Source organism: Salmo salar, chromosome ssa02 (genome assembly GCF_905237065.1).
Source record: "Salmo salar chromosome ssa02, Ssal_v3.1, whole genome shotgun sequence".
Taxonomy (NCBI): domain Eukaryota; kingdom Metazoa; phylum Chordata; class Actinopteri; order Salmoniformes; family Salmonidae; genus Salmo; species Salmo salar.
The window spans coordinates 91,838,787-91,982,965 of NC_059443.1; the positions used below are offsets into that span (position 1 = coordinate 91,838,787).

Consider the following 144,179-nt stretch of genomic DNA (forward strand, 5'->3'; position numbering starts at 1 on the left):
TTGCATTAAAAATAATCATTACTAAATGTTACATAAAATATTTGGTTGCATAGTCTACTTTCAACAGCTTTTCAACGACAATGTTTGAAATATGAGGTGATTTGAGTCATGCTTCTTCAGTAGTAGAATAAAGACATTTAGTACTTGAATGTTGTAAATAAATACTGGAGTGATGTAGGATTGTTCATATAATTGATTATTGTACTGCGACTATGTGTATAGGCTGCAAGTACTTTGAAATTAAATTGTTTTCTTTTCAACTTTCACTTTCAACTAAAACCAAACTTATATTGTATGTCGGGCATAGTCTTATTTTCAACGACATTTTGCTAGGTGAGATATCCCCAATGTCACAGTTTAAACGTGTCCAAATCAATAGTCCACTTTTTGTTAACTCACATAAATAGTACTCTTCCATTTCAGAGCCTGGATTTTCCCCCTGAGGCTAATATCCATTTCATGCTGAAATCAATAGAACAGGGGGCAAACGTTTAGGGTTCTACATTGTGACATCATTAAAATACTCCTACTACAATGTTAAAACATTCTACATTGTGACATTAATTAATTGATATCATGAAACAACTCCATGTATTATCTCTGGTGCCAGCTATGAGATTTCTCTCCTGTGTGTGTTCTCTTGTGTCGAGTCAGAATGCTATATGTAATAAAACTCTTCCCACACTGATCACAGCTATAAGATTTCTCTCCTGTGTGTCTTCTCTGGTGTATCTTCAGTTCGCCAGATTGAACAAAACTCTTCCCACATCGAGTACAGCTATAGGGTTTCTCTCCGGTGTGTGTTCTCTGGTGATGAGTCAGATTGCGCAAGCAAGTAAAACTCTTCCCACATTCATCACAGATATACGGTTTCTCTCCTGTGTGTATTCTCTGGTGTGTTATCAGGCTGCTTAGCTGAGTAAAAGTCTTCCTACATTGATCACAGCTATAAGGTTTCTCTCCTGTATGTATTCTCTGGTGTTTGATCAGGTTGCTTAGCTGAGTAAAACTCTTCCCACATTGATCACAGCTATAAGGTTTCTCTCCTGTGTGTGTTCTCTGGTGTAATTTCAAGCTGGTTGAAATAGTAAAACTCTTCCCACATTCATCACAGATATATATAGTTTCTCTCCTGTGTGTGTTCTCTGGTGTGTTATCAGGCTGCTTAGCTGAGTAAAACACTTCCCACATTGATCACAGCTATAAGATTTCTCTCCTGTGTGTGTTCTTTGGTGTACAATAAGATGGCTAGATGTATCAAAACTCTTCCCATATTGAGTACAATTTTACTAGTGTTTAAGAGCAGTTGGAGGCCACGGAAGGAGAGTTGTATGGCAATGAAGCTCGTTTGGAGGTTTGTTAACAGTGTCCAAAGAAGGGCCAGATGTATACAGAATGGTGTCGTCTGCGTAGAGGTGGATCAAGGAATCACCCGCAGCAAGAGCAACATCGTTGGTATATACAGAGAAAAGAGTCGGTCCGAGAATTGAACCCTGTGGTACCCCATAGAGACTGCCAGAGGTCCGGACAACAGGCCCTCCGATTTGACACACTGAACTCTGAGAAGTAGTTGGTGAACCAGGCGAGTCAGTCATTTGAGAAACCAAGGCTGTTGAGTCTGCCGATAAGAATATGGTGATTGACAGAGTCGAAAGCCTTGGCCAGGTCGAAGAAGAGGGCTGCACAGTACTGTCTTTTATCGATGGCGGTTATGATATCGTTTAGTACCTTGAGCGTGGCTGAGGTGCACCCGTGACCAGGTCGGAAACCGGATCAGCGGAGAAGGTACGGTGGGATTCAAAATGGTCAGTGATCTGTTTATTAACTTTTTGGTGACGGGGGCAGTATTCGGAAATTCAGATGAATAACGTGCCCAAATTAAACTGCCTGCTACTCGGGCCCAGAAGGTAGGATATGCATATTATTAGTAGATTTGAATAGAAAACACTCTGACGTTTCTAAACTGTTTGAATGATGTCTGAGTATAACAGAACTCATATGGCAGGCAAAAACCTGAGAAAAAATCCAACCAGGAAGTGGTTTGTAGTTTTTCAAGACTGGGCCTATTTGATATACAGTGTCTATGGGGTCATTTTGCACTTCCTAAGGCTTCCACTAGATGTCAACAGTCTTTAGAATGTTGTTTCATGCTTCTACTGTGAACAGGGAGTGAACACCATTCAAACAGTTTTAGAAACTGTAGGGTGTTTTCTATCCAAAGCAAACAATTATATGCATATTCTAGTTACTGGGCAGGAGTAGTAACCAGATTAAATCGGGTACGTTTTTTATCCGGCCGTGCAAATACTGCCCCCTATCCCCAACAGCTTAAAGCATCAGACAAGTTCAGTACATATAGTTGATTTTATAAAAACACATGGGGCGATTTGTAGAAATAAATACATTTAAAAAATAGAGTTTCATGACAAACCATTTTTTACAAATCCGGCAAGGCACCAATTTTGAGAAGGGTTTAAAACAAAGGTTTCAAACCAATTAATGAATGTAATTGAATCTAGGTATGTATTGCCTTTAATGTAATGGCATGAAAAACAATTGGCTGAATATTATACAATGACTTATCAACAGCTTTAATAATTTGCCTCCACAGGAAATCTACACTGGCAGTTATAGAATATACTATATATCCTAGAAACCTGGTTAAACTATCATTATGACATCATGGATGAATTCTAGAATATACTATATATCCTAGAAACCTGGTTAAACTATCATTATGACATCATGGATGAATAATTTTGAGTGGTTACACTCCTCCTTCCCCCATCCCTCAGCTGTTTACCAAACCAAGCCTCTGGGCAGCCATTTTGTTACTGTTGAAAAAACCCACACAACCCAGCAATCTGCAGTTCATACAATAACAAAGCTGTCATTCCACCACTGTTTTGGTTATAAGATGATTATGGGGTTGGAGAAATGTAACTACTTTCAAATTCATAGACAGACCTATGGATGCAAGGACTGACCATCCATGATATCAACATTATAGTTTTAACTATGTTGAGGCTATACAGTGTTGGTTTACATTGTTTCTAAACATTGGAGTAAAAAAAGCTTATTTGGGGTTCTGATGGGGTACAACAGTTGAACTATAGGCATGTGTTATATTCTTCAAGAATCAATGGCTATAAATTAATAATTTAAAAGTCACAATATGGATGTAGCTATTGCATATTTCCGCTTTAACACCAAACATCAGTTCAACAACTGCAGAGTTTGTGCCTCTGTTTTTAAGACAGTACTTACTAGTGTTAATCAGGGAACGGTTTCTCAAAACCATCTTATGGCTAAGTTCATCGTTAGAACCATTGGACGCCTTAAGATGCGTTTGGGAAACCGGGCCCAGATGTCCAGTTTCCTCCTCTTCTTCCTCCTCCTTTATCGATGTAACAGTCATCTCCCCCTCTTCCTCTTTCACTCCATAAACTGCATCCTCCTCTTCTTTTACTGTAACATCCTCCTCCTCTTTCACTCTGAACGCGTCTTTTTCTTCTTTCACAGTAACGGCCTCACCCTCTACTTCTTGTTTTACTGTGATATTCTCTTCTTTAGTAGGAGAGTAGCTCAGTGACCGCATGGTTGGGAATGTTAGCTAGCTAGGCTAATGCTAACTTAACCAGCCCGCTAGCTGAATAATAACAACAACACAGTAAATATGAAATTAAAACGGATAACTAACTAGACGACAGAAGTGGGTTTAAAACACAGTGGCTAATATACACTAACGCGTCTAAAGCGCTTTATCGGTTCGGCTATTTTGTCTAGCAAGCTACCAAGGTGGCTGACTAACTGTTGCTGCTGTTGAAAGAAGAGTTCCGTCCACTACATTATACGTCACACCAACAGCATTGCGTTAAATTCCCAGACCGCCATCTGCTGACTGGAGTGGGTAACGCAGTAATCACGTATTTCTGTGATTTATATTTTTTCGTCAACCGTTCCATCGCATCTTAAACTCCAGGACCGGGGGAGGCTGCTGCTGCACCAGTGACTGTTAGACTTTCTTCAGAAATACTAGGAGAGAGGGGTACCCCTACACAGAACTGAACTGGATCAAAGATGGCAGACAGAAATACTAGGAGAGAGGGGTACCCCAACACAGAACTGAACTGGATCAAAGATGGCGGACAGAAATACTAGGAGAGAGGGGTACCCCTACACAGAACTGAACTGGATCAAAGATGGCGGACAGAAATACTAGGAGAGAGGGGTACCCCTACACAGAACTGAACTGGACCAAAGATGGTGGACAGAAATACTAGGAGAGAGGGGTACCCCTACACAGAACTGAACTGGATCAAAGATGGCGGACAGAAATACTAGGAGAGAGGGGTATCCCTACACAGAACTGAACAGGATCAAAGATGGCGGACAGAAATACTAGGATGGAAGCAAATGTAAGGGATTAAAGCGTAATTACGAATCATGCAAAAACATGTACAGTTGACAGGAATGTTAGTTAATGTAGAGACAAACGATTATGCTTTTTTTTATCATAAAGTTCATTTACGAAAATCGCGATTTAGCCAGCTAGCTGACTAGCTAACATTAGCCAGCTAGCTGACTAGCTAACATTAGCCAGCTAGCTGACTAGCTAACATTAGCCAGCTAGCTGACTAGCTAACATTAGCCAGCTTGCTGGGCTAGCTTTATGGGTGTTGTGACATGAGTATGAAATTGTCATTCTGGTTGTTTTAGGGACTCCTGAAACAACCAGCAAACCAGGCTGTCGTTTTGTGAAACAGTGAATGTATAGAATCTAGCTAGCTGAAGAATTTACTGCAAATTGAATGTACAATTGTGTAAGCCTGCCTTGCTGATATTTGCCATGCAGATAGATGAAATAACGTAGCTAGCTATGTTCTTGCTTATTGTGCAGTGGATGATTAAAATACCTGTATGCCTATGGATGTGTAGCTAGCTATCTAGCCAATCTGTGTATGGACCCAAACGTTTGGTATACATATCAGTTCAGAACCTATGAACCTCAGCTATCATAGCCAGTTGTATCAACTTCAAAACAGCCTGAATGACATTAATGAAGCCTATGGATTGAGTAGAATATAATATCATGTTGTGCCAAGGATGCAAGTCGTATGTACATGTAGTTATTACCATGCATGAGATCCCCACATTGTAGCCTGTACATTTAATATATTCACTGATCATGTACTCTACCTTGGCAAATAAAGGTGCAGTTTAGGTATGAATGTCTGAGATTATTTTTCAGTCATATCCAATACCAGGAGTATCAAATTCCAGTCTTTGAATGACGCTGTGTCTGCATGTATGTATTACAATTTTACACTTCAACAGTGTTTACCAATCTTGGTCCTGGGACATCAATGGTTACACATTGTAACTAATAGACTAGAAACAGGATTTAACTAGTTAATTAATATATACAGAAATATAATGTTAAAAAACAGAACACTACACTTCCTATGCATCATGTAAATACTCTAACACTGGTTCATCTCAACATCTAATGCCCTTCATCTGCATTGATCTGATAAACACAGGATAGGTGGAGTATTTCATCACATTACACTTCATTTCAACCAGTAGAGAATGTGAAATGCTTTATTGAAAAGCTCATTATCCAAGTGTTATAAATACAAGTTTATTCTGTACTTCAATGCACATCTGTTGTGCATTATAAAAACAGAGGAAGAAAGAGGAGGTGGTGAGAGAGGTGTAAAAGACAGAAAGGGAAAGAGGTAAGCACATAGGAGCAGGGAAGGCAGCACATGATTAATGAATCACAGTGCTACATAAATATTCTCTCAGTTCATCACAATTACATAATAGTGTCTCTCGTCGACCCAAAGGTTCTTAAAAGCAGGTGAGGTGGCGATGATGGGACTGGGGGTTGGCATCCTCTCACATCAAAACATATCTGCAGACGAGAGACAGATGGAGAGAGAGAGAGCATGTTTAAACCTTGTGTTTATATTTTTTATTCTAACATTGTTAGTCATCAATCAGGAGGTGAAATAAAAAACGGACCTTGGATCATTAACTCTGGCACTATTGCATCTCTATCTGTATTTCAATGTAAAGCATCTCTTTAATAATACTTCCTGTATAATATAAACTGACCTTGGATCATTAATTCTGGGACGACTGCATTTCTATCTGTATTTCAATGTAAAGCATCTCTTTAATAATACTTCCTGTATAATATAAACTGACCTTGGATCATTAACTCTGGGACTATTGCATCTCTATCTGTATTTCAATGTAAAGCATCTCTTTAATAATACTTCCTGTTGACCTGACCAAGTGACCTCTCACCTCTGATCATGCTGTGCCCTCTATGTAGCCAGTTCAGATGCAGGAGGGGTTCACCGACACAGCTGATATAACCTAGAGGATTTAGGGAGAAGAGGAGAGAGGGATGAAGTGAAGGAGAGAGACTGTTATTGAGAAAATAAGGTAGTAAAAGCGACAGTGTTCAATATGAATCTCTGTGTGGCCTCACCTGGTGTCCACACCACACTAAGTGGCTGCAGAGTACTTTATGCTGAAAAACATGAACGGACCCACAAGGACAAACAATACAGTGTAGTTATAGAAATAATGAAGTGTCTTACTATTCTCCATGGTTGGCCCTCTTGCCTATTCTTTGAAGGTGGAAGGAGCCACAGTTATACACCTGAACCTGCTTACTGCACAACACAATCCATCGATCAGATTGATACATGAGTGTGTAGGTGTGGGTTATAGGGTGTCTAATTGTTCTACATTTTTTCAATATGGATGATTTAAAGTAGCCTGTTTTGTTTTTTCACAGACATCACACCCTTACCTAAACAGCACCCTCACATGAGAAGTAGAAATCAAAGGGAGAGAAACTGTGAATTCAATAACTACAGTTGACATAGCTCAGTAAATGGAAGAATACTCTTATTGCAATGTGAATGGCTCTTAAAAGAGCCTTTGGTTGTGCATAGTGTAGTCTATGGTGTTGCCAGGGAACAGCACCCTCTTTGATGAAGTAGGAGGTGAAGATCTCCTGCACACGGATTGCCTCACTTGCTGCGTTGTTGGACCCCATCCTTGAAACTTCCTGCAAAGCAGCAGAGTCCTCCTCTGGGACACGGCGGCGAGCTGCAGATCCCCTCCTGGTCCTTGGTCACCCAACCTTGCAGTGCCCTACACGTTAACTGTAGGCAATCGTTTTGAAGGAATCTCCAGTTACAAGGTATCTGTAGGAATATGGAAGACAATGTAATTACTAGACTGTTACATCACCAGGTCATTGTGGATTACTAAAGTATAATATCCCTGATAACAAATCATGATAACATTGGATTGATAAATGCATGGGCTCACATATGTACATGTGTAGCATGTGACAATAACAGGATCATATCAAGGATGGCATCACAAATGAATACATAAATACCACTTGAAGCTTGATAATGAGTTGATCATTTGAATCAGCTGTGCAGTGTGAAGGCAAAAACAAAAATGTGCCCCTCTGAGTCCCCAGGACTGAGAACCACTGCTCTTCATTGGGACCTCTTCATATGTAGACTGGCTTTCATAGAGCTCTTTATCTGAGGACAGAAATCCTCACAAGAAACAGACTTCTTTATAGTCAAATTACACCACACTGAATATTATGTTACTATTATCTCCGTCCTGACTTCTAGGGACAGGAACTACACAAAAGTACCTGCCCTATCCAGAATAGCCTCCTCTCTCACTGACAGTTGGGGCTGCTATCCTTTCACCCTCCTCCATGGCTGTTATCCATTTGGAGTTTGTTTTTTACAGTGATAAATAGATAGCTGGTCAGATGTGAAGGAGGAGGTTGATCATCAGGAGTCTGATGTGAAGGAGGAGGTTGATCATCAGGAGTCAGATGTGAAGGAGGAGGTTGATCATCAGGTGTCAGATGTGAAGGAGGAGGTTGATCATCAGGAGTCAGATGTGAAGGAGGAGGTTGATCATCAGGAGTCAGATGTGAAGGAGGAGGTTGATCATCAGGAGTCAGATGTGAAGGAGGAGGTTGATCATCAGGAGTCAGATGTGAAGGAGGAGGTTGATCATCAGGAGTCAGATGTGAAGGAGGAGGTTGAGCATCAGGAGTCAGATGTGAAGGAGGAGGTTGATCATCAGGAGTCAGATGTGAAGGAGGAGGTTGATCATCAGGAGTCAGATGTGAAGGAGGAGGTTGAGCATCAGGAGTCAGATGTGAAGGAGGAGGTTGATCATCAGTGAACCTCTAGGATTGTGGCTGGGCTGGCGTTTACACTTCCAGCTTGGTCATATATTTTGATACGTTGAATGTTGATATTGTGAACCTATGTTATATATTTGCACCTCCTGTTTCAGGAAGTGATGTCACTAAGTACTGCCCCAATATATACAGTGCTGTCGGAAAGTATTCAGACCCCTTCACTTTTTACACATTTTGTTACATTATTCTAAAATTTATGAGGAAAACATTGATTTAATCCATCTGCACACAATACCCCATAATGACTTCACAATACCCCATAACGACATCACAATAGCCCATAATAACATCACAATACCCCATAATGACAAAGCAAAAACCGTTTTTTAGAAATGTTTGCAAATGTAACAAAAACAACAACTGAAATATCACATTTACATACAGTACCAGTCAAAAGTTTGGACACATCTACTCATTCAATGGTTTTTCTTTATTTTGACTATTTTCTACATTGTAGAATAACATTGAAGACATCAAAACTATGAAATAACACATGGAATCATGTAGTAACCAAAATAGGGTTAAACAAATCAAATATATTTTATATTTGAGATATTTCAAAGCAGTCACTCCTTGCCTTGATGACAGCTTTGCACACTCTTGGCATTCTCTCAACCAGTTTCATGAGGTAGTCACCTTGAATTAATTTCAGTTAACAGGTGTGCCTAGTGAAATGTTAATTTGAGGAATTTCTTTCCTTCTTAATGCGTTTGAGCCAATCAGTTGTGTTGTGACAAGGTATGGGTGGCTCTCATGAGGATTGCCACAGGAAAGGAAGACCCAGAGTTACCTCTGCTGCAGAAGATATGTTCCTTAGAGTTAACTGCACCTCAGATTGCAGCCCAAATATATGCTTCACAGAGTTCAAGTAACAGACACATATCAACATCAACTGTTCAGAGGAGACTGTGTGAATCAGGCCTTCATGGTTGAATTGCTGCATGCAAAAACACTGTTTACAAATAATGTGCTTTTCTTAAAATAAAAAGAAGTGACCCCAAACATTTGAACGGTAGTGGTGTATTGTTACACCATGTAGGAGCAGTATAGACCTAGTCTGTTCATTATATACATCTACATGATGTATTGTTACACCGTGTAGGAGCAGTATAGACCTAGTCTGTTCATTATATACATCTACATGATGTATTGTTACACCGTGTAGGAGCAGTATAGACCTAGTCTGTTCATTATATACATCTACATGATGTATTGTTACACCGTGTAGGAGCAGTATAGACCTAGTCTGTTCATTATATACATCTACATGATGTATTGTTACACCGTGTAGGAGCAGTATAGACCTAGTCTGTTCATTATATACGTCTACATGATGTATTGTTACACCGTGTAGGAGCAGTATAGACCTAGTCTGTTCATTATATACGTCTACATGATGTATTGTTACACCGTGTAGGAGCAGTATAGACCTAGTCTGTTCATTATATACGTCTACATGATGTATTGTTACACCATGTAGGAGCAGTATAGACCTAGTCTGTTCATTATATACGTCTACATGATGTATTGTTACACCATGTAGGAGCAGTATAGACCTAGTCTGTTCATTATATACATCTACATGATGTATTGTTACACCATGTAGGAGCAGTATAGACCTAGTCTGTTCATTATATCCATCTACATGATGTATTGTTACACCATGTAGGAGCAGTATAGACCTAGTCTGTTCATTATCTACATCTACATGATGTATTGTTACACCATGTAGGAGCAGTATAGACCTAGTCTGTTCATTATATACATCTACATGATGTATTGGTACACCATGTAGGAGCAGTATAGACCTAGTCTGTTCATTATATACATCTACATGATGTATTGTTACAACATGTAGGAGCAGTATAGACCTAGTCTGTTCATTATATACATCTACATGATGTATTGTTACACCATGTAGGAGCAGTATAGACCTAGTCTGTTCATTATATCCATCTACATGATGTATTGTTACACCATGTAGGAGCAGTATAAACCTACAGTAGCTGGCTACTTATTTATATGTTGTTTGACTGAATGAAACTGCCTTAAATGTGCTGTAGTAAACATTTTTTATTCTCACTAATCAATCACCACATTCCTGTCTTTGTATGTCTCAATATAATAGTATTATTTAATTAAATCCATGTAAAATAATCTTTGTCTGTAAATAAAATCTGATCCTCAACTGCGTTTCCCTCCAGTCAGCAGACGGCGATGTGCGTCTTTCAGGCGATGCTGCAGCGTGACGTATAATCTAGTGGACGGTTCTTCATAAACAGCTCGTCAACCACCTCGGTAGCTTGCTAGCCAACATAGCCGAAAGATTCAAGCTATTTATACGCTTTCGGTCTATATTAGCTACTGTGTTTTAGACACACTTCTGTCGTATCTACTTGTTAACCTATTTAATTTAATATTACGTTATTGTGTATTAGTCAGCTATAGTAGCTGGCTGGTTAAGTTAGCATTAGCCTAGTCGCTAATGATAGCTAGCTAGCTAACATCCCCGAACATGAGCTCCCTAAACTACTCCCCTCCTGTTAAAGAAGAGGAGGTCTGCTGGACGGAGAAAGAAGCTCTGGGGCTGAACAATGTCGTGGAAGAGGAGGATGTTACAGTTAAACAAGATGTAGAGGGTGAGGCTGTTACAGTGAAAGATGAAGAGAAAGACGTTTCAGTTAAACAAGAGGAAGAAGAGGATGATGCTGTTTTTGGAGTGAAGAAGGAAGGAGAGATTACTGTCACATTGGAAGATGAAGAGGAGGAGACAGGAGATCTGATTAACACCAGTAAGTACCGCCTTCAATTAGTTTTTAACTTTGGATATTCGGAGTTGGCTCTTCAATACCTCTTCAACGGAGGGCCCTGGGATGATGACTGATATGTCTAGAATCAGGAAGTAGAGAACAAGCTACCCCTTGTTTTCTCCGTTCCGTTTCCAAAAAGTGACTTAACATATATATTTGAGGAGGGTCTATCTGCTGACCGCAGACTGGGGGCCACGGTATGTAGTGATGAATATGCATAGCGATCTGGAGACAACTCCAATAGTGTTTTTATCAAAGTTGTCGGTATGTCACATGTCCACATAACAACTTAATCATTACGAAACTTCTGTTGGATCAAGTGAACCTCATGTAGGAAATAAGCCATTCATTTTGTTGTTGACCAAATTCAACACTTTCCACATTGGGTTGATAATTGTTTCCACTTGGATACAACCAACTGTAACCTACTGGCATGACCTAGGGAGTTACAACCTACTGTAACCTACTGGCATGACCTAGAGAGATACAACCTACTGTAACCTACTGGCATGACCTAGAGAGATACAACCTACTGTAGCCTACTGGCATGACCTAGAGAGATACAACCTACTGTAACCTACTGGCATGACCTAGAGAGATACAACCTACTGTAGCCTACTGGCTTGACCTAGAGAGTTACAACCTACTGTAACCTACTGGCATGACCTAGAGAGATACAACCTACTGTAACCTACTGGCATGACCTAGAGAGATACAACCTACTGTAACCTACTGGCATGACCTAGAGAGATACAACCTACTGTAGCCTACTGGCATGACCTAGAGAGATACAACCTACTGTAGCCTACTGGCATGACCTAGAGAGATACAACCTACTGTAACCTACTGGCATGACCTAGAGAGTTACAACCTACTGTAACCTACTGGCATGACCTAGAGAGTTACAACCTACTGTAGCCTACTGGCATGACCTAGAGAGATACAACCTACTGGCATGACCTAGGGAGATACAACCTACTGTAACCTACTGGCATGACCTAGAGAGTTACTACCTACTGTAACCTACTGGCATGACCTAGAGAGTTACAACCTACTGTAACCTACTGGCATGACCTAGAGAGATACAACCTACTGTAACCTACTGGCATGACCTAGAGAGTTACAACCTACTGTAACCTACTGGCATGACCTAGAGAGTTACAACCTACTGTAACCTACTGGCATGACCTAGAGAGTTACAACCTACTGTAACCTACTGGCATGACCTAGAGAGATACAACCTATGTAACCTACTGGCATGACGTGTCGATGAAGGGACCGGGCCAAATGGCGAAAGAGGTATTGTAGTTGTGGTAAATTTGTTTGCAAGCCGGGCGATGCGCCTGGCTCAGGGCTAGCTTTTGGGGCTGTGTCACTCAGTGGCAGCTAGCTAGCTGTGATGATCAGGGGTAAAGGTCCAGGGTTTACGGCAGGATTCCCGCGTTTTAGTGGAGAAAAACTGTCCGAGGCTGGCAGGTATTATCCAGGCTAAAAGCGGCTGGTGCCTGAGCAGAGGGTAAAGGTAGCTAGCAGTGGCTAACAATGACTAAATAGCTAGTAGCTAATAATCTGGTTAGCCTCTAATTAATGTTTTGGCTATATTTAAAAGAAAAATAGCGGATCCGTGTCACATTGAGATTAACATCGGGTTACCGGAAGGTATATTTAATTTAAAAATAGAAAAAGAGATTGAAAGTAAATTGGAATATATACAAAAAAAGACTAAAAAGAAAAAAGAAAATGAGAGGATGACAAACCACGTATGCACTCCTACGCCATCTTGGGGGGAAAAAACTAACTAAACTAAGTGTTTGCCAAATTGGCCCATAACTTCACCTAACAATAACATAGACCTACTGTAGGACCCATAACTTCACCTAACAATAACATAGACCTACTGTAGGACCCATAACTTCACCTAACAATAACATAGACCTACTGTAGGACCCATAACTTCACCTAACAATAACATAGACCTACTGTAGGACCCATAACCTCACCTAACAATAACATAGTAGACCTACTGTAGGACCCATAACTTCACCTAACAACAACACAGACCTACTGTAGGACCCATAACTTCACCTAACAATAACATAGACCTACTGTAGGACCCTGTAGATGTTATGTCCCTGTATTGCTACTGCTGTATCAAAGGAATTATCTAAGTGAGTTTCAGAGATGAACAGTACAGTGCATTCCAAATTCAATAGGCAGGCAAGTAAACAAAAACGTTTTCAAATAAAAACTATTCCAGAAAATGTCAGGGCGTATATAACTCCCATCCAAGAGACTGTCGACCAATCGCGTTCACATTGTCATGCTGTGACACGCAGTTCCTAAACTAATTCTCACGAAATCCCTTTTTAAAGTCAGGGTATGAGTCGAGAAACATTCCTATTTTCCTTGAATGTGTCGCAATTGAGAATCGATTCACATTTAGATGGAATAATTGACTATTTTAGCTGCCAGAGCCAGTCTACCTCTGAAAATAACATACAGTCCTTGGACCTTGAGGAGTAACGGGGGCAGCAATCAGCAGTAGAAACAATAACAAAGCGTACTCCCTGCCCGTTTCGGTAAAAAGCTGAGGGATGGGGCTGGAGAAATGTAACCATCTATGATATCAACATTCTAGTTTTAACCATGTTTTGAGGATATACAGTGGTTGTTTATATTTACTGACAAACATTGGAGTTAAAAAAAGCCTATATTTTGGGTTCTGATGGGGTACGACAGTTGAACTAAGCTCATGAGGCATTTATAAGTGATTTATTCAAGAAACAGATGGGTACATATCATTAATGTATAAGTCCCAAAATGGATGTAACAACTGCTGATTGCCCTTTTAACCTCTATGGGCTAGGTGGGACGCTTGTGTCCCACCTACTCAACAGCCAGTGTAATCCCGTGGCGCGTTATTCAAATCCCTCAAAAATGCAAAAACTTCAATTTTTCAAACATATGACTATTTTACACCATTTTAAAGACAAGACTCTCGTTAATCTAACCACACTGTCCGATTTCAAAAAGGCTTTACAACGAAAGCAAAACATTAGATTATGTCAGCAGAGTACCCAGCCAGAAATAATCAGACACCCATTTTTCAAGCTAGCATATAATGTCACATAAACCCAAACCACAGCTAAATGTAGCATTAACCTTTGATGATCTTCATCAGATGACAACCCTAGGACATTATGTTATACAATACATGCATGTTTTGTTCAATCAAGTTCATATTTATATCAAAAACCAGCTTTTTACATTAGCATGTGACTAGCATGTGACTAGCATTCCCACCGAACACTGCCGGTGAATTTACTAAATTACTCACGATAAACGTTCACAAAAATTTTAAGAATTATAGATACAGAACTCCTCTATGCACTCTATGTCCGATTTTAAAATAGCTTTTCGGTGAAAGCACATTTTGCAATATTCTCAGTAGATAGCCCGGCATCACAGGGCTAGCTATTTAGACACCCAGCAAGTTTAGCACTCACCAAAGTCAGATTTACTATAAGAAAAATGTTATTACCTTTGCTGTCTTTGTCAGAATGCACTCCCAGGACTTCTACTTCAATAACAAATGTTGGTTTGGTTCAAAATAATCCATTGTTATATCCAAACAGCGGCGTTTTGTTCGTGCGTTCAAGACACTATCCGAAAGGGTAAATAAGGGTGACGAGCATGGCACAATTCGTGACAAAAAAATTCTAAATATTCCATTACCGTACTTCGAAGCATGTCAACCGCTGTTTAAAATCAATTTTTATGCCATTTTTCTCATAAAAAAGCGATAATATTCCGACCGGGAATCTGCGTTTAGGTAAACCGACGAAAGAAAATAAAGCATGGGGTCGACTCGAGGAACAAATCTGTTGTTCTGCCCCTGAACAAGGCAGTTAACCCACTGTTCATAGGCCGTCATTGAAAATAAGAATTTGTTCTTAACTGACTTGCCTAGTTAAATAAAGGTTAACATTTTTTGTTGTTGAAAACTCTACACAATCCCAAAGCAGGTTTTTAGACATTTTTACAAATGTACTTAAGTATTCAGACCCTTTGCTATGAGACTCGAAATTGAGTTCAGATGCATCCTGATTCCATTAATCATCCTTGAGATGTTTCTACAACTTGATTGGAGTCCACCTGTGGTAAATTTAAATTGGTTGGACATGATTTAGAAAGGCACACACCTCTCTATATACGGTTCACAGTGCATGTCAGAGCAAAAACCAAGCCATGAGGTCAAAGGAATTGTCCATAGAGCTCTGAGACATTATTGTGTCAAGGCACAGATCTGGGGAAAGGTACCAAAAAATGTCTGCAAGAACACAGTGGCCTCCATCATTCTGAAATGGAAGAAGTTTGGAACCACCAAGACTCTTCCCAGAGCTGGCTGCCTGGCCAAACTGAGCAATCGGGGGAGAAGTGCCTTGGTCAGGGAGGTGACCAAGAACCCGATGGTCACTCTGAGAGAGCTCCAGAGTTCCTCTGTGAGATGGGAGAACCTTCCAGAAGGACCATCATCTCTGCAGCACTCCACCAATCAGGCCTTTATGGTAGAGAGGCCAGACGGAAGCCACTCCTCAGTAAAAGGCATATGACAGCCCACTTGGAGTTTTCCAAAAGGCACCTAAAGGACTCTCAGACCATGAGAAACAAGATTCTCTGGTCTGATTAAACTAAGATTTAACTCTTTGGCCTGAATGCCAAGTGTCACGTCTGGAGGAAAATTTGCACCATCCCTACGGTGAAGCATGGTGGTGGCAGCATCATGCTGTGGGGATGTGTTTCAGCAGCAGTGCAAATTGTCCACTGATATATATATATAGTATTATTTATTACAAACAACACAAGGAAGGGGTAACATTAAAGTATTAGAACATGAAGGACAAACAATACAGCATCAAGACACTATCAAACATGTATCAGTCTGTCCACAACAGAGCTATCCTTATGTGTGAGGGTGCGTGTGCATGATAGTGATATAAAATATATGTCATAGTTTCCTTTTTCATGATCACAATCTAGTGAAACCCGAACCCTCCAAGATCCCCCCCACAGTTCCCCAATAGCTGTCCCTCAAACCTCCAAGATCCCCCCACAGTTCCCCAATAGCTGTCCCTCAACCCTCCAAGTTCCCCCCACAGTTCCCCAATAGCTGTCCCTCAACCCTCCAAGATCCCCCCCCATAGTTCCCCAATAGCTGTTCCTCAACCCTCCAAGATCCCCCCACAGTTCCCCAATAGCTGTTCCTCAACCCTCCAAGATCCCCCCACAGTTCCCCAATAGCTGTCCCTCAACCCTCCAAGAACCCCCCCACAGTTCCCCAATAGCTGTTCCTCAACCCTCCAAGATCCCCCCACAGTTCCCCAATAGCTGTTCCTCAACCCTCCAAGATCCCCCCCACAGTTCCCCAATAGCTGTCCCTCAATTCTCCAAGATCCCCCCACAGTTCCCCAATAGCTGTCCCTCAACCCTCCAAGATCCCCCCCACAGTTCCCCAATAGCTGTCCCTCAACCCTCCAAGAACCCCCCCACAGTTCCCCAATAGCTGTTCCTCAACCCTCCAAGATCCCCCCCACAGTTCCCCAATAGCTGTTCCTCAACCCTCCAAGATCCCCCCACAGTTCCCCAATAGCTGTCCCTCAATTCTCCAAGATCCCCCCACAGTTCCCCAATAGCTGTCCCTCAACCCTCCAAGATCCCCCCACAGTTCCCCAATAGCTTTCTCTCAACCATTCGAGACCCCTCCCACAGTCCCCCCTAATAAAAGACAATTAATTCCATTCCCCACCTTCAAGAACTCCCACAATGCACCAACAACCAAGAGAATGAACTAAAGAGAAAAAAGGGAAAGAGAAGAAAACGGCATACAATGCAAAAAAATTATAAAACTAAATAATACATTTAAAACAAAGGACATCGAGGACAACTAAAATCATAACAGCAATGCCAACTGTTTATGTTTTTGTGCATGTCTGGCACTATTACATGTATGTGTGTGTTCTTGTATGTGTTTGTTTGAATGAGAGTGTGTGAATATGCATGTGTTCCAACACCTGCACGGCATCAGCCTCAGGCAAACCGGCATTAGTTGTAAAAACACTGCCACTTAGTGTCATTCAAATGTACTTTTTATTATGTTTGATTTTGACTTAAAAAAATAAATAAAAAACTTTTGTCTTTTGACCATCTCCTGTCATCTACCATGAGGTAGTCACCTGGAATGCATTTCAATTTACAGGTGTGCCTTGTTAAATGTTAATTTGTGGAATTTCTTTCTTTCTTAATGCATTTGAGCCAATCAGTTGTGTTGTGACAATGTAGGGGTGGTATACAGAAGATATCCCTATTTGTCTATATTATGGCAAGAACAGCTCAAATAAGCAAAAAGAAATGACAGTCCGTCATTACTTTAACCCCTGTGCATGCGGGACGGACATCCAGCGAAAAATCATATTGCCATTACCATAACAAAATGTAATAATTAAAACAAAAAAACAAAAATTCAAATTATATCGTTTTATAGATACACCTCTCCTGAATCGAACCACGTTGTCCGATTTCAAAAAGGCTTCACAGCAAAAGCAAAACATTAGATTATGTTAGAGGAGTATATCGTAAAAGTAGCCACATAGCCATTTTCCGACCAACCACATGCATCACAAATAACCAAAAAAACAGCTAAATGCAGCACTAACCTTTGACAATCTTCATCAGATGACACACCTAGGACATCATGTTACACAATACATGCATTCTTTTGTTCGATAAAGTTCATATTTATATATAAAAACAGCATTTTACATCGGTGCGTAACGTTGACTAACTATTTTCCCTCAAATGCATCCGATGAAACAGAGCTACAATTTACTAAATTACTATTCGAAAACGTTTTTAAAATGTAATATTTGTCATTCTAAGATTTATAGATGAATATCTCTTGAAAGCACCTGTAATGCCAGATTTAAAATTAACTTTACTGGTTAATCATACTTTGCGATGAAAGGGGATGCGATACTCTGAAAAATAGGCTAACGTTACAGTTCAGCGCCATCTTGGAACAATCGCATATCACATCTAGTCTTGTATACTATTGTCAATAATCCCTTACCTTTGGTTGTCTTCATCAGAAAGCACTTCCAGGAATCCCAGGTCCACAACAAATGTATTTTCGTTCGAAAAAAATACTCCTTTATGTTCCAAGAGCTTGTTCTTGTTAGCGCGTCTGAAGGCTGCTCCAAAACTTCCGTCGTCCACGGGACAGCCATTTCGAGAAAATGCATTTTTTTCCCATTTAGGTTCGTTCAAACATGTCAAACGTTGTATAACATAAATCTTCAGGGCGTTTTTCAACAAGAGAGCCAATAAGATTCGAGGGGGACGATTGCATTGTGGTTCAAAACGTTTCGAAAGGGGAGGGTAACCAGGAGCGCCGGCGTCATAATGGTGATGGCCCTCTCCGTGTGACCACGTTCCACAGCGTCTCATTCATTCAATTTTAACAGTAGAAGGCTCAAACCAATTTGTGAAGACTGGGGACATCTAGTGGAAGCAATAGGAAGTGAACCATAGCTCACGGTGTGATTAATAGGCAACGTGATGAAGTTGAGTTCGCAATTCAGAATTCCACTTCCTGTTTCCATCTGTCTCGGGGTTTTGACTGCCATATGAGTTCTGTTATACTCACAGACACCATTCAAACAGTTTTAGAAACTTTACGGTGTTTTCTATCCACAAGTATTAATTATATGCATATCCTAGCTTCTGAGTTTGAGTAGGAGGCTGTTTAAAATGGGCACAAATTTTTCTCAAATCGCTTTAGCGCCCCCTATCCTAGGGGAACGCCAAGAGGTTAACACATGAAGGTCAGTCAATACGGAAACTTTCAAAAACTTTGAATGAATCTTCAAGTGCAGTCACAAAAACCATCCATCGCTATGATGAAGCTGGCTCTCATGAGGATTGCCACAGGAAAGGAAGACCCAGAGTTACTTCTGCTGCAGAAAATAAGTTCATTAGAGTTAACTGTGAAGACAACAACTATGCCTATGAGATGGTTTGGGATGAATCGGACCGCAGAGTGAAGGAAATGCAGCCAACAATTGCTCAGCATATGTGGGAACTCCTTCAAGACTGTTGGAAAAGCATTCCAGGTGAAGCTGGTTGAGAGAATGCAAAGAGTGTGCAAAGCTGTCATCAAGGCAAAGGGTGGCTACTTTGAAGAATTTCAAATATAAAATATATTTTGATTTGTTTAACACTTTTTTTGGTTACTACATGATTCCATATGAGTTACTTCATAGTTGTGTTGTCTTCACTATTATTGTACATTTTTTACATTTTAGTTATTTAGCAGAAGCTCTTATCCAGAGCAACTTACAGTAGTGAATGCATACATTTCATGCATTTTTTTTTTTTGTACTGGCCCCCCGTGGGAATCTAACCCACAACCCTGGCGTTGCACACACCATGCTCTACCAACTGAGCCACAGGGAAGGCCAACTTAGACAACAGTTAAAATAAAGAAAAAACATTGAATTTGTAGGTGTGTCCAAACAATTGGCCGGTACTGAATATGCATTGTGGAGGAGAACTGATCTTAGATCTGTACAAAGGCATAACATCTACAGCAGGAACAACTATCTGTGTTAAAAGGCCCAGCTGGATTGAATTTAGCTATTTAAAATGACATTTGAATGTCAAATGATTTGTTCTGTTTGTCAATACAAGACAGGGTCTGTGGAGGCTTGGCCTATTAGTGTTAGATTTGGGGGAGAATTTGAGTTGGAATAGTGATAGATTTTTGGAGGGACCCTTGTCACTACAGCCAATCAGTGAGCAGCGTCCCTTCCCCCACACCGTAGGCAGTTCTGTTACTCACAACACTTCCCCTGCTTTCCTCAACAATGGAAAAGCCCACTGAACTAAAGCCTTGCCATTTCAGATCTTTTTTAAAAGATTGGGGAATTTTTTACAATTAGGAAATAATATGTCATGTTTTACTCGTACCTCAGCCAGCATTGTGAATGGTTAGGAAATAATATGTCATGTTTTACTCGTACCTCAGCCAGCATTGTGAATGGTTAGGAAATAATATGTCATGTTTTACTCATACCTCAGCCAGCATTGTGAATGGTTAGGAAATAATATGTCATGTTTTACTCGTACCTCAGCCAGCATTGTGAATGGTTAGGAAATAATATGTCATGTTTTACTCGTACCTCAGCCAGCATTGTGAATGGTTTCTGATGCAGTGACATACTAGACCATGGCAGTAAATCTAATACTTAGGTGTTTTTAGTCATGCATGAAAGGTCTGGGGTGGTTCTGTGGTTATAAGTTACTGACCTTGGAATACATTTCTGGCCATGCTGGCAGGGTCTGAATCAAACCCAATGTCCACCTGGTACACTGGCAGGGTCTGAATCAAACCCAATGTCCAACTGGTACACTGGCAGGGTCTGAATCAAACCCAATGTCCACCTGGTACACTGGCAGGGTCTGAATCAACCCAATGTCCACCTGGTACACTGGCAGGCTCTGAATCAAACCCAATGTCCACCTGGTACTCTGACAGGGTCTGAATCCACCCAATGTTAAGGGGAGGGAAGATTGGTCAAGAGGGTGATGATTATTGTTGTTCTACTGCCTGATTGTTATGCAACAACACTGTTTACAAAAGCTTTGTTAAATCAGCACAACAGTTTTCAGCTGTGCTAACATAATTGCAAAAGGGTTTTCTAATGATCAATTAGCCTTTTAAAATGATAAACTTGGATTAGCTAACACAACGTGGCATTGGAACACAGGAGTGATGGTTGCTGATAATGGGCCTCTGTACGCCTATGTAGATATTCCATAAACAATCAGCTGTTTCCAGCTACAATAGTCATTTACAACATTAACAATGTCTACACTGTGTTTCAGATCAATTTGATGTTATTTTAATGGACAAAAAAATGTGTTTTTCTTTCAAAAACAAGAACATTTCTAAGTGACTCCAACCTTTTAAACGGTAGAGTTAATCATTTTAGAGTAAGGCTGTAATGTAACAAAATGTGGAAAAGGTGAAGGGGTCTGAATACTTTCCGAATGCACTGTATTGTTACACCATGTAGGAGCAGTATAAACCTAGTCTGTTCATTATATACATCTACATGATGTATTGTTACACCATGTAGGAGCACTATAGACCTAGTCTGTTCATTATATACATCTACATGATGTATTGTTACACCATGTAGGAGCAGTATAGACATAGTCTGTTCATTGTATACATCTACATGATGTATTGTTACACCATGTAGGAGCAGTATAGACCTAGTCTGTTCATTATATACATCTATATGATGTATTGTTACACCATGTAGGAGCAGTATAGACCTAGTCTGTTCATTATATACATCTGCATGATGTATTGTGTTAATGTTGCGACAGTTCGTTTCTGGTAACAGAACAAAATAGTCAGCACATAGTAACTTCTGATTTAGCTGTACTTTAATTAATGCAAACACGTGCGTGGTATATGTGTGGTTGGTATATATACGGTCTCGCTGTTTTACCTCGCAGGGCAAAACAGAGAAGAGAGCGACACATCCTATTGTTCTCTCTTTTATACTGACAGAGATAGTTCCCGCTCAATGCTGGCCTGTCCGAGGGAGGAGGAGCGTGGTTTAAACTTGCTCCTCCTGTCGTCAGCGTGTAGGCTGATCCCAGCGTCGTGACGCACTTCCTGTTGCCGGTTGTAGTTCTTCTTGTCTTCAGTTGATTTACTCGCAGTTCATATACTTAACATTTACATTTACATTTAAGTCATTTAGCAGACGCTCTTATCCAGAGCGACTTACAAATTGGTGCATTCACCTTATAATATCCAGTGGAACAACCACTTTACAATAGTGCATCTAAATCTTTTAAGGGGGGGGGTTAGAAGGATTACTTTATCCTATCCCAGGTATTCCTTGAAGAGGTGGGGTTTCAGGTGTCTCCGGAAGGTGGTGATTGACTCCGCTCTCCTGGCGTCGTGAGGGAGCTTGTTCCACCATTGGGGTGCCAAAGCAGCGAACAGTTTTGACTGGGCTGAGCGGGAACTGTGCTTCCTCAGAGGTAGGGAGGCGAGCAGGCCAGAGGTGGATGAACGGAGTGCCCTTGTTTGGGTGTAGGGCCTGATCAGAGCCTGAAGGTACGGAGGTGCCGTTCCCCTCACAGCTCCGTAGGCAAGCACCATGGTCTTGTAGCGGATGCGAGCTTCGACTGGAAGCCAGTGGAGAGAGCGGAGGAGCGGGGTGACGTGAGAGAACTTGGGAAGGTTGAACACCAGACGGGCTGCGGCGTTCTGGATGAGTTGTAGGGGTTTAATGGCACAGGCAGGGAGCCCAGCCAACAGCGAGTTGCAATAATCCAGACGGGAGATGACAAGTGCCTGGATTAGGACCTGCGCCGCTTCCTGTGTGAGGCAGGGTCGTACTCTGCGAATGTTGTAGAGCATGAACCTACAGGATCGGGTCACCGCCTTGATGTTGGTGGAGAACGACAGGGTGTTGTCCAGGTTCACGCCAAGGCTCTTAGCACTCTGGGAGGAGGACACAAGGGAGTTGTCAACCGTGATGGCGAGATCATGGAACGGGCAGTCCTTCCCCGGGAGGAAGAGCAGCTCCGTCTTGCCGAGGTTCAGCTTGAGGTGGTGATCCGTCATCCACACTGATATGTCTGCCAGACATGCAGAGATGCGATTCGCCACCTGGTTGTCAGAAGGGGGGAAAGGAGAAGATTAATTGTGTGTCATCTGCATAGCAATGATATGAGAGACCATGTGAGGATATGACAGAGCCAAGTGACTTGGTGTATAGCGAGAATAGGAGTGGGCCAAGAACAGAGCCCTGGGGGACACCAGTGGTGAGAGCACGTGGTGCGGAGACAGATTCTCGCCACGCCACCTGGTAGGAGCGACCTGTCAGGTAGGACGCAATCCAAGCGTGGGCGGCGCCGGAGATGCCCAGCTCGGAGAGGGTGGAGAGGAGGATCTGATGGTTCACGGTATCAAAGGCAGCAGATAGGTCTAGAAGGATGAGAGCAGAGGAGAGAGAGTTAGCTTTAGCAGTGCGGAGAGCCTCCGTGACACAGAGAAGAGCAGTCTCAGTTGAATGCCCAGTCTTGAAACCTGACTGATTAGGATCAAGAAGGTCATTCTGAGAGAGATAGCAAGAGAGCTGGCCAAGGACGGCGCGTTCAAGAGTTTTGGAGAGAAAGGAAAGAAGGGATACTGGTCTGTAGTTGTTGACATCGGAGGGATCGAGTGTAGGTTTTTTTCAGAAGGGGTGCAACTCTCGCTCTCTTGAAGACGGAAGGGACGTAGCCAGCGGTCAAGGATGCGTTGATGAGCGAGGTGAGGTAGGGGAGAAGGTCTCCGGAAATGGTCTGGAGAAGAGAGGAGGGGATAGGGTCAAGTGGGCAGGTTGTTGGGCGGCCGGCCGTCACAAGACGCGAGATTTCATCTGGAGAGAGAGGGGAGAAAGAGGTCAAAGCACAGGGTAGGGCAGTGTGAGCAGGACCAGCAGTGTCGTTTGACTTAGCAAACGAGGATCGGATGTCGTCAACCTTCTTTTCAACATGGTTGACGAAGTCATCCGCAGAGAGGGAGGAGGGGGGGAGGGGGAGGAGGATTCAGGAGGGAGGAGAAGGTAGCAAAGAGCTTCCTAGGGTTAGAGGCAGATGCTTGGAGTTTAGAGTGGTAGAAAGTGGCTTTAGCAGCAGAGACAGAAGAGGAAAATGTAGAGAGGAGGGAGTGAAAGGATGCCAGGTCCGCAGGGAGGCGAGTTTTCCTCCATTTCCGCTCGGCTGCCCGGAGCCCTGTTCTGTGAGCTCGCAGTTAGTCGTCGAGCCACGGAGCAGGAGGGGAGGACCGAGCCGGCCTGGAGGATAGGGGACAGAGGAAATCAAAGGATTCAGAGAGGGAGGAGAGGAGGGTTGAGGAGGCAGAATCAGGAGATAGGTTGGAGAAGGTTTGAGCAGAGGGAAGAGATGATAGGATGGAAGAGGAGAGAGTAGCGGGAGAGAGAGAGCGAAGGTTGGGACGGCGCAATACCATCCGAGTAGGGGGAGAGTGAGAAGTGTTGGATGAGAGCGAGAGGGAAAAGGATACAAGGTAGTGGTCGGAGATTTGGAGGGGAGTTGCAATGAGATTAGTGGAAGAACAGCATCTAGTAAAGATGAGGTCAAGCGTATTGCCTGCCTTGTGAGTAGGGGGGGGAAGGTGAGAGGGTGAGGTCAAAAGAGGAGAGGAGTGGAAAGAAGGAGGCAGAGAGGAATGAGTCAAAGGTAGACGTGGGGAGGTTAAAGTCACCCAGAACTGTGAGAGGTGAGCCATCCTCAGGAAAGGAACTTATCAAGGCGTCAAGCTCATTGATGAACTCTCCAAGGGAACCTGGAGGGCGATAAATGATAAGGATGTTAAGCTTGAAAGGGCTGGTAACTGTGACAGCATGGAATTCAAATGAGGAGATAGACAGATGGGTCAGGGGAGAAAGAGAGAATGTCCACTTGGGAGAGATGAGGATTACAGTGCCACCACCCCGCTGGCTCGATGCTCTAGGGGTATGCGAGAACACGTAGTCAGACGAGGAGAGAGCAGTAGGAGTAGCAGTGTTATCTGTGGTGATCCATGTTTCCGTCAGCGCCAGGAAGTCTAGGGACTGGAGGGTAGCATAGGCTGAGATGAACTCAGCCTTGTTGGCCGCAGACCGGCAGTTCCAGAGGCTGCCGGAGACCTGGAACTCCACGTGGGTCGTGCGCGCTGGGACCACCAGGTTAGAGTGGCAGCGGCCACGCGGTGTGGAGCGTTTGTATGGCCTGTGCAGAGGAGAGAGAACAGGGATAGGCAGACACATAGTAGACAAGCTACAGAAGAGGCTACGCTAATGCAAATGAGATTGGAGTGACAAGTGGACTACACGTCTCGAATGTTCAGGAAGTTAAGCTTACGTTGCAAAAAATGTTATTGACTAAAATGATACAGTACTGCTGGCTGGTGGAGTAGGCTAGCTAGCGGTGGCTGCGTTGTTGACTTTGAACGTGTAGCTGGCTAGGTAACCTCGGTAGTTTCAGTACTACACCTTGTCATGATACAAAGGAACTTTGTAGCTAGCTAGCTAACATAACACTAATCAAGACGTTCCTTGTAGTGTATTTAGTTTCAACAATGCTGCTCGTCGGTAATAGTTGGCTAGGTTAGGAAAAATGGCGTCGCGGGGGACGGAAATAGCTGGCTAGCTAACCTCGATGGCTGGCTAGCTAACAATTATCAATTATCAAGCTATGACAAAGACAACTAGGTAGCTAGCTAGGTAACACTGCACTAGTCAAATCGTTCCGTTGTAAAGTATTAGTAACTACAGCGCTGCTAGTCGGTAACGGTTGGCTAGCTGGCAGTGGGTTAATGATGACTAGGTGTGTTGAGTAAGTCTGGCGCCGCGTCGCGGCTGGCTAGCACACCTCGATAATACTCAAACTCAAACTACACAATTATCTTAGATACAGAGACAGCAAAGACAACTATGTAGCTGGCTAACTAACACTAACACCACACTAATCAAGTCGTTGCGTTGTAATGTAATAGTTTCTGCGGTGCTGCTAGTCGGTAGAAGTTGGCTAGCTAACAGTGATGACTAGCTAGCTAGCAGCTAGCAGTGTTGACTACGTTAGGAGGATGAAGATAGCTAGCCTCGATAATTACTCAGTTACTCTAAACTACACAATTATCTTTGATACAAAGACGGCTATGTAGCTGGCTAAGAAGAATTGCTCAGATCAAACAAATCAAGCCGTTGTAATGTAGCGAAGTGTAATATTACCTATTACCTTAATATTGTAGCACAGCTTCCCCAGTATATTATAAAGGTTATGCATACAAATAGCCAGTTCAACCCTAACAATCCCCCTTTTCACACCCCTTGGGGTGTGAACATACTCCAATAAGAAATTTCAGGGTAATATAAGAGTCCCCCTTTTGACACCCCCTAGGGTGTCACTCAACACAATTTGTATATCTCCATTTTAATGATTAGTTAATTCCTTATAAACCCTCACATCCTTCCGGCTACACCTCACTTGTACTAGGTTGACTATCAGTCATCCAGGAACTTCAAACCTTCACATCAGGAAAGACAAATAGTATACACGACAAATTCATAACATATTATTCAACACGTATAAAAAGAAAACCTTTTTGCGACAGTGGCTACACCTAACATGTGTGGGACAGACTCTTTGTCCCAGAACTTAAAACCTTCTCATCCACCTGCCACTACATTCAATACATATGAATTTATTGTGCAACGCTTTATTCAACCACTTCCTCAACAGTAAAACAAGGATCGTCCTCCGACAGATCCATCTTTGGCCCAGAGCTGGATTTAGTGTTCTCCGGGGTCAGTTCCATCAAAGGCATCATTCCGGTTGCTCTGACAACTTCTGTAAGAGACTTTCTTATGCAAGGGATTATACAGGCAGCACAACATATCAATAATAGGAACACAAGTACTAGGGTCAGAATTCCAGTAGCCACCATAGATGTGTACTTGCCAAAAAAGAAATTCATCTAATTTCCCTCGTCTACCCCTGCTTCACCCTTCATCTCAGCAGATAGCTTGTCAAGTCTCAATGGGGATTAAAATCATATCATTTCCATTACAATCCACCCGTTTTGCTAGATATTTCACATACATTATAACCCCTCTATTTTTATTGGATTCAATAATTTCCCACAAATTCAAACTAATTCATGCATCCCAATAGATGGTCTCATCTAACGTGCTCCTCATATTTGAATGAATCCTCCACCTTGCTCGGCGGTAGGTACTTGTCGTCTCATTGGTCTGAACTTTGACTCGGTCCGTAGCTCACCATCTGCTCCGTTATCCATCTCTCTAGAGTTCTGGTGATTAAACCTCTCGCACACGGGACCAAACAACAACCACACAACCCAAACACACTCATACAGGTGAAAGCAGCCCATAATACAGTTCTTGCAACACTTTTCCATTTCCCAAACATGAGCTGTGTTATCAGAAATGTACGTACAGCAATGAACCTAATCATTCTACCTACACCATCCTCTTTGCCCGTAACCTATCGAGAGTCAGTCTATTTTACCAGGTCATGAGGGAGGTGGCGGATAATTGGTCAGAGAACCTCTTTACTGCATCCCCGGTTTCATTCATGAATCTCTGTTGATTATAAAATATGTCATTAATTCAATCCACATTATTATTTATTGTCAACTACCAAAATAATGTAGTGTTAAAGCCTTCACATATTTGATTCATAACTTTGTATTCATCTGGAACCTCCCTGAGGATGCCAATGGCATCCATCTAGACAAAGCCATTCCCATCCTGATCAAAACTCCTCCTGTGCCTAGTTTAGCCTCCTATAACTGGTCTCTGATCACTAATTCAAACTGGTTGGACCAATAACCCCAGGGCGCAAACTCCTAACCCCCCTTTGTGGTATTTTCTGTCGTATGCGTCCTTTGCTGGTACTAGCCCACCCTTCATCAGTTATAGGTGCTATGAGGTTACACATTTTCTCCTGTGCTTTCAAACCTAAGTCAGTCACATTAACGATTACCTTTCCAGCCATTAAAATCATCTTAATTCTCGGTGCCATTCTTGTATCTATCACACTGGTGCTCATCAGGAATTTAGGTGAACCGAGGTGGGTTGGCTGAGTACTTCAATCTGGCCAACCCCTATTCCTGTACAGTTGTCTGCTTCCCCAGGAAATTGTTTAATGTTTACCTTAAATTCTACATCTTGATCTTCTTTGATTCCTTATTCTGTAAGTCACTCATCAGTGTATTATATAGTTTATCTTTTACTTCTTCTCAATGACAACGGTAACCTATGTTTAGTACCCGTATGTGGTGGATCTGAATATATCAGAAAGATTAGACTATGATGCAGCTCAGAGTTTCTACTCTTCCCAAAAACCGCCAACCCTCTCCTGCCCTTAGTCTCTCTGCTAGGTACCACCCCGTACTCACACCTCTAGGACCACACACAGTGATGAACGGTCGGGATAGGAAATCTTCGTTAAGGAGGTAACCCCCGGACCATATTGGTTCTCGGTTCTTCTCCTAACTCTGTGTGTGATCAGCAGTGCTCATATGTGTACATACCTTCTTGCAGTGAGTAACGTGGACCCAAGTGACTCTCTCAGCTTTTCTAATGGCAAAGGCAATGGTTTAACAGCACCTGGTATGGGCCTTCCCCACGGGACTGCTTCCAGTTTTTTCTCCTCAGGGACTGGATCCACACCCAGTCTCCTAGTTGGATTGAGTGAATCACCTTCTCCTGTAATTCACCTGTTGGACACAAAATCTTGGACATACGGGTTTGGTTAACAAACAGTCTTCTCATGTGCTCTGCTAGTATTTATTCAACTTCTATGTCTACCTGTTCTGGTCTCTCTAACTCTGGCATTCTATAGGCTCTACCTGATTTGCTAAACTGTCATCCATCATTTAAAGAGATGGCTCCTAGTAAACCAACATTAGGGATATCATCTTGACCTCATATTCTAGCTACCATAATCATGTCCACCAAGTAAGTTGGGAACGCTTCTACCCATTTGCTATGCTTATCTGTTATTGTTAAACACCCCTTCTTCCCCTCAATTCGGAATAGTTCAATAAGTCCATTTCCAAATGTTGGAATGGACATTCTACAAAAAATGTTTTTGTTCTAGTAACATCCTATCCTGTTCTATCACCTGCTCTACCATACTCCCCCTTTTTATACATGGCTCAAGCCATGTATCAATTTTGCTGCATTTCTTAACAATGTCTTTGGTAAGGTTAGTAAATTATCCTTATGTCAGCCCTTCTCTTGTAGGATTGCCCCCTTTTACTTTCCACATGTCCAATTCTCCCTGGGGCATTCCTCCTTAGCTACCCTGTGCATTTCTCTATCAAGTGTCTTATCTTCTTTAAGATTTAACAGATTTCAACTAAATTATCATATCTTTTCCTAGCGAATTTTACCAAACATAACTTAAAATCAAAACTAAAATACATGCTCATGGAGCCGATAGTCTCTTCATGAACTAATATCCTAAAGCTAAATGAACCGAACAAAATTATCTTCCTATCTTTTATTCCTATGTCTTTTCTGTCTCTCCCAGTGTTATTTCTGTCCTCACCCGTTTATAATTTAACTATGCTGGTCTCCACTCACTAACCGTTATCTAATTCTTTTGTTTCACATTTATCTTCTCTTCCTTGCTTATGCTCTCCTCCTGTTACTTCCAACCCATCAAGGTCTCAGCAGTGCAGGGGAGTACTAGATGTCTCATTGTCCTATTCCATAGCTACTTAAATTTATCTCGATACACTCAATGATCCTGGATCACCTACAGATGTCATATATTCCTGTCCTGTTGGCTTAGAATATATCCTAATGCTTGACATAAGTCTACCATTTAAAACTTATTTAACAACAAAATATAATATTACTATTATATTAATTCCAGTCTTGTTGTGTTAAATCTCTTCCACTAAATACAACCACAGCTGACTTCCTAAGGGAAAATAAACTTATCTAGATAATGTAAAAAGTACTCTTGCTTATTAATCTGAACTACTCCACTAAAAAATGTATTATACCCTTGTTGTCATTCTGTCTTTTCATTAGTTCAAATGATCACTTGTGTCCAAGAACTTTAACTCCATCATAATTATCAGTTCTCCAAATTTCCTTAGTCAGTATCACAAATGACCTTAAATTCACCATCCAAATGGCTTTTCATTGCGGCTGATCAGACCACAAAAGGAAAAGTCACCAGTGGGGTCAAAAATCATACCACCCTTTCAGAACCGTATTTCTTACTATATTAGACAAATGAAGCTAGTAACTTTATCTACATTTTTATCTCAATTTCCCAGAACATTCCCTATTAAAAGAATTTCACGTGTTTAAATAAAACTCTGAAAACAAAACTTTAAAATGCCATGTGTGTCTACCCCTTTAAGATATCCTGTCCCTAGGAACTTTTCCCAAAGTGCTCCTTTTTCCATAAAATAACCACTTGGTCAGCATTTCCTCATACTACACCGATTCAGAAACCCAAAAGTTAACTACAAACAAAACCTAAAAATGCTTGTACTTCCATTGTACTCCCCCCAATCATTAGTTTTAAACTTAAATGAACATGCGCTACCCTTGGATACAATACTGTACTTCAATCTATGAAACCCCATATTTTAACGTACTATTTAACCAATTTGACCCAAGATACCTTAAAACCCTTTCAGTTTGTCTGCAAACCGGCCCATTCTGTTTGCTAGGAATACCCTGCCATTATACACAACTGTGTTTAATGTGCACCGTCCCTGTTAATATAAAATTAACTCCACCTGTAATTCACTTTAATGACTTGATATATTTCCTTGCAATGTTCAATTCACTGGTGTTACTAAACAATCAATACCACGAATCAATAACCAGAATTTATCACAAAACAAAACGCTTCTTTCCCGCCAAACATAGCCCAGCGATGACCTCTTTTCAAACAGCGTTCTGCCTTTCCTCTATCGCAAGATTAAAACCAATGTTCCAACTGTATCTCTCTTTCGGCTTCACACTTATGAAATGTCTATGACCTTATATGTACCATGTAAATCGCCAAATTTATATAATACTTAATACAATTTATTACTACTCCCTTTAATCCTATCCGCTCATTATAATTCATTAGATTTCGGTAACTTTCTCTTCATTTTAAACTAAACAAGCCATCAAAACGTTCGGTTTATATCTTAACTTCTCTAGGGCCGGCGGGACGAAATCGTCCCACCTACGTAACAGCCAGTGGAATCCTGTGGCGCGTTATTCAAATACCTTAGAAATGCTATTACTTCAATTTCTCAAACATATGACTATTTTACACCATTTTAAAGACAAGCCTCTCGTTAATCTAACCACACTGTCCGATATCAAAAAGGCTTTACAACGAAAGCAAAACATTAGATTATGTCAGCAGAGTACCCAGCCAGAAATAATCAGACACCCATTTTTCAAGCTAGCATATAATGTCACAAAAACCCAGAAGACAGCTAAATGCAGCACTAACCTTTGATCTTCATCAGATGACACACCTAGGACATTATGTTATACAATACATGCATGTTTTGTTCAATCAAGTTCATATTTATATCAAAAACCAGCTTTTTACATTAGCATGTGACGTTCAGAACTAGCATACCCCCTGCAAACTTCCGGTGAATTTACTAAATTACTCACGATAAACGTTCACAAAAAGCATAACAATTATTTTAAGAATTATAGATACAGAACTCCTCTATGCACTTGATATGTCCGATTTTAAAATAGCTTTTCGGTGAAAGCACATTTTGCAATATTCTCAGTAGATCGCCCGGCATCACAGGGCTAGCTATTTAGACACCCAGCAAGTTTAGCACTCACCAAAGTCAGATTTACTATAAGAAAAATGTTATTACCTTTGGTGTTCTTCGTCAGAATGCACTCCCAGGACTTCTACTTCAATAACAAATGTTGGTTTGGTCCCAAATAATCCATAGTTATATCCAAATTGTGCCGTTTTGTTCGTGCGTTCAAAACACTATCCGAAGTGTAAATAAGGGTCATGCGCATGACGCATTTCGTGACAAAAAAAATCTAAATATTCCATTACCGTACTTCGAAGCATGTCAACCGCTGTTTAAAATCAATTTTTATGCCATTTTTCTCATAAAAAAAGCGATAATATTCCGACCGGGAGCGGTGGTTTTCGTTCAAAGATAAAACATGGAGTCCACTCGTGCACGCGCCCGAGTCTCACAGTACTGTTACCGGCCACTATCCAAACGCGCAACTTTTTTTCAGCCAGAGCCTGCAAAGCCACGATTCAGCTTTTTACCACCTTCTGAGAGCCCATGGGAGCCGTAGGAAGTGTCACGTAACAGCAGAGATCCCTGTAATGGATAGAGATAATCAAGAAGGCCAAGAAATTGTCAGACAGGGCACTTCCTGCATGGAATCTTCTCAGGTTTTGGCCTGCCAAATGAGTTCTGTTATACTCACAGACACCATTCAAACAGTTTTAGAAACTTTGGAGTGTTTTCTATCCAAAGCTAATAATTATATGCATATTCTAGTTTCTGGGCAGGAGTAATCAGATTAAATCGGGTACGTTTTTTTTTATCCGGCCGTGAAAATACTGCCCCCTAGCCATAACAGGTTAACCTATTTAATTTAATATTACGTTATTTTTTTATTAGTCAGCTATAGTAGCTGGCTGGTTAAGTTAGCATTAGCCTAGTCGCTAATGATAGCTAGCTAGCTAACATCCCCGAACATGAGCTCCCTAAACTACTCCCCTCCTGTTAAAGAAGAGGAGGTCTGCTGGACGGAGAAAGAAGCTCTGGGGCTGAACATTGTCGTGAAAGAGGAGAAGGAAGAAGAGGATCTTACAGTAAAACAAGAAGTAGAGGGTGAGGCTGTTACAGTGAAAGAAGAAGAGAAAGACGTTTCAGTGAAAGAAGAAGATGTGTTCAGAGTGAAAGAGGAGGAGGATGTTACAGTAAAAGAAGAGGAGGAAGAGGAGGATCTTACAGTAAAACAAGAAGTAGAGGGTGAGGCTGTTACAGTGAAAGATGAAGAGAAAGACGTTTCAGTTAAACAAGAGGAAGAAGAGGATGATGCTGTTTTTGGAGTGAAGAAGGAAGGAGAGATTACTGTCACATTGGAAGATGAAGAGGAGGAGACAGGAGATCTGAGTAACACCAGTAAGAACCGCCTTCAATTAGTTTTTAACTTTGGATATTCGGAGTTGGCTCGTCAATACCTCTTCAACGGAGGGCCCTGGGATGATGACTGATATGTCTAGAATCAGACGGCGTAGAGACAAGCTACCCCTTGTTTTCTCCGTTCCGTTTCCAAAAAGTGACTTAACATATATTTTTGAGAAGGGTCTATCTGCTGACCGCAGACTGGGGGGGCACGGCATGTAGTGATTTTAATGTAGTGATGTTTTACTACACTCCGTTCCCCACAATAGAGCCATGTGAGAGTTGGGTTGGCTACACCAAAGATTATGGATATACTGACAAGATGTCTCTCCGCCCTGACAAGGGGAGTCGTTGTCCACAAAGCAGCATTGTGGGTTGTCTCGCTCCCGCCTATCCTGTCTTTGGATTGGTGGATACATCTTAATATTGTAATCTATTGTTTATATTCTATGAGGGTTGTTGTCGTCAACCGCCTGTATTCAATGGAGAGAGATGCTAAGCTACTAGCATGAATATGCATAGCGATCTGGAGACAACTCTAATAGTGTTTTTATCAAAGTTGTCGGTATGTCACGTGTCCACATAACAACTTAGTCATTACAAAACTTCTGTTAGATCAAGTAAACCTCATGTAGGAAATAAGCCATTAATTTTGTTGTTGACCAAATTCAACACTATCCACATTGGGTTGATAATTGTTTCCACTTGGATACAACCAACTTTAACCTACTGGCATGACCTAGAGAGATACAACCTACTGTAACCTACTGGCATGACCTAGAGAGTTACAACCTACTGTATTCTTTCTACCAATTGATTGGTTGAAATTTTATGACGTGTATTTGTTTCATATAGACACACCCCATGTGTTTAATAAAATCAACTGTATGTGCAGAACTTAAATTGAACTGATGCTTCAAGCGTTTGATTAAATCATTAACACACACAAATTACTTGAGGAAGCCAGAGGTCAATATAACCAAAGAAAATAACCAATTCCCCACCTGCAGCTGGCCTTCGTTAATTCTGACGTTATGCTCCTGAAGTTTCCGGTAAAATAGGCAAACTTTTTCCATTTCCGTTTGAAGTGCCAATTTATCTTACCATTTCTACCGATCTGCGTGCCAGTTATGAACGAGTTACAACACCTGTTTGGCTCCGCCACTTCCTGGGTCGGTGAAGTGAGGTATTAAATTGAAGGATTAAATCATTTAAGGAATATATCCGAGTCTCACGCTCATCACCTGTGGAATGCGGGGCTTCCAGGGAGGTGTGGATTTAATAGTATGTTGTACCTAGTTTCCCTCCTTCAGGGAACAGTAGTTATAGTCATAACGTGTGGATTTAATAGTATGTTGTACCTAGTTCCCCTCCTTCAGGGAACCGTAGTTATAGTCATAACGTTAAGCTTGTCATATGATGAACTTTAACTTATATACTGGATCTTGCTGTCGGACAGTTTTTTGTATTCAGATCTCTGAAATGCTCTCTAACTACGTAACATGTATTGTCTCCTTATGTTACGCTGGGAAAACAGTTTTCATGGGCACAGAAATCCTAAATCATTTCAGTTTACTAAATCCAATGGTTCTAACCGAGAGTCACCTTAACTTTATTGACAACTCCCAAATGGATACTGTCATTAATGCGGTTCTTAAATAATTACGCATAATACTTAATACTGTAGCTGTTTAGTTACAGTCACATATTCAACTATCATCAGCTGATCCAGGAAATCAGTAAAGACAGTTATGCCGTGCTCCACGTTGGATCCATCATCCCAAACAAATCGATATTTATAATGTGTTATTGTCTACTTGATTTACAGTAGGGTCTCGTTAGTCCGTTTGGAAACGGAGATACTTAGCTCATAATGTGTAGAGAACTGTTCCTTGGTGGATAGGCTATTGTACAACACACAGAGCTATTTTCCTTTATTCAGGACATTTAGAATGACAACACATTACAGAGTAGCCTAGTGGGATTATTCACAAAATGATCTGGTGATCAGGTTATGAAATGTCATGACAAAGACATTTTAGTCTCCTTGTTTCACCTGAAATATTAAATGATTTATAGTCCTAGGTCTATGTTGTTGTTAGGTGAAGTTATGGGTCCTACAGTAGGTCTATGTTATTGTTAGGTGAGATTATAGACCATTTTGGCGTGGACAAAATCTCATTGTCAGGCTGATGTCAGGCTGATGGAAAACTAGCCAATGATCATTTTACTGGTTGAAGTCGTTTTTAAATATAAAGTAGTACATTTTCGACAATAACACAAACATTATATTAAATCAGGACATTCAAACGAGCCTTACAATTATAATCCAAAGTAGTGTCAAATGATGATAATAATAATCATAATCAACCTGGAAATGGAGGCTATATTTGCTGTCAGCCTATGAGAACTCCCCTGAGTTTCCCCCACGGTGGTGAAGTAGTGAATAGACACAGAGCTTAATGTGAGTTTCCTTGAGTAGCACTCCTGATCTAGTGCTGTAATATTCAGAATACATTGTGAAAACTAATTTTTGCTCACCATTTTTTAAATATATATATTTTTTTAACCCCTTTTTTCTCCCCAATTGGTACTTACAGTCTTGTCTCATCGCTGCAACTCTCATACGGACTCTGGAGAGGCGAAGGTCGAGAGCCATGCGTCCTCCGAAACACAACCCAACCTCGCCGCGCTGCTTCTTGACACAATGCCCATCCAACCCGGAAGCCAGCAGCACCAATGTGTTGGAGGAAACACCGTACACCTGGCGACCTGGTCAGTGTGCACTGCGCCCGGCCCGCCACAGGAGTCGCTAGTGCTTGATGAGACAAGGATATCCCTGCCGGCCAAACCCTCCCCTAACCCGGACGACGGTGGGCCAATTGTGCGTCGCCCCATGGGCCTCCCGGTCGCGGCCGGCTGCAACAGAGCTTGGACTCGAACCCAGATCTCTAATGGCACAGCTTAGGCCACTTGCTCACCATTTTTGCTCCAGGCAGATATACTACATCCATAACTAGCGGTTTCTGCATTAGCAGGGAGGTGTTTCTGCAATCAAATTGTGTGCGCATCGCCCTTGTCGCAATTTTAGCAAACACAGAAAGGTGCCTATATTTGAGAACAAAAGTCGCCTGGTACACTGCTTAGGAGTTCAACACCTTTTACTTATTTCTAGTTACTACTAATGTGAAAATAAGACTAAATATGACTATTGTTGCTCACTTGACTGTCTTAAGACAATTGTCAAGTAATACTAACATTCATTACAGACGTCAATTGTTGTACAGTATCATGGCTACGCTGTTGGCATCACCTTTTTCAGTGGATTTCTGCTGTTGTGAGCCTTTAACTATCTGTCTGACTTGTTCACACAGGAGAGAGACGTGACTATCATGGATCCTCTGGGGAGCCTCAACATCATGATGCTAACGAGTCAGAGAAGAGTCTGTCCAGATTCTATCACCTCAAGAAACACCAGCAGAGACCCACAGGGAAGACATCTATCTGTTGCTCTGACTGTGGAAAACATTGCAAATCTTCATCAGAACTTAAAATACACCAGCGAACACACACAGGAGAGAAATCTCACCACTGTTTTGATTGTGGGAAGAGTTACTTAAGATTAAAAGCACTAAAAGTACACCTGAGAATTCACACTGGAGAGAAACCTTACAGCTGTGATCAATGTGGGAGGAGTTTTACTACATTTTTCTCTCTGACTCTACACCAGAGAATACACACAGGAGAGAAACGTACAGCTGTACTCAATGTGGAAAGAGTTTTACTCAGTCAAGCAACCTGTTGTCACACCAGAGGATACACACAGGAGAGAAATCTTTTAGTTGTACTCAATGTGTGAAAAGTTTTATTTCATCTAGTTACCTGACTGTACACCAGAGAACACACACAGGAGAGAAACCTTATAGCTGTGATCAATGTGGGAAGACTTATATTTCATCTTGCCATCTGACTAGACACCAGCGAGTACACACAGGAGAGAAACCTTATAGCTGTAAATAATGTGGGAAGAGTTTTACTCGGCCAGACAGCCTGATATCACACCAGAGAACACACACAGGAGAGAAACCTTATAGCTGTGATCAATGTGGGAAGAGTTTTGCTGCATCTGGCTCTCTGACTCTACACCAAAGAACACACACAGGAGAGAAACCTTATAGTTGTGGTCAATGTGGGAAGAGTTTTACTACATCTGGCTCTCTGACTCGACACCAGAGAAGACACACAGGAGAGAAACCTTCTAGCTGTGGTCAATGTGGGAAGAGTTTTACTACATCTGGCTGTCTCTCCAGATCAAAACACCTCAAGAAACACCTGCAGAGATCCACAGGGAAGAGAACTCACTGCTCCTCTGACTGTGGGAAGAAATTAACATCTTCATCAGGCATTAAAATTCATCAGAGAATCCTCACAGGAGAGAAATCTTTTAGCTGTGGTCAATGTGGGAAGAGTTTTACTAGGTCAACCAGCCTCATATCACACCAGAGAATCCACACAGGAGAGAAACCTTTTAGCTGTACTCAATGTGGGAAGAGTTTTACTACATCTGGCTCTCTGACTCGACACCAGAGAACACACACAGGAGAGAAACCTTATAGCTGTGATCAGTGTGACGAGATTCTCCGGTAAAAGACATCTGATCAAACATCAGAAAATACATGAATGAGTTGTTTCATGATATCAATGATATAATGTCACAATGTAGAATGTTTTAACATTGTAGTAGGAGTATTTTAATAGTGTCACAATGTAGAACCCTAAACGTTTGCCCCTGTTCTATTGATTTCAACATGATATGGATATTAGCCTCAGGGGGAAAATCCAGGCTCTGAAATGGAAGAGTACTATTTATGAGATATAATAAAAAGTGACTAACAAAAAAAGAGTTGTGTTACACTTACCATGTTGGTTACGCACTTGAATCAAAATGTATCTGGCTGTTTTCTACAAATTGTCCTCTAACCAGGGATGTACACATTATTCCCATATTCCGTGTGGTTTTTGAGCTGTTAGTTTTAACAGGACGTGCAACCTCATCTCCCTCCTCTCGGCACAATTGATTTCAACATGATATCGATGAGTTATGACAAATAAGTGTTGTGTTCCTTTGTTTAGGGACCCCTACATTTAAATGCATCACTCCAAAATGTAGTTGACTGTCTTCTGTAGGTTGTCCTCTAACCAGTGAGGTAAAAGATATCTCCATTTCCATGTGTTTTTTGTTTTGTTGTGTTAGTTTCAAGAGCAGGTTCAACCTGATTTCCCCCCAAATGGATATAAGATTTGTGTTTTGCGTTTAGCTAGTGCGTTGCTATGGATCTTTATTTATTTTGACTGCACGTTTTTCCGTATTGGAGATGAGTTTTGTTTGGCCTCGTTCCAAGGAGACGAGAGTTCTAGAATCTAGTGAGTTTTAGGAAGACGAGTGTTCTAGAAGCTAGTGGGATTTAGGATTCTATAGAAAGAAAAAGGAGAAACAAATAATGCTATTGTATATTATTATTTAGAAATACGTGTTTTTTTCTTGTTTTTAATTGTTGACAGCCAGTAGACACCATGTTTATATTGGTGAAGGTGAAGCATTGTAGTTGATTATAATGTGAAATGGAAGTTGTTTTCTGTTGGTGGTGAGCAAACTTTTCCAACAAAAATATAGGATATATTTGTTGTCTTAAGGTGTTACAGGCTTTGGTTTTTCCATTTATGTTTTGAGGTTGGACTTTAGCACGTATAGCTCGTTAGCACGTATAGCTCGTTAGCACGTATAGCTCGTTAGCACGTATAGCTCGTTAGCACGTATAGCTCGTTAGCACGTATAGCTCGTTAGCACGTATAGCTCGTTAGCACGTATAGCTCGTTAGCACGTATAGCTCGTTAGCACGTATAGCTCGTTAGCACGTATAGCTCGTTAGCACGTAGGACGCACTGATTGGTGTCACCTCGTTAGTCAGTATGTGTTACACCTGTGCTGGCTTGTCCATCTCGTTAGTGGGAAGGTGTTTCACCTGAGCTGGTCCAGGTTCTATTTAAGAGTGTCTGGCCCAGTGCTCCAGTTGTCTTGATACATGTGGAGAGTCAACACCTTTAGTTGCTCCACCTTTTTGGTTTACTTCCTGTCTTTAAGTTCGATGTGGATATGTCTTTTGTTTTCCTCTTCTTGGGCAGATTTAGTGGGTCTCATGGTGGGTGTCTTTTAGGTCCCAGTTGTTGTTACTAGTCAACTTTCAGTGGACACCCCCATAGTGTCTTTCAGAGCCCCTCCTAAAAACATGCTTATATTTGGGGTTGGATGTTGCATCCAATTAATATTTTAATCAATGGATTTTCCTTAGAATGCTAATTCGTCTTTCAGTTGTTAATCTTATGTTTGTTGTGGTAAATATTTCTGTTTATTTTCATTGTTTTATTTTTTTCCTGTGAAGCATCCATGTCTGAAATGTGCTGTATAAATAAAGCTTGATTTGAACATATTGCAAAATAAATGAACCCAATGACTGACAATCAACAGACTCTTGCAAAACCAATATGTATCTTGGTCCATCTTATTATGAAAACAGTATAAATTCTGTATATCTCCCACTATGTCAAAATAGTGCTGGTATGTACGTTTAGTATCACTTTTCAACCAACCCAGTGCATTTGTTGAAGATAAATGTTTAATTCAACAATACGTCAAAGGATTCAACTACTGCAAACCGAAACAAACAAATGGATCAACCAGATCAATCCCACTTTTCCAGCCTGCTGAAGGCGTGGTGGATTGGTAAACACCACCCCCGGCTCTACCAGGGGCTTGAGGTGGTCTCCCACAGCTCTGATTATGTCATGTTCTGTGGCCTTGCTGTTCCATTTCTTGACTGTCCCTGCAACACAGAAACACATTTAGTCATATTATATATTACACTCAAAGTAATGGATATGGAGCATCTATGGCCTCAGTTACACCTGGCACCTAAATGTGACTTCTGTCATCTGATCACTCCAAGCTGCATTAGGTTCAGATCTACCAGGATGGGCCTATGACAAAGTCTGGATGCAGCCAGGCCACTGAATATGCATCAGCAATGTAAAGAGATGGGGTGAATGAGTGGGGAAAGGTACATTTGACACAAATGACCTTCATAATATCAAAGAACAAATGTGTGTGTCTGAGGGGAAATTAACTTTCATACAGCCAAAAGGGGTGAGAAATTACACCAATATCAGTGGACAGTTTGCACTAATGTAAATGAACATAGATGGAACATATTCCTTTTTGCTGACGTGATGAACCGCTAAGGGGACATAAATATTTACCATCTAAACCATGTGTGACCTCTCACCTCTCTGGCTGTAGAAGTGTTCTTCCTAACCAGTCCCTCAACAGCTCTCTGACTGAGCTCCACCCTCACTGGGTCTTCAGAGGAGAGGAAGGCTGAGGAGGGATGGAAGGATGAATGGATCAGTCAGTCAATAAAGTGTAGAGCTGCTGTCTATGCTGTCTGACAAAATCACTATTTTAGTAGTTTATTAAAGTAAATTAGGCTTTATGACTGCTGAATACCAACTATCAATCATTTAGATCATGTATTTTCAGGTAGAGATACATCCTTGGGACGTCCCTAGCCCGTTGAAGTTGACTTTTAAAATGGTTAAGGTAGGGGTTAAGGTTAGGGTTTAGGGTAGGGATGTCCCAAGGATCCCAGATAGCATTGACCATTGTGCATTCTTCTGTCTCTTTTACAAAGCAGGTGATGGGTTCTGACTTCTGAACTTTTAAACACAAAATATCCTTATTATGTGAATTTGAATTGAAACAATAATGTATGTTGAAGCTAATATGATGTACAATATTCCATGATGTTTCTCTATGATAACAATAGAGTAATATATTTCATATGTCATACACTCTTTTTTTAACAGTTTCACTAATTAACTTAATCATTATGATTCAACATCAGTTCACCGTCTCACCTCATACTGTATTGGAGCAGCAGCAGCTGACTTGATCGTTGATGCTAATCATCATGTTTGAATCTGAGAGTAAATAGAGCCGACTACACTCTAAAAATGAAGGGTTCAACTGGAGTTGTTCTCAGATCCCCTAAGAACCGTAGGGTTCTTGGTCAATGAAAAACAGCCCCAAAAGGTTCTTCAAAGAACTTGTTAGAAGGTGGGTTCATCGAGGGACCTCCATTGTTGCTGGACTTCTTCCGGGAACTTCGCGATTACAACTGACATCGATGGTGACAAGTTTGGATGCGACAACAGTTAAAAAGGTTAAGTTGGGTTGATGTTTGGCTCTGAATATGTCTCAAAATAATGTATTCTAATAATATAACATAGTAATAATGAATAACGAAGACAATTATGTTTTTCTGTGAATATCTTCCATAACGTTACTATAGTTAATGAACGTAAATATTAGAAAGCCGGGTTTGACCGTCGGCGTTGTATGAGCTACAGTACAGTGCCGTTAGCTAGCTAGCTAACGTTATGTCCTAACTAGGCTCAACTAGGTTTGGATTATTTCCTCAACTATATTCTTTCCCATATATTGTATATCGTTTCTATAAAGCCAATATGGCTTTACACTCTCATTAATGTAAGTTTCCAATCTAGAGCAGTTCTCACTTTTGTGATAATGAACTAGCTAACGTTAGCTTCGTTAACTAACTAACTAACTAACTAACTGACGGTGACCTGTCCAGACCAGATGTTACAACGAACTGAAATGTCAATGGAGGTCTTCCTCTTTATATAGCCTGCTACAGCACGCAATACTATTAACTCACAAGGGGGCATAACGTTACATGGACAATACTAACCCATTTTGGAAACGTTACATGTACAATACTATCCCATTTTGGACACGTTACATGTACAATACTATCCCATTTTGGAAACGTTACATGAACAATACTATCCCATTTTGGAAACGTTACATGGACAATACTATCCCATTTTGGACACGTTACATGGACAATACTATCCCATTTTGGAAACGTTACATGGACAATACTATCCCATTTTGGAAACGTTACATGTCCGCCCCCTTGTGGAGGGAAATTAATATCTTAGATGGTAGCTGTAGATGGGATTCAAATGAATAATGGTATTAATACAGTGTCTAGACTACCTCTTTTGTATAAATGCCCTTCAGAATCCCAATACAGTATTGCCATGCAGCAAAATGTTGCATATAATATATAACACTTACTCTTACTCTTGAGTTGCTGACTTGTTGCACCCTTGACAACTACTATGATTATTATTATTTGACCATGCTGGTCATTTATGAACATTTGAATATCTTGGCCATGTTGTGTTATAATCTCCACCCCGGCACAGCCAGAAGAGGACTGGCCACCCCTCATAGCCTGGTTCCTCTCTAGGTTTCTTCCTGGGTTTCGGCCTTTCTAGGGAGTTTTTTCCTAGCCACCGTGCTTCTACACCTGCATTGCTTGCTGTTTGGGGTTTTAGGCTGGGTTTCTGTACAGCACTTTGAGATATCAGCTGATGTAAGAAGGGCTATATAAATACATTTGATTTGATTTGATACAGATCTCTGTGAGGAACTATAGATCTCTGAGAGGAACTATACATTTACATTTAAGTCATTTAGCAGATGCTCTTATCCAGAGCGACTTACAAATTGGTGCATTCACCTTATGATATCCAGTGGAACAACCACTTTACAATAGAACATCTAAATCTTTTTAGGGGGGGGGGGGGGGGGGGGATTAGAAGGATTACTTTATCCTATCCTAGGTATTCCTTAAAGAGGTGGGGTTTCAGGTGTCTCCGGAAGGTGGTGATTGACTCCGCTGTCCTGGCATCGTGAGGGAGCTTGTTCCACCATTGGGGTGCCAGAGCAGCGAACAGTTTTGACTGGGCTGAGCGGGAACTGTGCTTCCGCAGAGGTAGGGGGGCCAGCAGGCCAGAGGTGGATGAACGCAGTGCCCTCGTTTGGGTGTAGGGCCTGATCAGAGCCTGAAGGTACAGAGGTGCCGTTCCCCTCACAGCTCCGTAGGCAAGCACCATGGTCTTGTAGTGGATGCAAGCTTCAACTGGAAGCCAGTGGAGTGAGCGGAGGAGCGGGGTGACGTGAGAGAACTTGGGGAGGTTGAACACCAGACGGGCTACGGCATTCTGGATGAGTTGTAAGGGTTTAATGGCACAGGCAGGGAGCCCAGCCAACAGCGAGTTGCAGTAATCCAGACGGGAGATGACAAGTGCCTGGATTAGGACCTGCGCCGCTTCCTGTGTGAGGCAGGGTCGTACTCTGCGAATGTTGTAGAGCATGAACCTACAGGATCGGGTCACTGCCTTGATGTTAGCGGAGAACGACAGGGTGTTGTCCAGGGTCACGCCAAGGTTCTTAGCACTCTGGGAGGAGGACACAATGGAGTTGTCAACCGTGATGGCGAGATCATGGAACGGGCAGTCCTTCCCCGGGAGGAAAAGCAGCTCCGTCTTGCCGAGGTTCAGCTTGAGGTGGTGATCCGTCATCCACACTGATTTGTCTGCCAGACATGCAGAGATGCGATTCGCCACCTGGTTATCAGAAGGGGAAAGGAGAAGATTAATTGTGTGTCGTCTGCATAGCAATGATAGGAGAGACTATGTGAGGATATGACAGAGACAAGTGACTTGGTGTATAGCGAGAATAGGAGAGGGCCGAGAACTGAGCCCTGGGGGACACCAGTGGTGAGAGCACGTGGTGCAGAGACAGATTCTCACCACGCCACCTGGTAGGAGCGACCTGTCAGGTAGGACGCAAATCCAAGAGTGGTCCACGCCGGAGATGCCCAACTCGGAGAGGGTGGAGAGGAGGATCTGGTGGTTCACAGTATCAAAGGCAGCAGATAGGTCTAAAAGGATGAGAGCAGAGGAGAGAGAGTTAGCTTTAGCAGTGCGGAGAGCCTCCGTGACACAGAGAAGAGCAGTCTCAGTTGAATGCCCAGTCTTGAAACCTGACTGATTAGGATCAGGGTTTTTCTTTTGTTTGCCTCTTCTTGGGCAGATTTAGTGGTTCTCATGGTGGGTGTCTTTTAGGTCCCAGTTGTTGTTACTAGTCAACTTTCAGTGGACATTTTGAGAGCAAAATTGCAAGATTATGTTATTATACTTTTATTGCATCAAATGGTTGTTTTATGCAACAGAATAGAGGGTTCTTATAACTATTGTGTCTGTGTTCTACTGAGGATGGGCCTCTGGGAGAAAACACTGACAGGAGATTTGCTATGTCTTTTGGGTGATAAAACCTAAAGAGACTGCATTCCAGAGCATGAGTTAATGTTTCTGTTCTATATGGTACCAGGGAGAGATGACCCCAGGGCCAGACCCTGGTCTCTACACAAAGAGTACTGTTTTTACAGCAGATACTGTCTGCTGAGAATTATAAGTATTAACCTTGTGACCCGTTCTATACATCTGTTGTTCGTCATGTAGGTTGAAAGGGCTATAAAAGACCTTTGTACTTTTGTCCCGTGGGTCCACCAGCCATCATTATCGTAGGGCACTCAATTGATTCACTTTATATGTGTACGTTGTATTGACCTGCTCCCTTATAAGTTAATAAAGATTTAGTTTAAGAATAACTCTGACTTGTGTGATAAGTTTGTCTCAATTAATATTAAAGAAATTCACCACATTTGGCGATGGGGATGTGAATCTTCACTTGGTGACCGCTCCTGACGACCTGGGTAAATGGTGCACCAGGGATCCCTCTAACTTAGGATCTCAGGGAGACCACACTTCGGGAACAGAACAAATGGACCCACCTTTGATCTGAGAGGCAGCGAGCCGAGTGGATACCACATCTCGAACGTAGTTTAAAAAAAGAGGTGAGTGAAACACGTAAAGTGGAGTTTTTAGAAAAGCCTCGTAGGCTCTGAGTGTGTATTCCTGTGTGGAGGTGTAAACAGGGCCCAGTCAGGAGGCTCTGAGTGTGTATTGCTGTGTGGAGGTGTAAACAGGGCCCAGTCAGTAGGCCCTGAGTGTGTTTTCCTGTGTAGAGGGGGGCACCTTGGAGGTGTAAACAGGGCCCAGTCATCTGATCTGAAAGACACCTATCATTGGTCGGTTGCGGGCGACCTAGAGCCATCCTGACACTGAATTGATCACAGTGGGGATTGGTCTGTAGGGGTGAGGGGCCAGGGTGACTGTGGGTTCTGTGTGAAACACGGTACCTGGTTAAACTCTATTGGAAGAAGAACCTCATTCTGAAAAGTGTCTGTGTGACCCTCAGAAGTGGTGAATTCCAATGATTTTAAATGTGCTGTCAGGTATGCCCTGGGTTCGGTCATTTAGCGTTAAATATCTAGAATCTGTGTGAACGAGATGACAACTAGAATCTGTGTTTACTAGTTAAGACCATTTATGATATAGTACAAGATAGTAAGGTGCACCTGTAATTATTTTAAACCTGTAATTGTTTTAAACCTGTAATTATTTTAAACCTGGACCCCATTTTAGAAGTATTGAAAGATGTAAATGTATGAGTTACATTATCCTAGGAACTAACCATGAGATAAAAATGTGGATATATTCCCGCAGGTTAAAATATTGTTGAAAAACAACTAATTGATTAGGTATGTTTGGGAATTGCATTGTGTGACTGTGATATGAGAGTTGTGTGACTGTGATATGAGAGTTGTGTGACTGTGATATGAGAGTTGTGTGACTGGTATGAGAGTTGTGTGACTGTGGTATGAGAGTTGTGTGACTGAGTCATAATCTGATGTTTGGATAGTAACATAGAGATCTATAGTTCCTCCTAGAGATCTATAGTTCCTCCTAGAGATCTATAGTTCCTCCTAGAGATCTATAGTTCCTCCTAGAGATCTATAGTTCCTCCTAGAGATCTATAGTTCCTCCTAGAGATCTATAGTTCCTCACAGAGATCTATAGTTCCTCACAGAGATCTATAGTTCCTCATAGAGATCTATAGTTCCTCCTAGAGATCTATAGTTCCTTTAGAGATCTGTAGTTCCTCACAGAGATCTATAGTTCCTCATAGAGATCTATAGTTCCTCCTAGAGATCTATAGTTCCTTTAGAGATCTGTAGTTCCTCACAGAGATATATAGTTCCTCATAGAGGTCTATAGTTCCTCATATAGAAATATGCTTAATCAGATGATTGACATGTGGATAATAAGCTTTATTATAACGTTATCTTGGGGTTCCGTTCCTTCACTGCCCATCATAGAATATCGCGGGTTGGTATTGAGAGGGGGATGATAATTTAGAAAGCAGCGGAAGGTCTATAGTTCCTGTGAGGCTTGATTTTGCCGTGGTCTCTGGGAGGTTAGAGAACCGTTGACGATCCGGTCATTGTCCTGGAAACAAACGTATATTTTTTGTTCCGCTGGGAGTATGTTTGGAGAGCTGCTTCGTAGCTATGGAGAGTCCTTGAAAAAGCAAATGGAATGGTTGTCGTGAGTACCTAAGAATGTCTTATGTTTTATATGGATTCTGTGAATATATGAAAATATGATGAATTATATGTGTGTATAATCGATTACTAGAAATTTGATAAAGTAATACTGGGAATATAATTAGATACAATTTAAACAATCCATATGTAGACAAACGTAGGTTTTGAGTTGGTATCTTTAATGGATCATTTGATAAAGATGAGGTTTAAGCATTATTAAAGTGTCTACAAAGTCTGGGCAGTTGTCTCAGAAACTGGAGTGAATCACAGATAAACTAACAACATTGTAGACTTGATGCTAAATACAGATTTTTCAGCTTTAGTGTGTATATCATATTCACTTAGTTATGTTAGGAATTTTGCCATCTTTATGACCGGCCCTGGTAACTTCACCCCAAATTCTCTTATCCCCAGAACACAGTAACTTAACAACATAAGTGTTTTTCTGACATTTTTGGGAAATTTAAGGGAAAATAAAAAATACAGCCGTAGCAGAGCCCCAAGTCCCATGGGGACGTCCTCTAGGGCCTGGATGTTCTCCCCATCAAAGGCCAGCGGGATTTCACTCTCATGGTGAAATGGATTTCCGCCGATGTGCAGTAAAGGAGTGAAGAGCGGTGAAAATCTGTCAACAAAAGTAAGAAAAGATTAATACACAAACAATTAACAAAGAACATAACAAATGTTCAGCTGTAGTTTTATATAAGCATGCACACCTATGTTTATGAAGAAACAGATGATTGGTGCATAGACATACCTTGTCACGGACATAAAGGCCACTCGGGTCCTCATTGAAGAGGTTGGGCAAGAGCAGAATCGCTGCTGTGGTCTCCAGTCCTAGTAAAGTAAAGCAATGATCTTACTACACTTGCTAATTTTACTAGAAAATACATTAGAGAAATGGAAGGAATAAGAGCAAATCCCTCTTCTGTATTGTCCTTCAGGGACTGTCAAAATAGCAGGATGATGTCCTCACCCCTGCCTCGCCTCTCTACCTCTGATAGTCCTTGAATTATATTTTTGTCTATATCCATTCCATGGACTTGATTCATTTCTGAGAAGATCTGAAAATATCATTTGCACACATTTGTATGCTAATGGATTTCAGTTTGTATTGACTGCTATGTAGGTTAAATGTACACTTCAAATGCAGCTGTCCTACAACATATCTGTACCTTCTTCTTGATCCCAATTGCATTGTGTCCATGTTCTGTCCTATAAGAATTTCAAAGGAAGAGAAAATGTGTCAAGGAATAGTCTTACAAGCATTAATATATATATATATATATATATACTTTGTAATTTGTAAGTCGCTCTGGATAAGAGCGTCTGCTAAATTACGTAAATGTAAATGTACTACATCAATATTTAAAGATAAATGGCATCGACATACAATTGAATGTAAAATAGAAGAACATATTGGAGAAAGCACTAGCCAATACAGTACTGCCATACAGTAACAGTACTGCCATACAGGCCTAATATCACATTTCAAGATATCTTCGTACAAGATTCAAAAGGCACTCGCACATCTGAGCAATCTTGTTACAGGTGCATGGCAACAGTTGAAACAGGATGAATGAAAAAAGGAAACCGCACACTGTTCTTGATAGTATCACTGATATTTAATAAGCTTACGTATCGGCCTAACGGCCTTCGTCAGAGCTTTTGTGAATTTTCGGAAAACAGCACCTCTATGTAGACCTAGCCCCACCCACATCCGTTCCACGCATGGAAAGGGGTTGGAGGCAAAGGAATAATAAATAAGTGCTACCAAACATAACAATATGCCTTTCACAAATATTACAAAAGTGTATAGACAAGACGTACCGAACACGTCCATAAAATCACAACGAGGACATAGCAAGTTTTCATTAATCATTGGGTACATCATACGAAAAAACAAAGTAATCTTAAATAGGAACATATTTTAAATTCACAACATAACATACATAGGCATTTCATCATTAAGTCCTTTAGGAAATAATGTCTGGAGGGTGAAAATCCAAAAACATTCTCTTTTGCTCAGAGTATTATTAATATCACCTCCCCCTGTCTGATATCTTGACTTTCTCTATGCCACAAAATCTAAAGGTAGAAATGTCATGCTTTAGGTCATTAAAATGTACTGCGACTGGATAATCCCTGTCGTTTCTCCTGATTGAACTTTTATGTTCACTAATTCTCTGTTTGAGAGAGCGGGAGGTTTTACCGACATAGCAGAGCCCACATGGACATTTAATAATGTCAATAACATGGGTGGTGGTGCACGTGATGATATCGTTAATTTGAAACCGTTTTCCTGTGTGTGGGTGGCAGAAATATTCACACTTCATCATATTGTTGCACTGTGCGCATCCTCTACATTTATAGCTACCATTTGGTAGCGGGCGTAAAAGAGCCTGGCTGATTTTCTTTCGTGGCTGGCAGTTGGCATGAACCAATTTATCGCGCAAATTGCGACCTCTCCTATACACAATGAGTGGTGGATTCTTGAATTCAGCCGGCAAAGCTGGGTCCGATGATAAAATATGCCAATGTTTCTTAACCACACCTCCCACTTTTCGCGAATTCAAAGTATATGTGGTTGTGAACATAACGGAGTGTTCTTTTGCTTTAGCTGGTCTTTTTTGTAACAATTCATCTCGTGTTTTTCCCAATGCCAAATGAAGAGCGTCATCCACACATTGTGGCGAATAGCCTCTTCTTAGAAACCTAGTGCGCATCTCCGCTGCTTTTTCTAGATAATCATCATTGGAATAGCATATACGGCGCAGTCTGAAAAACTGGCTTCTAGGAAGTCCTCTTTTTAATGGCTCAGGATGGAAGCTGCCCCCCTGTAATAGAGTATTTCTGTCTGTTTCTTTTCGATACAGAGTTGTAAACAGGGTTCCATTTGATTTCTCAATCCACATATCGAGGTAATGAACGCGTTGAGTGTCACTTTCAATAGTAAATTTGAGATTATCATCACGTGCACCACCACCCATGTTATTTACATTATTAAATGTCCATGTGGGCTCTGCTATGTTGGTAAAACCTCCCGCTCTCTCAAACAGAGAATTAGTGAACATAAAAGTTCAATCAGGAGAAACGACAGGGATTATCCAGTCGCAGTACATTTTAATGACCGAAAGCATGACATTTCTACCTTTAGATTTTGTGGTATAGAGAAAGTCAAGATATCAGACAGGGGAGGTGATATTAATAATACTCTGAGCAAAAGAGAATGTTTTTGGATTTTCACCCTCCAGACATTATTTCCTAAAGGACTTAATGATGAAATGCCTATGTATGTTATGTTGTGAATTTAAAATATGTTCCTATTTAAGATTACTTTGTTTTTTCGTATGATGTACCCAATGATTAATGAAAACTTGCTATGTCCTCGTTGTGATTTTATGGACGTGTTCGGTGCGTCTTGTCTATACACTTTTGTAATATTTGTGAAATGCATATTGTTATGTTTGGTAGCACTTATTTATTATTCCTTTGCCTCCAACCCCTTTCCATACGTGGAACGGATGTGGGTGGGGCTAGGTCTACATAGAGGTGCTGTTTTCCGAAAATTCACAAAAGCTCTGACGAAGGCCGTTAGGCCGATACGTAAGCTTATTAAATATCAGTGATACTATCAAGAACAGTGTGCGGTTTCCTTTTTTCATTCAAGATATCTTTGTACACAAATTGTTCAATATTTTATCAAGCTGACTTGAAAGATTATACGCAACATTTTGCTGGGTGGCAATACTGTGTTTGGATTCTGAAGGGCATTTATACAAAAGAGGTAGTCTAGACACTGTATTAATGCCATTATGCATTTGAATCCCATCTACAGCTACCATCTAAGATATTAATTTCCCTCCACAAGGGGGCGGACATGTAACGTTTCCAAAATGGGATAGTATTGTCCATGTAACGTTTCCAAAATGGGATAGTATTGTACATGTAACGTCTCCAAAATGGGATAGTATTGTACATGTAACGTTTCCAAAATGGGATAGTATTGTCCATGTAACGTCTCCAAAATGGGATAGTATTGTCCATGTAATGTTTCCAAAATGGGATAGTATTGTACATGTAACGTTTCCAAAATGGGATAGTATTGTCCATGTAATGTTTCCAAAATGGGATAGTATTGTCCATGTAACGTCTCCAAAATGGGATAGTATTGTCCATGTAACGTTTCCAAAATGGGATAGTATTGTACATGTAACGTTTCCAAAATGGGATAGTATTGTACATGTAACGTTTCCAAAATGGGATAGTATTGTACATGTAACGTTATGCCCCCTCGTGAGTGTTAGGGTTTGACCAACTATTTGTTTGCATAACCTATATAATATAACAAAGAAGCTATGCTATAATATTAAGTTTATACTCTATATGATAAGAGCATACTGCTGTGTGAGAGGAAGGGGCTCATGGGATGTTGAGTCATATGGAAAGAATGCAGATGCTGTAAATCAGGGATATGGAAGAGCTTGTTAAAAGATAAGGGCAGGATATGGGTGAAATGTATATGCAGAGGGGTGTCGGGGTTTTATAGAACTGTGCATTGTGCAGTCACAAGATAAATCGACTGCCAAAGATAATAACTACGCCCGGCAACAGGAGGCGTCTCGAGGTTGGGACCAACCTGCACGCCAACGATAGGATGAGTAACTTTAAACCACGCTCATCCTCCCTCTGACAGGCCAGCAGTGAGCGGGAACTATCTCTGTCAGAGTATTTAATGAAAAGCAAAGGATGTGTAACACAGTTCTCTGTTTTGCCCTGCGAGGTGTTACAGGGAGCCCGTATATACGAACCACCTATTTACCCTTCAAGTGTTTGCATTAATTAAAGTACAAAGAAATCAGAAGTTACTATGTGCTGACTATTTTGTTCTGATACCAGATTCGAATTGACGCGACCTAACATGGTGACCCTGACGTGATCTGGTACCGGGACTTCGCTGAGTATTGATCAGCCAATTGGACATCGCTATCGTGGAACGGTGTGCTTCACAAAGAGTCCGGACAACTAAAAACAGGTAAGCAGACACCTATTGTTATAATAACTAAAGATCTGCATATTGGCTTTAACCAAATTCATTTTGTGAAGCACCTGTTCGATGTAAGTGAACCAAATTATGAATTATTATGAGTAGATAAGAAATATTATAGAGTCATAATTGTGAGTTCCAATTCCAATTTGTAAGTCGCTCTGGATAAGAGCGTCTGCTAAATGACTTAAATGTAAATGTAAATGTGACATGCAAACCTGTGGTGAATGTGTTGTTAGTACCATGGTACCATAGAGTATTGGTCCACTGGAAAGATTTGTGAATACAAAGGTGCGGTTAGGTTCAGGGAGAATACTGAAATCTTTCGGCAAGATTCGTAACTTCGAGGGTACGATTAGGTTCGAAGATATAGGGAATAATTGGTTTAGTAATTGGTATCGGCAAGATTCGTAACGTAGGGTACGATTAGGTTCGAGGAATTACCCCGGCAAGGATCGGGAAATTTTAGATAGAATACTGGGTGACCGGCAAGATCCGTAACATTAAGGGTACGGTTGGGTTCGGCGGAGTAATTCTTAGGAAAGGAGGTGAGGTTGTAGGTGAGATAAAAGGGGGCTAATAAATTAGGAACTTAAAGGCAAGGGAAGGATAGCATGATAGAAGTTTGAAGATAAAATTATATGTCCAAATTAGGTGTAGAATAAAGGAGATATTGCAACACATAGACACATTGGGAAGTTTCCACAGGGGTAAGAGGATAATTGCGTGTGAGATGGATAAGAGGGTCAAAAGCCATATACATGTGAGACCTAATGGATCTATCAAAAGTCATGAAAGAAATTATTCTGGGATCCTAGAGGAAATGACCAATAGGACATGGACAAAGGAAAATACAGCACACACATAGAGATCAATAGCAAGTACACACAGATTGTAATTGAATCATAGTTTTTTTTTTAAACACATAGAATAAAATATATTTTAAGATTCATACGAATACTCCTTCTAAAAATTCTAGAGTGGGAAAAGGAGCAGAATAACTACGATAGTAATTTAACAAACAAACACCTTAAAGGAGGTTTCAGGAATTAGCGGGAGATGAGCGATACATGGAGTTGAGTGATATAAAATAAATGTTTGTTTCAGTCCAAGGTGGAGAAGGAAGTATGAATTTGATGGAAGTTTGGATGTGGAAAAGTTGGTACTAATGGTAAGAAAGATGCATAAGGTATGTGGGGACAAGACAAGGAAACAGCATGTCGAGGGTTAGACATAGCCAGGGTGTGGCTGTCTGGAGCCCGCAGAAGAAGGCAAGTGTAGAAGGAGAGAGAGGCAGAGTCAACGGTCGCATGGAGAAAGGCTTAGACATTTACATTAGGGCAATATTCTGGAAATTGTATCGATAGTACGTGCCTAATTGTACGACTACAGCCATTGATAAATAAGGTTATTTGCGAGGAGTGTCCATCAGTTCAATAGCGCGTTGGTGGTTCTGTGGTAGAAGTCTTGCCTGCCATGCGGGAGACTCGGGTTCGCTTCTCAGCCTATGCATCAGTGGATAAAAAATGTAGGTGCTGATTGTTATTCAACTGTTGGTGTGTTTTGCCTGGAAAGATACGGTTGTTAGTGGTTGTTAAGGTATAAACCAAACGTTTTGATGGCTTGTTTAGTTTAAATTGAAGAGACAGTTACCGAAATCGAATGAATTATAATGAGCGTATAGGTTTGAAGGGAGTAGTATTAAGTTGTAGTAAGTATTTTATACATTTGGCGATTTACATGTTACATTTAAGGTCATAGACATTTCATAAGTGTGAAGCCGAACGAGAGATAAAGTTGTAACATTGGTATTAATCTTGCGATAGAGGAAAGGCAGAACGCTGTTTGAAAAGAGGTAATATTTTATTCCTATGAGTATGTGGCTGGAAGCGATTCTGGTCTGAATAATGGAATCGTAAAAGTTTTGTGATAAATTGTGGTTATTGAGTCGTGGTATTGATTGTTTAGTAACACCGGTGAATTGAACATTGCATGGAAATATATCAAGTCATTAAGGTGAATTACAGGTGGAGTTAATTTAATTTTTACAGGGACGGTGCACATTAAACACAGTTGTGTATAATGGCAGGGTATTCCTAGCAAACAGAATGGGCCAGTTTGCAGACAAACTGAAAGGGTTTTAAGGTTTTAAGCAATCTTGGGTTAAATTAGTCAAGTAGTACGTTAAAATATGGGGTTTCATAGATTGAAGTAAAATGTTGTATCCAAGGGTAGCGCATGTTCAATTAAGTTTAAAACTAATGATTGGGGGGAGTACAATGGAATTATAAGTATCATTAGGTTTTATTGTAGTCAACGTTTGGGTTTTTGAATCGGTGTAGTAGGATGAAATGCTGACCAAGTGGTTGTATTTTCTGGAAAAAGGAGCGTTTCAAATTCCTAGGGACAGGATATCTTAAAGGGGTATACACACATGGAATCTTAGAAGTTATACACCCATGGAATCGTTTAAGTTTTATTTTCTGAGCTTTAATTAAATACGTGAAATTCTTTTGATAGGGAATGTCCTGGGAACCTGGGATACAAAATGTAGATAAAGTTCTTAGCTTTCATTTGTGTAATGTAGTAAGAAACACGGTTCTGAAAGGGTGGTATGACTTTTGACCCCTCTAGTGGCTTCCCTGTGTGGTCTGATCAGCCACATTGAAAAGCCATTTGGATAGTGAATTTAAGGTCATTTGTGATACTGACTTTAAGGAAATTTGTAGAACTGATAATTATGATGGAGTTAAAGTTCTTAGACACAATTGATAATTTGAACCAATGAGAAGACAGAATGACGATAAGGGTACAATAATTTTTCTTTGTGGAGTAGTTTAGATTAATAATTTTGATCTGATTATGTTATGTGAATATCGTTTGATAATTAGGGGTACTTTTTACATTATCTAGATACGTTTATTTTCCCTTAGGAAGTCAGCTGTGGTTGTATTCAGTGGAAGAGATTTAACACAACAAGGCTGTGGAATTAATATAATAGTATTATTATATTTTGTTGTTGAATAAGTTTAATAATGGTAGACTTATGTCAAGTATTAGGATATATTCTAAGCCAACGGACCAGCATAGTTAAATTATAAACAGGTGAGGACAGAAATAATACTGGGACAGACAGAAAATACATAATAAGAAGAGAAGATAGGAAGAGAATTTAGTTTGGGTTGCTTAGTTAGGATATTAATTCATGGAGAGACTATCGGCTCCATTTGGCATGTATTTCAGTTTTGATTTTAAGTTTATGTTTGGTAAATTCGCTAAGAAGAGATATGACTGTTTACACAGACAAGCACATAGGCATTTAAAACCATACAAAGCAGCACAGATAAATCTTAAATAAGACACTTGACAGAGAATTGTTACAGAGTAGCTAAGGATGAAGAATTGGACATGTGGAAAATGAAAGGGGGCAATCCTACAAGAGAAGGGCTGACATAAGGATAATTTGTTTAGATATGCAGCAATATTGATACATGGCTTGAGCCATGTATAAATAGGGGGAGTATGGTAGAGCAGGTGATAGAACAGGTTAGGATAAACAAGGATAATTACTTAAACAACAACATTTTTTGTAGAATATCCATTCCAACATTTGGAAATGGACTTAGTGAACTATTCAGATTTGAGGGGAAGAAGGGGTGTTTAACAATAATAGATAAGTATAGCAAATGGGTAGAAGCGTTCCCAACTTACTTGGTGGACATGATTATGGTAACTAAAAAATGAGGTCAAGATATTATCCCTAGAGTTGGTTTACTGGGATCTATCTCTTTAAATGATGGATGACATTTTAGCTAATCAGGTAGAGCCTATAGAATGCCAGAGTTAGGGAGAATAGAGATACCAGAACAGGTAGACATAGAAGTTGAAGTAATACTAACAGAACACATGAGAAGACTGTTTGTTAACCAAACCCGTATGTCCAAGATTTTGTGTCCAACAGGTGAATTACAGGAGAAGGTGATTCACTCAATCCAACTAGGAGACTGGGTGTGGATCCAGTCCCTGAGGAGAAAAAACTGGAAGCAGTCCCGTGGGGAAGGCCCATACCAGGTTCTGTTAAACCATTGCCTTTGCCATTAGAAAAGCTGAGAGAGTCACTTGGGTCCACGTTACTCACTGCAAGAAGGTATGTACACATATGAGCACTGCTGATCACACACAGAGTTAGGAGAAGAACCGAGTACCAACAGAGTCCGGGGGCTACCTCCTTAACGAAGATTCCCTATCCCGACCGTTCATCACTGTGTGTGCTCCTAGAGGTGTGAGTATGGGGTGGTACCTAGCAGACAGACTAAGGGCAGGAGAGGGTTGGCGGTTTTTGGGAAGAGTAGAGACTCTGAGCTGCATCATAGTCTAATCTTTCTGATACATTCAGATCCACCACCTTCCGGTACTAATCATATGACACCGTTGTCATTTATAAGAATGAAAATATAAACTATATAATACACTGATGAGTGACATACAGAATAAGGAATCAAAGAAGATCAAGATGTAGAATTTAAGGTAAACATTAAACAATTTCCTGGGGAAGAAGACAACTGTACAGGAATTGGGGTTGGCCAGATTGAAGTACTCAGCCAACCCACCTCGGTTCACCTTAACTCCTGATGAGTACCAGTGTTATAGATACAAGAATGGCACCGAGAACTCATATGATTTTAATGGCTGAAAGTAATCGTTAATGTGACTGAATTAGGTTTGAAAGATGAATATAAAATTCTTAACCTCACAGCACCTATAACTGATGAAGGGTGGGCTAGTACCAGCAAAGGACGCATACGACAGAAATGACCACAAAGGGTGGTTAGGAACTTGCGCCCTGGGGTTATTGGTCCAACCAGTTCGAGTTAGTCATCAGAGGCCAGTTACAGGAGGCTAAAGAAGGCACAGGAGGAGTTTTGACCAGGATGGGAGTAGCCCTGTCTAGATGGATGCTATTGGCATCCTCAGGGAAGTTCCAGATGAATACAAAGCTATGAATCAAATATGTGAAGGCTTTAACACTACATTATTTTGGTGGTTGACAATAAATAAAAATGTGGATGAGATTAATGACATCTTTTATAATCAACAGAGATTCATGAATGAAAACGGGGATGCAGTAAAGAGGTTCTCTGACCAATTATCCGCCACCTCCCTCATGACCTGGTAAAATAGACTGACTCTCGATATGTTACTGGCAAAAGAGGATGGTGTAGGTAGAATGATTAGGTTCATTGCTGTACGTACATTTCTGATAATATAGCTCATGTTTGGGAAATGGAAAAGTGTTGTAAGAACTGTATTATGGGCTGCTTTCACCTGTATGAGTGTGTTTGCGTTGTGTGGTTGTTGTTTGGTCCCGTGTGCGAGAGGTCTCATTTCCAGGGTTCTGGAGAGATCGATAACGGAGCAGATGGTGAGATACGGACCCAGTCAAAGTTCAGACCAGTGGGACGACAAATACCTACCGCCGAGCCTGGTGGAGGATTCATTCAATTATGAGGAGCCCATGATAAGATGCGACCATCTTTAGAGTTTCCTGAATTAGTTTGATTTTGTGTGAAATTTCTGAATCCAATAAAAATAGATGTGTTATAATGTATGTGAAATATTTAGCCAATCGGGTGGATGTAATGAAAGGTTTGACTAAAAGATTTCACTCAGAAACCTTATAACCTGTTGGAATGTATTGGAAATACAGCTATAATAATGGGTTAAAAACTATATTCCAATACTGTGTGAGTAAGACACTGTTACCAGAATGAGCAGGGCAGAGTTGATAAGACGACCTTGGGAAAGGAACAGGAGAAGAAGCCTCCCTAAATTAGGGAGAGTAACAACGGCCTGGGAACGGCTAGTGGGCAGGAGATTAGAAGACAGGTGGCAAGGTTGATAAGGAATGTATGTGTACTGTGGGAAAAATACAGCCGCCTAAAGCTGGGTTGAGTTCTTTACTGATGTGTGTGTAACAGAGATTTGTTAACTATACTCACACTGCACTGACAGGTATGGCTGAGCAACTAGAGGCTACCACTAGAACCGCTAGACGAAATAGATTGGAGTTGGATATGATATTGGCTAATAATGGGGGGTGTATAAAACGTTTGGTGAACAATGCTGTACTTTTATCCCCAATAACACCAGCCCTGATGGAAGCATTACCAAAGCTCTACTGGGACTGGACAAGCTATCTGCTGAAATGAAGGGTGTAGCGGGGGTATACGAGGGGAATTGGCTGAATACCTTTTTTGGTAAGTACACATCTATGGTGGTTACTGGATTTCTGACCCTAGTGCTTGTGTTCCTATTATTGTTGTGTTGTGTTGCCTGTATAATCCCTTGCTTGAGAAAATATCTTACAGAAGTTGTCAGAGCAACGGGAATGATGTCTTTGATGGTAGTGACCCCAGTGGATACTGAATCCAGCTCTGGGCAAAAGACAGGTCTGTCTGAGGTCGATCCTTGGTTTGCTGTTGGGGAAGTGGTTGAATAAAGCTTATCCAAAATGTTCTCATATGTATTGAATGTAGTGGCAGGTGGATGTGAAGATTTTAAGTACTGGGACAAAAAGTCTGTCCCATACATGTTAGGTGTAGCCACTGTCGCAAAAAGGTCTTCTTTTTATACGTTTTTTAAATAATAATGTTCTGAATTTATCCTGTGTACTATTTGTCTTTCCTTATGTGAAGGTTTGAAGTTCCTGGGTGACTGGTAGTCAACCTAGTACAGGTTAGGTGTAGCCGGAAGGACGTGAGGGTTTTTAACTAATCATTTAATCCTTAAATTGGTAATTTACAATTGTGTTGAGTGACACCCTAGGGGGTGTAAAAAGGGGGAATCTCAAAATGTCCCTGAAATTTTAAGAACTTATGTATTCACACCTATCAGGTGTGAAAAGGGGGATTGTTAGGTTTTAACCAACTATTTGTTTGCATAACCAATATAATACATCTATTTAAACCTATATAATAAAATTAGTTGTGGTGCATAACTTATGAATACTAATGCTAAACATAAGTGGTTTATATTGTATTAACATAGATTGAGCGACATATAACAGACATGACTAACTGGAGGGTTGCTGACTAGTAGTGTAGGCTGAGTAGACTCGTGACACACACACACACACACAATGCCTGGTTGTGGGGCCGCTCAAGGACAGGTGTACGGGAGGGGCTGGTAGAATGGAAGCAGAAACTGTCCTAACTGTAGCATAAAAACAGGCACTGTCCTTGGGTGTATGACTCTCGGGTACACACATGAAGATAAGCTAGAAGACAACTATGCTTGGCAACAAAGATGCGTCTAGAGGCTGGGACCAGCCTGCACGCCAACGATAGGATGAGTAAGTTTAAACCACGCTCATCCTCCCTCTGACAGGCCAGCAGTGAGCTGGAACTATCTCTGTCAGAGTATTTAATGAAGAACTTATGATGTCATTTGCAGTTCTCTGTTTGCCCTGCGAGGTGAACCCGTATATACGGAATTTGCATTTGCCATTTTTATTAACTGCTGAATAAATATTAACATAATATGAAGATTAATTGACTCTTTGTTCCTATATCAGATTTGAACACATGCAGCCTTAACAGCAGCCTTAACCAACATTTAAAATGGTTAAGGTAGGGGTTAAGGTTAGGGTTTAGGGTAGGGATGTCCCAAGCATCCCAGATAGCATTGACCATTGTGCATTCTTCTGTCTCTTTTACATAGCAGGTGATGGGTTCTGACTTCTGAACTTGAAAATATGAAATAATAATGTATGTTGATGCTAATATGATGTACAATATTCCATGATGTTTCTATATGATAACAATAGAGTAATATATTTAATATGATGTACAATATTCCATGATGTTTCTATATGATAACAATAGAGTCAAATATTTAATATGACATATACTCTTTTTTAACAGTTTCACTAATTCATCTGAATTAACTTAATCATTATGACACACCCCTCACTATTGTCATTGGTTACACTAATTGCACTGTTTGTCTACAGAACCTGGTTCAAGTATTCATGACATCACCCTGAGGAAGGCACAGTGATGCTGAAACGTTGGTAAATACCCATTAAATTGCTGGGGGTTTATACATGGAGTGTGCGACTTTCTTTATTTTGATAGTTTATAGTTTATTCGCTGTTAGTCAGGACCTCCACACAAACTATTTTTCTGGGTGTGCGCCAGCTCATGTTTTTTAAGGGTAGGTAACAACACATCCGCCACACTGATCCTCAACACAGGGGCCCCTCTGGGGTGCGTGCTCAGCCCCCTCCTGTACTCCCTGTTCACTCATGACTGCACAGCCAGGCATGACTCCAACAGCATCATTAAGTTTGCTGATGCGACAACAGTGGTAGGCCTGATCACCAACAACGACGAGACAGCCTATAGGGAGGAGGTCAGAGACCTGGCCGTGTGGTACCAGAAAAACAACCTCTCCCTCAACGTGATCAAGACTAAGGAGATGATTGTGGACTACAGGAAAAAGAGGACTGAGCACGCCCCCATTCTCATCGACGGGGCTGTAGTGGAGCAGGTTGAGAAGTTCAAGGTCCTTGGTGTCCACATCACTAACAAACTATCATGGTCCAAGCACACCAAGACAGTCGTGAAGAGGGCATGACAAAACCTATTCCCCCTCAGGAGACTGAAAAGATTTAGCATGGGTCCTCAGATCCTCAAAAGGTTCTACAGCTGCACAATCGAGAGCATCCTGACTGGTTACATCCCTGCCTGGTATGGCAACTGCTCTGCCTCCGACCGCAAGGCACTACAGAGGGTAGTGAGTACAGCCCAGTACATCACTGGGGCCAAGCTTCCTGCCATCCAGGACCTCTATACCAGGCGGTGTCAGAGGAAGGCCCCCCCCCCCCCCACTCTCTGTTATCATCTATGCATAGTCACTTTAATAACTCTACCTACATGTACATATTACCTCAATTACCACGACTAACCGGTGCCCCCACACATTGACTCTGTACCGGTACCCCCTGTATATAGTCTAGCTATTGTTATTTAACTGCTGCTCTTTAATTACTTGTTCCTTTTATTTATTATTCTTATTTGTGCTTTTTAAAACTGCATTGTTGGTTAGGGGCTTGTAAGTAAGCATTTCACTGTAAGATACAATTCAATTTGATTTGATTTGATAGACTCATAGTACAGAATGAATGACTGACTGCCCAGTTCAACATCAGTTCACCGTCTCACCTCATACTGTATTGGAGCAGCAGCAGCTGACTGCCCAGTTCAACATCAGTTCACCGTCTCACCTCATACTGTATTGGAGCAGCAGCAACTGACTGCCCGGTTCAACATCAGTTCACCGTCTCACCTCATACTGTATTGGAGCAGCAGCAGCTGACTGCCCGGTTCAACATCAGTTCACCGTCTCACCTCATACTGTATTGGAGCAGCAGCAGCTGACTGCCCGGTTCAACATCAGTTCACCGTCTCACCTCATACTGTATTGGAGCAGCAGCAGCTGACTGCCCGGTTCAACATCAGTTCACCGTCTCACCTCATACTGTATTGGAGCAGCAGCAGCTGACTGCCCGGTTCAACATCAGTTCACCGTCTCACCTCATACTGTATTGGAGCAGCAGCAGCTGACTGCCCGGTTCAACATCAGTTCACCGTCTCACCTCATACTGTATTGGAGCAGCAGACTGCCCAGTTCAACATCAGTTCACCGTCTCACCTCATACTGTATTGGAGCAGCAGCAGCTGACTGCCCAGTTCAACATCAGTTCACCGTCTCACCTCATACTGTATTGGAGCAGCAGCAGCTGACTTGATCGTTGATGCTAATCATCATGTTTGAATCTGAGAGTAAATAGAGCCGACTACACTCTAAAAATGAAGGGTTCAACTGGAGTTGTTCTCAGATCCCCTAAGAACCGTAGGGTTCTTGGTCAATGAAAAACAGCCCCAAAAGATTCTTCAAAGAACTTGTTAGAAGGTGGGTTCATCGAGGAACCTCCGTTGTTGCTGGACTTCTTCCGGGAACTTCGCAATTACAACTGAAAACGATGGTGACAAGTTTGGATGCGACAACAGTTAAAAAGGTTAAGTTGGGTTGATGTTTGGCTCTGAATATTTATCGAAATAATTTATTATAATAATATAACATACTAATAATGAATAAGAAGACAATGATGGTTTTCTGTGAATATCTTCCATAACGTTACTATAGTTAATGAACGTAAATATTAGAAAGCCGGGTTTGACTGTCGGCGTTGTATGAGCTACAGTACAGTACCGTTAGCTAGCTAGCTAACGTTATGTCCTAACTAGGCACAACTAGGTTTGGATTATTTCCTCAACTATATTCTTTCCCATATATTGTATATCGTTTCCATAAAGACAATATGGCTTTACACTCATTAACGTAAGTTTCCAATCTAGAGCAGTTCTCCCTTTTGTGATAATGAACTAGCTAACGTTAGCTTCGTTAACTAACTAACTAACTAACTAACTAACTAACTAACTAAACTCCCCCCCAACTCCTCTCATACCAGGAAGAACCCCCCCCCCCCCCATTTCAAATGTAGATTTACATGTATTTGAAATGTAGTACCCGGACGGAGAAAATCCAATAAGCGTTTTATAGTTACATCGTTAGGGTAACTTACCCTAAAGTCGACACACTCCCATCAGTTTCTGAGACAACTGGCCAGACTTTGTAGACTGTTTAATAATGCTTAAACCTCATCTTTATCAAATGATCCATTAAAGATACCAACTCAAAGCCTATGTTCGTCTACATATGGGTTGTTTAAATTGTATCTAATTATATTCCCAGTATTACTTCATCAAATCTCTAGTAATCATTATACACACATACAATTCATCATATGTTCATATATTCACAGAATCCATATAAAACGTAAGAAATTCTCAGGTAGTCATGACAACCATTCCATTTTCTTTTTCAAGGACTCTCCACAGCTACTAAGCAGCTCTCCAAACATACTCCCAGCGGAACAAAAAATAAACTTTTGTTTCCCAGACAATGACCATGGGATCCTCAACGGTTTTCTAACCTCCCAGAGACCACGGCAAAATCAAGCCTCCCAGGAACTATAGACCTTCCGCTGCTTTCTAAAATATCATCATTTATTATCCACATTTCAATCATCTGATTAAGCATATTTCTATATGTTACTATCCAGACGACAGATTAAGACTCATTTCCACATTCACACAACTCCCATATCACAGTCACACAACTCCCATATCACAGTCACACAACTCCTAATCAATTAGTTGTTTTTCAACAATATTTTAACCTGCAGGAATATTTTCACATTTCTATCTCATGGTTAGTTCATAGGATAATGTAACTCATACATTTACATCTTTCAATACTTCTAAAATGGGGTACAGGTTTAAAATAATTACAGGTGCACCGTACCATCTTATACTATATCACAAATGGTCTTAACTAGTAAACACAGATTCTAGTTTTCATCCAATTCACAGAGATAGCTGACTCAGCCTCAGAGCCTCCAGACTGGGCCCTGTTTAAACCTCCACACAGGAATACACACTCAGAGCCTCCTGACTGGGCCCTGTTTACACCTCCACACAGGAATACACACTCAGAGCCTCCTGACTGGGCCCTGTTTACACCTCCACACAAGAACACAAACTCAGAGCCTATGAGGCTTTTCTAAAAACTCCACATTGCGTGTTTCGCTCACCTCTTTCTTTTTTTTAAAACTACGTTGGAGATGTGGTATCCACTATATATACTATACTGATGGTATCCACTATATATACTATACTGACGGTATCCACTATATATACTATACTGATGGTATTCACTATATATACTATACTGATGGTATCCACTATATATACTATACTGATGGTATCCACTATATATACTATACTGATGGTATCCACTCGGCTCGCTGCCTCTCAGAACAAAGGTGGGTCCATTTGCTCCGTTCCCGAAGTGTGGTCTCCCTGAGATCCCAAGTTTGAGGGATCCCTCATGCACCATTTACCCAGGTCACCAATAGCAGTCACCAAGTGAAGATTCACATCCCCATCGCCAACTGTGGTGGTTAATTTCTTTCAAAACATATCACACAAGTCCGAGTTATTCTTAAACTAAATGTTTATTCACTTACAAGGGAGCAGGTCAATACAACGTACACATATAAAGCGAATAATTTGAGTGCCCTACGATAATGATGGCTGGTCGACCCACGGGACAAAAGTACAAAGGTCTTTTACACCCCTTTCAACCTACATGACCAACAGATGTATAGAACGGGTCACAAGGTTAAGATTTGTATGAAAGATACTTATAATTCTCAGCAGACAGCATCTGCTGTAAAAACAGTACTCTTTGTGTAGAGACCAGGGTCTGGCCCTGGGGTCATCTCTCCCTGGTACCATATAGAACAGAAACATTAACTCATGCTCTGGAATGCGGTCTCTTTAGGTTTTATCACCCAAAAGACATTGTAAATCTCCTGTCAGTGTTTTCTCCCAGAGGCCCATCCTCAGTAGAACACACAGACACAATAGTTCTAAGAACCCTCTATTCTGTTGCATAAAACAACCATTTGATACAATAAAAGTATTATAACATAATGTTGCAATTTTGCTCTCAGTGTCCACTGAAAGTTGACTAGTAACAACAACTGGGACATAAAAGACACCCACCATGAGACCCACTAAATCTGCCCAAGAAAAGGCAAACAAAAGAAAAACCCACACCAAACTTAAAGACATGAAGCAAACCAAAAAGGTGGAACAACTAAAGGTGTTGACTCTCCACATGTATCAAGACAACTGGAGCACTGGGCCAGACACTCTTAAATAGAACCTGGACCAGCTCAGGTGAAACACCTTCCCACTAACGAGATGGACAAGCCAGCACAGGTGTAACACATACTGACTAACGAGGTGACACCAATCAGTGCGTCCTACGTGCTAACGAGCTCCACGTGCTAACGAGCTACACGTGCTAACGAGCTACACGAGCTACACGTGCTAAAGTCCAACCTCAAAACACAAATGGAAAAACCAAAGCCTGTAACACCTTCTCCCTTAAGACAACAAATATATCCTATATTTTTGTTGGAGAAGTTTGCTCACCACCAACAGAAAACAACTTCCATTTCACATTATAATCAACTAGAATGCTTCACCTTCACCAATATAAACATGGTGTCTACTGGCTGTCAACAATTAAAAACAAGAAAAAACACATTTCTAAATATATATATATTTTTCTACAATCTTAATTGTTGAAAAACTCACTAGCTTCTAGAACTCGTCTTCCTAAAACTCACTACCTTCTAGAACTCTCGTCTTCCTAAAACTCACTAGTTTCTAGAACTCTCGTCCCCTTGGAACGAGTCCAAACAAATGTCATCGCCAATACTGAAAAACGTGCAGTCAAAATAAATTGTGATCCATGGCAACTCACTGATTAAACGCAAAACACAAATCTTTTTAACTGCACACCCCTGAGACAATCAGCAACCAAGTTGTCCTTACCACGGACATGTCTGATTTCAAGAGGAAACTCCTACAATATCCGTAGTAACTTTCCACCTCACTGCAGAGCTTCTCTCTCTTTTCAGGGTTCACTAGATAGGCATGTTGTTGGATCGGGGCCCAGTCCCCAATGTCATGCTCTAGTCCATGTGGGTTGGCACATCTGAGAATGAACCCTGATATTCTAAAAGGATAACGTCAATATAATTGGACCCCAAAAATTGTCAGTTGGTTGCATAAATAATTATTACTAAATGTTACATGAATTGTAAATATGAAATATTTGATTGCATAGTCTTATTTTCAACATCTTTTCAATTACATTTTGCTAGGTGGGATAGCCCAATGTCAAAACACAGTTTTAACGTGTCCAAATCAATAACCAATATGCAGAAACAGTTTGTGATAAATTGAAAACCTAAACATAAAATGTGCTATCTACAAAAACATCTGCCACAATAATCATATTACTTGTATTTTTTAAAACAAGCTCATTATTAACTGCACAAGCACCAGAAACGCTGTTGTTTTGACAAGTAGCAATAAATCACTGATATCGATTAGGGGGGAAATCAGGTTGTACGTGCTGTTGAAACTAACACAACTAAAAAAACACATGGAAATGGGAGATATCTTTTACCTCACTGGTTAGAGGACAACCTGCAGAAGACAGTCAGCTACATTTGGAGTGACACATTTACATTTAGGGGTTGCTAAACAAAGGAACACAACACTTATTTGTCATCACTCATTGATATCATTTTGAAATCAATTTTGCCGACAGGAGGGAGAATTGTGACATCATTTCATTGATATCATGAAACAACTCCTTCATGTATTTTCTGATGTTTAATCAGAGATCTTTTACCAGAGTATCTCTTGTCACACTGATCACAGCTATACGATTTCTCTCCTGTGTGTGTTCTCTGGTGTAGAGTCAGACTGCTAGATGCAGAAAAACTCTTCCCACATTGACCACAACTATAAGGTTTCTCTCCAGTGTGTGTTCTTTGGTGTAATGTCAGCTGGCCAGATTGACAAAAACTCTTCCCACATTGACCACAGCTATAAGATTTCTCTCCTGTGTGTGTTCCATGGTGTTGAGTCAGATGGCAAGATCGACCAAAACTCTTGCCACATTGATCACAGCTATAGGGTTTCTCTCCTGTGTGTTCGCTGGTGTTGAGTCAGCTGGCCAGATCATTCATCACAGCTATAAGATTTCTCTCCTGTGTGTGTTCTCTGGTGTAATGTCAGCTGGCCAGATTGAACAAAACTCTTCCCACATTGATCACAGCTATAGGGTTTATGTCCTGTATGTATTCTCTGGTGCACTGTCAGATCACTAGATTGACCAAAACTCTTCCCACATTGACCACAGCTAGAAGGTTTCTCTCCTGTGTGTGTTCTCTGGTGTAAAGTCAGAGAGCCAGATGTAGTAAATCTCTTCCCACATTGAGTACAGCTAAAAGGTTTCTCTCCTGTGTGGATTCTTTGATGAATTTTAATGCTTGCTGAGGAGGTGAATCTCTTCCCACAGTCAAAGCAGCAGTGAGTTCTCTTCCCTGTGGATGTCTGCAGGTGTTTCTTGAGGTGTTCTGATTTGGAGGGACTCTTCTCTGCCTCTTCAGCATCATGAGGTTGTTGAGGCTCCCCAGAGGATCCACGATAGTCACGTCTCTCTCCTGTGTGAACAACAAAGTCAGACAGATGGTTAAAGGCCCACAACAGCGGTAATCCACTGTAAAAGGTGATGCCAACAGCGTAGCCATGATGTTGTACAACAATTGACGTCTGTAATGAATGTTACAATTATTTGATAATTGTCTTAAAATGAGCAAGAAAAGTCATATTTTGTCTTGTTTTCACATTAGTAGTAACATCAATGATTGTAGGCTAGAAATAAGTTATTCATGTTGTTGAAACTCTAAGCAGTGTGCCAGACTGGCTCCAGGTCATCTTCAAGTCTCTGCTAGGTAAAGCCCGCCTTATCTCAGCTCGCTGGTCACCATAGCAGCACTCACCCGTAGCACGCACTCCAGCAGGTATATCTCACTGGTTACCCCCAAAGCCAATTATTCCTTTGGCCGCCTTTCATTCCAGTTCTCTGCTGCCAATGACTGGAACGATCTGCAAAAATCACTGAAGCTGGAGACTCATATCTCCCTCACTAGATTTAAGCACCAGCTGTCAGAGCAGCTCACAGATCACTGCACATGTACATAGCCCATCTGTAAATAGCCCATCCAACTACCTCATCCCCATACTGTATTTATTTATCTTGTTCCTTTGCACCCCAGTATCTCTACTTGCACATTCATCTTCTGCACATCTACCATTCCAGTGTTTAATTGCTATAATGTAATTACTTCGCCACCATAGCCTATTTATTGCTTTACCTCCCTTATCCTACCTCATTTGCACACACTGTATATAGACTTTTTCTACTGTATTATTGACTGTATGTTTGTTTATTCCATGTGTAACTCTGTTGTTGCATGTGTCGAACTGCTATGCTTTATCTTGGCAGTTGCAAATGAGAACTTGTTCTCAAGTAGCCTACCTGGTTAAATAAAGGTGAAACATTTTCTTCAAATCTGAAAACGTTGTGAAGCAACTAAAGCAGCTAAAGCTCCCAATTCCTGAAGAACATCGGTGATGTTGTACCCACTGCCACAATTAAAACCTTCCCCAACCAGAAACCGTGGATTGATGGCAGCATTCGCGCAAAACTGAAAAGTGCGAACCACTGCTTTTAAATCAGGGCAAGGCGAACGGAAACATGACCGAATACAAACAGTGTAGCTATTCCCTCCGCAAGGCAATCAAACAAGCTAAGCATCAATATAGAGACAAAGTAGAGACGCAATTCAACGGCTTAGACACCAGAGGTATGTGACAGGGCCTACAGTCAATCACGGACTACAAAAAGAAAACCATCCCCGTCGCGGACCCCGATGTCTTGCTCCCAGACAAACTAAACAACTTCTTTACTCGCTTTGAGGACAATACAGTGCCACCGACACAGCCCGCTACCAAAACCTACGGACTCTCCTTCACCGCAGCCAACGTGAGTAAAACATTTAAACGTGTTAACCCTCGCAAGGCTGCCGGCCCAGACGGAATCCCTAGCCGCGTCCTCAGAGCATGTGCAGACCAGCTGGCTGGTGTGTTTACGGACATATTCAATCAATCCCTATCCCAGTCTGCTGTTCCCACATGCTTCAAGAGGGCCACCATTGTTCCTGTTCCCAAGAAAGCTAACTGAGCTAAATGACTACCGCCCTGTAGCACTCACTTCCGTCTTCCTGAAGTGCTTTGAGAGAGTAGTCAAGGATCATATCACCTCCACCCTACCTGACACCCTCGACCCACTCCAATTTGCTTACCGCCCCAATATGTCCACAGACGATGCAATTGCAATCACACTGCCCTAACCCATCTGGACAAGAGGAATACCTATCTAAGAATGCTGTTCATTGACTACAGCTCAGCATTTAATACCATAGTACCCTCCAAACTCGTCATTAAGCTGGAGACCCTGGGTCTCAACCCCGCCCTATGCAACTGGATCCTGGACTTTCTGACGGGCCGCCCCCAGGTGGTGAGGGTAGGAAACAACATCTCCACCCCGCTGATCCTCAACACTGGGGCCCCGCAAGGGTGCGTTCTCAGCCCTCTCCTGTACTCCCTGTTCACCCATGACTGGGTGGCCATGCACGCTTCCAACTGCAGACGACACTACAGTAGTTGGCTTGATTACCAACAACAACGAGATGGCCTACAGGGAAGAGGTGAGGGCCCTCAGAGTGTGGTGTCAGGGAAATAACCTCTCACTCAACATCAACAAAACAAAGGAGATGATCGTGGACTTCAAGGAAACTGCAGAGGGAGCACCCCCCCCATCCACATCGACGGGACAGCAGTGGAGAAGGTGGAACGTTTTAAGTTCCTCGGTGTACACATCACGGACAAACTGAAATGGTCCACCCACACAGACAGCGTGTTGAAATAGGTGCAACAGTGCCTCCTCAACCTCAGGAAGTTGAAGAAATTTGTCTTGTCACCGAAAACACTCAAACTTTTACAGATGCACAATCGAGAGTATCCTGTCAGGCTGTATCACCGCCTGGTACGGCAACTGCACCACCCTCAACTGCAAGGCTCTCCAAAGGGTAGTGCGGTCTACTCAACGCATCAATGGGGGCAAACTACCTGCCCTCCAGGTCACCTACAACACCCGATGTCACAGGAAGGCCAAAAAGATCATCAAGGATAACAACCACCCGAGCCACTGCCTGTTCACCCCGCTATCATCCAGAAGGTGAGGTCAGTACAGGTGCATCAAAGCTGGGACCGAGAGACTGAAAAACAGCTTCTGTCTCAAGGCTATCAGACTGTTAAACAGCCATCACGAACATTGAGAGGGTGCTGCCAACATACTGACTAATTTCTAGCCACTTTAATAATAAAAAATTGGATGTGATAAATGTATCACTAGTCACTTTAAACAATGCCACTTTATATAATGTTTACATACCCTACATTACTCATCTCATATGTATATACTGTATACTCTATACCATCTACTGCATCTTGCCTATGTCGTTCGGCCATCGCTCATCCATATATTTATATGTACATATTCGTATTCATTCCTTTACACTTGTGTGTATTAGGTAGTTGTGAAATTGTTAGATTACTTGTTAGATATTACTGCATGGTCGGAACTAGAAGCCCAAGCATGTCTCTACACTCGCATTAACATCTGCTAACCATGTGTATGTGAAGAATAACATTTTATTTTATTTGGTACAACTCAGACGAGAGTGCTCTGAAATCAGAGTAGATAGCCAGAGTGAATTTATGAAAGCACCCGAATGTCCATTGAGAAAGCACAACGACTATACCATTTAGCTAAGCTAAGAACGACAGGAATAATCAAGTCAATAAACGTTGGGTAGTTAGTTAGATAGAATATAGAGAATATACTAGCAAGTTTGATGTATAAGTAGCCAACTAACGTTAGGTAGCTAGTTAACATACCGGTACATACTGCTGTAATAACATGCTAGCAAATTGTCAGCCAAAATAACGTGTAAGGTAACTTATTTGAAAAGTCATAACTTTATTACATTGCTCAACATTTTCTTAACATTTGTCATAATTAGTTAAAACAATGAATTTACTGGCAAGTTTGATGTTTAAGTAGCCAACTAACATTAGGTAGCTAGTTAAAACCTGTTGGGGATAGGGGGCAGTATTTGCACGGCCGGATTAAAAACGTACCCGATTTAATCTGGTTACTACTCCTGCCCAGTAACGAGAATATGCATATAATTGTTTGATTTGGATAGAAAAAACCCTAAAGTTTCTAAAACTGTTTGAATGGTGTCTGTGAGTATAACAGAACTCATTTGGCAGGCCAAAACCTGAGAAGATTCCAAACAGGAAGCGCTCTCTCTGACCATTTCATGGCCTTATTGATCATCTCTAACAAAAACAGGGGATCTCTGGCATGACGTGACATTTTCTAACGCTCCCATAGGCTCTCAGAAGGCGCCAGAAAGCTGAATCGTGGCTTTGCAGCCCATGGCTGAAAAACATTAGCGCATTTTGTAAGTGGCCGATCTGAGGACAATGGGACGGGGCGCGTGTGCCCGAGTCGACTCAATGTTTACTTTGTCTCTCTTTGAACGAAAACCACCACTCCCGGTCGGAATATTATCGCTTTTTTACGAGAAAAATGGCATAAAAATTGATTTTAAACAGCGGTTGACATGCTTCGAAGTACGGTAATGGAATATTTAGAATTTTTTTGTCACGAAATGCGTCGTGCGCGTGACCCTTATTTACACTTCAGATAGTGTCTTGAACGCACGAACAAAACGCCACTATTTGGATATAACTATGGATTATTTTGAACCAAACCAACATTTGTTGTTGAAGTAGAAGTCCTGGGAGTGCATTCTGACGAAGAACAGCAAAGGTAATAACATTTTTCTTATAGTAAATCTGATTTTGGTGAGTGCTAAACTTGGTGGGTGTCTAAATAGCTAGCCCTGTGATGCCGGGCTATCTACTCAGAATATTGCAAAATGTGCTTTCACCGAAAAGCTATTTTAAAATCGGACATAGCAAGTGCATAGAGGAGTTCTGTATCTATAATTCTTAAAATAATTGTTATGTTTTTTGTGAACGTTTATCGTGAGTAATTTAGTAAATTCACCGGAAGTTTGCGGGGGTATGCTAGTTCTGAACGTCACATGCTAATGTAAAAAGCTGGTTTTTGATATAAATATGAACTTGATTGAACAAAACATGCATGTATTGTATAACATAATGTCCTAGGTGTGTCATCTGATGGAGATCATCAAAGGTTAGTGCTGCATTTAGCTGTGGTTTGGGTTTATGTGACATTATATGCTAGCTTGAAAAATGGGTGTCTGATTATTTCTGGCTGGGTACTCTGCTGACATAATCTAATGTTTTGCTTTCGTTGTAAAGCCTTTTTGAAATCGGACAGTGTGGTTAGATAAACGAGAGTCTTGTCTTTAAAATGGTGTAAAATAGTCATATGTTTGAGAAATTGAAGTAATAGCATTTCTAAGGTATTTGAATATCGCGTCCCACCTAGCCCATAGAGGTTAACATACCGGTACATACTGCTGTAATAACATGCTAGCAAATTGTCAGCCAAAATAACGTGTAAGGTAACTTATTTGAAAAGGCATAACTTTATTACATTGCTCAACATTTTCTTAACATTTGTCATAACTAGTTAAAGCAATGAATTTGTATCGGCTCTCGTTGGACTTCGGCTGCATATTTTCTGCCATTTTCTACAAATCTGAAAACAATGTGAAGCCACACCCATTTCCTGAAGAATTGCATTATGGGCCCTAACGTACTGCGTGTTTACGTCATATTATGGCGAATTTAGTACGACATCCGGGAACTTTTGGCATACTAACTACATCATACTATGACCAATAAGCACACTATATACTTAATTAACATCACAAATAGTACGGTTAGTATGAGTATTCTAACACACCTAATGACTTATCAACAGCTCTAACAATTTGACCCCCATAGGAAATCTACACTGGCAGTTATAGAAAGACCCATTTACTATATAACCATTGATTCTTGAAGAATATAACTTATAAATGCCTCAAATGTTTCAACTTTATTACCCCACCAGAAACCAAAACATAAGCTCGTATAACACACTGTTTGTTAACAAGCACTGTATAGCCTTAATCTTGTTTAAAACTATCATTTTGACCTTATGGCCAGCCAGTCCTTGTATTCATAGTGTAGTGAATTCAGGGGGTAGTCCTGAGCTGAACTCAAACCTGGGTACAGCGACTGTCAAGCCAACACCTTATAACTGTTACACCAAGATGTCTGAACTTCTTGACGAGGTTGCTATGTGTTGGGTTACGGTTGCTACAATAGCTTTCTCTATGAATTTGAGAGTAGTTACACTTCTCCTTCCCCCATCCCTCAGCTGTTTACCAAACCAAGTCTCTGGGCAGCCATTTTGTTACTGTTTAAATCCTAGGTTACCCCTATAAAATAGCCACACATCTATCAACCAATCTGCAGTTCATACAATAACAAAGCTGTCATTCCACCACTAGTTTGGTTATAAGATGATGATGGGGCTGGAGAAATGTAACTACTCTCAAATGCAGAGACGGACCTACGGATGCAAGGACTGACCATCGATGATATCAACATTATAGTTTTAACCATGTTGAGTGTTTACAGTGTTTGTTTATCATTTAAATTGTTTCTAAACATTGGAGTAAAAAAAGCTTATTTGGGGTTCTGATGGGGTACAACAGTTGAACTAAGCTCATGAGGCATGTGTTATATTCTTCAAGAATCAATGGCTAAAAATAAATCATTTAAAAAGTCTAAATATGGATGTAGCTATTTCATATTTCCCCTTTAACACCAAACATCAGATCAACAACTGCAGAGTTTGTGCCTCTGTTTTTAAGACAGTACTTACTAGTTTTAGTAATCTCACTAGTATAAAGACCTCCTCCATTCCTGCCATTATTGAAAGAGATTGCAGGTAGCCAAGTGGTTAGAGTGTAGAGGCGGCAGGTAGCCTAGTGGTTAGAGTGTAGAGGCGGCAGGTAGCCTAGTGGTTAGATTGGGTTACTTAATGTTAGATCCCTCACTTCCAAGGCAGTTATAGTCAATGAACTAATCACTGATAATAATCTTGATGTGATTGGCCTGACTGAAACATGGCTTAAGCCTGATGAATTTACTGTGTTAAATGAGGCCTCACCCCCTGGTTACACTAGTGACCATACCCCCCGTGCATCCGGCAAAGGCGGAGGTGTTGCTAACATTTACGATAGCAAATTTCAATTTACAAAAAAAAAAAACAATGACGTTTTCGTCTTTTGAGCTTCTAGTCATGAAATCTATGCAGTCTACTCACTCACTTTTTATAGCTACTGTTTACAGGCCTCCTGGGCCATATGCAGTGTTCCTTACTGAGTTCCCTGAATTCCTATCGGATCTTGTAGTCATAGCAGATAATATTCAAATTTTTGGTGACTTTAACATTCACATGGAAAAGTCCACAGACCCACTCCAAAAGGCTTTCGGAGCCATCATCGACTCAGTGGGTTTTGTCCAACATGTCTCTGGACCTACTCACTGCCACAGTCATACTTTGGACCTAGTTTTGTCCCATGGAATAAATGTTGTGGATCTTAATGTTTTTCCTCATAATCCTGGATTATCGGACCACCATTTTATTGCGTTTACAATTGCAACAAATAATCTGCTCAGACCCCAACCAAGGAGCATTAAAAGTCGTGCTATAAATTCTCAGACAACCCAAAGATTCCTTGATGCCCTTCCAGACTCCCTCTGCCTACCCAAGGACGTCAGAGGACAAAAATCAGTTAACCACCTAACCGAGGAACTCAATTTAACCTTGCGCAATACCCTAGATGCAGTTGCACCTCTAAAAATTAAAAACATCTGTCATAAGAAACTAGCTCCCTGGTATACAGAAAATACACGCGCTCTGAAGCAAGCTTCCAGAAAATTGGAACGGAAATGGCGCCACACCAAACTGGAAGTCTTCCGACTAGCTTGGAAAGACAGTACCGTGCAGTATCGAAGAGCCCTCACTGCTGCTCGATCATCCTATTTTTCCAACTTAATTGAGGAAAATAAGAACAATCCGAAATTTCTTTTTGATACTGTCGCAAAGCTAACTAAAAAGCAGCATTCGCAAATGGAGGATGGCTTTCACTTCAGCAGTAATAAATTTATGAACTTCTTTGAGGAAAAGATCATGATCATTAGAAAGCAAATTACGGACTCCTCTTTAAATCTGGGTATTCCTCCAAAGCTCCATTGTCCTGATTCTGCACAACTCTGCCAGGACCTAGGATCAAGGGAGATACTAAAGTGTTTTAGTACTATATCTCTTGACACAATAATGAAAATAATCATGGCCTCCAAACCCTCAAGCTGCATACTGGACCCTATTCCAACTAAACTACTGAAAGAGCTGCTTCCTGTGCTTGGCCCTCCTATGTTGAACATAATAAACGGCTCTCTATCCACCGGATGTGTACCAAGCTCACTAAAAGTGGCAGTAATAAAGCCTCTCCTGAAAAAGCCGAATCTTGATCCTGAAATTATAAAAAAACTATCGGCCTATATCGAATCTTCCATTCCTCTCAAAAAATTTAGAAAAAGCTGTTGCACAGCAACTCACTGCCTTCCTGAAGACAAACAATGTATACGAAACGCTTCAGTCTGGTTTTAGACCCCATCATAGCACTGAGGCTGCACTTGTGAAGGTGGTAAATGACCTTTTAATGTCATCAGACCGAGGCTCTGCATCTGTCCTCGTGCTCCTAGATCTTAGTGCCGCTTTTGATACCATCGATCACCACATTCTTTTGGAGAGATTGGAAACCCAAATTGGTCTACATAGACAAGTTCTGGACTGGTTTAGATCTTATCTGTCGGAAAGATATCAGTTTGTCTCTGTGAATGGTTTGTCCTCTGACAAATGTAAATTTCGGTGTTCCTCAAGGTTCCGTTTTAGGACCACTATTGTTTTCACTATATATTTTACCTCTTGGGGATGTCATTCGAAAACATAATGTTAAATTTCACTGCTATGCGGACGACACACAGCTGTACATTTCAATGAAACATGGTGAAGCCCCAAAATTTCCCTCGCTAGAAGCCTGTGTTTCAGACATAAGGAAGTGGATGGCTGCAAACTTTCTACTTTTAAACTCGGACAAAACAGAGATGCTTGTTCTAGGTCCCAAGAAACAAAGAGATCTTCTGTTGAATCTGACAATTAATCTGGATGGTTGTACAGTCGTCTCAAATAAAACTGTGAAGGACCTCGGCGTTACTCTGGACCCTGATCTCTCTTTTGAAGAACATATCAAGACTGTTTCAAGGGCAGCTTTTTTCCATCTACGTAACATTGCAAAAATCAGAAACTTTCTGTCCAAAAATGACGCAGAAAAATTAATCCATGCTTTTGTTACTTCTAGGCTCGACTACTGCAATGCTCTACTTTCCGGCTACCCGGATAAAGCACTAAACAAACTTCAGTTAGTGCTAAATACGGCTGCTAGAATCCTGACTAGAACCAAAAAATGTGATCATATTACTCCAGTGCTAGCCTCCCTACACTGGCTTCCTGTTAAGGCAAGGGCTGATTTCAAGGTTTTACTGCTAACCTACAAAGCATTACATGGGCTTGCTCCTACCTATCTTTCTGATTTGGTCCTGCCGTACATACCTACACGTACGCTACGGTCACAAGACGCAGGCCTCCTAATTGTCCCTAGAATTTCTAAGCAAACGGCTGGAGGTAGGGCTTTCTCCTATAGAGCTCCATTTTTATGGAATGGTCTGCCTACCCATGTGAGAGACGCAGACTCAGTCTCAACCTTTAAGTCTTTACTGAAGACTTATCTCTTCAGTAAGTCCTATGATTAAGTATAGTCTGGCCCAGGAGTGTGAAGGTGAACGGAAAGGCTGGAGCAACGAACCGCCCTTGCTGTCTCTGCCTTGCCGGTTCCCCTCTTTCCACTGGGATTCTCTGCCTCTAACCCTATAACAGGGGCTGAGTCACTGACTTACTGGTGTTCTTCCATGCCGTCCATGGGAGGGGTGCGTCACTTGAGTGGGTTGAGTCACTGACGTGGTCTTCCTGTCTGGGTTTGCGCCCCCCCCCCTTGGGTTGTGCCATGGCGGAGATCTTTGTGGGCTATACTCGGCCTTGTCTTCGGACAGTAAGTTGGTGGTTGTAGACATCCCTCTAGTGGTGTGGGGGCTGTGCTTTGGCAAAGTGGGTGGGGTTATATCCTGCCTGTTTGGCCCTGTCCAGGGGTATCATCGGATGGGGCCACAGTGTCTTCTGATCCCTCCTGTCTCAGCCTCCAGTATTTATGCTGCAGTAGTTCATGTGTCGGGGGGCTAGGGTCAGTCTGTTACATCTGGAGTATTCTCTTGTCTTATCCGGTGTCCTGTGTGAATTTAAATATGCTCTCTCTAATTCTCTCTTTCTCTCTTTTTTTCTTTTTCTCGGAGGACCTGAGCCCTAGGACCATGCCTCAGGACTACCTGGCATGATGACTCATTGCTGTCCCCAGTCCACCTGGCCATGCTGCTGCTCCAGTTTCAACTGTTCTGCCTGCGGCTACGGAACCCTGACCTGTACACCGGACGTGCTTGTTGCACCCTCGACAACTACTATGATTATTATTATTTGACCATGCTGGTCATTTATGAACATTTTAACATCTTGACCATGTTCTGTTATAATATCCACCCGGCACAGCCATAAGAGGACTGGCCACCCCTCATAGCCTGGTTCCTCTCTAGGTTTCTTCCTAGGTTTTTGGCCTTTCTAGGGAGTTCTTCGTAGGAAGTTTTTCCTAGCCACCGTGCTTCTTTCACATGCATTGCTTGCTGTTTGGGGTTTTAGGCTGGGTTTCTGTACAGCACTTTGAGATTTCAGCTGATGTACGAAGGGCTATATAAATAAATTTGATTTGATTTTGATTTGATTTTAATCAGGGCCCGTTCATCGTTAGAACCATTGGATGCCTTAACATGTCTTTGGGAAATCGAGCCCAGATATCCAGTTTCATCCTCGTCTTCCTCCAATGTGACAGCAATCTCCTCCTCCTCTTTCACTCCAAAAACTGCATCCTCCTCTTTCTCTTCCTCTTCTTTAACAGTAACATCCTCCTCTTTCACTCTGAACGAATCTTCCTCTTCTTTAACTGAAACGTCTTTCTCTTCTTCTTTCACTGTAACAGCCTCACCCTTTACTTGTTTTTGTATTGTGACATCCTATTCCTCCTCTTTCACGACAACGTTAAGCCACAGACCATCTTTCTCCGTCCAGCAGACCTCTTCTTTAGCAGGAGGAGAGTAGCTTAGTGAACTCATGGTCGGGGATGTTAGCTAGCTAGGCTAATGCTAATTTAACCAGCACGCTAGCTGACCAATAACAACAACACCGTAAATATGAAATTAAATCGGATAACTAACTAGACGACAGAAGTGGTTTTAAAACACAGTGGCTAATATACACTAAAACGTCTAAAGAGCTTTATCGGTTCGGCTATTTTGTCTAGCAAGCTACCGAGGTGGCTGACTAACTGTTGCTGCTGTTGAAAGAAGCGTTCCGTCCACTAGATTATACGTCACACCAACAGCATCGCCTTAAAGCCCCACATGATGTATTGTTACTCCATGTAGGAGCAGTATAGACCTAGTCTGTTCATTATATACATCTACATGATGTATTGTTACACCATGTAGGAGCAGTATAGACCTAGTCTGTTCATTATATACATCTACATGATGTATTGTTACACCATGTAGGAGCAGTATAGACCTAGTCTGTTCATTATATACATCTACATGATGTATTGTCACACCATGTAGGAGCAGTATAGACCAAGTCTGTTCATTATATACATCTACATGATGTATTGTTACACCATGTAGGAGCAGTATAGACATAGTCTGTTCATTATATACATCTACATGATGTATTGTTACACCATGTAGGAGCAGTATAGACCTACAGTAGCAAATTGCTAATTTAGATGTTGTTTGACTTAATGATGGTAGGTTTGGTCGATGTGTTGCTGGTAGTTGTGGTAGGTCAGTGTGGTAGGTGTGGTAGTTGTTGTAGGTAGGTGTGGTAGTTGTGGTAGATAGGGGTGGTAGTTGTGGTATGTAGGTGTGGTAGTTGTGGTAGGTAGGTTTGGTGATGGTTGGTTGTGTAGTTGTGGGTGTGGTAGGTGTGGTGATGGTAGGTGTGGTAGTTGTGGTAGGTCGGTGTGGTAGTTGTGGTAGTTGTGATAGGTAGGTGTGGTAGTTGTGGTAGATAGGGGTGGTAGTTGTGGTACATAGGTGTGGTAGTTGTGGTAGGTGTGGTAATTAGGCTTGGGCTGTATCCAGATTTTCATATAGTCATACCGTCCTTCTCTCATACCAGGATTTAAAGTACTACCAACATAGCACATGAGGGGATGCTAAAAACACAAGAAAAGCCTATGGGCATCTATTTCCAGAATGCTAACAAATTAGCACAACTGTTAGCAAATTCACATAGACGCTGTTAGCTAAATGCTAACAACTGAAAACGAACAAACTAATTGCAAAGCAGTGGAGGCTTCTGAGGGGAGGACAGCTCATAATAATTTCTGGAATGAAGTCAATTGAGTGGTATCAAACACATGGAAACCACATCTTTGATGGGTTGATACCACTCCATTGACTCCATTCCAACCATTATTATGAGCTGTCGTCTCCTCAGCAGCTTCCACTGTTGCAAAGAAAGGCAAATCCAGCTCATAAAGTTATGTCAGGGATAATCAACGAGGGACTATGTGTTCTATGGTAAATAATGAACACTGTGGAACTGACCTTCCATGGATTTGCATTATTTTCCAGAGAACCATAAAGCCCTGAGTTGATTATCCCTTTTATACCATGGCTATAATTTAACACATTTGCCGGTAGAAATGTGTTCATTTGCCGGTGGAAATGAGTTCAACATCCACTGAAGTAGCTAGCAAGTTTACTAGATAGCTACAATAGTTGCCTTGGTAACCAAACAAACATACTTGCTAGTTTAGATAACCAAACCATCAGTCCTAGCTTGCTATTCTAAAAAACCTAATTCAACAATACCAATACTGTTTTCAATTTGACTTAATTTGTAATGTCCAAAAGTCCAAACATAATTGCAGTTGATTGAAGGCATGACGTCCCTGAACCAATAACAGTTGGTTGTATTCATGAAAGTCTTATGGGGTGGAAGATATTGATGTTTTTTTAAAGTATTTTTTATGTAAAGTGATTTATTTTACATTTTGTAGATTTTATAGAAGTAAAAAAAAATGTAACTAATTGTATTGGAGAGAAGAGGTCTCTTTACAGTGTCAAATTTATTTGAGATCTCTATGCCATGTAGTTGAGAAGGAATTGATATTTTTCATTTACAGGCAATTGTTTGCGTTGCAGTTTTAAGACGGTTCCTTAACCCTCTGAGCAGAGGATAGCACATTTTTTAGCTACATTTCACCTCCAAAAAGTAAATAGGTTCTACATAAAGCTGTCCCAACTATTTGTGGGCACCGTTTGTCACCGTTATAGTGCAATTTATGTGTATAGAGGACTCCTCTCTAATATAACATGTCACACATTGTGTCAGACTGATGGAATGTTAGGTGTCTCATTGAAAGTCTAACATCTACCATGACTACTGGATGTTTCAATTCTAATAAATAACAACAATCCACACCGTAACAACAATATTGCTTTTTTAATAACTGCTTTTATTAAAGCGTACAACTTTGCTAACGAAAATGACATCAACAAACATCACTGGCCTGACTTGAGCTGCTCTGCCCGGGGATGGAGCCAGCAACTTAGCTGCTACCGGTCCGGTCCAGGCTACCTGCAGACCTCCTCCCAGACCTCCTTTTCAGCACCTCCCCTTAACAGGTGAGGTGGTGGAAATGATCAGAGTTGCATTCAACTTGAATAAAGATGAGAAACTCTGGTCTGTGGAGCCACTGGTCTGAGGGGAGGACTTCTGTTTAAACCATGTCCATTTGGGGATATTTTCTAGGACAGTAGAGGTGGTGAGCAGAGATGAATTCAACTTGGATAAAGATGAGAATCTCTGCTCTGGGGAGGAGAGTCACTGACCTTAGATGATTTGTTGCCTTGATAAAGAGGATACTTTCTGGCTTGAGGAGAATATAATGTTTTGTGGAGGAAATGTGGCTTGATGACTTAAAGAGGAGGAGGAATTATTGGGCGACACTTTTAATTACCAATGTAACCTCAGTGGAACTGTGGCTTCATCGAGTTCCAGCTCTAGGCAGACAGCACGTCAGGAATGCTGTAAGACATCACAGAGACAGGTAAGTATCTATATATTTACATGTGTGTTGCATGTACACTAAACCCTCACATTTGGATAATGTCACTTTTAAAGTGACAACATATATATAGACAGTGTAACATGAATACATGTTTAAACATTATTTACCTCATCTTAATTCTCTTCCAGATGCCTGGCCTTTTCTTGTTCTTGGAGGTTGGCTCTGAAGTTTCAGCCTCTTCTGGAGCTTCTAGCTGCTGGCTCTCTGGCACCCCCTGTTGGTTCTCTGGCCACTCCTGCTGGTTCTCCGAACTCCCCTCCTGGTTCTCTGCCCATGCCTGCTGCCTCCTTGGCCCCTCCTGCTGGCCATCTCCAGATCCAACAGGCTCTTGGCTTACTTGTTGGCCTGTGGCCCATCCCGGCAATGCCTGACCGTGGTTGGAATCGTGGCTGTGTTGGGTGGTTAGACACCGGGTGTTGATTTGAGCATCAGCCTCCAGATTCATCTGCTCCAGGTACTTTTCCATCATCCTCTCCCTCTCCTCCTTCAGATTTTGATGAGTCCTTTTTTTAAGCAGGGACTGCTCTCTCCACTGCTTATTGAAATCCTCCAACTTCTTCCTTCTCTCCTCATCCTTCAGCAGCTCCTTCCTCTTCTCCCTCTCTCTCTCTGCCCGGGTCATGGTGGATATTACCCTTGGGTGTCCAGGGAAGGCTGGGAGGGGAGAAGAAGTAGAGTTCACATTCAACTTAGTGGATCTGGTATCAACTTAAATGTAATGGACACAGGGAATTAAGAATAGAAAACACAGTTGGAGCTCAATGATTCTTTAATCTTTTCAATTGAGCAAGGCATGGAATTTGTCAATAAAGTGCAATAATTCCCATCCCGAATTGACCTGACCCTAAGTTGAACATGAGTCCCAAATGGCACCTATTCCTTGTATAGTGCCAGGGCCTATGTGATAGCTTAGGGCTCCATGGCAACTAGGGGACCCCCGACCCCCCCAAAACCCTTTTTTGTGTGTGTTTTTTAGGAACTCTTTCTGGGTCTCTACTTAGTCTTGAGAGTTAGACTAGTAGATGACATAAGGTATCATTTAAAAACGTGGTTGTTACATCAGCAGTATTTTTCTTGTTATGTCAGTCAGTCACTCAATTAGCCATGTCAGCTAACATATTCTTTGGACAGTAGTTTTATATTGAAACAATGATGCAACATGATGACTGGCTTGGAACTTATGTGTGTAGAGGAGACTAAAGAGGATGATGTCATAAGCAGAGGTAAAACAGGTCTTACCTAGGTGGACGATCTTATAGCCCTCCTCAGCCTCTCTCTGATACGTTCTCTCGATCTTTTTGAGGTTCCTCTTCTCCCACTTCTTATTCACCCAGTCCACAGCTCTCCTTCGGATACTTTTATCAGGTGGGAGAATGTCCTCCTTGTCATCTTCCTTCTCCTCCTCCTCTTCACTGTTCTCTATCTCACCCATCTTGTAATTCCCAGGGATCTCTCTTCTTTCCTCTTCTGACATCTCCTCTCTTTTGTTTGCCTTTATGATGTTCTCTCTCTCTCCGATTAAAGCTAAATGGCCTTCAATGGCTCTCTTTCTCTCCTCCTCTCTCTTTTCCTCTCTCTGCCTCTCCTCCTCTCTCTTTTCCTCTCTCTGCCTCTCCTCCTCTCTTAGTCTGAACATTTCTTTCTGTCTGGCAATTCCAATCTCTCGTTTTTTATCCTGCTCCTCTTGTTGTCTTGCCCTCTCCTGTTTTCTTTCCATCTCCAGCCGTCTTTCCTCCTTCTCCCTCCTGATTTGTTGTCCTCTTTCTATGTGTTCTCGTTCCCCCTTCAACACTTCTAACCTCCTCTCTTTACGTCTATTGAAGACTTCCCGTGCTTTAGCTTTAACATTAACTACTACATCTTTCTTCATGCTTACTTCCTTTCCTCTCTCTTCTCTTTCCATGTACTCTTCCTCTGCTTTCTTAATAATCACTTCCTGCTTTTCTTCCATCTCTCTCTCCTGTTCTATCTCCAGTTCATTCTGCCCCTCATTTCTTCTTCCTGCTTCCTCCCTCTCTCTCATAATCATATTTTCTTTCTCCATCTCTTTCTGTTGCTGATCTTTTAATTCTATCTCTCCCTGATTCTCATTGTCTTTCTCCCTTTCTTTCTCTTTCTCCATTTGTTTCTGTCTCTCCTCTTGTTGTTGTCGTCTGTGTATCTCTTCTATCTTTCTCTGTATCTTCTTCTTCTCTCTTCCCTCCTTCTCCATGTCAATTTGCTTCTGTTTCCATATATCTTCTTCTTCTTGATCTCTCTCAAACTTTCTCTTTTTCTCCTCTTGTTGTTGTCGTCTCTCTTTCTCTCCCATCTCTCTCTGTCTCTCTTCTTCTCTTTCTTCCTCTTCCATCTCTATTTGCTTTTGTTTACATATTTCTTCTTCATTCTCTCTCTGTCTCTCTTCACTTTCTTCCTCTTCCATCTCTATTTGCTTCTGTTTACATCTTTCTTCTTCATTCTCTCTTTCAATCTCTCTCTGTCTCTCTTGCTCTCTTTCCATATTTTTTTGTCTCTTCTCCATTCTCTTTCTTTTGATCTCTCTCTGTCTCACTTTCTCCCTCTCTCTTTCTTCCTCTTCCATCTCTATTTGCTTCTGTTTACATCTTTCTTCTTCATTCACTCTTTCAATCTCTCTCTGTCTCTCTTGTTTGCTCTCCATATTTTTTGGTCTCTTCTCCTTTCTCTTTCTTTCAATCTCTCTCTGTCTCTCTTCTTCTCGTACTTCCTCTTCCATCTCTATTTGCTTCTGTTTAAATAGTTCCTCTTCATTCTCTCTTTTAATCTCTCTCTGTCTCTCTTCTTCTCTTTCCATATTTTTTAGTCTCTTCTCCTTTCTCTTTCTTTCAATCTCTCTCTGTCTCTCTCCTTCTCGTACTTCCTCTTCCATCTCTATTTGCTTCTGTTTAAATAGTTCCTCTTCATTCTCTCTTTCAATCTCTCTCTGTCTCTCTTCTTCTCGTTCTTCCTCTTCCATCTCTATTTTCTTCTGTTTAAATCTTTCTTCTTCATTCTCTCTTTCAATCTCTCTCTGTCTCTCTTGCTCTCTTTCCATATTTTTTTGTCTCTTCTCCATTCTCTTTCTTTTGATCTCTCTCTGTCTCACTTTCTCCCTCTCTCTTTCTTCCTCTTCCATCTCTATTTGCTTCTGTTTACATCTTTCTTCTTCTTCTTCTTCGCTCTCCATCTCCTTCTTATCTACTTGTTGTCTCTGTTTTGGTACTTTCTCCATTCTCTTTCTTTCTACCTCTTTCTGTTTGTTGTTCTCACCCTCCATCTTCTCCTCCATGTCCATTTGGTTCTGTTTCCATTTATATTCGTCTGTTTCCATATTTTCTAATTCTATCAGCTGTACCTTGATTTTCTTGAAGACTTCCTCCAATTCAGACGTCTTTTTGTCATTGATGAGGGCTGTCTCCATCTCCATCTCTCTCTCCACTCTATTTTTCATCTCCTCTTCACTTCGTCTCCAATCATTTTCTCTCTCTCTGTCTCTATCAAATGTTCTCTCTGGTTCAGTCTCGTCTTTCAATCTAATCTCTTCTTTCATTCTCACAACCTCTCTGTCTAACACTAGTACATTTTGGTTAACCTGTTTCACTCTCTCATTCTGTCTTCTATATGCTTCTTTCGCTCTTTCAAATTTGATTTTGTATTGAATCTCTTTTGTTGTCATATCTTCTTTCAGTCTCTCAACCTCTCTCTCTAACTCTTTTACCTTTCCGTTAACCAGTTTGACTTTCTCATTCTCTGCAATACACATGTCTCTTTCTCTTTCAAATATGATTTCCTTTTCCATCTCTTTCAATGTCTCAATCTCTCGTTCTAACGCTTTTATCGTTTCTTCTGCCTGTTTCACTTTCTTCTTCATTTCTTGTCTTTCCAATTCTGCTTTTCTCTCCCTTTCCATCTCCCTTTCTCTCTCCTTTTCCCTCTCTCTTTCCCTCTCTCTTTCTGTCTCAATAGGTTTGTTGTTCCAGGCCAGTCTTGGTCGCTGATCCTCCATGACTTTCTGCCATAGCCTCAATCTCTCTATCTCTTGCTTCATTTTAAAAGGTGAAATTAGTGATAATCTATGACCAAGACATACTTTCAAAGGATTTGCAGAGAATGATACATAGAAATACAACCTAGACCTAGGTAATTGAATCAAACACTGGACAACATCAATAGCAGGGTTATTTTGATCAATTCATCTGGACAATTCATTGTCAATTAATGTATTGACATGTTTGAAAGAATTATGAGACATTTTATGGACAAATACAAACACACAACTAGCTTGCCCATTCAGTTAGGGGTTTGAGAAATTCCTGTTGCAATTTGTGTGATGTTATAACAATGTTGCCTCTAATGTTTATGCTTGTAGAAATTACTCCTACAAATGATGTTTCACTAATGCAATTATTTACAACCTGCACACATACAGTTATCAACAACAACAACAGTAATGATGTTAATAAGGAAGTGGATATTCAACCGGCAGAAGAAAGGCATAGGGGTTGAGATAAATGAAGGTTAGGTTCAGGACCTAGGGTTGGGTTAAGGTAAAGGTTAGGTATAGTTTCAGTGAGGTCAAGGTAAGGGTTAACGTTAAGGAAAGGAAAGGCATAAAAGTTAACATTGGGTTAGTGTACCGCTGTCCACCGTCATTCATTTTCAGCTGGGTGAATATACACGGCCATTTAATAATAACAATGACATGTCTTACGTGGGCCAGTTGTAGATCCACCATCAGTAGCTCCAGCAGATGTTTGACTCTCTTGATCTCCTGCATTTTTCTCTGGTTCTCCATCGCTTCTGTGACTCTCTCTGCCTCCCTCTGTCTCTCTGCTTCTCTCTGTCTCTCTGCTTCTCTCTGTCTCTCTGCCTCCCTCTGTCTCTCTGCTTCTCTCTGGCTCTCTGCCTCCCTCTGTCTCTCTGCTTCTCTCTGTCTCTCTGCCTCCCTCTGTCTCTCTGCCTCCCACTGGCTCTCTGCCTCTCTCTGGCTCTCTGACTCCCTCAGTCTCAGGATCTCAGCCTTCCACTCATTCATTAGACCCCTTTCTACTCTTCTTCTCCTCCTTTCCTCTTTTAAAATGGATCTGAGATGGTCTGTCTCAGACTGTAGATGTTCAATGATCTTGTCCTTCTCCATTCCACCATTCCTCTTCTTCTTTTCCTCCTCCCAGAGGCAGACTTGAAGTCTGTCCATCTCCTTCTTCTGATTTCGGATCGTTCGATCCTTCCCTCTCAACTCAAGCATGTGGGCTTCCTTCTTTGTACAGGTCTTCTTCTCTTCTCTCAGGAACTGAACCTCCATCTCTGCCTGCTTGTAGCTGGGAGCAAATGAATGTCAACACATTATTTAGGAAGTGAACTCAGACAATTTATTACAGCGTTAAAATAATAATTAAACCTCTGCGCAATTAAACTGTCTTTAATAACACAACTCACACAACTGTGACTTACAGTACGTGAATGTAATGAGTTGACTGTCCATGATGGCCAGAGGTGGGTAATGTGTAGCTCTGGTCCAGGGCGTTACGTGCAGCTTGCAGACACTGAGCCTTCCTTCAGCAAGCCGCACATAATGCCCTGGACCAGAGCTAGGTTATGTGATGAATGACTTACAGACTGTTCCACATGATAGGAGGGGGTAAGAAGACAGTCCCAGTAGGAGACGGAGATCGTCCAGAACAAGAAGAGGTGTCCATCTCCTCAGAGACTGCAGGAAAGGTCTACAAGTTTTATTTCTGGAAAATAAAGAGATGCCTTCGTTCAGCAACAATGTGTGTTTCTATGTTTCTGTCACTAGATGGGGCCATTGTACACAACATTTACTCACCAGGTCAGTGAATTCAGAAATAGTCTACACACTACAGTACTCAAGCTCTCGCTTACAACCCATCATGCATCAGCACAAGTAATATAATAATACCTCATCACAACTTCATAATCCCAGTACACCTGGATTGTGTTCACAAAGTGTTTCAGGGTAGGAGTGCTGATCTAGGATCAGATCCCCCCCCTGTTCATCAAAACGTAATCAGTTTGATTTAAAAGACAAAACTGATTATTGATCAGCACTCCTTCTATGAGACTTTGTGAATATGAGCCTGTGTGAAAGAACCTTTCTGGCATATGCTGGCTAGACAGTACACAGACAGACAGATAGTCCGACAGACAGACAGACAGATAAGTCAGCAAGACAGACAGACAGAAGAGTAGATATAGATGGACTGATTGATAGCAACAGAAAAAAACAAAGATATAATTGTATTTTATAATGTCAGAAAGAAAAAATATTTCAAATACATTAACGTTCACCTTCATTTTCCATTTCCATTTTAGTCATTTAGCAGACATTTCACCTTCACATGTGTTATCTTACCATGACAGAATTATAGGCTAAGTAGGCTAGCGGTTGGTTCATGTATTGTAAACTTGTGTAAATATTTGACTCACCTCAAATCACACTTGTCAAAGCGCAGTTTTAGTGTGGAACCGAATAATATCTTTGGCATTAACTTTCTCTGGTCTGGAGCTGTATTGTTGCGTCATTTGAAACGCTTGCGCGTCATAATCGGTTCACCGCGCCTGCTTGATTGACAGCTAGGGGTTCTCCTGCGCATCAGTGTCCAAAAGTCGATATTGTTGATCTACTCATAATTGATAAAGACATTTATAACCATTTTCACTTGACTTTTATTTCGTGTATTTTTGCCTAAGGTTATTTGGTAGTCTATGTTGTGTGATTTCTCTTTGTATGGACCTAAAGTTCAATGAAATACAAACAGCAACCATAGCCTACAAACATTTCCCACACAAATACAAATGTGGGTGTTTAGTGAGTACACAAAATAATAACAGGACAGCCATAACTGTACAAACAAACATACAATCACAACTCTTGAGCACCAAATATTCAATGTAAAAGCCAAAAGGTAGGCTAACATGAAGTCCGATTCTGAAATGCGCGTCAACAATTGAAGAACTCATTTCTAAGCATGAAATAAATCCTCGTGGACCAGATTGACCCGCTCTCCCCACTATGTATTGTTTCTGCAGTGAGGATTCACCCCCTTTAGACAATGATGTTGTAATTTATCTGCAGAAAAACGTTGATCTGAGCTCAACAAGCAGTAGTAGCAGTATGCAAATCAGAGAGCCAGATGAATGGATCTTTCACCGATGCATTTCGGTTCCCGACGTTCAACAAAAAGATCCGTTCAAAAAGAGCCGTTCGTTCGTGAACGACACATCACCACACTGTAGTTCTCCACCATTGCGTATCGTGAGCTGGAGGAGCGTTCGTCCAACCTCTGATCCAAGTAAATGGCAGCGGCGCATCATCCATCCGCTGAATGTCCCAAGGGAGGGAGGATAGTTTACGATGCAACAAGCGTTTGGGGAGTACATTCATTGAAACGCAATGAGTGTTTTTAAATTGTTGAGGGACTCTTGCTCCAGGGGAAATCTCAGCAGCGATGTCTCTGCTGTGCGTCAGAGGTGGGATCTTTACCTTCTTCACTATGCTTGTTATACTGTACATATCTGTCACATTAATCACATTGCACTCAGGAAAGTTGTCTGTAGGCTATTGGGGAGATGCGCATAGCCTGTTGAGTTGTCACGTTCCAGTCCAAACATGACCTGGGATGTGAGAAGGGAGCTATTCTATAACACATGTAGATGACATGTTGTCTTTATATGTAGATTATATTTTGGTTTTATATTTCATATTTGATTGATGATTAGGCCTATGACTTTTGATTCCACTTTGGCTACCTTGCACCATATTGTCCTCTCTTGCTATATCTTACACTTTACGCCCTTGTGCTGATCTTCTCTCTAAACAATAATCATGATAGTGTGAATGAGTTGAGTAAACTACACTGTTGTTAGCTTCTCAGTCTGTACTGTACTGTCCCTGGAAGACCCTCCACATAGTTCACCTAGATCCAGTCCACTTTGTACCACTGGTCAACTAATCATCAAAACCTCTGATTAGTGAATCAGGTGTGCTGGTGGTGGAATACATGATATGAACTGGTTAGGGGGAGGACAGGTTTGAGAAGGGAAAGACTAAATGGACTTTTCGGACCAACATCCCATTGACAGCCCGTCTGGCCAAAACCTGAAACCTAAAACTGACCCTAACCTTAACCTTAACCCTAACATTAACCAAACCTTTAAGCCTTAAAGGTAGTCTCATCATGGGTGTGATTCAGACTGTAGTTTCTCCCTGTGTGTCCAGTAAACCTCCTCTCATCGTGGGTGTGATTCAGACTGTAGTTTCTCCCTGTGTGTCCAGTAAACCTCCTCTCATCGTGGGTGTGATTCAGACTGTAGTTTCTCCCTGTTTGTCCAGTAAACCTCCTCTCATCATGGGTGTGATTCAGACTGTAGTTTCTCCCTGTGTGTCCAGTAAACCTCCTCTCATCGTGGGTGTAATTCAGACTGTAGTTTCTCCCTGTGTCCAGTAAACCTCCTCTCATCATGGGTGTGATTCAGACTGTAGTTTCTCCCTGTGTCTCCAGTAAACCTCCTCTCATCATGGGTGTGATTCAGACTGTAGTTTCTCCCTGTGTCCAGTAAACCTCCTCTCATCATGGGTGTGATTCAGACTGTAGTTTCTCCCTGTGTGTCCAGTAAACCTCCTCTCATCATGGGTGTGATTCAGACTGTAGTTTCTCCCTGTGTCCAGTAAACCTCCTCTCATCATGGGTGTGATTCAGACTGTAGTTTCTCCCTGTGTCCAGTAAATCTCTCATCATGGATGTGATTCAGACTGTAGTTTCTCCCTGTGTGTCCAGTAAACCTCCTCTCATCATGGGTGTGATTCAGACTGTAGTTTCTCCCTGTGTCTCCAGTAAACCTCCTCTCATAATGGGTGTGATTCAGCCTGAAGCTGGAGAGGCCAGTGGCAAACCAGCCCGACCACTTTATTACTAGTTGGGGATAGATTGTATCTCTAGAGTTACAGTAGGGCATTTCCATGTAAAAGGACCCAGGAGCACCAATGTGATGTTCATAGGAGCATGTGTAATTTGGTGTCAAATGAAATCTAAGAGTCTATATTTTTGGTAAATGTAACTCTAGATTCATTTTTCAACCAGTGAAGGCTTTGATTTCTGGGTAAACATGGGAAAAGGGATATTAGAAAACATCTTCCAGAAAAAGTCTTAAAATGTCCAATATCAAAACTACATAAAAACAGAATCATGTTGACGTAAAGACCCCTGACTACTAATATCAACACTTACATTTGGTTTTAGAGAAAGAGTTAACCTTCAAGTTTCAGAAAAATTCCCTTGTGCCTTTTAATTCCGTTACCAAAAACCCACATAACTTTCAGGTATTTTCACATTTCTCTCCCTCAGTGAGGAGGGATTATAATGAAAGAAATGGTAGAGATAAAAATGAGGGCCCTGTTTACACCTCCACACAGGAATGCACACTCAGAGCCTACTGACTGGGCCCTGTTTACACCTCCACACAGGAATACACACTCAGAGCCTACTGACTGGGCCCTGTTTACACCTCCAAGGTGCCCCCCTCACACAGGAATACACACTCAGAGCCTACTGACTGGGCCCTGTTTACACCTCCACACCGGAATACACACTCAGAGCCTACTGACTGGGCCCTGTTTACACCTCCACACCGGAATGCACACTCAGAGCCTCCTGACTTGGCCCTGTTTACACCTCCACACAGGAATGCACACTCAGAGCCTACTGACTGGGCCCTGTTTACACCTCCACACAGGAATACACACTCAGAGCCTACTGACTGGGCCCTGTTTACACCTCCACACAGGAATACACACTCAGAGCCTCCTGACTGGGCCCTGTTTACACCTCCAAGGTGCCCCCCTCACACAGGAATATACACTCAGAGCCTACTGACTGGGCCCTGTTTACACCTCCACACAGGAATACACACTCAGAGCCTACTGACTCGGCCCTGTTTACACCTCCAAGGTGCCCCCCTCACACAGGAATACACACTCAGAGCCTACTGACTGGGCCCTGTTTACACCTCCACACAGGAATACACACTCAGAGCCTACTGACTGGGCCCTGTTTACACCTCCACACCGGAATACACACTCAGAGCCTACTGACTGGGCCCTGTTTACACCTCCACACAGGAATACACACTCAGAGCCTACTGACTGGGCCCTGTTTACACCTCCACACCGGAATACACACTCAGAGCCTACTGACTGGGCCCTGTTTACACCTCCACACCGGAATACACACTCAGAGCCTACTGACTGGGCCCTGTTTACACCTCCACACAGGAACACACACTCAGAGCCTAGGAGGCTTTTCTAAAAACTACACTTTGCGTGTTTCGCTCACCTCTCTTTTTTTTTAACAACGTTTGAGATGTGGTATCCACTATATATACTATACTGATGGTATCCACTATATATACTATACTGATGGTATCCACTCGGCTCGCTGCCATTCAGATCAAAGGTGGGTCCATCTGCTCCGTTCCTGAAGTGTGGTCTCCCTGAGATCCCAAGTTTGAGGGATCCCTCATGCACCATTTACCCAGGTTGTCAGGAGCCAGGTCATCAGGAGCCAGGTCATTTACCCAGGTCGTCAGGTCATTTACCCAGGTCATCAGGAGTCAGGTCATTTACCCAGGTCGTCAGGAGCCAGGTCATTTACCCAGGTCATCAGGAGCCAGGTCATTTACCCAGGTCATCAGGAGCCAGGTCATTTACCCAGGTCATCAGGAGTCAGGTCATTGACCCAGGTCGTCAGGTCATTTACCCAGGTCGTCAGGAGTCAGGTCATTTACCCAGGTCATCAGGAGCCAGGTCATTTACCCAGGTCGTCAGGTCATTTACCCAGGTCATCAGGAGCCAGGTCATTTACCCAGGTCATCAGGAGCCAGGTCATTTACCCAGGTCGTCAGGTCATTTACCCAGGTCATCAGGAGCCAGGTCATTTACCCAGGTCGTCAGGAGTCAGGTCATTTACCCAGGTCGTCAGGTCATTTACCCAGGTCATCAGGGGCCAGGTCATTTACCCAGGTCGTCAGGAGTCAGGTCATTTACCCAGGTCGTCAGGAGTCAGGTCATTTACCCAGGTCATCAGGAGCCAGGTCATGTACCCAGGTCATCAGGTCATTTACCCAGGTCGTCAGGTCATTTACCCAGGTCATCAGGAGCCAGGTCAGTTACCCAGGTCGTCAGGAGTCAGGTCATTTACCCAGGTCATCAGGAGCCAGGTCATTTACCCAGGTCGTCAGGAGCCAGGTCATTTACCCAGGTCATCAGGAGCCAGGTCATTTACCCAGGTCATCAGGTCATTTACCCAGGTCGGCAGGAGTCAGGTCATTTACCCAGGTCGTCAGGAGCCAAGTGAAGATTCACATCCCCATCGCCAAATGTGGTGGTTCATTTCTTTAATATCAATTGAGGAGACAAACTTATCACACAAGTCAGAGTTATTCTTAAACTAAATCTTTATTCACTTATAAGGGAGCAGGTCAATATAACGTACACATATAAAGTGAATCAATTGAGTGCCCTACGATAATGATGGCTGGTGGACCCACGGGACAAAAGTACCAAGGTCTTTTGCACCCCTTTCAACCTACATGATGAACAACAGATGTATAGACCGGGTCACAAGGTTAAGATTTGTATGAAAGATACTTCTAATTCTCAGCAGACAGTATCTGCTGTAAAAACAGTACTCTTTGTGTAGAGACCAGGGTCTGGCCCTAGGGTCATCTCTCCCTGGTACCATATAGAACAGAAACATGAACTCATGTTCTGGAATGCAGTCTCTTTAGGTTTTATCACCCAAAAGACATTGTAAATCTCCTGTCAGTGTTTTCTCCCAGAGGCCCATCCTCAGTAGAACACAGACACAATAGTTCTAAGAACCCTCTATTCTGTTGCATAAAACCACCTAAAAGACACCCACTAAATCTGCCCAAGAAGAGGAAAACTAAAGAAAAACCCACACCAAACTTAAAGACAGGACGCAAACCAAAAAGGTGGAGCAACTAAAGGTGTTGACTCTCCACATGTATCAAGACAACTGGAGCACTGGGCCAGACACTCTTAAATAGAAACTGGACCAGCTCAGGTGAAACACCTTCCCACTAACGAGATGGACAAGCCAGCACAGGTGTAACACATACTGACTAACGAGGTGACACCAATCAGTGCGTCCTACGTGCTAGACGGGCTAACGAGCTATACGTGCTGACGGAGCTAGACGGGCTAACGAGCTAGACGGGCTAACGGGCTATACATGCTAACGAGCGAGACGTGCTAACGAGCTAGACGGGCTATACGTGCTAACGAGCGAGACGGGCTAACGGACTATACATGCTAACGAGCGAGACGTGCTAACGAGCGAGACGGGCTAACGAGCGAGACGGGCTAACGAGCTAGACGGGCTAACGAGCTAGACGGGCTAACGGGCTATACATGCTAACGAGCGAGACGTGCTAACGAGCTATACGTGCTAACGACGGGCTAACGAGCTAGACGTGCTAACGAGCTAACGGGCTATACGTGCTAATGAGCTAGACGGGCTAACGAGCTAGACGTGCTAACGAGCTAGACGTGCTAACGAGCGAGACGTGCTAACGAGCGAGACGTGCTAACGAGCTAGACGTGCTAACGAGCTATACGGGCTAACGAGCTAGATGTGCTAACGAGCTATATGGGCTAACGAGCTAGATGTGCTAACGGGCTGTACGGGCTAACGAGCTATACGTGCTAACGAGCTAGACGTGCTAACGAGCTAAACGTGCTAACGGGCTATACTTGCTAAGGAGCGATAAGTGTCAACAATTAAAAACAAGAAAAACACATTTCTAAATAATAATATACAATCAAAATATTTTTTTATCCTTTTTCTTACTATAGAATCCTAAAACTCACTAGCTTCTAGAACTCACTAGCTTCTAGAACTCTCCTTTTCCTAAAACTCACTAGCTTCTAGAACTCTCATCCCCTTGGAACCCAAACAAAACTCATCTCCAATACTGAAAAACGTGCAGTCAAAATAAATTGTAATCCATGGTAATGCACTGACAAAACACAAATCTTTTTGACTGCCCACCCTTGAGACAATCAGAAACCAAGTTGTCCTTACCACGGACATGTCTGATTTCAAGAGGAAACTCCTGCAATATCCGTAGTAACTTTCCACCTCACTGCAGAGCTTCTCTCTCTTTTCAGGGTTCACGAGATAGGCATGTTGTTGGATCGGGGCCCAGTCCCCAATGTCATGCTCTAGTACATTTGGGTTGGCACATCTGAGAATGAACCCAGATATTCTAAAAGCAGGGCAGCAATGTCAATATAATTGTACCAAAAATTCTCAGTTGGTTGCATAAATAATTATGATTACTAAATCTTACATGAATATTAAACATGAAATATAAAAACCAAATGTACACCCCTTTGTTAATATGTATTAGCAATAATTCACTTAATGGTGAGGCATAAAATGTATCTTTTGTCAGGCTTAATGTTTGAGTCATGCTTCTTCAGTAGTGGAATAAAGACAATTAGTACTTGAATGTTGTAAATAAATACTGGAGTGATGTAGGATTGTTCACCAATTGATTATATACCAATTTATTATACTGCAATTATGTGTATAGGCTGTAACTATGTTGAAATTAAATTGTTTTCTATTCAACTTTCACTTTCAACTAAAACCAAACTTATATTGTACATCGGGCATAGTCTTATTTTCAATGACATTGTGCTAGGTGAGATATCCCCAATGTCACAGTTTAAACGTGTCCAAATGCAGAAACAGTTTGTGATAAATTGAAAACCTAAACATAAAATGTAATACAGACAAACATCTGCCACAATAATCATATTACTTGTATTTTTTTTAAACAAGCTCCTTATAAACTGCACAAGCACCAGAAATGCTGTTGTTTTGACAAGTAGCAATAAATCACTGATATCGATTAGGGGGGAAATCAGGTTGTACGTGCTGTTGAAACTAACACAACAAAAAAATAAAACATATGGAAATGGGAGATATATTTTACCTCACTGATTAGAGGACAACCTGCAGAAGACAGTCAGCAACATTTTGGAGTGATGCATTTAAATTTAGGGGTCACTAAACAAAGGAACACAACACTTATTTGTTATCACTCATTAATATCATGTTGAAATCAATTGTACGACAGGAGGGAGATGAGATTGCATGTCCTGTTAAAACTAACAGCTCAAAAATCACACGGACTCTTGGAATAATTTGTATATCCCTGGTTAGAGGACAATTTATAGAAAACAGCTAGCTACATTTTGAAGTGTTGCATTTTGATTCCAGTGGGTCACCAACGTGGTAAGTGTAACACAGCTCTTTTTTTGTTAGTCACTTTTTGTTAAATCTCATAAATAGTAACTCTTCCATTTCAGAGCCTGGATTTTCCCCCTGAGGCTAATATCCATATCATGTTGAAATCAATAGAACAGGGGACAAACGTTTAGGGTTCTACATTGTGACATCATTAATATACACCTACTACAATGTTAAAACATTCTACATTTTATTTCACTGATATCATGAAACAACTCCTTCATGAATTTTCTGATGTTTAATCAGAGATCTTTTATCAGAGTATCTCTTCCCACATTGATTACAGCTATGAGGTTTCTCTCCTGTGTGTGTTCTCTGATGTGATACCAGGCTGTTTGACTGAGTAAAACTCTTCCCACATTCAGTACAGCTATAAGGATTCTGCCCTGTGTGTGTTCTCTGGTGCAAAGTCAGCTGGCTAGATGTAGTAAAACTCTTCCCACACTGATCACAGCTGTAAGGTTTCTCTCCTGTGTGTGTTCTCTGGTGTATTGTCAGACGACCAGAGGAAAGAAAACTCTTCCCACATTGATCACAGTTATAAGGTTTCTCTCCTGTGTGTGTTCTCTGGTGTACTATCAAGCTGCTTGAGTGAGTAAAACTCTTCCCACATTGAGTACAGCTATAGGGTTTCTCTACTTTGTGTGTTCTCTGGTGAGATTTTAAATGTCCTGACGAAACAAAACTCTTTCCACAGTCAGAGCAGCTAAAAGGTTTTTCTCCTGTGTGGATTCTCTGATGTCTTTTAAGATCTGCCGAGGAGGTGAATTTCTTTCCACAGTCAGAGCAGCTAAAAGGTTTCTCTCCAGTGTGACTTCTCAGGTGTAGTTTCAGTGAATCTGATCTTAAGTAACTCTTCCCACAATCAGAGCAGCAGTGACTTTTCGTTTTGGGTCTCCGCTGGTGTTTCTTGACATGTTTTGATCTGGAGAGACTCTTCTCTTTCTCGTCAGCTTCATGATGTTGTTGAGGCTCCCCAGAGGATCCACCATAGTCACGTCTCTCTCCTGTGTGAACAACAAAGTCATACAGATGGTTAAAAGGCCCACAACAGTAATAAATAATAATAAATAAAGTAATAAATAATTAGTAAAAATAATAAATCACAGAGGAGATCATCGATGAGTTATATATGTATAATATTATACATATTATATATGTAGGCTAGAAAGTTATTACTGAGCAGTGTGACAGACGACTAGGCCCCTTTCTAAAATGCCATATATGTACAGTTGAAGTCGGATGTTTAAATGTATTTTGGCTAAGGTGTATGTAAACTCAGTTGTTCACAATTTCTAATATTTAAAATCCTAGTAAAAAATCCCCAGTGTTAGCAGGTTTTTAACAATGTGAAATGTCAGAATAATAGTAGAGAGAATTATTTAATTTCAGCTTTTATTTTCTTTCATCACATTCCCAGTGGGTCAGAAGTTTACATACACTCAATTAGTATTTGGTAGCATTGCCTTTAAATTGTTTAACTTGGGTCAAACGTTTTGGGTAGCCTTCCACAAGCTTCCCACAATAAGTTGGGTGAATTTTGGCCCATTCCTCCTGACAGAGTTGGTGTAACTAGGTCAGGTTTGTAGGCCTCCTTGCTCGCACACGCTTTTTCAGTTCTGTCCACAAATTTTCTATAGGTTTGAGGTCAGGGCTTTGTGATGGCCACTCCAATACCTTGACTTTGTTGTCCTTAATCCATTTTGCCACAACTTTGAAAGTATGCTTGGGGTTATTGTCCATTTGGAAAACCCATTTGCGACCAAGCTTTAACTTCTTGACTGATATCTTGAGATGTTGCTTCAATATATCCACATAATTTTCCTTCCTCATGATGCCATCTATTTTGTGAAGTGCACCAGTCCCTCCTGCAGCAAAGCACCCCCACAACATGATGCTGCCACCCCCGTGCTTCACGTTTGGGATGGTGTTTGTCGACTTGCAATCCTCCCCATTTTTCCTCCAAACATAGCGATGGTCATTATAGCTAAACAGCTCTGTTTTTGTTTCATCAGACCAGAAGACATTTCTCCAAATAGTACGATCTTTGTCCCCATGTGCAGTTGCAAACCGTAGTCTGGCTTTTTTTAATGGCGGTTTTGGTGCAGTGGCTTCTTCCTTGCTGAGCGGCCTTTCAGGTTATGTCGATATAGGACTCATTATACTGTGGATATAGATACTTTTGTACCTGTTTCCTCCAGCATCTTCACAAGGTCCTTTGCTGTTTTTCTGGGATTGATTTGATTTGTACTTTTCGCACCAAAGTATGTTAATCTCTAGGAGACAGAATGCGTCTCCTTCCTGAGCGATATGATGGCTGCGTGGTCCCATGGTGTTAAATACTTGCGTACTATTGTTTGTACAGATGAACATGGTACCTTCAGGCGTTTGGAAATTGCTCCCAAGGATGAACCGGACTTGTGGAGGTCTACAATTGTTTTCTGAGGTCTTTGCTGATTTCTTTTGATTTTCCCATGATGTCAAGCAAAGAGGCACTGAGTTTGAAGGTAGGCCTTGAAATACATCCACAGGTACACCTCCAATTGACTCAAATGGTCAATTTGCAGATCAGAAGCTTCTAAAGCCATGACATAATTTTCTGGAATTTTCCAAGCTGTTTAAAGGCACAGTCAACGTAGTGTATGTAAACTTCTGACCCACTGGAATTGTAAAACAGTGAGTTATAAGTGAAATAATTTGTCTGTAAACAATTGTTGAAAAAATTACTTGTGTCATGCACAAAGTAGATGTGCCAAAACTATAGTTTGTTAGCAATAAATTTGTGGAGTGGTTGAAAAACGAGTTTTAATGACTTCAACCTAAGTGTATGTAAGCCTCTGACTTCAACTGTATATATGTACACGCATTACATTTACATTTTTACATTTTAGTCATTTAGCAGACGCTCTTATCCAGAGCGACTTACATTTCATACATTTTTTTTTCTGTGCTGGGTTGTGGGAATCGAACCATGTGGGAATCGAACCCACAACCCTGGCGTTGCAAACACCATGCTCTACCAACTGAGCTACAAAACATACATGCACACTACCGTTCAAAAGTTGTCACACTTAGAAATGTCCTTATTTTTTAAAGAAAATTACATTTTTTGTCTATTAAAATATCAACTTTATCAGAAATACAGTGTAGACATTGTTAACCTCTCTTGGGTAGGGGGCAGTATTTTGACGTCCAGATGAAGAAGGTGCCCAGAGTAAACTGCCTGCTACTCAGGCCCAGAAGCTAAGATTTACATTTACATTTTAGTCATTTAGCAGACGCTCTTATCCAGAGCGACTTACAGTAGTGAATGCATACATTTCATGCATTTTTTTTCTTGTTCTTTTTTTTGTACTGGCACCCCGTGGGAATCGAACCCACAACCCTGGCGTTGCACACACCATGCTGGCATTGCAAACACCATGCTCTACCAACTGAGCCTATTATATTAGGTATATTATTAGTAGATTTGGATAGAAAACACTCTGAAGTTTCTAAAACTGTTTGAATGATGTATGTGAGTATAACAGAACTCATATGGCAGGCAAAAACCTGAGAAAAGATCCAACCAGGAAGTGTGGAAATCTGAGGTTTGTAGTTTTTCAAGTGATTCCCTATCCAATATACAGTGTCTGTGGGGTCATTTTGCACTTCCTAAGGCTTCCACTAGATGTCAACAGTCTTTAGAACGTTGTTTCATGCTTCTACTGTGAATGGGGAGAGAATAAGAGGTCTTGGAATCAGATGACTGAGAAAATGACATGAGCTCAGTGGCACGCTCCAGTGAGAGTTAGCTGTGTTCCTTTTCCTTTTTGAAGACAAAGGAATCGTCCGGTTGGAATATTATGGAAGATTTATGATAAAAACATCCTAAAGATTGATTCTACACATCATTTGACATGTTTCTACGAATTGTAATATGACTTTTCGTCTGAACAAACTGCGCAAGCACAGTGCATTTGGATTACTCGACTGAATGCGCGAACAAAAAGGAGGTATTTGGACATAAATATGGACTTTATCGAAACAAATGAACATTTATTGTGGAACTGGGATTCCTGGGAGTGCATTCCGATGAAGATCAAAGGTAAGTGAATATTTTAATATTATTTCGGAGTTTTGTTGACTCCATAAAATGGCGGGTTTGGTTTTGTAACTGAGCGCCGTACTCAGATTATTGCAAAGTGTGCTTTCACTGTAAAGCTTTTTTGAAATCTGACCAGCGGTTGCATTAAGGAGAAGTGTATCTATAATTCTTTGAATAACAGTTGAATATTTTATCAACGTTTATGATGAGTATTTCTGTAAATTGATGTGCTCATTCACCGGAAGTTTTGGGAGGCAAAACATTTCTGAACATTACACACACCAATGTAAAATTGGGTTTTTGGATATAAATATGAACTTTATCGAGCAAAACATACATGTATTGTGTAACATGAAGTCCTATGAGTGCCATCTGATGAAGATCAAAGGTTAGTGATTAATTTTAGCTGCATTTCTGATTTTTGTGATGCCTCTCCTTGCTTGGAAAATGGGTGTGTGGTTTTTCTTGTCTAGGTGCTGTCCTAACATAATCTAATGCTATGCTTTCGCCGTAAAGCCTTTTTGAAATCAGACAGTGTGGTTAGATTAATGAGAAGATTATCTTTAAAATGGTGTATAATACTTGTATGTGTGAGAAATTTGAATTATGAGATTTGTTGTTTTGAATTTGGTCCTCTGCTATTTCACTGGCTGTTGGCGAGGTGCGACGCTACCTTCCCACATACCCTAGAGAAGTTAATGTTGTAAATGACTAACTGGAAACTGCTGATTGTTTATGGAATATCTACATTGGCGTACAGATGCCCATTATCAGCAACCATTAATCCTGTGTTCCAATGGCACGTTGTGTTAGCTAGTTAGTAATTTTAAAAAGGCTAATTGATCATTAGAAAACCCTTTTGCAATTATGTTAGCACAGCTGAAAACTGTTGTTCTGATTAAAGAAGCAATAAAACTGGCCTTCTTTAGACGAGTTGAGTATCTGGAGCATTAGCATTTGTGGGTTCGATTACAGGCTCAAAATGGCTAGAAACAAAGACCTTTCTTCTGAAACTTGTCAGTCTATTCTTGTTCTGAGAAATTAAGGCTATTCCATAGAAGATCTCGTAACAACGCTGTGTACTACTCCCTTCACAGAACAGACTCAAACTGTCTCTAACCAGAATAGAAAGAGGAGTGGGAGGCCCCGGTGCACAACTGAGCAAAAGGACAAGTACATTAGAGTGTCTAGTTTGAGAAACAGATGCCTCACAAGTCCTCAACTGACAGCTTCATTAAATAGTACCCGCAAAACGCAAGTCTCAATGTCAACAGTGAAGAGGTGACTCCGGGATGCTGGCCTTCTAGGCAGAGTTGCAAAGAAAAAGCCATATCTCAGATTGGCCAATAAAAAGAAAAGATTAAGATGGGCAAAAGAACACAGATACTGGACAGAGGAACTCTGGGAATTCATATGCAACTCTGTGTTGTCAAACTGCTTTGCTTTATCTTGGTCAGGTCGCAATTGTAAATGAGAACTTGTTCTCAACTAGCCTACCTGGTTAAATAATGGTGAAATAATAAATAAATAAATAAAATAAATAAATATGCTCCTGGGAATTCAAGCTACTACTACTTTACTACTATAATAAATGGAAAATCTAAATACAAATGACATATTTTCTCAGGCATTTATTTTGTCGATGTATCGAAACCGTACCGTCACACCACTGTGCCGTATGGTACCGAACCGTGAGTCTTGGTGTGGTACGATACCGTGACACCACTGTACCGTTTGGGATGGTTTTGATACATCGACTATACACACACACTACCCGTCAAAAGTTTGAGAACACCTACTCATTCAAGGTTTTTTACAATTTTCTACATTGCAGAATAATAGTGAAGACATCAAAACTATGAAATAACACATATGGAATCATGTAGTAACCACAAAAGTGTTAAACAAATCAAAATATATTTTATATTTCAGATTCTTCAAAGTAGCCACCCATTGCCTTGACAGCTTTGCACATGCTTGGCATTCTCTCAACCAGCATCATGAGGTAGTTACCTGGAATGCATTTCAATTAAACGGTGTGTCTTGTTAAAAGTTAATTTGGGGAATTTCTTTCTTTCTTAATGCGTTTCAGCCAATCAGTTGTGTTGTGACAAGGTAGGGGTGGTATACAGAAGATAGCCCTATTTGGTAAAAGACCAAGTCCATATTATGGCAAGAACAGCTCAAATAAGCAAAGAGAAATGACAGTCCATCATTACTTTAAGACAAGAAGGTCAGTCAATGCGGAACATTTCAAGAACTTTGAAAGTTTCCTGTGGCAGTCCCAAAAACCAACAAGCGCTATGATGAAAATGGCTCTCGAGAGGACCGCCACAGGAAAGGAAGAAACCGAGTTTCCTCTGCTGCAAAGGATAAGTTCATCAGAGTTACCAGCCTCAGAAATTGCAGCCCAAATAAATGCTTCAGAGTTCAAGGCACATCTCGACATCAACTGTTCAGAGGAGACCAAGTGATTTTTTTTATTTTACCTTTATTTAACTACCGTAAATTCTGGACTATAAGCCGCAACTTTTTTCCAACGCTTTGAACATCGCGGCTTAACGACAGATTTGACCTTGTCAGCTCGGGGATTCGATCTAGTAACCTTTCGGATACTGGCCCAACGCTCTAACCACTAGGCTACCTGCCGCCCCCAGGCCTTCATGGTCGAATTTCTGCAAAGAAACCACTACTAAAGGACACCAGTAAGAAGAAGAGACTTGCTTGGGCCAAGAAACACGAGACCGGTGACAATCTGTCCTTTGGGCTGATGAGTCCCAATTGAAGATTTTTGGTTCCTACTGCCGTGTCTTTGTGAGACGCAGAGTAGGTGAACGGATAATCTCTGCATGGGTTTGGAATGAGTTTGACCGTAGAGTGAAGGGAAAAGCAGCCAACAAGCGCTCAGCATATGTGGGAACTCCTTCAAGACTGTTGGAAAAGCATTCCAGGTGAAGCTGGTTGACAGAATGCAAAGAGTGTGCAAAGCTGTCATCAAGGCAAAGGGTGGCTACTTTGAAAAATCTTAAATCTATAACACTTGTTTGGTTACTACATGATTCCATATATGACAATAGTTCCTCAATGTATTTAAAAAAAATAAAAAATCCCAGCACTACTTGACTTTGACTGAAATAGGTGCCAGTACTGTTTATATATTAGGTGCTTCACTATACTGTTGATCTGATATTCTATAAGAGGAACAGCAGCTCCACTATACTGTCGATCTGATATTCTATAAGAGGAACTGGATGTGGATATGAAAACCATAACCGGCAAGCAGATTGGTAGAAATTGTCAAATAAATTGGCATTGGCTAACGGTAGGTTGGCTACGGGTTAAAGGTTAAATTTAGGAGTCAGGTTAAAGGGGATTGGGGTTAAGGTTAAATTTAGGAGTTAGGTTAAAGGGATTGGGGAAGGGTTAGCTAACATGCTAAGCAGCTAGGTGGCTAACGTTAGCTAGGCTAGGGGTTAAAGGTTAAATTTAGGAGTCAGGTTAAAGGGGATTGGGGAAGAGTTAGCTAACATTCTAAGCAGTTGTAAAGTAGCAACCTCCAAAAAAATGTAAGTAGTTGAAAAGTTGACTGTGATGAGATTCGAACTCACAACCTTTGGGTTGCTAGGCGTTTGTGTTTACATCAATAAATGCTCTCTTCTCTAGACTTTCATTTTTTGTTTTGAGAGAAAAGGGGTTCCATCCTTCCTGGTATTGGATCCTTCAGGGCTAAAGTAGTGGGATGGGCTGGTATTGGATCCCTCAGGGCTAAAGTAGTGGGATGGGCTGGTATTGGATCCCTCAGGGCTAAAGTAGTGGGATGGGATGGGCTGGTATTGGATCCCTCAGGGCTAAAGTAGTGGGATGGGCTGGTATTGGATCCCTCAGGGCTAAAGTAGTGGGATGGGATGGGCTGGTATTGGATCCCTCAGGGCTAAAGTAGTGGGATGGGCTGGGCTGGTATTGGATCCTTCAGGGCTAAAGTAGTGGGATGGGATGGGCTGGTATTGGATCCCTCAGGGCTAAAGTAGTGGGATGGGATGGGCTGGTATTGGATCCCTCAGGGCTAAAGTAGTGGGATGGGCTGGGCTGGTATTGGATCCTTCAGGGCTAAAGTAGTGGGCTGGGCTGGTATTGGATCCCTCAGGGCTAAAATAGTGGGATGGGATGGTATTGGATCCCTCAGGGCTAAAGTAGTGGGATGGACTGGTATTGGATCCTTCAGGGCTAAAGTAGTGGGATGGACTGGTATTGGATCCTTCAGGGCTAAAGTAGGGGGATGGGCTGGTATTGGATCCCTCAGGGCTAAAGTAGTGGGATGGGCTGCAATTGGATCCCTCAGGGCTAAAGTAGTGGGATGGGATGGGCTGGTATTGGACCCCTCAGGGCTAAAGTAGTGGGATGGGATGGGCTGGTATTGGATCCCTCAGGGCTAAAGTAGTGGGATGGGCTGGTATTGGACCCCTCAGGGCTAAAGTAGTGGGATGGGCTGGTATTGGACCCCTCAGGGCTAAAGTAGTGGGATGGGCTGGTATTGGACCCCTCAGGGCTAAAGTAGTGGGATGGGCTGGTATTGGATCCCTCAGGGCTAAAGTAGTGGGATGGGCTGGTATTGGACCCTTCAGGCCTAAAGTAGTGGGATGGGATGGGCTGGTATTGGATCCCTCAGGGCTAAAGTAGTGGGATGGGCTGGTATTGGACCCTTCAGGGCTAAAGTAGTGGGATGGGCTGGTATTGGATCCCTCAGGGCTAAAGTAGTGGGATGGGCTGGTATTGGACCCTTCAGGGCTAAAGTAGTGGGATGGGCTGGTATTGGATCCCTCAGGGCTAAAGTAGTGGGATGGGCTGGTATTGGACCCTTCAGGCCTAAAGTAGTGGGATGGGATGGACTGGTATTGGACCCCTCAGGGCTAAAGTAGTGGGATGGGCTGGTATTGGACCCTTCAGGGCTAAAGTAGTGGGATGGGCTGGTATTGGATCCTTCGGGGCTAAAGTAGTGGGATGGACTGGTATTGGACCCCTCAGGGCTAAAGTAGTGGGATGGGCTGGTATTGGATCCCTCAGGGCTAAAGTAGTGGGATGGGCTGGTATTGGACCCTTCAGGGCTAAAGTAGTGGGATGGGCTGGTATTGGATCCCTCAGGGCTAAAGTAGTGGGATGGACTGGTATTGGACCCCTCAGGGCTAAAGTAGTGGGATGGGCTGGTATTGGACCCCTCAGGGCTAAAGTAGTGGGATGGGCTGGTATTGGATTCTTCAGGCCTAAAGTAGTGGGATGGGATGGACTGGTATTGGACCCCTCAGGGCTAAAGTAGTGGGATGGGCTGGTATTGGACCCTTCAGGCCTAAAGTAGTGGGATGGGATGGACTGGTATTGGACCCCTCAGGGCTAAAGTAGTGGGATGGGCTGGTATTGGACCCTTCAGGGCTAAAGTAGTGGGATGGGCTGGTATTGGATCCCTCGGGGCTAAAGTAGTGGGATGGACTGGTATTGGACCCCTCAGGGCTAAAGTAGTGGGATGGGCTGGTATTGGATCCCTCAGGGCTAAAGTAGTGGGATGGGCTGGTATTGGACCCTTCAGGGCTAAAGTAGTGGGATGGGCTGGTATTGGATCCCTCAGGGCTAAAGTAGTGGGATGGGCTGGTATTGGACCCCTCAGGGCTAAAGTAGTGGGATGGGCTGGTATTGGATTCTTCCGGGCTACAACAAAATATAAGGCAGTTTTGATAGTGGGAGTGTGACTGTGTTACCTTGCCCTTTAATTCAACAACTGCAGTGTGAGATTGGGTTTTGAAAGACAGTACTTACTGGTGTTAATCCGATCTCCTGTCTCTTCATCTTCCAATGTGACAGTTATCTCTCCCTTCTCCTTCACTCCAAGAACGGTATCCTCTTCTTCTTTCACTGTAACATCCTCATCGTCTACTTTTGTTACTGTGATATCCTCCTCTTCCTTCTCCTCTTTCACGACAACATTCAGCCACAGACCCTCTTTCTCCGTCCAGCAGACCTCTTCTTCTTCAGCAGGAGGCGAGTAGCTTGGTGAACTCATGGTCGGGGATGTTAGCTCACAGTTAGCTAGCTAGGCTAATGCTAACTCAACCAGCCAGCTACGTTAGCTAGCTAGGCTAATGCTAACTTAACAAGCCAGCCAGCTACGTTAGCTAACTTATTACAATAACAACGTAAATATGCAATGAAATTGTATAATTAGCTAGACGACAGAAGTGTGCTGAAACACAGTGGTTAATATACATTTAAACGCGTTAATATTTCGGCTAGCAAGCTACCGAGGAGGCTGACCAGTTTGTCAATGAACTATAAAATAACGTCGCTGGGTTGTCACTAGTTACCACAGCCACAAAGTCAGAATTGGCTACGGTATAAAAAAAAATAAAAAAATTGCAATATATTTTTTTGGGGGGGTCTTAATTTAAAAAGTTAACGGTTAGGTATAAGGTTAGTAATGTGGTTAAGAAAGAAAACAAAAAAATCCGATTTTTTTTTTTTTTAGAAGAGAGGTTGTAGAAATGGGCGGGGTTTAGCCGTCATTATGTCTTTGTGACTGTGGTAACTAGTGAGGACCGAATAGCTTGTTGTTGAAGAAGGGTCCCGTCGACGAGCGCCTGACACCCGGGGAAGACCTGCCTGAAAGACCCACATCGCCGTCTGCTGGCCGGAGTGTGTAACGCAGTTGAGGGCAATTTTTTTATTTTTTTTTATTATTTTCTAACAAAAAGTTTATAATTTTTTCAACGATTTTATTTTATTTTCAAGAATTATATTAAACGTATATATATATATATATATATATATATGGACACGACTGACTACAATAATAGAACAGAATAAAAAATATATATATATTTTTTTATTTAACCTTTATTTAACCAGGAAGGGCTCATTGAGATGTAAAATCTCTTTTTCAAGAGCGTATTTCACTCTCTCTCTCACACACACACACACACACACACACACACACACACACACACCTTTCCTTGGTATAATCATGGGAAGGGCTACAGAATCAGTGTTAAATTCAAGACAGCCAATTAGAGTCAGTCATGATTCAATGATTCAGTGGTACCATTGACTCAGTTATCCCATTGAGTCAGTGAATCAGTAATACAGTTTATTCAGTGACTCAGTGAATCAGTTTTTTCAGTGATTCAGAGATACCATTGACTCAGTTACTCAGTGAATCAGTTTATTCAGTGACTCAGTGAATCAGTTTATTCAGTGATTCAGAGATACCATTGACTCAGTGACTCAGTTTCTTCAGTGAATCAGTTTATTCAGTGATTCAGTTGTTCAACCTTTCCTCGCGACTAGGCCGTCCAGCTCTTCTCCAGTTCAACCAGTTCCATGCCTTCACAGTAGGACCGAGGACGCAGCGCCCTCACCTGGACAAACAAACAAACAAACAACAGTTTGCCATCTCTCGCTCTCTTCCTCTTGTCTCTTTCTGTCTCTCTCTCTTCTCCCTCTCTATCTCTGTCACTCTTTCTCCTCCCGCTCTTTCTCCTCCCTCTCTCACTCTCTCCCTCTAGTCCTAATAGGTTGTAATCTCTAGGTAACTCCCTCTCTCCCTCTAGTCCTAATAGGTTGTAATCTCCAGGTACCTCCCTCTCTCCCTACAGTCCTAATAGGTTATAATCTCTAGGTACCTCCCTCTCTCCCTACAGTCCTAATAGGTTGTAATCTCTAGGTACCTCCCTCTAGCCCTAATAGGTTGTAATCTCTAGGTACCTCCCTTCTAATAGGTTGTAATCTCTAGGTACCTCCCTCTCTCCCTAATAGGTTGTAATCTCTAGGTACCTCCCTCTCTCCCTAATAGGTTGTAATCTCTAGGTACCTCCCTCTCTCCCTAATAGGTTGTAATCTCTAGGTACCTCCCTTCTAATAGGTTGTAATCTCTAGGTACCTCACTCTCTCCCTAATAGGTTGTAATCTCTAGGTACCTCACTCTCTCCCTAATAGGTTGTAATCTCTAGGTACCTCCCTTCTAATAGGTTGTAATCTCTAGGTACCTCCCTCTCTCCCTAATAGGTTGTAATCTCTAGGTACCTCCCTTCTAATAGGTTGTAATCTCTAGGTACCTCACTCTCTCCCTCCAGTCCTAATAGGTTGTAATCTGTAGTTACCTCCCTCCTAACAGGCTGTAATCTGTAGTTACCTCCCTCCTAACAGGTTGTAATCTGTAGTTACCTCCCTCCTAATGGGTTATAATCTGTAGTTACCTCCCTCCTAACAGGCTGTAATCTGTAGTTACCTCCCTCCTAACGGGCTGTAATCTCTAGTTACCTCCCTCCTAATGGGTTGTAATCTGTAGTTACCTCCCTCCTAACGGGCTGTAATCTGTAGTTACCTCCCTCCTAATGGGTTGTAATCTGTAGTTACCTCCCTCCTAACGGGCTGTAATCTGTAGTTACCTCCCTCCTAATGGGTTATAATCTGTAGTTACCTCCCTCCTAACGGGCTGTAATCTGTAGTTACCTCCCTCCTAACGGGTCGTAATCTGTAGTTACCTCCCTCCTAATGGGTTATAATCTGTAGTTACCTCCCTCCTAACGGGCTGTAATCTGTAGTTACCTCCCTCCTAACGGGTTGTAATCTGTAGTTACCGGGGCGGTTCTGTGTGCGGAGGATAGTTGCTGCAGCAGGGGGAAGGGCGTCCACTGGATGGGTTCTATGGGCCAGCTGCACACAGACAGGTCACTGGCTTTCCCAGAATCCAGTGCACACTCCGCCAGGCTGACCTCGCTGACCGCCCAGCCGTACTGGGAACTGGAGGGGAGAGGAGAGGGAGACAGGGGGGAACCATGACAACGTTTTACTGTAGTTCTCTCTCATACACCTGTGTTACAGTATGTGTATTGTCTCTCTGTGTGTATTGTCTCTGTGTGTGTATTGTCTCTGTGTGTGTTCTCTCTCTGTGTGTATTGTCTCTCTCTGTGTGCGTTCTCTCTGTGTGTGTATTCTCTCTCTCTCTGTGTGTATTGTCTCTGTGTGCGTTCTCTCTGTGTGCGTTCTCTCTGTGTGCGTTCTCTCTCTGTGTGCGTTCTCTCTCTCTGTGTGTATTCTCTATCTCTCTGTGTGTATTCTCTCTCTCTCTCTGTGTGTATTCTCTCTCTCTCTGTGTATTCTCTCTCTCTGTGTGCGTTCTCTCTGTGTGCGTTCTCTCTCTGTGTGTATACTCTCTCTGTGTGTATTCTCTCTCTCTCTGTGTATTCTCTCTCTCTGTGTGTGTTCTCTCTCTCTGTGTGTTCTCTCTTTCTGTGTGTATACTCTCTCTGTGTGTTCTCTCTTTCTGTGTGTATACTCTCTCTGTGTGTATTCTCTCTCTCTGTGTATTCTCTCTCTCTCTGTGTATTCTCTCTCTCTCTCTGTGTATTCTCTCTCTGTGTGTATACTCTCTCTGTGTGTATTCTCTCTCTCTGTGTGTATTCTCTCTCTCTGTGTGTATTCTCTCTCTCCGTGTGTATTCTCTCTCTGTGTGCATTCTCTCTCTGTGTGCATTCTCTCTCTCTGTGTGTATTGTCTCTCTGTGTGTATTGTCTCTCTGTGTGTATTGTCTCTCTCTGTGTGTGTGTGTCACCAACTTGTGTGGGTAGACGGTGTTGAGGTGTGTTCCGTTGCTAGGGCAGGTGGAGGCCACGGACAGCGTGTCGTCGTGGTAACAGCAGGTGCGGTCTAGCGCCCTCCGGTGTAGCACCTCGTCGGAGCGGGTGAAAGCGGGGTTATCCAACGAGTCAGCTGATCCACCGATGGACCGCCCCCAGAAACGACCTGACAGCTCGTCAAAGTGGTTGAACCTACGGTAGCTACACACACACACACACAGGTTAATAAGACCAGGTTTATTGACCTGTGATATCTATGACAAACACACACACACACAGTCCCTCTGTCGGAAGGGAGACGCCTGTGTTTTCACACCAGAAACAGGAAGTCAGGTTTGGACAGGAAGAGGAAGTGCGATGCCAGGAAACAGGGAGGGTCAGTAGAGTTGTTTCTGTAGTAACTTTAGAACCTGGTAGTGGATCAGAGAGAGACAGTACCAAACAGAACAGAGATGGGTTTATAATGTAATACAATAGGAACCAGAACCAGAACAGAGACGGGTTTATAATGTAATACAATAGGAACCAGAACCAGAACAGAGACGGGTTTATAATGTAATACAATAGGAACCAGAACCAGAACAGAGACGGGTTTATAATGTAATACAATAGGAACCAGAACCAGAACAGAGACGGGTTTATAATGTAATACAATAGGAACCAGAACAGAGACGGGTTTATAATGTAATACAATAGGAACCAGAACCAGAACAGAGATGGGTTTATAATGTAATACAATAGGAACCAGAACCAGAACAGAGACGGGTTTATAATATAATACAATAGGAACCAGAACCAGAACAGAGACGGGTTTATAATGTAATACAATAGGAACCAGAACCAGAACAGAGACGGGTTTATATTGTAATACAATAGGAACCAGAACCAGAACAGAGACGGGTTTATAATGTAATACAATAGGAACCAGAACCAGAACAGAGACGGGTTTATAATGTAATACAATAGGAACCAGAACCAGAACAGAGACGGGTTTATAATGTAATACAATAGGAACCAGAACCAGAACAGAGACGGGTTTATAATGTAATACAATAGGAACCAGAACAGAGACGGGTTTATAATGTAATACAATAGGAACCAGAACCAGAACAGAGACGGGTTTATAATGTAATACAATAGGAACCAGAACCAGAACAGAGACGGGTTTATAATATAATACAATAGGAACCAGAACCAGAACAGAGACGGGTTTATAATGTAATACAATAGGAACCAGAACCAGAACAGAGACGGGTTTATAATATAATACAATAGGAACCAGAACCAGAACAGAGACGGGTTTATAATGTAATACAATAGGAACCAGAACCAGAACAGAGACGGGTTTATATTGTAATACAATAGGAACCAGAACCAGAACAGAGACGGGTTTATAATGTAATACAATAGGAACCAGAACCAGAACAGAGACGGGTTTATAATATAATACAATAGGAACCAGAACCAGAACAGAGACGGGTTTATATTGTAATACAATAGGAACCAGAACCAGAACAGAGACGGGTTTATATTGTAATACAATAGGAACCAGAACCAGAACAGAGACGGGTTTATAATGTAATACAATAGGAACCAGAACCAGAACAGAGACGGGTTTATAATGTAATACAATAGGAACCAGAACCAGAACAGAGACGGGTTTATAATGTAATACAATAGGAACCAGAACCAGAACAGAGATGGGTTTATAATGTAATACAATAGGAACCAGAACCAGAACAGAGACGGGTTTATAATGTAATACAATAGGAACCAGAACCAGAACAGAGACGGGTTTATAATGTAATACAATAGGAACCAGAACCAGAACAGAGATGGGTTTATAATGTAATACAATAGGAACCAGAACCAGAACAGAGATGGGTTTATAATGTAATACAATAGGAACCAGAACCAGAACAGAGACGGGTTTATAATGTAATACAATAGGAACCAGAACCAGAACAGAGACGGGTTTATAATGTAATACAATAGGAACCAGAACCAGAACAGAGACGGGTTTATAATGTAATACAATAGGAACCAGAACCAGAACAGAGACGGGTTTATAATGTAATACAATAGGAACCAGCCCAGTTCAGATCCCCCACCCATCGTATCCTGGTTTCCTGTCTATTTTCACTTCTCCCTCAATACTAACAAATAGATCTACTAACAGGTGTGTGTGTGGTGTGGTGTGTGTGTGTGTGTGTGTGTACCTGCTGCGTGCCTGGTCTACTTTAGTCTTTATCAGCATGGCTCTGTATCGTCGCACCGCCAGCCAGGCCACAGCGCCAATCAGTGTAACTATGGCAACCAGCACGCCAAGACACGCCCCCACCAGCCGCTGCTGCGTCATCCTCACGTCACAACGACGACCCATGAACCAGAAATGATCCCCGACAGGGCACCTGGAGAGAGAGAGAGACAGAAAGAGCACCTGGAGAGAGAGAGAGAGAGAGAGAGAGAGAGAGAGAGAGAGAGACAGAGCACCTGGAGAGAGAGAGAGAGAGACAGAAACAGCACCTGGAGAGAGAGAGAGAGACAGAAACAGCACCTGGAGAGAGAGAGAGAGAGACCGAAAGAGCACCTGGAGAGAGAGAGAGACAGAGAGAGAGAGACAGAAACAGCACCTGGAGAGAGAGAGAGAGAGAGAGAGAGAGAGACAGAAAGAGCACCTGGAGAGAGAGAGAGAGAACCTGGAGAGAGAGAGAGAGACAGAAACAGCACCTGGAGAGAGAGAGAGAGAGACAGAAAGAGCACCTGGAGAGAGAGAGAGAGAGACAGAAAGAGCACCTGGAGAGAGAGAGAGACAGAGAGAGAGAGACAGAAACAGCACCTGGAGAGAGAGAGAGAGAGAGAGAGAGAGACAGAAACAGCACCTGGAGAGAGAGAGAGAGAGAGAGAGAGAGAGAGAGAGAGAGAGACAGAAACAGCACCTGGAGAGAGAGAGAGAGAGAGAGAGACAGAAAGAGCACCTGGAGAGAGAGAGAGAGAGAGAGAGACAGAAAGAGCACCTGGAGAGAGAGAGAGAGAGAGACAGAAAGAGCACCTGGAGAGAGAGAGAGAGAGAGAGAGAGAGACAGAAAGAGCACCTGGAGAGAGAGAGAGAGAGAGACAGAAAGAGCACATGGAGAGAGAGAGAGAGAGAGAGAGAGACAGAAAGAGCACATGGAGAGAGAGAGAGAGAGAGAGAGAGAGAGAGAGAGAGAGAGAGAGAGAGAGAGAGAGAGAGACAGAAACAGCACCTGGAGAGAGAGAGAGCGACAGAAAGAGCACCTGGAGAGAGAGAGAGAGAGAGACAGAAAGAGCACCTGGAGAGAGAGAGAGAGAGAGAGAGAGAGAGAGAGAGAGAGAGAGAGAGAGAGAGAGAGAGAAAGAGCACCTGGAGAGAGAGAGAGAGAGAGAGAGAAAGAGCACCTGGAGAGAGAGAGAGAGAGAGCACCTGGAGGGAGAGAGAGAGACAGAAAGAGCACCTGGAGAGAGAGAGAGAGAGAGAGAGAGAGAAAGAGCACCTGGAGAGAGAGAGAGAGAGAGAGAGAGAAAGAGCACCTGGAGAGAGAGAGAGAGAGAGCACCTGGAGGGAGAGAGAGAGAGAGAGACAGAAACAGCACCTGGAGAGAGAGAGAGAGAGAGAGAGAGAAAGAGCACCTGGAGAGAGAGAGAGAGAGAGAGAGAGAAAGAGCACCTGGAGAGAGAGAGAGAGAGAGAGAGAGAGCACCTGGAGGGAGAGAGAGACAGAGAACCTGGAGAGAGAGAGACAGGAACACAGGAACACTACCTGATCTAACGAGCACACAAGGGGACAGCTTTATTACAGGCCATACTATTTCTAACTGTCTTAATCTCCCCCATAGAAACAACAGTGACAGCACCGTCAACAAAAACGGAAGGGATCTTTTGCAGCTCTGTAGAAGCCTGGGTCTGTACTTTGTCAATGGTAGGTTATGGGGGGACTCTTTGGGGAGATTCACCTACTGCTCACCTCTTGGCCACAGTACAGTAGACTATATGATCACAGACATGGACCCTTTCTCTCTCAGCTCATTCACTGTCAAGCCACTAACACCTCTGTCTGATCACAGCCAAATTATGTTGTTCCTCAAAAGAACAGACATGGAAACAACCACACATTCACAGCCCAGTAAGCTGTACAACATCAGAAATTCATACAGATGGGCCCAAAAACAGCACAGAAGAATACCAGAAAGCAACCTGGAACCAAAATATCCAAACACTCTTAGATAACTTTCTGGATACCACATTCACTCACAGTAAAGAAGGCATCAATCTAGCAGTAAAAAACATCAACTATATATTCAGGCAAACGGCAAAAGAAGCACAATTGAAATTGATAAAAAACAAAACAAAAAAAATCACAGATGACAACTGGTTTGATGCAGATTGTAAAATTATAAGGAAAAAACTTAGAACACTATCCAACCAAAAGCACAGAGACCCAAATAATGGTGAATTACGCCTTCATTACTGTGAGACTTTAAAACTCTATAAACGTACACTCAGAACCAAAAAAGCACAGTACAACAGCAAGCAGCTGACACTAATTGAGGAGTCCATAAATACAAACAACTTTTGGCAAAATTGGAAAAAAACTAAAAAAATCGAAACAAGAGGAATTAGCGATACAAAATGGTGACATATGGACAACCCATTTCAAAACACTCTACAACACCGTTCAAATTGACACAAACGCAGAACAACGCCAAATTCATGAGAACTTGAATGGATTAGAAAAAGCTATAAAGGACAATCAAAACCAATTGGACTCCCCAATTACTGACCAGGAGCTCTATAAGAAACTTCAGGCTCTCAAATTTAAAAAAGCATGCGGACCTGATGGCATCCTAAATGAGATGCTCAAACTCACTAGTGCAAAATTTCAATTGGCTGTATTAAAACTGTTTAATTTGATCCTGAGTGTAGGTTATTTCCCTGACATCTGGAATCAAGGACTCATAACCCCAATCTTTAAGAACGGAGACAAATTTGACCCTAACAATTACAGAGGCATTTGTGTGAACAGTAACCTGGGGAAGGTTTTCTGTAGTATCATCAATGTAAGAGTTCTAAACTTCCTTAATAAGCACAATGTCTTGAATAAAAGCCAAATTGGATTTATACCAAAACATCGCACAACTGATCATATTTACACCTTACACACCCTGATAGATAAACATGTTAGAAAAACCTTGACAAAGTACAGGCTCAGTGAGCACAGCCTTGCCATTGAGAAGGGTAGACACAGGAAAACCTGGCTCCCTGTAGAGGAAAGGCTGTGCAGCCACTGGACAACAGCAGAACCTGAGACGGAGATGCATTTCCTGACAAAATGTCAAAAATATAAAACAATTAGAGAGTGTAATTTCCCCAAATTTTAAACCCTTATTCAAGGTTTCAAAGACCTCTCTGATGAGGATAGGCTACCCGTCCTGTTGGGGGAGGACGCAGAGAGCTGTGGGTTGGCAGCGCACTACATTGCTGCCTGCCATAAGTTGAGGGACATTGTCTGACAGACCAATCAACCTGCACATGTACTCTACTATATGGCTATTGTTATTGTTGAATGTATGGTTATTTTGACCCTTGGTTATTGTTGTTACTGTTGTCCCGTTGACAATTTTTGATTCTCATTTTTTATTTATTTTTATATTGTAAATATCCAAAATAAGCTTTGGCAATATGTATGTTGTTACGTCATGCCAATAAAGCGAATTGAATTGAGAGAGAGAGAGAGAGAGAGAGAGAGAGAGAGAGAGAGAGTGTCACGGCTGTTGTCGGTAGAAATGGACCAATACGCAGCAGGTACGTGAATGCTCATCTTGATTTTTAATTATCTTTCAAAACGAACATACAAAATAACAAAACCACGAACGATCAACAAAAACAGTCTGGTAAGGCACAAGGCGAAACACAGAACAATCACCCACAAATCACACATACAAACACACCCTAATATATGGAACTCTCAATCAAAGGCAGATAGACAACACCTGCCTTCAACTGAGAGTCCCAACCCCAATCAACCAAACATAGAAACACACAACCTAGACTAACCATAGAATTAACTAAACATAAACCAAAACCCGGAATTACTAAATCAAACACCCTTTACACAAACACACCACCCCGAACCACATAAAACAAATACCCCCTGCCACGCCCTGACCAAACTACAAAACAATTAACCTTATATACTGGCCAGGACGTGACAGTACCCCCCCTTAAAGGTGCTACCCCAGAAGCACCTTAACAAAAAAATAACCCCAAGCAACACCAACAAAAGTCCCCTTTTCTAAAGGGAGGGAAGGGAGGGTGGCTGCCGTCAACGACGGCACTGTGCTACACCCCCCCTCCCCAACCCACCTATTTCTGGAGGTGGCTCTGGCTCCGGCCGTTCCAGGCTGTCGGGCCACTCTGGCATCGCCGAGGGGCAGTCGGGGCAGTCTGGCAATTCGGGACAGTCTGGCAATTCGGGACAGTCTGGGCAGTCTGGCAATTCGGGACAGTCTGGGCAGTCTGGCAATTCGGGACAGTCTGGGCAGTCTGGCAATTCGGGACAGTCTGGGCAGTCTGGCAATTCGGGACAGTCTGGGCAGTCTGGCAATTCGGGACAGTCTGGGCAGTCTGGCAATTCGGGCCACTCCGGCAGTTCGGGCCACTCCGGCAGTTCAGGGCAGTCTGGCCACTCCGGCAGTTCAGGGCAGTCTGGCCACTCCGGCAGTTCAGGGCAGTCTGGCCACTCCGGCAGTTCAGGGCAGTCTGGCCACTCCGGCAGTTCAGGGCAGTCTGGCCACTCCGGCAGTTCAGGGCAGTCTGGCCACTCCGGCAGTTCAGGGCAGTCTGGCCACTCCGGCAGTTCAGGGCAGTCTGGCCACTCCGGCAGTTCAGGGCAGTCTGGCCACTCCGGCAGTTCAGGGCAGTCTGGCCACTCCGGCAGTTCAGGGCAGTCTGGCCACTCCGGCAGTTCAGGGCAGTCTGGCCACTCCGGCAGTTCAGGGCAGTCTGGCCACTCCGGCAGTTCAGCGCAGTCTGGCCACTCCGGCAGTTCAGCGCAGTCTGGCCACTCCGGCAGTTCAGCGCAGTCTGGCCACTCCGGCAGTTCAGCGCAGTCTGGCCACTCCGGCAGTTCAGCGCAGTCTGGCCACTCCGGCAGTTCAGCGCAGTCTGGCCACTCCGGCAGTTCAGCGCAGTCTGGCCACTCCGGCAGTTCAGCGCAGTCTGGCCACTCCGGCAGTTCAGCGCAGTCTGGCCACTCCGGCAGTTCAGCGCAGTCTGGCCACTCCGGCAGTTCAGCGCAGTCTGGCCACTCCGGCAGTTCAGCGCAGTCTGGCCACTCCGGCAGTTCAGCGCAGTCTGACCTCTCTGGCGACTGTTGACTGGCGGGCAGCTCTGACGACTGTTGACTGGCGGGCAGCTCTGACGATGACTGTTGACTGGCGGGCAGCTCTGACGATGACTGTTGACTGGCGGGCAGCTCTGACGATGACTGTTGACTGGCGGGCAGCTCTGACGATGACTGTTGACTGGCGGGCAGCTCTGACGATGACTGTTGACTGGCGGGCAGCTCTGACGATGACTGTTGACTGGCGGGCAGTTCTGACGATGACTGTTGACTGGCGGGCAGCTCTGACGATGACTGTTGACTGGCGGGCAGCTCTGATGATGACTGTTGACTGGCGGGCAGCTCTGATGAAGACTGTTGACTGGCGAGGCTGGGTTGACGCACTTGTAGCCTGGTGCGTGGTGCTGGTACTGGGATTACCAGATTATGTACACGCACCTCCAGGCTAGTGCGGGGAGCGGGAACAGGACGAGTCGGACTGGGTTGACGCACTTCCGGGTCCGCACGAGAGACAGGAGCTGGAAACCCAGGGCTATGGAGGCGCACAGCCGGTCTAGATCTTACCTCCTGCACAACCCGCCTAGGCTGGATGGAACTAGTAGCCCTGTACGAGCGGGGTGCTCGTGACAGGGCAGACTGGGCTGTGCAGGGGCCTGATGGTAGCCGTGCGTAGAGCGGGAGTTGGGTAGCCTGGTCCTCGGAGGCGTACCGGCGACCAGATGCGCTGCGCAGGCATCCTCCTACCAGGCTGGATGCCCGCTCTAGCACGGCACCTGCGAGGGGCTGGAATAACGCGCACCGGACTGTGCGTGCGTATGGGTGAGATAGTGCGCTCCTCAGCGAAACATAGCGCTCTCCACCCCATACGCTCCTCCATATAACCACGAGTAGCTGGCTTCCGGCTCTTCTTACGCCTAGCCAAACTACCCGTGTGCCCCCCCCAAAAATTTTCTTGGGGGTGCCTCTCGTGCTTCTCCTTCAGCGCGTACTTGGCCTCGTACCACCGCCTCTCTGCCTTGGCTGCCTCAATTTCCTCCTGCGGGCGTCGATAATCCCCAGCCTGATGCCAGGGTCCGGCCCCGTCCAGAACTTCCTCCCAAGTCCACTTCTCCCGCCAGTCCAACTCGAACTCCGTCTGCTCCTTCCTCTGCTGCTTGGTCCTTTGGTGGTGGGTGATTCTGTCACGGCTGTTGTCGGTAGAAATGGACCAATACGCAGCAGGTACGTGAATGCTCATCTTGATTTTTTAATTATCTTTCAAAACGAACATACAAAATAACAAAACCACGAACGATCAACAAAAACAGTCTGGTAAGGCACAAGGCGAAACACAGAACAATCACCCACAAATCACACATACAAACACACCCTAATATATGGAACTCTCAATCAAAGGCAGATAGACAACACCTGCCTTCAACTGAGAGTCCCAACCCCAATCAACCAAACATAGAAACACACAACCTAGACTAACCATAGAATTAACTAAACATAAACCAAAACCCGGAATTACTAAATCAAACACCCTTTACACAAACACACCACCCCGAACCACATAAAACAAATACCCCCTGCCACGCCCTGACCAAACTACAAAACAATTAACCTTATATACTGGCCAGGACGTGACAGTACCCCCCTTAAAGGTGCTACCCCAGAAGCACCTTAACAAAAAATAACCCCAAGCAACACCAACAAAAAGTCCCCTTTTTCTAAAGGGAGGGAAGGGAGGGTGGCTGCCGTCAACGACGGCACTGTGCTACACCCCCCTCCCCAACCCACCTATTTCTGGAGGTGGCTCTGGCTCCGGCCGTTCCAGGCTGTCGGGCCACTCTGGCATCGCCGAGGGGCAGTCGGGGCAGTCTGGCAATTCGGGACAGTCTGGCAATTCGGGACAGTCTGGGCAGTCTGGCAATTCGGGACAGTCTGGGCAGTCTGGCAATTCGGGACAGTCTGGGCAGTCTGGCAATTCGGGACAGTCTGGGCAGTCTGGCAATTCGGGACAGTCTGGGCAGTCTGGCAATTCGGGACAGTCTGGGCAGTCTGGCAATTCGGGCCACTCCGGCAGTTCGGGCCACTCCGGCAGTTCAGGGCAGTCTGGCCACTCCGGCAGTTCAGGGCAGTCTGGCCACTCCGGCAGTTCAGGGCAGTCTGGCCACTCCGGCAGTTCAGGGCAGTCTGGCCACTCCGGCAGTTCAGGGCAGTCTGGCCACTCCGGCAGTTCAGGGCAGTCTGGCCACTCCGGCAGTTCAGGGCAGTCTGGCCACTCCGGCAGTTCAGGGCAGTCTGGCCACTCCGGCAGTTCAGGGCAGTCTGGCCACTCCGGCAGTTCAGGGCAGTCTGGCCACTCCGGCAGTTCAGGGCAGTCTGGCCACTCCGGCAGTTCAGGGCAGTCTGGCCACTCCGGCAGTTCAGGGCAGTCTGGCCACTCCGGCAGTTCAGCGCAGTCTGGCCACTCCGGCAGTTCAGCGCAGTCTGGCCACTCCGGCAGTTCAGCGCAGTCTGGCCACTCCGGCAGTTCAGCGCAGTCTGGCCACTCCGGCAGTTCAGCGCAGTCTGGCCACTCCGGCAGTTCAGCGCAGTCTGGCCACTCCGGCAGTTCAGCGCAGTCTGGCCACTCCGGCAGTTCAGCGCAGTCTGGCCACTCCGGCAGTTCAGCGCAGTCTGACCTCTCTGGCGACTGTTGACTGGCGGGCAGCTCTGACGACTGTTGACTGGCGGGCAGCTCTGACGATGACTGTTGACTGGCGGGCAGCTCTGACGATGACTGTTGACTGGCGGGCAGCTCTGACGATGACTGTTGACTGGGCGGGCAGCTCTGACGATGACTGTTGACTGGCGGGCAGCTCTGACGATGACTGTTGACTGGCGGGCAGCTCTGACGATGACTGTTGACTGGCGGGCAGTTCTGACGATGACTGTTGACTGGCGGGCAGCTCTGACGATGACTGTTGACTGGCGGGCAGCTCTGATGATGACTGTTGACTGGCGGGCAGCTCTGATGAAGACTGTTGACTGGCGAGGCTGGGTTGACGCACTTGTAGCCTGGTGCGTGGTGCTGGTACTGGGATTACCAGATTATGTACACGCACCTCCAGGCTAGTGCGGGGAGCGGGAACAGGACGAGTCGGACTGGGTTGACGCACTTCCGGGTCCGCACGAGAGACAGGAGCTGGAAACCCAGGGCTATGGAGGCGCACAGCCGGTCTAGATCTTACCTCCTGCACAACCCGCCTAGGCTGGATGGAACTAGTAGCCCTGTACGAGCGGGGTGCTCGTACAGGGCAGACTGGGCTGTGCAGGGGCCTGATGGTAGCCGTGCGTAGAGCGGGAGTTGGGTAGCCTGGTCCTCGGAGGCGTACCGGCGACCAGATGCGCTGCGCAGGCATCCTCCTACCAGGCTGGATGCCCGCTCTAGCACGGCACCTGCGAGGGGCTGGAATAACGCGCACCGGACTGTGCGTGCGTATGGGTGAGATAGTGCGCTCCTCAGCGAAACATAGCGCTCTCCACCCCATACGCTCCTCCATATAACCACGAGTAGCTGGCTTCCGGCTCTTCTTACGCCTAGCCAAACTACCCGTGTGCCCCCCCCCAAAATTTTCTTGGGGGTGCCTCTCGTGCTTCTCCTTCAGCGCGTACTTGGCCTCGTACCACCGCCTCTCTGCCTTGGCTGCCTCAATTTCCTCCTGCGGGCGTCGATAATCCCCAGCCTGATGCCAGGGTCCGGCCCCGTCCAGAACTTCCTCCCAAGTCCACTTCTCCCGCCAGTCCAACTCGAACTCCGTCTGCTCCTTCCTCTGCTGCTTGGTCCTTTGGTGGTGGGTGATTCTGTCACGGCTGTTGTCGGTAGAAATGGACCAAAACGCAGCAGGTACGTGAATGCTCATCTTGATTTTTAATTATCTTTCAAAACGAACATACAAAATAACAAAACCACGAACGATCAACAAAAACAGTCTGGTAAGGCACAAGGCGAAACACAGAACAATCACCCACAAATCACACATACAAACACACCCTAATATATGGAACTCTCAATCAAAGGCAGATAGACAACACCTGCCTTCAACTGAGAGTCCCAACCCCAATCAACCAAACATAGAAACACACAACCTAGACTAACCATAGAATTAACTAAACATAAACCAAAACCCGGAATTACTAAATCAAACACCCTTTACACAAACACACCACCCCGAACCACATAAAACAAATACCCCCTGCCACGCCCTGACCAAACTACAAAACAATTAACCTTATATACTGGCCAGGACGTGACAGAGAGAGACAGAAACAGCACCTGGAGAGAGAGAGAGAGACAGAAAGAGCACCTGGAGAGAGAGAGGGAGAGAGACAGAAAGAGCACCTGGAGAGAGAGAGAGAGAGAGAGAGAGAGAGAGAGAGAGAGAAAGAGCACCTGGAGAGAGAGAGAGAGCGAGAGAGAGAGAGAGAGAGAGAGAGAGAGAGAGAGAGAAAGAGCACCTGGAGAGAGAGAGCACCTGGAGAGAGAGAGAGAGAGCACCTGGAGAGAGAGAGAGAGAGAGAGAGAGAAGCACCTGGAGAGAGAGAGAGCACCTAGAGAGAGAGAGAGAGAGAGAGAGAGAGAGAGAGAGAGAGAGAGAGAGAGAGACAGAAAGAGCACCTGGAGAGAGAGAGAGTAAGAGAGAAAGAGAGAGAGACAGAAAGAGCACCTTGAGAGAGAGAGTGAGAGAGAGACAGAAAGAGCACCTGGAGAGAGAGAGAGAGAGAGAGAGAGAGACAGAAAGAGCACCTGGAGAGAGAGAGAGACAGAGACAGAGAGAGAGACAGAGCACCTGGAGAGAGAGAGAGAGAGAGAGAGAGAGAGAGAGAGAGAAAGAGCACCTGGAGAGAGAGAGAGAGAGACAGCGACAGGGTACCTGGAGAGAGAGAGAGACAGACAGAGCACCTGGAGAGAGAGAGAGAGAGAACCTGGAGAGAGACAGAGAGAGAGAGAGAGAGAGCACCTAGAGAGAGAGAGAGAGCACCTAGAGAGAGAGAGAGCACCTAGAGAGAGAGAGAGAGCACCTAGAGAGCACCTAGAGAGAGAGAGCACCTAGAGAGAGAGTTTTTGAGTTTTTATAAAACCTTTATTTTCTACTCAAGTGTTAACCTGTTGGGTCTAGGGGGCAGCATTTGCACGTCTGGATAAAAAAAAATGTACCCGATTTAATCTGGTTACTAATCCTACCCAGTAACTAGAATATGCATATACTTATTATATATGGATAGAAAACACTCTAAAGTTTCCAAAACTGTTTGAATGGTGTCTGTGAGTATAACAGAACTCATTTGGCAGGCAAAACCCTGAGACATTTTCTGACAGGAAGTGGATACCTGATGTGTTGTATTGACTTTAAACCTATCCCATTGAAAAAACACAGGGGTTTAGGAATATTTTGGCACTTCCTATTGCTTCCACTAGATGTCACCAGCCTTTACAAAGTGTTTTGAGTCTTCTGGAGGGAGATCTGACCGAACAAGAGCCATGGAACGGTGATGTCCCATTAGACACCTGGCGCGCTACTTCATGTTGGGTACCCTCGTTCCAATACGTTATAAAAGGCTATGCATTCGTCCACCTTGAATATTATTCATGTTCTGGTTAAAAAAGGCCCTAATGATTTATGCTATACAACGTTTGACATGTTTGAACGAACGGAAATATATTTTTTCCCCTCGTTCATGACGAGAAGTCCGGCTGGCTTACATCATGTGCTAACGAGACGGAGATTTTTGGACATAAATGATGAGCTTTTTTGAACAAAACTACATTCGTTATGGACCTGTGATACCTGGAAGTGACATCTGATGAAGAGAATCAAAGGTAATGGATTATTTACATAGTATTTTCGATTTTAGATCTCCCCAACATGACGTCTAGTCTGTATCGCAACGCGTATTTTTCTGGGCACAGTGCTCAGATTATTGCAAAGTGTGATTTCCCAGTAAGGTTATTTTTAAATCTGGCAAGTTGATTGCGTTCAAAAGATGTAAATCTATAATTCTTTAAATGACAATATAATATTTTACCAATGTTTTCTAATTTTAATTATTTAATTTGTGACGCTGACTTGACTGCCGGTTATTGGAGGGAAACGATTTCCTCAACATCAATGCCATAGTAAAACGCTGTTTTTGTATATAAATATGAACTTGATAGAACTAAAAAATGCATGCATTGTCTAACATAATGTCCTAGGAGTGTCATCTGATGGAGATTGTAAAAGGTTAGTGTATCATTTTAGCTGGTTTTATGGTTTTGGTGACCCTGTCTTTGACTTGACAAAACATTACACACAACTCTTGTAAATGTACTGTCCTAACATACTCTAAATTTATGCTTTCGCCGTAAAACCTTTTTGAAATCGTAAAACGTGGTTAGATTAAGGAGATGTTTATCTTTCAAATGGTGTAACATAGTTGTATTTTTGAAAAATTTGAATTTTGACATTTATTTGGATTCAAATTTGCCGCTCTTGAAATGCACCTGCTGTTGATGGAGTGCACCACAGGTGGCACGCTAGCGTCCCACCTAGCCCTGACATACTGTCTTTTCAGAAATGAAACACCAAATGTAATTCCTAAAAAAAAGAAAAGAAATACACAAAAAATACTAAAATAACAAAAAAAAATAAAAAATTCAAGAACTAAAGAACCTATACATTCAACTTATTTCTCCAACAAAAAATAGTTTCCCCTCCTCTACAAAACAAAGCGCTCCTTCGTATGCCCACTTCTCCTCAAACAATGGGAGATCTTTTACAGCTGAGTAGAACTCAAAATCCACTTTTATTCTTATTTTCACTAATCCTTTAAAAACACATCTTACATCCTGCCCATATCCCGTTTCTATCTTATGTTTCCTACTCAGAAAAATTGACATCTTTGCTTGTCCCAAAATAAAATTTAACAGTTGACATTTTCTTTTCTGTTGCTTTCTATATTGAAACCCCAAAATAAAAACAGTGTTATTGAAAATCTCCCCTACAGCTTTAAACAAAGACTCCAGCATCTCCAAGAGAGGTTTTATCCTCTCACACTCCATAAAACAGTGAAAAATGGTTTCTCTTATATTACAAAAAGGACATCCATCTCCAACATCTGAATTAATAACAGATACAAAAGCATTAACTGCAATAATGCCATGCAAAACCCTCCATTGCATATCACCAGTACCCTTTTGTAACGGTGGCTTGTACAGTGCTCTCCATGCTGGCTTTACCTTGTCATCAATGCCCAATTTTACCCTCCATGGAGTGTCTTTTCTAGTTTTCAATTTATCTTTATTCAACACCTTGACACACCCCCTATATAAGTCTTTCCCATTCACCTCATCCAAACCCACCTCTTCCAACCCTCTCAAATCCAGTAATATCGCCTTTCTTTCTGACTCTGGGATATTTGGTGTAATCCCTAGTCTTGGAAATGAGACGTCTTCATCTTGTACCTTCTTCTTGTGGCTATGAAGCATATCCCACTCTTCTGCTGACAAAGCCTTCCTGCAGCTTCCCAGCAGTTGTCCTACCATCCTTTCTGACCTCACCCCCAAATGTTCAGCCACCCGTCTTCCATCCATTAAGGCGGGCCCAGCCATGGCCATTAACTGTTTTAAGGTGATGATTTTGCCCTTCACCAGAATCTTGGAAAAATGTGGAACAGCTGCAGTTGTGCAATCAAGTCTTGCCCCATACACCAGAGGTTCCTCCAACAGCCAATGCACTGACTCCGCTGAAGTTCGTCTGGACACCTTCATTATGCTCCACACCCTAAGAAGGCCTCTGTAAAACGGAGGTATTCCCTCCCTAGAAATCTGGCTACTATCAACCAAAAATAAAGCTTTCTTTAAACCTAATCCTCCAACCTGCTGTAATACAAGACCTGCCACCCCTCTCCAAACCACATTTTCCGGTCCATAAAGCAACCTTTGAATAAACTGCAACCGGAAAGCAGCTGCCCTACTAGCAAGATGTACAAGACCTTGTCCCCCCTCCTCTTTTGACAAATACAAAACACTTTGTGGAACCCAGTGATATTTATCCCAAAAGAAATCCACAATTATTGCCTGTATCTTAGCCAGAAGGCCAGATGGTGGTTCTAAAACTGACAACCGATGCCACAGTGCAGAGGCAATCACATTGTTAACTATAATAGTGCGCCCCCTATATGACATACGAGATAGCAACCAACGCCATTTCCTTATCCTCCCTTCCACCATTTCAACCACCCCAATCCAATTTTTTTCCATAGTCCCCTCATCTCCCAGGTACACTCCAAGATACTTAAAACCTCCCTTACACCATTCTAGCCCCCCTGGCAAAGCCATGATCCCTCCAGACCATTCTCCAATCTGTAAAGCACAACTCTTTTCCCAATTTACCTTTGCAGAGGATATTCCCCTAAAACGATCAACCATTAGACTCAAACTATCCACCTCCGCTTGATTTTTCACTAAAACAACTACATCATCAGCATAGGCTGAGAGACGAATAGGAGGAATATCCTTTGAAAGGTACACCCCCTCAATGCGACTTCTAATGCTATTTAGTAGTGGCTCTATAGCAATGGCATATAACATTCCCGACAAAGAACATCCCTGCCTAATACCTCTACACACTTTAAAAGGAGCACTCAAACCACTGTTAACTTTCAATACACTTTCAATGTCACCATATATCACCTCTATCATGGCAATAAAACCAGAGCTGAACCCAAACGCCTCCAAAGTGTGCCATAAATATTGATGTTCAACTCGGTCAAATGCCTTTTCCTGATCAATTGAAATTAGACCAGCATCCAACCCAATAGCCCTCGAGACGTCCAAAAAATCACGAATCAGAGAAATGTTATCCCCTATCTGCCTGCCAGGAACACAGTAGGACTGGTCCGTATGTATGATTTGCCCCATCACCTCACTCAACCTGTTGGACAAAGCCTTTGACAGGATCTTATAATCAGTGCACAATAAAGCCACCGGCCTCCAGTTCTTCACCTCCCTAGGGTCACCCTTTTTGGGCAGTAGGGTGAGGACAGCCCTTCTGCAGCTTATTGGTAGTAACCCTCCGGTTAAACTATCATTAACTACTGCTAGCCAATCCTCTCCCAACATAGCCCAAAAAGACTTTAAAAAATCAACGGGAAGCCCATCAATGCCTGGTGCCCTTCCATTTTCCATGCCTTTTAATGCAGTGTATAACTCCTGCAAAGACAATGGTTGCTCAAGCTCAACCTGAGCTTCTGCAGCCACCTGTGGGAGTCCATCAAGGAACTGCTGTGTCACTTTTTTATCCTCTTTGTACTCACACTTGTAGAGCTCAGCATAGAACTCTACTGCCCTCTTTCTAATTTCACTAGGTCTAGTGAGCTCTTGTCCAACAGCTGATTTGAGACAATGAATAATTTTTCTTTGTCCATTCTTTTTCTCTAAACCAAAGAAAAATTTGGATGAGGCATCCATTTCAGAGATTCCCTGAAACTTACTTCTCACCAATGCCCCCTGTGCTCTGATACCCAGCAGGTCTGCCAATGCAGCTTTTTTCCTCTTGAGGGCCTGAGTGTGGCCTCGATCTCCTGTGGTCTCAACCAACGTCATGAGTTCCACTATTTCAGTCTCTAGGGCTTTCATTGATCTGGTGATATCCTTGGTGACATTCCTCGTGTATTGCTTACAGAATTGTTGAATCTGGATTTTCCCTATATCCCACCACTGTTGAAGGGATAGAAAACTGGCCTTTTGAGACCTCCACCTCTCCCAGAAAAAACTAAAACATTTCCTGAAGTGAGCATCACTCAATAAAGTTATGTTAAAATGCCAGTATGCGCTTTTAGGTTTTACATCGTTAATGAACACCACCTCTGTTACTAAACAATGATCAGAAAATCCCACTGGGGTTATCACACTTGATTTACAGACCTGAGATTGATGCTCAAAACAATAAAACCTATCTAACCTGGCCATAGAGATGGTGTTCTCTCTCACATGCACCCAGGTATACTGCCTTGTGCCTCCATGTTGACTCCGCCAAATATCACACAGTTCATTTGTTACAATGAGACGTTTTAAAAAAGTCCTTGAGGCTATATGAGGTTCTTTGTGATTTCTATCTAAATCACTGACTGTGCAGTTAAAATCCCCAGCAATAAATAAATAATCTTCATTGTTACATTTCTCAATGGTATTTGATAATGTCTCTAAAAAGCATACCCTCTCAACTGCCACCACTGGGGCATATACATTTATCAGACACATAGTGATGTTTTCATACCTTACTCTAACTTTTAATAACCTCCCCTCAACTACCTCTTCAACCTCATATGACAAAGGCAAAAACCCTTTTGAGAACAAGATGGCCACACCCCCACTTTTTGAGTTTTTATGACTACACACCACTGTCCCCCCCCCACTCCTGTTGCCACATAACTTCATTTTCCAAATTACTATGCGTTTCTTGTAGAAAAATTATGTCACTTCCCTTTCCCCTAATTAACTCATACACTATGGCTCTTTTTTAACGTCTCTTGCCCCATTTACGTTTAAAGAAGAAATCTTAAAACTGCTCATGGATGAAAAAAAATACAGAGGAAGACCCAGAAACCACATCTCTTTACATACTTAAAGCTGCGATTGAACTCTTTCATTTTCTTTAGAATTTACATCACTAATCACTCTCGTGACCACTTTCTTGAGTCTAGCAATTTCAGGGCTTGTCAAACCTCCCCCTGTTATTTTTGACATCAGAAACTTTGCTGATTCAATAAACAATTCACTTTCAGGGAAAAAATCTGTTACATTGTAATCCTGCATATATTTCTTCCCTTTTGTCAACTTCAGAAATTGACGTACCTTCTCAATCCCATACCTCCCTTCCACCCCATTTATCTCACTATTTTGTTGTGACGCGTCAGATGACTCACTCTCGCTATCCTCCCCAGAAGAAAACTCCATCTCTACAACCTGTTTATCTTCAAGTGAATTATTAATCTCTACCTTCCTCTTGGAATTAGACCCTTCACCACCCCTTACATTCTTCCTCTTACTCCTCGGTACTTTGAAAACAGCTGCTTCCTTTTCCATTATTTCAATCTCCTCTTGACCTCCAATTTCATTTTCCAGCACCACCTCAGCGACAGCAGTCGCAATCTCACCGACTGTTTCCCCTCCCTCTTTGTTCTGATCTACCACAATTACCCCCGTATCCACAATGCCTTCCTCTCCTACTTTTCCTACCACATCTGCCCACCTTTTCCCTTCCCCTGCACCCTTAGCATGTTCATCCCTTCGCGGTGGTGCGTTAGCTGCACCGGCACTAGAGCTGCTACCGGGCTCTGCGTGCTCATTCTCGGGACAATTACGCACCAAATGCCCCTCTCTTCCACAGCCAAAGCATTTAATTGATTCAGTAGAAGCGTAGAAGACATAATCAAATCCATCAATCTTAAAACTGAATGCTAAATTCAGTTCATCAGTGTCCTTTTTTAAAATCATATGCACTTGTCTCCTATGAGACACGACATGTTTCAGCAACGGAGATTTGCATCCAAAAAGAACCTTCTTTATTGTTGATACAATTTGACCATGACGAGATAACTCTCGCTCCAACACTTCATCTCTAACAAATGGTGGCACGTTAGAAAGTATAACTTTCTTTGCCGGATTCATAAGCGGAAATACCGGTGTCTGTGTCTCCCGCAACACAACACCACTCTCAACTATCGTATTCACCTTTTCAATGGAATCTAAGAATATCACTACAGCGCTATTCATCCTTGAGGCTGATTTGATACTATCACACCCAATGATAGCACCCACTGCCAAGCTACATTCTTCCACTGAACACCCGGCAGCAGCAGGAATCTTTACTCCATGTCGCCGACTAAGTTTTTCAAACTCCAAACTTCCGCGAGTGGCCATTGCAACCAGCCCCACCCGCTGGTTGTGCCCTCGCGAAAACCAACCTCAACGATCCCACCACCCCTATACGTGCTTAGTGATATTTAGACAAGATACCCTTAAAACAACTAAACTCCAGCACCTGGAGAGAGAGAGAGTGAGAGCACCTGTAGAGAGAGAGAGCACCTGTAGAGAGAGAGAGACAGAGTACCTGGAGAGAGAGAGAGAGAGAGAGAGAGAGAGAGCGAGAGAGAGAGTGAGAGAGACAGGGTACCTGGACAGAGAGAGACAGAGAGACAGGGAACCTGGAAAGAGAGACAGTGAGAGAGAGAGAGAGAGAGAGAGACAGAGCACCTGGAGAGAGAGAGAGAGAGAACACCTGGAGAGAGAGAGAGAGAGAGAGAGAGAGAGCACCTGTAGAGAGAGAGAGACAGAGTACCTAGAGAGAGAGAGAGACAGGGTACCTGGACAGAGAGAGACAGGGAACCTGGAAAGAGAGAGAGAGAGAGAGAGAGAGAGAGAGAGAGAGAGAGAGAGAGAGAGAGAGAGAGAGAGAGAGAGAGAGAGAGAGAGAGAGAGAGAGAGAGAGAGAGAGAGAGAGAGAGAGAGAGAGAGAGAGAGAGAGAGAGAGAGAGAGAGAGAGAGAGAGAGAGAGAGAGAGAGAGAGAGAGAGAGAGAGAGAGCGCCTGGAGAGAAAGAGAGAGAGAGCACCTGGAGAGAGAGAGAGAGAGAGAGAACACCTGTAGAGAGAGAGAGACAGAGAGAGAGAGAGAGAGACAGGGTACCTGGACAGAGAGAGACAGAGAGACAGGGAACCTGGAAAGAGAGACAGTGAGAGAGAGAGAGAGCGAGAGAGAGAGTGTGTGTGTGTGTGTGTGTTCTTACTGGCAGAGGGGTGGTTGGTGAGGGTGGTGGGTACAGATGCCCTGGTTGTGACAGTAGTCAGAGTGACAGACTGAGGAACAGATGGCCATGTCACCTGGTCTGGACACACACTCAAAACCTGCTGCAGTGCACTTAAACAACCATAAACACACATCTTCCTGCACACCTGGGGGAGGAGGAGAGAGAAGAGAGGGAAGGAGAGAACGGAGAGGAGAGAGGAGAGAGAAGAGAGGGAAGGAGAGAACGGAGAGGAGAGAGAAGAGAGGGAAGGAGAGAGGAGGAGAGAGAAGAGAGGGAAGGAGAGAACGGAGAGGAGAGAGGAGAGAGAAGAGAGGGAAGGAGAGAGAAGAGAGGGAAGGAGAGAACGGAGAGGGAGAGGAGAGAAGAGAGGGATAGAGGAGGAGAGAGAAGAAAGGGAAGGAGAGAACGGAGAGGGAGAGAGGGAAAGAGGAGGAGAGAGAAGAGAGGGAAGGAGAGAATGGAGAGGGAGAGGAGAGAGAAGAGAGAAGAGAGGGAGAAGAGAGAGAAGAGAGGGAAGGAGAGAACGGAGAGGGAGAGGAGAGAAAAGGAGAGAGGGAGGGAGAGGAGAGAAAAGGAGAGAGGGAGGGAGAGAAAGGAGAGGGAGAGACGAGGAGAGAAGAGAGGGAAAGAGAGAATGGAGAGGGAGAGAAGAAGACAGAGGGAGAGAAGAACAGAAGGAAGGAGAGAAGGAGAGGGAGAGGGGAGGAGAGAAGAAGAGGGGAGGAGAGAAGAAGAGGGGAGGAGAGAACGAGAGGGAGAAGAAGAGAGGGAAGGAGAGAATGGAGAGGGAGAGAGAGAAGACAGGGAAGGAGTGGAGGAGAGAGAAGACAGGGAAGGAGAGGAGGAGAGAATGAGAAAAAGGAGAGGGGAAGAGGAGAGAAGAAGAGAGAGATTCTTTAACAGAAAGCATTGAACAAAAAGCTAACAGTGTTCAATAGTTGAACAGTTCTGAGGATCTGGAGAACTCCCACAGGGCAGGCTTTGGTTACAGCCCAGCACTAACACACCCAATTACACCTAGCAAGGCCTTGATGAGCAGTTCATTGGTTGAGCGGTATTAGTGCAGGGCTAAAACAAAAACCTTGCACAGGATTGGCAAACCCACTGACCCACCTCCCACAGTGACGTTCGTAACCTTTGACCCTCTGAAGCTCCGCCCCTCCCTGACAGCCTGGGCCAATCCGGTGCGTTCCAGCAGAGACCCCGCTCCTGATACGCCGAGCCAGGCCAACGCTCCCGAGGTCCTAAACACCACAACGCTCTGCACCGCTCGACCGCTGGAGGACAGTTTAATATATCAACAACACAGTCTCAATTCATTTCAATGTGTATCAGAAACCACAGTCTCAATTCATTTCAATGTGTATCAGAAACCACAGTCTCAATTCATTTCAATGTGAATAATCACCTGCTCCAAACTCCCTGTAGGTCCTGGAACCCCGGGGCTCTCTGGAGGTAGGGCGCCACCTGCAGGATGGGAGGAGGAATTAAACCGTCAATTCAATACTACAGGCTGGTGGTTCATCACAGAGAACCACAATGGGGGGTAATAACCTGTTATTAACTACTACAGACTGGTGGTTCATCACAGAGAACCACAATGGGGTTAATAACCTGTTATTAACTATTACAGACTGGTGGTTCATCACAGAGAACCACAATGGGGTTAATAACCTGTTAAACTTTGATGTGTTAAATCCCCAGTGATTTTCAATGCTGTATAGTATAGTACTATAAAATATAGTATAGTACATATAGTATAGTACATATAGTATAGTACATATAGTATTATATGGTATAGTATATATAGTATAGTACATATAGTGTAGTATAGTATATATAGTATAGTATAGTACATATAGTATAGTACATATAGTATAGTACATATAGTATATATAGTATAGTACATATAGTACAGTACATATAGTATGGTACATATAGTATGGTACATATAGTATAGTATATATAGTATAGTACATGTAAATATATATACAGGAAATCCACTTGGGATGTAGAGGTGTGTTTAAAAGGGAAGATAAAATACTATAAGATAGTGTGTGTCTGTGTGTGTGTCTGTATGTGTGTGTGTGTGTGTGTGTGTGTCTGTGTGTGTGTGTGTACCCAGGCTGTAGTATCTTCCTCTAGACTGGTGGTCTGGTCAGAGCTGTGTGTGTGTGTGTGTGTGTGTGTGTGTGTGTGTGTGTGTGTGTGTGTGTGTGTGTGTGTGTGTGTGTGTGTGTGTGTGTGTGTGTGTGTGTGTGTGTGTACCCAGGCTGTAGTTTCCTCCTCTAGACTGGTGGTCTGGTCAGAGCTGTTCTCCTCCAGAATCACTTGCAGCAGCAACTCAATGGACTCTTCTGGAGACACACACTGTTAGTATATATACACACACACACACACACACACACACACACTGCACACTGTTACAGTTTTTCTCAGTCGCTTTGGTGCATTTTTCACATCATCCCTAACATGTGCAAAATAATAAGTGCATTTCTCAGAACAATTTGTACAAACTGCAATATACAATAGATGTGTTTCTAAAGCTAGTCAGTCACTAAAAATCCTTAGTACATCTCTAAACAGACCCCTCTCATCATCATCGGGGATGAGAGCCATGTAGAGAGTCTCTAAAAAGTTGAGTAGATGCTGGGTGTTGTATGGCCCTATAAGGGGGGGATATGGGTTAGGACACCATGCTTCCGAAATAGCAGCACACATGGTGATATTTCCTCCCCGTTGGCCTGGCAAATCCACAGTAGCTCTGTGACCGGTGATATTCCGACCCCGCCTCCTGCATCTGGTCAGGTTGAAGCCAGCCTCATCCACGTAGACAAAGCTGTGAGAGGGTTCACTTGATTCCAACTCCATTATACGCTATATCCCAGAACACACAGTTGAATTTGTTTTGGTAAGAAAGAGTGACATTAAAATGTACATATATTGCATGTTCCTTCCACAGCAATGGAAATGTGTGCAGTTTATGCTTACTGTACTGTGTATCACTATAAAAATGTTGCTGTAAAGTAGTTACATAGATATATGTTTTACCTGTACATACTGGTACCGTAGCTCCTTAACTCTGTCCTCATTCCTTTGGAATGGTACACGGTACAGCTGTTTCATTTATTTATTTATTAACCTTTATTTAACCAGGAAAGGCTCATCTAGATTTTATAATCTCTTTTTCAAGAGCGTCCTGGCCAAGATAGGCAGCGCCAAGTCATTACAAAAATTAGACAAACAACATGAAAAACTACAAGTAATCTAGTAAAAACTTCACACTCATCTGGTTTCTATGCAGCACCCTGTCGATGGTTGAGATGCTAACCGTCTGGATGTTTTCAAAGACATCGTTGTCTTCTATAATGGTCCTTTGTATTTCCCTGAGTCTCATGGCATTGTTTGCTCGGAACCATGGTGCAAACAGCCTCCTCCTGTTGAGGTGTGAAAAGGTGTCCTCTGCCACCGGTTTGAGGTAATCTTGCAGTCCTATGTTGGGGAAAAATGCAGTGATGCATCGCACACTTTCACATAGACAAAAACTATGCGAACACACATTTTACTGTAAAACATACAGGTGGGTGCATGTAAGGTGCAGTATGTATCTGTATAGAGTATATTTCTGTATGCTGTGAAATACAAGTGGACTACTGTAATATGAAGCATTGTAGGAAGTATACAGTATACTGCTTATATACAGTAACTGTGCACTGTACATTGGTGGACATACCTGTTCTCTCTTCGAAACGTTTGATCTATTGAGGACACGGTAGATCTCCCAATATTCGGCTGCACCCTTCGACCCGCCTCAGCCATTGTAAGGCCATGATTGACAACATGGTCTACAATAGTGGCCCTTATGTCTTTGTTTTGCCTTCCACCACGCATCCTTGCTCCTCTTCTTCCTCCTCCTCTTGGCTGTTGACCCTGTTCGTTTCCTGGTCCATCCATTATTGGAAAATTGCAACTCTGTGTTGTGGTCTGTCTATATATGCTTGCCAATTGATTCTTCGTGAGATGCACCTTTGAGCAATATAGACAACTGGGTTGATTGTTGGTTGAACTAACACTTTTACATTCCTTCATGAGTGAGGGTCAATTTCACCTGCACCATTCATCAATTCACGTTTTTGTACAAAAGGTCTAATAGAAATGTGTAAAACCATGCTTGACAGTTTATGACAAATAGTTCAACAATTTTGCATGTAATGGCTTTATGCAAGGAACTAATGCCTAGATGTTTTGAGGGGTAAGACTATTCAACAGAGAACCATCTACTATATTTTGAACAACATGACATGAGCAATTGAAAATGTGGAAAAAAGCTGACACTTGTACATTATCAATTGCAATTTGTTCAAAGGAATAAGAAATTGCTTTAATGATGTGCACAAGTGACTAGATGATTTGGAATTTGTACAAGTAGTATCAAGAATGGCACTTTTGATCTAAGAAATGCACCAAAGCGACTGAGAAAAACTGTAATACACACACACACACACACACACACACACACACACACACACACACACACACACTGTTAGTATACACACACGCACACACACACACACACACACACACACACACACACACACACACATACTCCAGTCTCCTACCTTTGATGTCGGCGGGCCGATCAGGCAGGATGTAAACTCTGGGTCTGTGTGTGGAGCTGATGGTGGACTGTAGAGGAGAGGAGGGGGACAGGCCAGAGGATCTACCCGCCGATGGGCTGCCCTGGCTGGGGTGAGGGGTGGACCAGGGTGGGGGTCTGGTAGTCCTGAACCTGGGAGATGACTGCGTGGAAGAGAATGGTTGTTTTGTGGTTGTGGATGGTTGTGTCGTGGTTGTGGATGGTTGTGTCGTGGTTGTGGATGGTTGTGTTGTGGTTGTGGATGGTTGTGTCGTGGTTGTGGTGGCCTGGACTACATCTCCCAGAGGCAGCTCTGCTGTGGTGAATGGAGAGGAGATGAAGGGATTTGTAGTCCCGTTGTAGTCTCTGTCTCTGTCAGGACTGAGGGGTGAGGAGGAGGACAGGGGTGAGTCAGGGAGGGTAGGGAGGAGAGGCGAGGAAGAGGAGGAGGAGGAGGAGAGGGGTGAGTCAGGGAGGGTAGGGAGGAGAGGAGAGGGGGAGGAGGAGGAGAGGGGTGAGTCAGGGAGGGTAGGGAGGAGAGGGGAGGGGGAGAGGGGTGAGTCAGGGAGGAGAGGAGAGGGAGAGGAGGAGAGGGGGTGAGTCAGGGAGGGTAGGGAGGAGAGGAGAGGGGGCGGAGGAGAGAGAGGAGTCAATGAGGGTGGGGAGGAGAGGAGAGGAAGAGGAGGAGGAGAGGGGTGAGTCAGGGAGTGTAGGGAGGAGAGGAGAGGAGGAGAGGGGTGAGTCAGGGAGGAGAGGAGAGGGAGAGGAGGAGAGGGGGTGAGTCAGGGAGGGTAGGGAGGAGAGGAGAGGGGGGAGAGGGGTGAGTCAGGGAGGAGAGGAGAGGGAGAGGAGGAGAGGGGGTGAGTCAGGGAGGGTAGGGAGGAGAGGAGAGTGGGAGGAGGAGAGGGGTGAGTCAGGGAGGAGAGGAGAGGAGGAGGAGGAGGAGGAGAGGGGTGAGTCAGGGAGGGTAGGGAGGAGAGGAGAGGAGGAGAGGGGTGAGTCAGGGAGGGTAGGGAGGAGAGGAGAGGAGGAGGAGGAGGAGAGGGGTGAGTCAGGGAGGGTAGGGAGGAGAGGAGAGGGGGAGGAGGAGGAGGAGGAGAGGGGTGAGTCAGGGAGGGTAGGGAGTAGAGGAGAGGAGGAGAGGGGTGAGTCAGGGAGGGTAGAAAGGAGAGGAGAGGAGGAGAGGGGTGAGTCAGGGAGGAGAGGAGAGGGGGAGGAGGAGAGGGGTGAGTCAGGGAGGGTAGAGAGGAGAGGAGAGGGGGAGGAGGAGGAGGAGGAGAGGGGTGAGTCAGGGAGGGTAGGGAGGAGAGGAGAGGGGGAGGGGGAGGAGGAGGGGGGAGAGGGGTGAGTCAGGGAGGGTAGAGAGGAGAGCAGAGGGGGAGGGGGAGAGGGGTGAGTCAGGGAGGAGAGGAGAGGGGGAGGAGGAGGGGGAGAGGGGTGAGTCAGGGAGGGTAAGGAGGAGAGGAGAGGGGGAGGGGGAGAGGGGTGAGTCAGGGAGGAGAGGAGAGGGGGAGGAGGAGGGGGAGAGGGGTGAGTCAGGGAGGGTAGAGAGGAGAGGAGAGGAGGAGGAGGAGAGGGGTGAGTCAGGGAGGGCGTTTGGGGAAGTGTGTGTGAGGTGTGTTAGGATGTGAGGTGTCAGAGTGATTTGTGATGTTCGAGTGTTTGAGGGAGATAGAGATCCACTAGTAATGTCTGTCTCTAAAGAGAACAACGACTGTGTTCCACTAGTAATGTCTGTCTCTAAAGAGAACAACGACTGTCTTCCACTAGTAATGTCTGTCTCTGAAGAGAACAACGACTCTGTTCCATTAGTAATGTCTGTCTCTGAAGAGAACAACGACTGTGTTCCATTAGTAATGTCTGTCTCTGAAGAGAACAACGACTGTGTTCCACTAGTAATGTCTGTCTCTAAAGAGAACAACGACTGTGTTCCACTAGTAATGTCTGTCTCTAAAGAGAACAACGACTCTGTTCCATTAGTAATGTCTGTCTCTGAAGAGAACAACGACTCTGTTCCATTAGTAATGTCTGTCTCTAAAGAGAACAACGACTCTGTTCCATTAGTAATGTCTGTCTCTGAAGAGAACAACGACTGTGTTCCACTAGTAATGTCTGTCTCTAAAGAGAACAACGACTCTGTTCCATTAGTAATGTCTGTCTCTAAAGAGAACAACGACTCTGTTCCATTAGTAATGTCTGTCTCTGAAGAGAACAACGACTGTGTTCCACTAGTAATGTCTGTCTCTGAAGAGAACAACAACTCTGTTCCATTAGTAATGTCTGTCTCTAAAGAGAACAACGACTCTGTTCCATTAGTAATGTCTGTCTCTGAAGAGAACAACGACTGTGTTCCACTAGTAATGTCTGTCTCTAAAGAGAACAACGACTCTGTTCCATTAGTAATGTCTGTCTCTGAAGAGAACAACGACTCTGTTCCATTAGTAATGTCTGTCTCTAAAGAGAACAACGACTCTGTTCCATTAGTAATGTCTGTCTCTAAAGAGAACAACGACTCTGTTCCGCTGTTCATTTCTGTCCGGGTTGTCTGTCTTTGATTATTTCTGTCTGGATCCGGAGAAGAGGATGCCGGTGTTCGACCTGTAACGTCTGATTCAGGCAGCCCCTCAGTCACAGGTCCGCTGGTCTGACTCAGGGTGACCTCAGAGGTGACCTTTAACCCCTCAGGGTCAGGGGTCATCCCAGGTCCCCTCTCTCCCTGCCCTTCTCTGACGCTCCTGGTGCTCCTCCCCCCAGGGGACCGGCCTCGCTCCGTCAGCCCAGCCAGGGTGTATCGTTGTGGGGTTAGGGTCCGGCCAGGCTCCCCTGGGCCTGCTAGAGGGCTGGAGGTCAGACAGAGAGGGAGACGCAGGGCTCTAGGGAGGGAGATGGATGGTGCTCTGGGAGTGGTGTGTTGGTCTGTGGGTGAGTCTGTGGGTGAGTCTGTGGGTGAGTCTGTGGGTGAGACTGTGGGTGAGACTGTGGGTGAGTCTGTGGGTGAGATTGTGGGTGAGTCTGTGGGTGAGACTATGGGTGAGACTGTGGGTGAGTCTGTGGGTGAGTCTGTGTGTTGGTCTGTGGGTGAGTGTGTGGGTGAGTGTGTGTGTGAGTAGGTGTGTTGGTTGGTGGGTGAGTGTGTGTTTGAGTGTGTGTGTGAGTGGGTGGGTGAGTGTGTGTGTTGGTCTGTGGGTGAGTGTGTGTGTGAGTGTGTGTGTGAGTGTGTGTGTTGGTCGGTGGGTGAGTGTGTGTGTGAGGAGTGTGTGTGGGTGTGTGTGTCCATCCCGACAGGGTCGTAACCCGTAGTGACGTGATCAACAGACTGACGAGGACCAGACATCTCCTTTCTATTGTCTGGTTCTTCCTCAGGAAGCAGGGGGACTTCCCTATCGGCGTGCCCAGCCACGGTGAGCCCCGCCTGGCGAGAGGACCGGGAGGACAGCCCCTGTAGGGTGGGGGTAGAACCAGGGATCCAGTCCAACTTTAAATCCCCAACAAAGCTTTCAGATGGGTGAAGACTGCCCCCATTACCCATCTCTCCCCTCTCTCCCCCATCACCCCTCTCTCCCATCTCTCCCCTCTCTCCCCCATCACCCCTCTCTCCCATCTCTCCCTTCTCTCCCATCTCTCCCCTCTCTCCCCCATCACCCCTCTCTCCCCCATCACCCCTCTCTCCCATCTCTCCCCTCTCTCCCCCATCACCCCTCCGTCCCGCCAGAGTCAACATGTTCCGGTCAGTTCCGTCGCCGTCGAAGCTTTCGGAGCGTTGGACTGAAGACACACCCATCCAGGGGCCTTGACGCTCCGAGGAATTCCAGACGGCTTCCTGACCTGGAAACCACATGGAAAAACACACACACACACACACACACACACACACACACACACACACACACACACACACACACACACACACACACACACACACACACACACACAGCAGGTGATGACAGAGTGGAAATAATGATAACACATTCTGTAACAAAACAAAATAACAGACAGACAGACAGACAGACAGACAGACAGACAGACAGACAGACAGACAGACAGACAGACAGACAGACAGACAGACAGACAGACAGACAGACAGACAGACAGGCTTTAAACTACGACTCATAATCATGTCGGGAAAACAATCAACGGTCACCATAGTAACAGCAATTAGAGCTCGGGTCAACAGTAGTCCATTATATATGGAATAGAGATCTGGTCAACAGTATTCCACTATATATGGAATAGAGATCTGGTCAACAGTATTCCACTATATATGGAATAGGGCTCTGGTCAACAGTATTCCACTATATATGGAATAGAGATCTGGTCAACAGTAGTCCATTATATATGGAATAGAGATCTGGTCAACAGTATTCCACTATATATGGAATAGAGATCTGGTCAACAGTATTCCACTATATATGGAATAGAGATCTAGTCAACAGTATTCCACTATATATGGAATAGGGCTCTGGTCAACAGTATTCCACTATATATGGAATAGAGATCTGGTCAACAGTATTCCACTATATATGGAATAGAGCTCTGGTCAACAGTATTCCACTATATATGGAATAGAGCTCTGGTCAACAGTATTCCACTATATAGGGAATAGGGCTCTGGTCAACAGTATTCCACTATATATGGAATAGAGATCTGGTCAACAGTATTCCACTATATATGGAATAGGGCTCTGGTCAACAGTAGTCCACTATATATGGAATAGGGCTCTGGTCAACAGTAGTCCACTATATATGGAATAGAGCTCTGGTCAACAGTATTCCACTATATATGGAATAGGGAACCGTTTAGAGCTCTGGTCAACAGTAGTCCACTATATATGGAACAGAGCTCTGGTCAACAGTATTCCACTATATATGGAATAGAGCTCTGGTCAACAGTATTCCACTATATATGGAATAGGGCTCTGGTCAACAGTAGTCCACTATATGGGGAATAGAGCTCTGGTCAACAGTATTCCACTATATATGGAACAGAGCTCTGGTCAACAGTATTCCACTATATATGGAATAGAGCTCTGGTCAACAGTATTCCACTATATATGGAATAGGGCTCTGGTCAACAGTAGTCCACTATATGGGGAATAGAGCTCTGGTCAACAGTATTCCACTATATATGGAATAGGGAACCGTTTAGAGCTCTGGTCAACAGTATTCCACTATATATGGAATAGAGCTCTGGTCAACAGTATTCCACTATATATGGAATAGGGAACCGTTTAGAGCTCTGGTCAACAGTATTCCACTATATATGGAATAGAGCTCTGGTCAACAGTATTCCACTATATATGGAATAGGGAACCATTTAGAGCTCTGGTCAACAGTAGTCCACTATATATGGAACAGAGCTCTGGTCAACAGTATTCCACTATATATGGAATAGAGCTCTGGTCAACAGTATTCCACTATATATGGAATAGGGCTCTGGTCAACAGTAGTCCACTATATGGGGAATAGAGCTCTGGTCAACAGTATTCCACTATATATGGAATAGAGATCTGGTCAACAGTATTCCACTATATATGGAACAGAGCTCTGGTCAACAGTATTCCACTATATATGGAATAGAGCTCTGGTCAACAGTATTCCACTAAAAATGGAATAGGGCTCTGGTCAACAGTAGTCCACTATATGGGGAATAGAGCTCTGGTCAACAGTATTCCACTATATATGGAATAGAGCTCTGGTCAACAGTAGTCCACTATATATGGAACAGAGCTCTGGTCAACAGTATTCCACTATATATGGAATAGAGCTCTGGTCAACAGTATTCTACTATATATGGAATAGGGCTCTGGTCAACAGTAGTCCACTATATGGAGAATAGAGCTCTGGTCAACAGTATTCCACTATATATGGAATAGGGCTCTGGTCAACAGTAGTCCACTATATGGGGAATAGAGCTCTGGTCAACAGTAGTCCACTATATATGGAATAGGGCTCTGGTCAACAGTAGTCCACTATATATGGAATAGGGCTCTGGTCAACAGTAGTCCACTATATATGGAATAGAGCTCGGGTCAACAGTATTCCACTATATGGGGAATAGAGCTCTGGTCAACAGTAGTCCACTATATGGGGAATAGGGCTCTGGTCAACAGTAGTCCACTATATGGGGAATAGTGTACCGTTTGAAAGATGTTTCCATGACTAACCTGTATAGAACAACAGCTGTATGTTGTGTTGAGAGATGGTGGTTCTCAGGACCGTCCAGGTGACGACAGCTGTCCCACATCCCAAGAGGACAGCCTTCTGCCCAGCCACCAACCCCCGCTGCTCCCCGCTGGCTCCGCACTGCACCGTGACCTCTGGTGAACCCCGGTCCACAGACACCACCTCCAGCCGCACCGTCCCGTTAGCAGGGACATCTATAACCCAGGTGCACACCGTGTCCATTTCCCGCGGTTTCCCGGCGTTGCCATCGTTAACGGTGACGACGTTGTACTCTTCCGTCGTCGGAACCGGTTGTGTGAATTTGATGGTACCGGTTTCGACCCGTTGGAGGTCTATGGATCCACCGCAGCCGTGGCTTGAGGTGGCGAGTTTATTACCTGACGAGAAACAGGCATAAAGTAGTGAATCGGTCTTTCTAACCGTTGAGGAAAGCAGAGTAAAACTAGACCTAGTTTACAGATATAAACAGACCTTCTACAGTCAATAACTATATAGACTACAGGCCTACTGATAGACTATATAGACTACAGGCCTACTGATAGACTATATAGACTACAGGCCTACTGATAGACTATATAGACTACAGGCCTACTGATAGGATGGAGATTCAAAAAACATGATGTCACTCATTTAAACTGCAGCAGTGTAGACTATACGTTTACTGATTGGTTCATTGATTGATTGATTTTATTTGACAATAAAAAATTAAAAAATAGGTACATTCCATACCTGTTATAACCTGTCTGGGACCAATAAAGTCAACGACTTATAGAAGTAGACATTTCACTGTCACTCCGTCGTCCCATCCCCCCTCAAAAGAAAATACGATTGAGGACATTGGCAACCCATCGGCAGGTAGGCTAGTGGTTAGAGCGTTGGGCCAGTAATCGAAAGGTTGCTAGATTGAATCCCCCGAGCTGACAAGGTAAAAATCTCTCACGGCTGTCGAAAGGAGAGGACCAAGGTGCAGCGTGTGTGTAGTTCTACATTTTATTTACTCTGTGAAAACTATGCAATACATCAAATAACTGAATAGATAAAAACAACAAACCGTGACTCAGAGGAGAAACAAACACTACTCAAAAATAATCACCCACAAACCCAGGTGGGGGAGAAAAAAAAAAAACTACTTAAGTATGATCTCCAATTAGAGACAACGAGAACCAGCTGCCTCAAATTGGAGATCATCCCAAGCAAAACCTACATAGAAATACAAAACTAGAACATGAACATAGAAATACAACACATAGAAAAACAACCCCTGTCACACGCCCTGACTTACTCTATCATAGAAAATAACAACTTACTATGATCAGGACGTGACAAAATCTATCGTTCTGCCTCTGAACAACGCAGTTAACCCACTGTTAATACACCGTCATTATAAGTAAGAATTTGTTCTTAACTGACTTGCCTCGTTAAATAAAGGTTAAAAAAAAACAACAAAAGAAAGAAAGAAAACAGGGCCTCTCCTGTAATCTAATTGGTTTGGTTTAAGAGGCCAGGTCGCTATAAACATCAGCCACATTCCTCAGCATATAGAGGTAGATACAGTAACCCAACTCTCATACAATACTTCACACTCAGACAAAAAAGGTTCTCCAGGAAAAACACAAATGAACTATCTTGTCCCAGTCGTCAGACCTACTGTACAGAAACAGCATTTTGTTCAACAATCTAAAGATAAAGAAAATGCTACATTTTAGTGTTTAAATACCTAAATGCCACACCTGCATTGCTTGCTGTTTTGGGGGGTTTTAGGCTGGGTTTCTGTACAACACTTTGAGATATCAGCTGATGTAAGAAGGGCTTTATAAATACATTTGATTGGATAAATCCTTTCTCACTGCTTCCAGGGTTCAGATCAGGACTATTAACACACCTATTTCCTGACACAATTTTCAAATATATATATATATATATATATATATATATATATATATATATATATATATATATATATATATATATATATATATATATATATAAAGACAAAATATGTCCTGTCTTACCTGTGGTGAAAACGAAGAGAAGTAGAAGTCCCAACCGCGACCTAGAGATGTGTAGCTGCATCTTATGTCTGTACACATTTCAATGACAAGTCAGGGGTCCAACTAGTTCCAAACAGACAGCTGAGGTCAGGAGAGGAGCCGTTGCTCTGCGTAATCCTTACCAGTCCTCAATCTGTCCAAACACACGCTGACAAAACCAAGACAAGAGAAAACCTTGATTCCACTTTCCTCCCCCTCCTCTCTCACTTTTCTCCTCACAGCCCGAGTCTCTCGACCATCCCAGAGAAGTGAACAAGGCTGGAATTCCCCGCCCCATCTCTCTCTCTCTCTCTCTCTCTCTCTCTCTCTCTCTCTCTCTCTCTCTCTCTCTCTCTCTCTCTCTCTCTCTCTCTCTCTCTCTCTCTCTCTCTCTCTCTCTCTCTCTCTCTCTCTCTCTCTCTCTCTCTCTCTCTCTCTCTCTCTCTCTCTCTCTCTCTCTCTCTCTCTCTCTCTCTCTCTCTCTCTCTCTCTCTCTCTCTCTCTCTCTCTCTCTCTCTCTCTCTCTCTCTCTCTCTCTCTCTCTCTCTCTCTCTCTCTCTCTCTCTCTCTCTCTCTCTCTCCCTCCCTCCCTCCCTCAGGGAAACCGGAGTGTTGTCAGCGGTAAAGACAGCCTGTAAATGAGATGCATGGGGTGTGTGTGTGAGAGAGAAAGCGAGAGAGGCAGAGAGTAGTTGGGTAGAGCCATGTGACAAACATTAGTGCCGCTCCTCGCGGCGGGGTTCCTGTGGTGGGGGGTGGAGACAGGCGGACCATAGTGATCACCACAAGAGGCTCGCTGCTCTGTTTTAACACACAGTTTATACAGTGAGCAGGAAGCTGTGAGCTTTTAATGGGACAGGAACAGATGGCTTAAAACGGTGAGCAGGAAGCTGTTAGCTTGGGACAGGAACAAGATGAAAGAGCAGGTAATGAGTGTTTGTTGGCTTTGAGAGGAGTTTATCACATCAGTCAATGGCTTCATAAATAAGTGCATAGACGACGTGACCGTACGTACATGCCCCCAACCAGAAGCCATGGATTACAGGCAACATCCGCACTGAGCTAAAGGCTAGAGGTGCCACTTTCAAGGGGCGGGACACAAACGCTTATAAGAAATCCCGCTATGCCTTCCGACGAACCATCAAACAGGCAGTGTCAATCCAGAGATCGAATCGTACTACACTGGCTCTGACGCTCGTCGGATGTGGCAGGGCTTGCAAACTATTACGGAATATGAAGGGAAACCCAGCCACGAGCTGCCCAGTGACACAAGCCTACCAGACGAGCTAAATGCCTTCTAGGCAAGAAACACTTAACCATGCGTGAGATCACCAGCTGTTCTGGACGACTGTGTGATTACGCTCTCCGTAGCCGATGTGAGTAAGACCTTTAAACAGGTTAACATTCACAAGGCCTCAGGGCCAGATGCGCTGACAAGTGTCTTCTTTGACATTTTCAACCTCTCCCTGACCCAGTCTGTAATACCGACATGTTTCAAGCAGACCACCATAGTCCCTGTGCCCAAGAACACTAAGGTAACCTGTCTTCCCTGTGGCTCAGTTGGTAGAGCATGGTGTTTGCAACGCCACGGTTGTGGGTTCGATTCCCACAGGGGGCCAGTACAAAAAGAAAAATGTATGAAATGTATGCACTCACTACTGTAAGTCGCTCTGGATAAGAGCGTCTGCTAAATGACTAAAATGTAAATGGCTATCGCCCCGTAGCACTGACATCTGTAGCCATGAAATGTTTTGAAAGGCTGGTCATGGATCACATCAACATCATCTCCCTAGACTCACTCCAATTCGCATACCGCCCCCAACAGATCCACAGATGATGCGATCTCTATTGCCACTCCACACTGCCCTTTCCCACCTGGACAAAAGGAACATCTATGTGAGAATGCTATTCATTGATTACAGCTCAGTGTTCAACACCATAGTGCCTTCAAACCTCATCACTAAGCTAAGGACCCCGGGACCAAACACCTCCCTCTGCAACTGGATCCTGGACTTCCTGACGGGCCGCCCCCCCAGGTGGTAAGGGTAGGTAACAACACATTCGCCACGCTGATCCTCAACACAGGGGGTCCCTCAGGGGTGCGTGCTCAGTCCCCTCCTGTACTCCCTGTTCACCCACGACTGCGTGGCCAGGCACGACTCCAACATCATCATCAAGTTCGCTGATGACACAACGGTAGTAGTCCTGATCACCGGCGACAATGAGACAGCCTATAGGGAGGAGGTCAGTGACCTGGCAGTGTGTTGCCGGGACAACAACAACCTCTCCCCTCAACGTCAGTAAGACCAAGGAGCTGATCGTGGACTACAGGAAATGTAGGTCTGAGCACACCCCAAATCACATCGACAGTGGAGCGGGTTGAGTGATTCAAGTTCCTCGGTGTCCATGTAACTAAAGACCTATCATGGTCCAAACACACCAACACAGTCGTGAAGATGGCAGGAGGTTGAAAAGATTTGGCATGGGCCCTCAGATTCTCCAAAAAGTTCTACAGCTGCACCATCGAGAGCATATCTTGACTGGCTGCATCACCGCTTGGTATGGCAACTGTTTGGCATCCATCCACAAGGCGCTACAGAGCATAGTGCTTATTGCTCAGTACACCACTGGGGACGAGCCCCCTGCCATCCAGGACCTCTA

General features: G+C 43.0%; 2 protein-coding genes, 1 long non-coding RNA gene and 1 pseudogene across 5 annotated transcripts; all 4 read right to left on the reverse strand.

The window, feature by feature from the left end:
• Nucleotides 1–594: 594 nt before the first annotated feature.
• LOC123738885 (zinc finger protein 2 homolog) lies at nt 595–71,817 on the reverse strand (annotated as a pseudogene).
• A 7,973-nt stretch (nt 71,818–79,790) lies between these two features.
• LOC123732826 (trichohyalin-like) lies at nt 79,791–82,873 on the reverse strand. Of its 3 annotated transcripts, none has more exons than XM_045712153.1 (4): nt 82,037–82,873; nt 81,666–82,006; nt 80,534–81,080; nt 79,791–80,383 (listed from the first exon to the last, which is right to left on the reverse strand). In XM_045712153.1, exons 1-4 carry the CDS (start codon nt 82,846–82,848, stop codon nt 80,359–80,361), a joined length of 1,725 nt encoding a protein of 574 aa, XP_045568109.1. In that variant the 5' UTR covers nt 82,849–82,873; the 3' UTR covers nt 79,791–80,358. The 3 variants fall into 3 exon arrangements, with proteins under 3 accessions (XP_045568109.1, XP_045568101.1, XP_045568097.1); XM_045712145.1 differs by having other exon boundaries at nt 81,666–81,976; nt 82,007–82,872; XM_045712141.1 differs by having other exon boundaries at nt 81,666–82,870.
• Nucleotides 82,874–105,985: 23,112 nt separating this feature from the next.
• si:ch211-14k19.8 (uncharacterized) lies at nt 105,986–141,803 on the reverse strand. Its single transcript, XM_045713560.1, has 14 exons — nt 141,501–141,803; nt 139,470–139,865; nt 136,950–137,131; nt 136,628–136,745; nt 136,038–136,294; nt 133,290–133,785; nt 130,939–131,027; nt 130,079–130,137; nt 129,784–129,947; nt 128,650–128,815; nt 110,710–110,901; nt 108,470–108,691; nt 107,492–107,654; nt 105,986–106,270 (listed from the first exon to the last, which is right to left on the reverse strand). Exons 1-14 carry the CDS (start codon nt 141,559–141,561, stop codon nt 106,196–106,198), a joined length of 2,640 nt encoding a protein of 879 aa, XP_045569516.1. The 5' UTR covers nt 141,562–141,803; the 3' UTR covers nt 105,986–106,195.
• Nucleotides 131,062–132,696, reverse strand: LOC123732934 (uncharacterized). The gene is made up of 3 exons (XR_006763508.1): nt 132,404–132,696; nt 131,722–132,162; nt 131,062–131,547 (listed from the first exon to the last, which is right to left on the reverse strand). It is a non-coding gene; the product is annotated as an uncharacterized lncRNA (long non-coding RNA).
• Nucleotides 141,804–144,179: the final 2,376 nt, after the last annotated feature.

Bases quoted from the DNA above. Each gene is read 5' to 3' on its own strand.
- si:ch211-14k19.8 (XM_045713560.1), bottom strand. From the start codon at position 141,561: ATGCAGCTACACATCTCTAGGTCGCGGTTGGGACTTCTACTTCTCTTC. The intron at 137,132-139,469 runs GTTAGTCATGGA...TGTGGTTTCCAG, and splicing joins ACAGCTGTTGTTCTATACAG to GTCAGGAAGCCGTCTGGAAT. The intron at 133,786-136,037 runs GTCAGAGAAGGG...CCTCTCCTCCCT, and splicing joins GGGGGAGGAGCACCAGGAGC to ACCCTCCCTGACTCACCCCT.
- LOC123732826 (XM_045712141.1), bottom strand. From the start codon at position 82,848: ATGGAAGAGGAAGAAAGTGAAGAGAGACAGAGAGAGAATGAAGAAGAA. The intron at 81,081-81,665 runs GTAAGACCTGTT...CTCCCCTCCCAG, and splicing joins CTATAAGATCGTCCACCTAG to CCTTCCCTGGACACCCAAGG. The intron at 80,384-80,533 runs GTAAATAATGTT...GATGTCTTACAG, and splicing joins TGGAAGAGAATTAAGATGAG to CATTCCTGACGTGCTGTCTG.